The 144,179-nt window shown below is 45.0% G+C and overlaps 1 protein-coding gene across 8 annotated transcripts; it reads left to right on the plus strand.

The window, feature by feature from the left end:
• Positions 1-403: 403 nt before the first annotated feature.
• Positions 404-57,193, plus strand: kcnc2 (potassium voltage-gated channel, Shaw-related subfamily, member 2). 8 transcript variants are annotated; one of them, XR_002841186.2, is made up of 5 exons: positions 404-1,834; positions 45,085-46,015; positions 46,756-46,938; positions 52,391-53,371; positions 54,286-56,116. XR_002841186.2 is itself a non-coding variant. In XM_023836792.2 (5 exons), the coding sequence occupies exons 1-4, from the start codon at positions 1,274-1,276 to the stop codon at positions 53,334-53,336; spliced, it is 1,737 nt and encodes a 578-aa protein (XP_023692560.1). In that variant the 5' UTR covers positions 404-1,273; the 3' UTR covers positions 53,337-53,371; positions 54,286-56,116. The 8 variants fall into 8 exon arrangements, 6 of the variants coding, with proteins under 6 accessions (XP_023692560.1, XP_023692558.1, XP_023692556.1 ...); XR_011989631.1 differs by lacking the exon at positions 54,286-56,116 and having other exon boundaries at positions 52,391-53,131; positions 53,275-53,346; XM_023836792.2 differs by having other exon boundaries at positions 53,275-53,371.
• The last annotated feature ends 86,986 nt before the right edge of the window (positions 57,194-144,179 follow it).

The raw sequence follows: 144,179 nt of genomic DNA on the forward strand, positions 1-144,179 counted from the left end.
ATACACATTTCAATCAAAACGTTGTATGTCGCCCTGTTTATTTTTAAAAGTATAGAAGATGTAAGACCATGGGAATAAATAAAAGGCTTTCAGTTAAACACTCATTATACGATGCTGAAATAAGTGATGAAGACATGTGGGGGAAATCCAGCGCTCACTGGCGCTTCTCAAATTACAGACTATGATGTCACGAAATAATACAAAAACGATATATGGAGCAGCTCATTTAGTGTGTTTGCAAACGGAATACTATATATCTCGTGAAGCCTGTGAGTGTTTGTGTCTCAATTCAAATCGAGGTGAAGGGATCTGTGAACGCGCAGCCACCCCGTCCATCTGTGAACGCGCAGCCACCCCGTCCTTGGCTTCTCTTTTTGTTAAAAGCCGTGCTCGTTTCAGAAATAAATCTGTAAAGACTGTCGCTTTATTGAGATAGCCTGTCAAAACCATAAAGCAACACTAGCAAAAACACCTTACATACAAAATCAAAACAGGCTATAATGCTATGGATATTTTAAAACACTTAATTTGTAAAAAAAAAAAAAAAAAAATGTTTTCATTTGAAGGTCGTGCTACGGAGGACTTATTTTAATGTGGATATTTCAATCTCTCATTTGACCTGTTGAGAACGCGGACAAAGACATAAATGCACAAGAAGTGTACACATTCATTTTTTTTAAATTATTGACAGGAAGCAGCCGATACAATGAAACATCAATAAATAAGCTGGACGTCTGGATTCGCCTTGAGGTGTAAGCGGGAGGTGTGCGCCAGGTCTTATCCGTTTCTGGGCGGCTCGCATTGGGTTAAGTAACGGAGAAAACAAAGGGTGTGCCCCTTCACGCCATCTCCCTGAGAATAAGCAGCACCAAGTAACGGGAGATAATTAGACTAGTGCGATGCTGGAGCGCGCAACTTGGAAGCGTCGGGGGTACAGCGCTGAAGATGGATGAGAAGAGCTGTCATTTCGTGTGACTTCACCTGCCCGACTGGGACGAAAGGGAACGGTCTTTATAAATGAAAGCAGCCCTATACGATCGCGAAGAGCCACTGGCTGAAGTCGCCCGCACAAGGAGAAAGCAGATGATGTCTCACACGCGACAGTGATGCTATAGCCAAAAAAGGCTGGAGAGAGCAGACTTCTCAAGGATCTCCTTCAACATTATCCCAGGCGCTTCTGTTAACCTCGTTGAACTAGTAGGGCACTGCGCTTTTTGTTACTTTTGAGGCGCTCAATACTTTGTTCCAGTAAAGTCATGTCTTATCCAGAGCGATGGGCAAGATCGATGACAAGGAGAGGATAATCCTCAACGTTGGGGGAACCAGGCACGAAACATACCGGAACACTCTGAGGACCTTGCCGGGAACACGGTTGGCTCTCCTGGCTTCCGAGTCTGACACGGAGTCCGTGCTCGATCTGCTGCAACAAGTCCCGGGCTTCATTGAGTACAACCCGAAAAACAACGAGTACTTCTTTGACCGCCACCCGGGAGTTTTTGCCTATGTCCTCAACTACTACAGGACCGGGAAACTTCACTGCCCGGCCGATGTCTGCGGTCCCCTATTCGAGGAAGAGCTGTCTTTTTGGGGTATCGATGAGACCGACGTGGAGCCCTGCTGCTGGATGACCTACCGGCAGCACAGAGACGCCGAGGAGGCGCTTGACGTTTTTGAGATGAATGTGGACAACGGGGACGGGGACGATGAAGACATATGCAGAAGGCTTGGGATTGAGGACATGGTGTCATCGGACGGCAGCGTCAGCCGCTGGAAAAAGTGGCAGCCGGTGATTTGGAATCTTTTTGAGGACCCCTACTCATCCCGAGCTGCTAGGGTAAGAGCCGGGGGCGGCTGATGCGCGCTCACTGCGCTCGTCACCAGCGCTCGGAAAAGTTCTCCGCTATTTATTTCGGTGAACGGCTCGCGTTTCAGTAAGAAACAAAGCAGAAATGGGCTTTGATTCGTTTACATCTGCAAACACGATGAGATGCGAATAACTGCAAGTCGAAGGTATAGGCCTGTAATTAAAAGGCGAATGCATTACCAACAGACTTTTCTGGTTATTCTATAGGTACATTGATGCTAAAAATAGCTTCACAAGTTTCTTTCCCCCCGTAGTATATTTTTAAAGCGCATTAAATTTGCAAGTATTATATACAAATACAATACAGGTGTTGTAAAAAGTGAAGCGTTTATAGTTATGTTTCATAATATATTTCTAAAATATCCACCTGGTTAAATTGAAGTATAAATATTGCAACTTCATGTAAGAGGGTACTGCAGATGCCCAGAGGAAGAATCGAAATAATAATGGAACAAAATTGGTAAAATTAAATCTAAGGGAACTGTCTATATTTAGGATTTATAAAAATTCAGTCAGAGGTTGTTATGGAAACCAGTTTTGGAGGTGGCGTTGTGACGGAGGGGCCTGGTGCGCGCGTTTGTTTGTATGTGGTGGGGGACTTCCTCTGAGTGAAATTCATATTATATTGAAAGCAACGAAATGAACACCGAGTCATTTTTATCATTTATTTCACTTTTTTTTTTAACCTGTGAAAACCCTGTAAATAAGCCAGAATGTAAAATAGTCACATCAATGACTTCTCCTATACAATGACATCATATTGTTTTTCAGAGAAGACTTATGACTCAGTAATACCGATCTTTGAAACCACTGACCTTCAGGAATTGAAGTTATAGTAGTAACGTAACTGCCGCTGTAAATGAGTATTGCAATTGATTTTTTAAATGTTTTTTTTTCTTCCATTTTTCACAACTGGAGCAACTAAACAGTCCATACTGACTTAAACACTTCATATACCAACCATCATCAAATAATGACTATTAAAAAATCACCTTTTATGAGAGAGGTGGGGACAATCAATAAGAGGTAAAATTGCTGGTAATATGTTGTTGTTATTGGTTTAAGCCTAGCTTTGAGTCAGGAGCTCTTATCACTTTTTAGCGGGTGGTGGGTGGGTGGGGGGGGGGGGGGTTGAGCCTTCATCAGCAAAGAATCTGGAGGGGACTGTCACAGAAGGACATCCGCCTTGCTCATTTCTGAGTGGTCCACATTCTCGGCACGGGAGCGCTGGCAAATATTGATATCACACTGGTGATGGGAAATAAATTGCCCTCACATCCGTGCGTGTGGCAGGAGGGCGAGTCCAGCAGTACGACTCTAACACCTCTTTTCTTAGTACAGCCCATCTGTATCTGGGCCTAAAAGTCCATGACTATAATACTGTATTCAGTACATAGCAAACAGGTGTACATATTTAGATATCAACTAAGACCAGAAAATGCCTTGCTTCATGTATGTCATGTAGGGTATTTAATAAATTGGATGAACGGTCCCGCATTTTTGAACCATTTCCGGGATCTATAATTTCCCGATCACACTCGTTGGGTTAAAACAGCATCGTGATATTGTCCCAGATTGTTTATCCAATCAATAATTAATTGTTTCAGCAGCCACCTACTTCCAGGCGTTGTTGCTCATATGCATTATTAATGAGATGGGGACAGAGGTTTGACCTTGCGTTTGATGTGTGACACAAGCGTTTGAACCCACATGCCCTGCTAGGCTAAATTCGGCCCAGACTTGCGCGAATGTGAGTTTGCATTACAGGATGTCACCCAAGGGAGTAGAAACAAAGCACAAACTAAATTAATAAATATTTACCTGTGCATTTAAATAAAAGTAAGTGCCGTGCTGTAGTTAATCTTGAGGCATGTTCGAGCGGAATGACACTTTGCTTCTTGAGGGCCACTTCATTGCAGAATCTGCTGTTACGCTTGAATTTGCGTTTTCCTCAGTAGGCATCAGGAACCCCTCCTCCTCCCTTGCGTTAAGGCAGCATAATGTGGAGCTACTCTTGTGAGGACTTACTGGCTTCATTTAGCTCCTGCCAGACACTTGCTGCGGCCACTTCAGGGGGACTTGAGAGTGACATCGATGAAGTTCCATGGGATCTAGTGTGAATCATATTTGAAGAACATAGATTGGACAAGTTGGACTAATTTCTTGGGTGATGACTAGGGCAAATCCAGGAACTAAGTGTATTCCGGGAGCTATGGGTGGGGTGCTTTTGGTCCTTTCCCGGTGTTTAGCTTAACAACATTTCATCATCTAGCAGAAGGCAGTAATGATGCGTAATTATATTTGCCAATTTGCAGTGGGTGGCCTAGCCATTAAAGACTTATTGCAATAGCCCACAGGTCTTGCTGTAGCGACGCCAGTTGAAGTTCTTGACCCGAGTCGCCCCAGTTAAATATTCCGCTTTAAAAATTGTCCGTCACTCTGGATAAAAATATTACCTTGGGGATTAAGTGCAAAAGAATTTGCCCGACGAATGCTGCCATTCACATAAAGGTGCAATTATGTAATTCACTACAATTCCGTTGTGGTTTTCTTCACACATTCACTTCATTCACAGCTTCAGTCATACTGGAAATGTCATACTACTCACACTGCTGCTCAGTTTTAAATCAGATACTGTTACCATGTTTATTTAGCAGGTACTTCTGCCAAAGTGAGGTACAAGTGAGGATCAGACAGTGTCTTTGGAGCAGTTGGGGCTAAGACCCTCGCTCACCAGCACAATGATGATATCAGCACTGTGCTGGCCGTGGGATTAGAACCAACAACCTTCACGGGCACATATCACTAACCTGCTATGCTTTAAATACAGTCACCTCAGGAATCCGCTGCTTCAGCAATCTTAAACCCTTCTGATACTGTGTTTGTTTAATTTCCTGGTCACATATTATGAACGATTAATGCTTTACACGGCTAATGAGGGGACCTGTGCTTTCCCTTCCGCTCGTCCTTCATCTCCTGTAACACCCAGGGGTGTTTTCAACCCAAAGCTTAAAGAGACACAGTGACACAACGAATTCCCACCTTGTCGGCAATTGTGAGTGTGACATCCGTTAGCATGCAACCTGATTCCCGGCACAGCTGTATCGACAGAGTGTGTAATTACAGCACCGTACGGTGACATGTTGTCAGTAATCTTGTGTGGAGGAAATCTACAGCATCGATTTAAGACATTTAAAAATGTATACTTCATTCACCCGCTCACCACTTCAACGTCCCACTGAATTCCATGCAATATGATTCCTGAAGTGAAGTCTGATGCCTAAAGACATTGGGTGTGTAGTTTTGGGATTTAGGACAGATGTTTGAAGGGATTTTTACAGATGTTTGAAGGGATTTTTACAGATGTTTTAAGGGATTTTTACAAATGCTTGAAGGTACTGTCAGCTTGAAAAATTTTTTTAAATCTTGCTGACAAAAATGTAATTTCTGTGGGGGAGGGCATGATATATTATCCTGAATGCAGGTGTTACCATCCATCCATCAATTTCTTTATACCCGCTTGTCCTATTCAGGGTCACGGTCACAGGGGCGAGGAGCCTATTCCGTCACAGGGTACACTCACATCATTCATCCACATACAGTTTGGCGACTCCAGGTCACCGTACCATGTTTTTGGATTATGGTGGGAAACATCGTAGGAAACTCCACAATGACAAAGGGAGAACATGGTAACTCCACACAAGTAGAGATATGAATCCTGGTCTCATATGGATGAGACAACAGTGTGAAACACAGTGCCACCATGCTGCCCACAGCAGGTATTACGGTAGTTAAATACGAGGAGCCCTAATGGATAGGTGTATGTTCATATCCAGTAAGGGTAGGGTGACCACCTAATCCATGTCAGGAGGGACACTATGAGCTACAACAGGATTTGTAAACTACCATTTCATCCATTTCAATTAAAAGGACCAGGATTTCACTTAAGCACTGGGTTCTTGCCGTATGCTGATTGGTCAGTCTCCTATAATCATGCATATGTGTCAGTAATGTTAATGCGAAACAGCTGGATGAGTCTTTCAATCTAGGAACTAACCAAACATTTTAGCAGAGCACAGAACCCTTTCAGTTTTAAGGAGTTTGTAAAAGCTGAAGTAGCTCATAGTGTCCCTCCTGATATGGAATAGGTGGTCACCCCAAATAAGGGGACCTGTTTTAGTGTCCATAAAGGTATACATTGTCCAAATGCATAAAAAATTATGAGTCACTTTCAATAAAAACAGTTGCCAAGCAGAGTAAATGTAGCTGGTTGGTTACCAAATATAAACCAGGAGACAGACATGTAGTTCACCATAGTAATGGATCGTCTCATCTTCTGGTGAATCCAGCATCTGAGTTTTCCATTTATGTCTTTCATGCCAACTGCTGTATGAGTGCTTGGCTGAAAAATGTAAACATAAACTGTTTTTTTAAAACTCTTTTTGCAGTTTGCCACTGTCGGACTGTGATGGTACCTTTCCCCGTTCCTACATCTTAATGCACCTCTTTGCTTTCCTGATTTCCTTTGTCACCCGTCGGAGACCGCCCTTTTTCTGCCGCTTAAGAGGTTAGACCGATGGTGTCTGGGTAGCTCGGCACGTTCAAAGATGTTACCTTGGCAGGCTGTGCTCGTCGTCATGGCAACACGCCACTCGTGCTTTCCTGTTTTCATTGAAAGCTGCCCGGTCTGTGAATGCAATTGATCTCGGGAGCTTATTCAACCGTGAACTTTGTAACCCTTCGCTTACTGTATAAGCAAAGCCTTTCGCATTGTTGATTAATTGCGCCAATGACAGGTCCATCCAATGAGAATCGTCATTGTCTATACATACTTCTAAATATGGGCCTTACAAAAACACATTTATGTAAACCGTTATTTGAATAGTGTTGATTTCAGTGCATGCTTTTCGGGCTGTCTAACGTGAAAATTTAAACAGTGAAGCTTTGCATAATAAAAACAAATGTTAAAAATAAATGTCCTTGAAGAGAAGCAATAAGCGTCACGAGGGTCACTGTAGTTTTCGGGGCGGCCAGAAGGACCGCTGACAGGTCTGTCAGCAAACATATTTCAACTTGAAGTTATTTCCTGAGAACCCGGCTGTCAGCACAATTTTGCTGCCTTGTTAGCCTTAATTAGTGCCCTTAATTTCCACACTTCATCCACTTCATCCGTGACTGCGGACGACGGCAGCCTGACCGCGTACGATTTACACAACATGTAATTAGCATTTAAAATCCTTGAATAAAATACATTAAAGCTCTTGATTTAATGAAGGTCACTGATATTAACATTTGGATCCCTTATAATTATTATGAGGTTTGATTTAACGTTTCCAAAAAAAAAGTCCGGATTAATTAACCTTATATTAGTGGCGTGTAGCTGATGATGCTGAGCGGTACGACTAAGAGACTGGCAAGGAATGAGGGGAATGGAGGCTGCTGGCCGCCTGTCACTCGCATGTATGTTTTAGCTCCGCCCCCCCGGTCACGACCGGCTCGGCAAGCGGCACTGCAGCTCGCGCGAAGGGAAACGAAAACAGCCGATGTGACGGATCGGGAGTCCGGCCATGACCGTCCTTGAGAATGTTCAGATTCATCAGAATGAGCGGTCAAAGGCGTTTGGGGGCGCGTGGCGGGAAGGGCCGTCATTCGAGGGGGGCGCACACACTAAGTTAGGGAGGAGCAGATGTGGCTTTTAGTTAGCCAGCGAATGTCAGTACAAAAGGATATTTTTGTCAGCCAGAGCAATGCATTGTAATGACATCTGGAAAGCATGAGCTTGCTTCTTCGAAACACAAGCACACACAGACCATTGATAAAATGGCTCTTTTTGTGCATGCCTGGGATAGTTGTGTTATATAAAGCATTGAGTCAGCATGTTTGTACTATGACAAGTGATGCATGTTTGTACTATGACATATGTCATTGCTGGCAACATATGTGATGTCTGGTGTGGTAAAAACAACCCAGCTCCACCCTCTCGGCTGTCCCTGCCTTCAGGCTTGTGTTATGAGGTGAATGAGGTGACTGATTTCCAGTAGACCGTCAAGGCTTCGCTCTTTCCTTTTCCTGGGGTGGAGCACATTGTGGTCTCCCACCTGCCTGATGGTGAGGGCTTCCCAGAGACGCTAGGCAGCCGTGGGGGCCGGCTGCGCTGTCTGGTCAGCATGCTAAACTGTTGCTTGGTGCCTTCATGAATTTTAACAAATAGGAGTCAGAAGGCTTTACTGTGCAGTCTGCTTATTCTGGCAGTAATTATATGCATAATTGTCAGTTAATGGACAGAGGGTCTACAGCGTGAGGCAATGGATATGGTTATAAATACGGAGGCGCAAATCCTATGACGGAATCTGCTATTGAACCTTTAATCATCTGCTGTAGAGATGACACCATGCATGGTCAGAAATGGCATTGTTATTTTGTTATTGTTAGTATTTCATAAGCTGTGCAGTTATGTATGAACGTAAAGTTTTAGTCACAATGGTGAGTTTGGTGACAGTCCTGTTTGGTTGGATGAAGCTGGAGATGGAGAGAGAGGCAATTTGGGTGCAACCCTTGGTGTTAAATTCAACGTTTTTCAGTTTGTTGAATTGACCGTCGGCCACAAATATCTTTTTATTTTGTTTTGATTACTCTCCCTGTTATGGGAGAGTCTGAAATAAGACTCTGGTCTCCCCCCAGATAGTAATTCTTGTGTTAATCTGCTTTATTGGGTGCCTGGAACATTGCTTGTGGTCTTCTTGTGGTTTACATTTACTCTGAATTTGCACAGTTATCTTCCAGCCACTGTAGATGAAAAATCTTCTCGGTGGATTCAGATCTTTTGCACGTATGTCATTGCGGCTTGGATACAATCTGCTGGCGTTTTAAAATGAATGTTTTTTTAGCTTCAGTTCAAATAGTAATCAGTCTTACCATGTCACATGTGAGATGTGGCCTGCCTCACTATGGGACAATATCAAGGGAAGTAAACGTGCACTTAGATCAGAGCATCACCCGCCCATCGCACATCGAGGAAGCCTGATGCTGTCTTTGTGGATCACGTGACCAGTACCACACTGAGGCTCTGTGAGGGCTCTCTAAAGCTGTGCATTAGTATTAATGGTCACCCCATTTGTCTCGAAGGAGCTGTGCATTATTGATGCTGTGATGTTCACTCTGAGAGATGAAGCCCTTCTTAAGACAATGAGCCCATTAAATCTGAACGAGCTTTTTTTCTTCAGTGAAATGTACTGTATTGATTAATAGAGCTTCTTACTAATACATGGATACTGTGAATTGCTATCAATTTCATTGGGGGTTAAATACTGTCATTTTAAAGTGGGCTCAGTTTAGGTCTAATTTAACTTGCTGTTTCCAAAGTATATAATTTAGTGTCCATTGTTTTTCTAATATTGCCTGCTGTTTTTGTACGTATAGTGTTCATACATGATTGTCATATATTATCTCATCCACCCACTCATCTATCCATTTTCTGTAACTGCTTAATTATCTCACACAGGGTCATTGTGAGCGCGGACCTATATCCCTGAAAGCAGTGGACATGAGGCAGGAGACATGCTGGATGGGATGCCGGTTACCGTAGCATGAACATGGTGAATTTCAATAAGACACTTTGGTTTTGCTTGTAGATGTTTTGCCGAGCAAATAACTGAGCTTATTTTTATTCGGAGATGAGGTCAATGTTTGCAAATAATTGTTAATGTCACAAGAACATGTAGGAGGATAAGATCTGCACGAGTTTCCAGAAAGTTCTCAGGTCATTGACAAGCTGCTGTACGGTGGCAGTTGAGTGTTTGCCGTGTCACTGGTGGTGGAATCAGGCGCGAATACCCCAGGAGACAAAAACCAGCATTTCATCCCGGAAATCCCCTCTCCTCTCCGGTGATGATTCAGACCTCCTTCCAGACATGACGACTCATTCAGAAACACCCAAAAAGGATTTGCGCAAAAGCTGAAAGTTACTTAAATGCACGGGGACCCCTGGGCTGAAAGGCCGGAGTAAGCTAACCTTTAATCCTAGCGCGTTGTACCTGGAAGGCATCATTTGGTGAATCGTACACGAAAAGGTTAAAGGATGGCTTTAAGGACCACCGGCGTGAAGCGAAGGCACAGCAAGCTGCGAATAAGGGTGGAAAAATGCACTTTTTCACAGATTCTATATCGAGAAGGTTTTTCTGTGTGTCAGCTGATGCGATGCTTCTTGCTTCAGGTTCTGCCCCACGTTTTTTTCTCTGCACGGCCACAAGTACGGTGACATCACCGAGGGATCTGTCTGCCGCACCTGTCACCCCAAACGTGTCCCGGTGGAGCAACCGGCTGTTTCCTTCGTGTCTGCCTGGCTCAAGGGCCAACGTTGGCTAGAGAATCCGTGGGGGCAACCCGCATCCGCCCCGGGTTCCTCAGACCGGCCAGCTGGATCACCTCTGAGTCGCTGGTTCTGGTAGAGCTGTCCTGGGCTGGTGTAGTCCACAGACAGGGTACCAGGGGGATCTAATTATAACCGACTGAAAGCAGCTTGCCGAGAACCAAACACCCGCACACGTGTTCGGTGCTCTTGGACCTCATTCCCCGATTTAGCCTCGTGTGTTTGGCGGGTCGCCCCAGGACTGGAGACAGAGATTCATCAGGAGTCCTGGCTTTTGTGGCAGAGGGACCCTCTCCAGCGTCTTCAGTTTTCTAAAGGCAGCCATGCGAGACTAAGCTCAGACACCCCCCCCCACCCCCAGCCAGAATACTTAAAAACAGTCCCCACTGCACATACCAGATGAGTGGAGATGGAGCTGGGGGGGGGGGGGGGGGGGGGAAGGGGTCGAGGAGGGCAGGAAAAGGGTCACATCCATCCAAAACTGATTTATGGATGCACAGTGTTTATATTGTGAATTAAGCTTTATCCCAACACAACCTGCCTGCCCATCCTTCGGGAATTACGATCAGATCATAACGTTTTAGGGAAAAACAGGGTTTATGGCGTAACCTGCACAGAGAGGCGGGGCTTATTGTGCCCAAAGAAGGTGGCTTTTCTAGATTAGATGTTTCTACATTTGTTGTGCAGTGAAACTGCTCTCTGACCCATAATCAACATTCAGCAAAGCTAAAAATGGATGTTCATGTTAATGGTATAATAGGGAGGTTCTGCTGGTGGAGTCTATCCTAGCAATCTTTGGACACTGCTGAGCTGGGAAGACAGCAAGTGGGATTCCTGAGTTAACAGTGGAGAGTTTCACACGATGTGTCAGGAAGTGCACATTGTCACCTTGCGGAATATAGATGACATGTGGATCTTGAGACAGACGCCTGGTACCCTCTACAGAGTATCTGAACTGATTCTTATATCCACAGTTATGATTTCACATAGGGTATATAGTATATACCACTTGATTATTCTCATTACATGATGCTGAAGTGTTTTGCATAAGTTATGACTATTTTGTTTAGTTGAATGCAGCATTGTTTTTTTATAAAAAGGTGGAAATAAGGTAGGCAACTCTGATCCTGGAGTTCCAGTATTCAGCGGGTTTTCCATCCTACCTGCTCTCTTATGAACCAAACCTGATCTCAGGCAGATAGTAATTCATCAGGTAGGATGGGAACCCTGCTGGATACTGACACTCCAGGATCAGGGTTGCCTACCCCCCTGTTCCATAGTATGTAAATATAACTCATTGATTGAGCTTGACATGTTTGAAATGGCATGCAAGGGTCTTTGTGGAGAGCTGTTTTGCGCAAGGACTTCTCAGAGGGAGGCAAAATGCATATTGAACATAAAGATGCGTAAAGATGGATCATAAAGATGGATCAATTGCCTTAGGAAGGCAGGATCTTTCCCAGTTTCTCAGATATTTTTTGGGAAGGAGATCACTGTGGTAGTCGGACAGGGATATCACGATCTCAGCGGTGTGCCAGGAAACCACCCCTGTCCAGCTGCCTGGGTTTGTGTAGCTTGCATGGAAAAAAACTGAGTTTTTATAGAATGTTAGGGGCACGTTTTATTTTACTGAATCTACTACCTGCATTGGTTTCTACTGATGAGTACATCCTGGCTGTCACTATTATAAGATATTATAATGAGAGTTGATATATAAGATTGTAACAAGGCTTGGCTGGTCTTTCTAAAGATGTCACTGAGAAGTACAGAGAGTCTGCTTTGTGTGAACCAGACCAACGCCATGTTTAAGCATCTTTCTATTGCATTAGAAAAAAAAAACCTCTCCAAAGTTATTGCTTGATTTCTCCTTAAGAGAGACTAGGTCAAATTTCTTCTGAGACAGCTGGAGTGGAGTAGAGTACTCAGCATGGCATCTGTTTTCTTATTCGACTGAAGACCAGAGGTGATGCCATCTTCCCCGTTCGCCAGGTGTTAGACTGAACGAGGCGGGATGATGTCATCTGATGGGGGAAGGTGGTCCTTGGATGGTGTGGATATTTTAGATCATGCCTTGGGACTTGAGCTCTACTGCAAAGATACATACAATGGACAGTTCTACACAAAGGTCCGTTCGATGTCTCATCCATAATGCTGATCTGTTTTTAACATTCCAATAAATACATGGATTTTGTGGACTTATCTATATTCAATCCAAGAGGTTACATGAAAACCTATGCAAACTGATTCATTGATATAAAGCTTGTCCAGCCTCTGAGGCATTTTGTTTGCCAATATGGGATTAAATGTCACATCGATAACAATGGAATTGCCCTATATCTTAAATAGACACCCTGTGTGATATAGTACAATTCTGTCACTTTACCTGAGATTAGGTAGAGTTATAATGTAAAATATTTACTCAATAATAATTTCATATTAACCAGAAGATTGCCCACAGCTGCAATATGGTCAAGGGACCCTTGGGAAAACCCGCCCCCCAAGGCTTCTGCACCCTCCAGATTGGCACCTCACACGCAGCAGCTGTGCTCTTTATAGGCTTGGGGCGGGGCCATTTAAAGGCTGGGGGTGGAGCCTAACAGGTCTCCCCTCATCACGGGACCCCAGCGCAAGGGCAGGAACAGATGGCGGAGCCCGGCACCTGCCCCCCTCACCCTGCCGTCACGGGGACTGACCTTCGGGTGACATCACAGTGGCCCCTCCCCTCCTGGTGGGCCATATAGCCCCAAGCCCCGGTCCGTGCTGTGCGGGGCGTGGAATCTGGCTGCCGCATTGGCCACTGTGAGGAGTGACCTTTCCGTTCGGATCCCTCCGAAGGGACGCGTCTGGGAACTTTAAATAACCTGAATCCTCCAAATTGGGGGCATGAGAAACGATCGACATAGTGAAACTGTTTTTACGGCATGTAGAGGCCCGATTCCTCCCAAATCCACCAGGCGCCCCGTCGGGAATTACGATGAAGAAATCAAAGCAGCAGAGATTTAGATCCCTGGCAACTCTGACTGAGATTAATGGCCAGAACATGGACTGCATCTGAACAAGGGTGGGGTGCGTGGGGGGGGGGGATGGGGGGTACAAAGTCATGTCCACATATCTGTTTGCTTTCGAAAAACTCACATATAACCTTTGTTTAATAAATAACAATGTGTAAATATGTACTTTTATTAATAATGTCATATCGGTTTGCATTAAATTAATTGAAGGTAATTTTTTTTTGTAATTGTTCATTACTGTATACTTAGTAATGCTGTATAAGTACCCCCCCCCCCCGCCCCCGCCCATGGGCCAGAAGATAGCTGGATGGATGGATGGATAAATCCGAGCTGAAGACCATTCAGCTTCCAGTGACAGGCATGAACGGTTAAACTATGATCCTGCTTTTTTTGTCCCCAAGGACAGCACACAGAAAATAGCGTGCCGATGCCAAAAGGGGACCGGAGGAATGATGACATCACACTGCCGGTCTAAGCGGCCCAGTATGACGGCGTGCCGCTCCGCCGCCCAGCATCCTTGCTCGGCGCGCTCTGCCCTCAAGGACATCCACTGGGGGAGAGATCTGTAAATTGTTAATACGAGATGGTAATTCGTGCCCACGCAAACAGGCGGACAGTCAGCTCCGCTGCAGGGGGATAGAGCGGGCAGTGGGAGAGGCTGCGGCAAGGACCCCTCGAGGGTTCGGCAAGTCGTGCTAAAGGTCGAATGCCGCGGTGATGCTACATTATTATGGAATTTGATAGCATAGCATACCGGCTACGCGGCGTGTTTGAATAAAGAGGCTCACACCTATTTTCTCACCCCTCTCAGGAACATGTTTTACTGAATGATTTTGGGTTTAGGGTGTCATGGTGGTTCCGTGGGCGGCACTGCAGCCCCTGTGCTTTGGGGGGTACATTCCCACCTCTGCCCTGTGCTTATGTGTGCGTGTGTGCAGTTTGCATGCCCCCCGGGTCCTGCAGGTTTCCTTTAGACACTCCGGCTCCCTCCCACAGACCCAAGCCCGTGGTTCGCCTGACTGGCTTCTGTATAATTGTCCATAGAGAATGACTTTGACCAGTGATTAACCCCCCCCCCCCCCCTCCCGGTGCCTTAACCACTGCAGTCAGCTGGAGAATCTATTTTATTCTCCAAACACATTGATGGGAATATAGAAGGAAGTCTTCCTGGTGAGGGCGCTAGGTATGGAAATAGAAACACAGGCATGCATAGTCATGATGAATAGAAGGGGAATGGACAGACAGACAGAAAGACAGACAGACAGACAGACAAACAGATAGATAGATAGATATATAGATAGATAGATAGATAGATAGATAGATAGAGTAGGAACTTGAAAGTGAATCCAAAGGGAAGCCTCACAGCCCTTTATGTTCTGTCCCATCCATCCATCCATTTTCTGTAATGGTTTGTCCTATCCAGGGTCCGGAGCTGATCCCGGAGTCTACAGGTACAAGGCAGGGAACAACCCAGGATGGGGCAGCGGCTCATCACAGGACTGTCCTGTGACGTTCATTTTATAAAGGATCAGGGTTAGGCTCGTGACCTGTCTGTGATATGGGAACTTGGCAGATGACACTGGTCCTCATCAAGGGTTAACCAATAACGGCTTTAGCCTCATATAGTTTGCACTGAAACTCTGCCTCGGATTCCATATGGACACAGCATGTGTTTCAATGGAGTATTAAATAAAGTGTTAGATGTTCTGGGTCAGTAATGCCTCACTCAGTAAGCTCTTCCTGAAGCTTAACTGTTATCATCATGATTTATATGCTTCCGTGTGCGATTGGTTCTGCTGGCTCCGCGTGACATTATTCGATGCCCTGTCGTCATTTAGAGCCTCTTAACACCAGTCTGCCCAGAGAAACTTTATGCTGGCATTATGGGATCTCACTGACATTTTCCAAGTAATTATCGAGGGAAGCTTTCAGATGTACAGAGGGACCTCATTTGAAGGATTTGCTAATGTCCAGTGTGAGATTTCAAAACTTCTCACTGAAGCGGACCGTCTGGGTTAATTATAGCTCATTGCCTTTTTGTTGCCTTGACAATTGCCAAGTTTCATTGTATAATCATTTTGTACAAATAAGTCATTTATTTGGTGGCTGTGTAGCTACTGGCTTATACTAACTTTTAAAAGACATTTAGGTTCTTATTACAATAACATGTAATGACAGCAATCATCATTAAATATGTCCATTACGGATGTTATTCTCTTCTATTGGATTGAGCATTAAATGAACTCACAGATCTGCCTTTCCAGTTGAATAATTATGAAAAAATCTTATTTTCATACTCATAACCCAGGAACCTCTTCTTTCCCACTGCTTGTGTGCTGTGGTATTACCTCCAGTAGCGCTGGAGTGAATGGTTTCTTTTTTAGAAACTGGGAAATCTCTTATCAGGACACAAGTTTGAAGGAGCTGTCCACTGCATCATTACTGCGTAACGGCATGCAGAGGCGGGGAGTTCAGAAGGAGCTGTCCACTGCATCATTACTGCGTAACGGCATGCAGAGGCGGGGAGTTCAGAAGGAGCTGTCCACTGCATCATTACTGCGTAACGGCATGCAGAGGCGGGGAGTTCAGAAGGAGCTGTCCACTGCATCATTACTGCGTAACGGCATGCAGAGGCGGGGAGTTCAGAAGGAGCTGTCCACTGCATCATTACTGCGTAACGGCATGCAGAGGCGGGGAGTTCAGAAGGAGCTGTCCACTGCATCATTACTGCGTAACGGCATGCAGAGGCGGGGAGTTCAGAAGGAGCTGTCCACTGCATCATTACTGCGTAACGGCATGCAGAGGCGGGGAGTTCAGAAGGAGCTGTCCACTGCATCATTACTGCGTAACGGCATGCAGAGGCGGGGAGTTCAGAAGGAGCTGTCCACTGCATCATTACTGCGTAACGGCATGCAGAGATGGGGAGTTCAGAAGGAGCTGTCCACTGCATCATTACTGCGTAACGGCATGCAGAGATGGGGAGTTCAGAAGGAGCTGTCCACTGCATCATTACTGTGTAACGGCATGCAGAGATGGGGAGTTCAGAAGGAGCTGTCCACTGCATCATTCATGCGTAAAGTTGGTCTTCCTATCTAAATGGGGACCGTCCATTCATTTCTATGGGAAAAACCCTAATCCCAATCATGATCTATGCAAAAGCCACACACACACACACACACACACATATGTTTGTATTCAGATCTTTGTGTGGACCATTCATTTCTATGGGCATAACCCAAATCCCAACAATGACAACCTTAACTCTCACCCAGCCCTAACCTTAAGCATAAGTAACCAAACAAAATGCAAATTTTTGACATTTTTAGTATTTTCATTCCAGTCACAGATTTTTGCAAAATTGAGTTTCCCCGAGAAAATGGTCCCCAAAACATCAAAATAACAAGGTCGATAACCAAATGTCCCCACAGTGTGATGCGTAAATACCCCCAAGGGCTTATCTTTATGTTGAGCATTGGGGGGTTGAGGTCTCCACCCATTTAAGGGGGTCCAGGGGGTTGTATTGGCTGGTTTTGATTATTGGGGGGGGGAGGGTTACAACCCCCCCATAATTTACATCCATTCAGAACCCCCCCCTCACACACACAGACACGTACAGTACACACACATGCACACACACCTGCCCACCGTTAAGTCCGTCATTTCTCTATAAGACCAATAATCCAGATTTACAGACATGAACTGCATGCGGTCTGATGACTTGGCCTCACTAAACGCCCCACAGTCTGTGAGTGTTTAGGTGTGTAATGGACTAGCACAGAAAAAAAGAGTCGGGAATCAAAACCACAGCATTCACCCAGATATTAACATTCAAATTCACTTTTACTCGGATGTTTGAGGGTTAAACGCGATATTATTCAAGGTATTCAATTTGATTTTTCCTGTCAGCTTTGCCTGGCTTCTGCAAGAACAAGAAACATGAAAGAGACCTTATAGATCACTGAATCTGTCGACATGCTGACATTTTGCGAGCTAAATTAGCTATGCAATGCTGCACTAGTACTAAAATTTACATTTACATTTATTTATTTGCCAGATGGTGTTATTCAAAGGGACTTATGGGTCTATGCAAATAATAAGTGCATCAATCACCTGACAGACAGTACGAGTGTATCATCAGTAACCGCGGTAACTCTTCTGCAGTGTGGCTACCTTGGCAAAATACTAAATTATTACTCTACTGTGACAATATAGTAAAAAGCATGATGTTTGAACAAAGACATTTAAAATGATGTAAAAATAAACTACCTCCAAGGTCAGGCCACACGATTATAAAAGATGTGATAATGTAGTCAAGCAGCCAAAGCCGTACACACCAAAGACGGCCGTAAAATACACCTGAGTGCCATGGATACTCCGGAAGCTTCCGGGGCCCCAGGACTTTACAGGGGCCCTTCAATACGTATAATTATAAAAGTATATAATGTAAGGGGGCTGGGGGGAGGGGATCTCGAATTTCTAGCTAGGCCCCTAACTACAGTGAATACCGTTACATCTCCCACAGCTGTTAGAGCAGGGGGTGCAATCTAATTCACAAATAATATTTGTGATAATCTAAGGTGTGAGGACTCTTCAGCCAATCAGTCCTCTAATTAGTGACCTAATTAGGGAGTTGCATACCCAGTGGCTCTTTCTGGGTAAGATTGCTCACTCCTGCGCTAGAGAGTTGTAGTGAGGCAGGGGTCCATATGCCCGGGATTCCAACCAATCGAGTGCTTACATTCACTATTCATTTATTTAATAATTTCGCCCTTTATTCCACCCGATGCTGAAAAGAAAAACAAAAAAAGTTTGCGTGAAAGTTCATGAGTACATTCTTGTAAATTGTCACCCACCAAGACAGACTCATCACAGGGCATACAGTACACTCACACACTGCAGGGAAGTTAGCGACACCTGGCTGTCAAGCCGCATGTGTCTGGAAAGGAAGGACATTCAAAGGCTGGGAGACCGCACACCCTTCAGATACCCAGAGCTGGAGGTGGGATTTACACCCCCAGCTCTGGAGCGGAGAGGCTTCAGTATAAATATATAAGCACAAAATATAGCGCAAGAAAAAGTAACGGAAGCTGACCAGCTCGGGTAGCTCCGTGAGCGGGTGTTTGGCTGCACGGCGCCGGTCCAGGTCTGAGTCACAGGGAAGCTCAGTGAAACATCGCTCCACACGCTGAGGGTGATTTACCATCGTTTAGTGACTGACTCACTCACCCTTCCTGTCCGCCAGCGGGGGGCCCCGGACGCTTGGGAGCCCGGGCTGTCGGCACAAGCTCTCCGCCGCTATTTCCCGGGAAAATCAATTTGTACCAAATGACGCTTTTCACTTTTTTTCCCATGTCTGTTGATTGATGTTTCCGTTGGTCCGTCCTTCTTCGAACAGCTTATCTGTTGCAGGGTCACCATGGGGCGGGGGGCATGCGCCTATCTATGGGCGAATGGCAGATATACACCCTGGATGCCAGTCCATTACACACACAAAGTGATGCCAGTATTCCAGGTCACGAAACCGCATGACGTTCATGTCTCCAAATCTGGATTATTGGTATTACACATAGAAAAATGATGCATTCGACCATGTGTGTTTGTGCTTTACATGTGTCAGGGTGTATTGGGGGGGGCGGGGGAGTTATGTATATATTACATTGTGGGGACCAAATATCTCCATAATGTGATAAAAACCTGTTATTTTGATGTTGTGGCGACCATTTTTTTGGTCCCCACAAGGGGAAACTCAGCTTTATAAAAATCTGTTACTGCAACCAAAAAAGTAAAAATGGCAAAAGTTTTGTTTGGTGACTTAAGGATAGGGATGGCTAGGGATAAACTTGCTATTGTTTTTATTAGGATTTAGGGTTTTGCCCATAGAAATGAATGGATGGTCCCCACAAAGATATGAGAACAGGTCTGTGTGTTTTGTGTGTGTGTGCGTGTGTGTGTGCATGTGTATGTGTGTGGTTTTGTGTGTGTGGGGTCTGCATGTTCTTTCATCCTGCAGTCCAGGTACATGCAGGCATCTCCACCTTGCCCATTAGGTGTTTGTACCCTGTGTCAGACTGGCCTCCCATCCAGGGTGAGCCCCTGCCTGGTGTCTTGTGCCTCCTGGGACAGACCCCAGGCTCAGTGTGACCCTGTCCTGGATAAATGGAAATAAGATGGATGGACAGATGAATGCATGAATGAATGAAGTTTCATTATCGCTGATTAAACAATGGAATGTACTAGAAAATATGTAAATTTAAATCGTGGCTAAGAATGAGATTCCACTGGAAGAATCATGTAGATATTACAATGAAAAATGGGCTGAACTAATAAGGAAGATTTTTCATAATCTATTCTAAGGCACATGGAAGATGGCAGAGTTTAGGGTATCTGTCCCTGCGTCCTTTATCTTTCTTCTGATTTATCACGCACTGTGACCTTAATGAGTCACTGTGACCTTTATGAGCATTGTGAAGGATGGTGTCCGCTGTGAGATAGGGGACGGGCTGCCATTTAGTGTTACGCAGACTCACGTGGGAGTTAGAGGTCTTCACGGCCTTGTCTTCAGTCCTGCTTTTCTGTTATTGGTATGATTAATTTCCCAACTGGAACATTCTTACTGAGATTCATATTATTGTTATTACGGATAGTTTATAGTACTGTGGAAATCGGTACTCCCTAGTGACATTTAGAAGCTCAGTAATTTGCTTAGCAAATTGTAAAGTATAATAACAGTGCAATGGTAAAGTTGTGCTGTGTATTTATGTAACCTTTCCCTGGTGTTTTTGCAGTTGAATGAGTTGCTTCATTTCCAGTCACCCATGCTCCGTCTCAGCAAGCTCTACGCCCGCTTTTGCGGGAATCGAGGGCGGCCGAGCGGCATGGTCTCTGCTTTCACTCATTCAGATTCTCAGTCATCTTGCCGGATGACGATTGGCTACAGGATCCAATCTGGTTGTGTCATGATCCGCTCGTCCGCTCCTCTCGTGTGCCACGCCCCCTCATTTACCCCGTGTGGATTCCCCGTGTTCATCAGTTGTTTCCTGTTACCGTCCTTAGTTCAGTGTATTTAGTCTGTGTTACAGTTTGTTTCCCCAGTCCGGTCATTGTAACGTTTCGTGTTTTATTTAGCGTTTACCCCGCAAATAAAGTCCTTTGTCCGTATCCACGGCTTCCCTTGCCTGCTTCCCGGCGCCAGTCGTGACAGAACCCCCCCCAAAGGAGCGAACTCCGGGCGTGCCTAAGGGGAGCGAGGAACAGGACCGGGGACACGGGACCTGGAAAATAAAAGGCAAAACATCAATGGGGCACAGGGAACAAGACCGACAGGCAGAACAGACACAGACAGCTACTCAGACAACAACCGACAAACCACGGGAAAAGCAAACAGGCAACGTTACAATGACCGGACTGGGGAAACAAACTGTAACACGGACTAAATACACTGAGCTAAGGACGATAACAGGAAACAGCTGATGAACACGGGGAATCCACACGGGGTTAATGAGGGGGCGTGGCACACGAGAGGAGCGGACGAGCGGATCATGACAGTTTGCCTGGTTGTTATGGATGTCCAGGATGTTGTGGAGCTCATGCGAGAAATGAGCCGGGATGCACCGTGCTTTTAGCCTGCTGAGTGTTTATTTAATAGTAATTAGAATCCCAAGACACACTTTCCTACCCTCCCTTCTGCTTGGGCTCACCGTGTCATCTGTAATCTGTGTATACTTTAAGGCTGAGTGGTGTCTCCTCGGCCCAGAGAAAGGCTATCAGAGGCGGCTGCCTGGTCAGGTGATGATGTGACACCATCAAAGGGACGATACCTGGAGACGAGGTGGCAGGAAGTCAGAGGAAAGCCATCTCCTCACTCCCCCCTTCTCTTTTCCATTGATTTCCAGTCAGGTACCAGCACCAATAGTACCCAACCAGTTGTACTTCAGTACATTGGAGTAAATGTTCCTAGAATGAAAAATTGTTAGCTAGGAATATCTGGGCAACATTAAAAAGCTTGATTTCAATCCAGCTGACTGTCACGGTCCCTGCAATGTGACAATTGCATGTGCATAGCATGCAATGTTGGTATTAATATCGCACATAGGCCTGCCCTATATACTGTCGCCATTTTTTGAATTCAGTACAAAATGCCCCGCCTCGCATTGTGTTGATGTCATTCAGCGCCGGTACCAGTTTTTAGGCCAGTGGAAACAAACACAAGAATTACCACAGTTTTGGCACTTTTTTGAAGAAACAGTGCAGTGGAAAAGCAGCCTAATTGCCTGAGCTGGGCTTAGAAGTCCACCTGGTTGCCATGTGTTTCTGTTGCTTGGATGAATGTATTTCTAATGTTTGCTCGGGATGGAGCTGAGGGGGTCACCGCCGGCAACGGCGAGACTGAACCAGAAAGTTCTGCTAGCATGTTCATCCATCAGATCACCACGAATCTGAGGTGCATTTTGCACAAAGCTTAACTGGAAATAAGTGAAAAAGCAGCATCTTTGGAAAGCTTCTGATATGGCTAAGCATGACATCACAGGCTTTCACAAATGCTTTTACTCACGTCAGATTTTGAACTGAAAATCTCTAAACTGATGATGTTTGGATAACAGGTAGCGTAGAGCTTATAGATATAGACCAGCAAGGTGAAGGTTGCCTGTTCAAATGGCTGTAGTACCATTGAGTCAGGTCCTTGACTTGAATTGTTCCAGCTCTATTCATCTAGTTCTATATATGGGGAAGGTCAGTTTCTCTGCATAAAGGCACCATATAAATGACTGAAACTGGTTTTAATGATTCAAACAACTCCCTGACCTTGTATTTGTTAAATGGCTTTGGAAGTTGGATGGATGACTCAAACATTTATTTTATTAACTGGTATTTGAGACATATACTCATATGCTCTATAGCAGAATAAAACTGATCATCTCTGAAAGATGTTATTTTCTATACAGTAACACAAATTGAAATAATATTATATATAAAATCAATTTCAATTATTGAGTCACTTTATTTGGTACACCTGTCTATTACTGCCTCCCCCATTGTCTAAAGAACAGCCTAAAATTGTTCAAGGCGTGAATTCAACAAGTTCCTGAACACTTTCCTTGAGTATTTTTGTCTGTCATATGTTTTCACTATTGAATGGGTCTTTTTCTAAAATTTATTATACCAACTCTAAACACTGAAAATTCCAGAGTGGTGGCTGCTTCTGAGATGGTGGAAGCACGGTGTCTGAGACTAACGATCATGTGTGTTGCCCATTCTAAACCTCCGCCAAACGGTAATGTAACCTTTTGACCCCATCTGTGCTCGTAACGTCTTGATTTCATAGTCATGCGATTCTCTGTTAGAAGGAGCTGGGTGTTTGCATTAAGGAGCAGGACAACCTAGCGCATCTGGTGCTGAAAGTGTCATCTAAACAGGACTATGGTAAATACAAGCGGCACATTATTCGGAAAGTCATCACAGCAGTAGGCCATCATGGTAATATACTGTGTGTGTGGGGGGGGGGGTTGTCACTGTCTCGGGGGGGGAGATCAGACGACGAGGTTGCTGATGAGTTCCTCTTCCCTGCAGTGTATTCTGTCTTCTTGCTTCCAGTGTCCCAGACAGAGGATCATAACACACTGTCTGTCGATGTCTTGATGTCACTGTCTACAGATCCTTTTCTGCCCTAGAAAAAATGTTTCCTTACAATGACGGCTTTGTGACGTGGTCATTGTTGCATTTTAAAATGATGTTGTCAGACTAAAACAATGTCAAATGCAGAAGTATGATCACAGGTCATCATTTACATTCAGCTCATCCACATTCCCATTCATCCATCCTCTAACCATTTTTCCTGGCCATCCATATTTCGATCATCACTACCCTGCTTATTCAGCAGATGACTGTATCCAGTTTGAGAAACACAGTCAGAAAGGCCTTGGAATATTATCAACCTTTTTCAACAGCTCAATGTCCCAGCTACTGTGAGAACCACAGTATTTGAACCAGCAACCTTACAATCACAGGCACAGTGTCTTAATCTGCTGAGCCATGTACCGCCCCCCCGGGGGCAATTTTGGTAAAATAAGAATGATTATTATACAAGATGATATGAATGGTTTGGACAGTCATATACTCAGTGCTAATTGGCTAGAAATGTGGTGATTGCTTATTTTTTATGCCAAACAATGTGTCATTTAACAAGTAACACTGCCCTTTTGTAATGCTATCAGAAGATTACAGAAATAAACCCCTGGCATCTTCCCAGAGAGACCCTGTCTGTAGAATTATGATTGGACAGGGAATTTCATTTTTAAGCTGCCATCATGCCATTGTATTGGGTAAACAGCCATTCCCCCATCCATCCATCCATCCATCCATCGGTCCATTAGACGGACGTTTTTGTTAAGTTGACCTCCTGTTGACTTGCCCTATAGGCAGACTTGCCCTATAGGTTATGTGACAATCAGATACCACATAGGGTAAGCCCGCACCCCCCAAGTGCAAATATCAAATTCCACTTATGTCCACCATCCAATATCCATAAACATTCACAAGTACGGTGTCGTGTCTGAGCCAATTCCAGGAAGCCCCATGCACAGGGCATCGCAGACCCAGAATGGAGTGCTATTTAAGTCATAATACATCATGTTGGATGTACCTTATCCAGTCTTAGGAAGGAAATCCCTTTATTCATTTTTTCCTACACCAGTTTAACTGAAAACTCATAACTGGCAGATACATTGCAGATTCTACCAGCAACACACTGTTTACTGTTTTTAAAAAATGACGCTATCTTTATGAATCACAGGTTTCGCTAAACACTTTGAACATGACTCAGCACAGAAATTATTAGTCTAGATAATTTGTTAGTCTAGAATGGCATGCATCCTGGGCATGCTACTCCCAAATGCCAGACACTTCTGTATTTGTGGTGCGACTCCCAATGAAACATTTCTAATTATTTCTTAGGCATTCTGATGAGACAAACACTGAGACTGTGGAGCTGAGTTTAGAAAACTAGACCACCAAAGCTAGCCCCAGTAACAACCTGCCTGTCAAAAAATAAAGTTTGCTTTCTTTAGACTATAAAAATTCACAAGTAGCATAAAATAGCTTTTTCACGAGGAACTCCTTGAGCCGCCATTGAAGCGTGGGGGAATATCTGTGGCTTGCTTTAGATTCATTTCCAAGTGAAATAAATTCTTTGAGGGCCGTTTATATTAAACCCTTTCAGAGCAGCTGGCTGGCTAAATCCTGAGAGCTCAAAAATAAGTTTGGCTTGGAAGGACGGGATGCATTTCCACTGTTCGCCGAGAGTGAGAAATGATGCTCAATGTCAAACCCAAGGTCGTTGCTCGTTTAGGGCCAACCGGTGAGCTTCCATATGGAACGCAGAACAAAAACATCTGACAAAACAGCAGCTTGACTGCTGGGTTTCTTGGAAGCTTCTATTGGGGAGAAAATGCACCCCCGCCCCCGTCTGCCGTGGGCTGTTCCTGGTCTACGAGGCAACTGGCTGCATGCTTTTAATACTGATTGTGGGTGTCCTCCGTGCTAATTTGTAAATTCTCTACCACTGCAGGTTCAAGTTTGTAGTGAAGCGTGAAACACAGATAAGCTTTATACGCAGCGCTAAGTAGCCATGTGACTGAGAGTGGGTATAGTGATGGGCCGTTACCGTGGTGACAAAATCTAGGTCTTGTTAATGTCACATTATTGCAGCCTCATGTTAGTTTTGCCTTGGGCACAGCGCCCGGATCCTAAGAGGGCAGCGTGTGACATGGGCAGATGGGAAGGGGAGAGACAGGAATTCTTTGGTGGGCGGGGCTTAACCTTGGAGTGGGCGGAGCCTTTTGGGAAAGCCGGGGCTGTTTTTGACAGCTGTTGAAGAGGCTGTGGGGGGGGTGGAGAATGGGGGATTTCACAGAGATGAGCTGGGATGTCAGCAGCAGCAGGGAGAGGCGATCGATAAAAGGAGTTTAACAGCAGGAGCGCATGTCCAGCACTGACCCTACTTCTGGTTGTGCTCCAGCTTCAATTTGATTGATGCCTCAAGTATCAATTTATTATTAAGCGGTTATGTGGGAGCAGGTGAGTCTGGGCGTGTGACCCTTGATTGAGACGTGACCCAAAACTGGTGGCATTACCTGGATGCCATCCAAGGCTGGGCAATTTGGTATGTTGGGTAAGCGCCAGTTGTGTCCCCTGGTGGGAGGAGGGGGGGGGGGGGGGGTGCTGACAGGAAATGTTGTTTAGGGGGAGAAGACGTGCGGTGGCGAATCGTTTGGTGATCCCTGCCTCCGCCCCACCCCAGCTTGCCTCCTGCCCACTCACAAACAACGCTCAACACAGGAACACATACCCACGCCCCTGCACAGGAACACGTAGCCACGCCCCTACACTGAAACACGTAGCCACGCCCCTACACTGAAACACGTAGCCACACCCCTACACAGAAACACGTAGCCACGCCCCTACACTGAAACACGTAGCCACGCCCATACACAGGAACACGTAGCCACGCCCCTACACAGAAACACGTAGCCACGCCCCTACACAGAAACACGTAGCCACGCCCCTACACTGAAACACGTAGCCACGCCCATACACAGGAACACGTAGCCACGCCCCTACACAGAAACACGTAGCCACGCCCCTACACTGAAACACGTAGCCACGCCCATACACAGAAACACGTAGCCACGCCCCTACACAGGAACACGTAGCCACGCTCCTGGTCCTTCCTGCTTGGGGTGGCATAATGACATTGGGTATAGACAGACCTGGCTCTCCGTGAGCTAAGTGAGACAACTTCTGTATCTAGAGTCTCACATGTTCAGAAGCAAAAACAACACATTTGTTATGGGAGATACCCCATCCCTGTGACCACCCTACAGCCTGTCAGGAGTCACCAGCTGCACTGCTGGATCTGAGTCATGCCGTGGGGGGTGTGGGCGTACGGGTCAGTGACTCTTGAGTGTCTGCCTCCCAGTGAGCTCTCACTGGGTCATGACCCCTCCTGGGTCCTGACCTCACGCAGGTCATCTCCAGCTGTCTGCTACCAGGCGCTTTCCAGTGTCCGTGTATGCACGTTTATATTTATATTTACCAGCGGAAGGTCATTTTTCAAAAAATCCGTAAATCCATCCACCTTCTCATCCAGCACCGGGTCAGGGGGGCGGCTGGAGCCTGTCCCAGGCAGCGCTGCTCGAGGTGCCAGGCCGTGGCAGGGACTCACGCCCACACACACACACACACACACACCCTGGGCACTTTGGCTACGGCAGTAAGTCTCTGGGCCGCAGGAGGGAGCCTCGCGCGGCGTGGCGAGAGCAAGCGAGCGCCGGGATTATCTCTGCATCTGAAACCCAGCGTGACGCGCCATCGCAAGGTAATGAATCAGCGTCACCTGGGAGGATGCGCCGGCTCATTCCCTGCTACGCCGCATGTTTATTTGCGATGCTCCCTGTTGCGCTCCCGCATACGTGGACATGGCAAGGTGGGAGATCACACATGCATGTGTATCTAGCCTGGGGAGGCATGTGGCACTGTTATGGTATCATAACCCGCCCCCAGTCATCATCACACCATGATGATGCAGACTGGCACACTGGCAAATAGGGGGCGCCCCCTCTCGTCCCTCTGTCTGACCTTGAAGGACTTTGAACCGCAACCAGGTGGGAGTAACCGGGATCCCTGCCTTACACGGCTGGCCTCAGCCGATCGGTTTCGACAATAGGACCCCCTTCCGGGATTTGGCTGGCAGGTTGGGTCAGAGCGGCTGGCGTTTCACTGCGGTTGCAAGGGCAAACGGGAGACGGGAGTGCTAGTATGGATCTTCCGGCTGCGTAGCTGGTAACATGAGGTCCCTTGTGGTTTCTTGATCCCTTCGGCCCTCCCCTACATTTACTCCACACACACGATCACACATCGATTTTTTTCCCCTAGGGCTGTCGTGGGGGGAGGGGTGCCAGTCACTAGACCCCAGCTATCGGGGGGGCATGCGGGCCGGTCCACGCCGCTTATTATCGCAGGTACGGATGCTGCCTTCCTATTTACTGTCTCCCCCCGTTGCGTCGAGCAGATTCCGTGCTGCCTTTTTTTTTGCAGCATTAGGAAACAAATTGCTTAATAAAATTCCAGCCGACACCCACGCTAGGTGCCTGTCAGGGGCTGCACCAGAGCCAGGAGGGCGCTAATTCTCCATATATTATATCATGGAGTTAACAGCTTGATAAAGGTTTTTCTGTTAAACTATTAAAAGACGGTATATGTGTGTATGCAGCTACAATGGATGGATGGATGGATGGATGGATGGATGGATGGACGGACGTGTATTCTGATGGTGAAAATGGACTGGCTGCACCTGGATGCTCCACCTTTGGATGGTGTTCATGGCTCTCATGAGCTGCTGGGGTTGGAGGGGCGTTCAGCTTGGGGATGTTTCCTGGATTAAAAAGCTAAGGTGAAGGTCTGGACCCTCAGAGAGACATTTCCTATTCTTAGCCTCCTGAGGATGGTGGGGGCCCGGCTGGGGGAGACTTCCCAAGGCTGGACGGTGCCTCCGTGTAGGAGTGCTGTTATCCAGGAGAGTCACTCAGAGCTGGGGCCACTGACCAGCCTTCGAACCACGCATTTGTGTGGGGCCCTCAAGGTTTGGGGGGGGGTGTCTGTTGGGCACAGACAATCACTACACTATATATGAAATGAACATATTCCTTATGTATAATGTGCTGAAGAAACTCTGTTCTGTTAACCAGCTAGTTAGGTATGGTCCTCTGACTCCACTAGCTAGCTTTTTATTTAGTTTTTGAAAGAACTGAGGGGGGGGGGGGGGTGACCACCATTCTCACATTTAATCAGCCTCACTTTGGTGCTTGCTGGTGATCTCTCTGGTTGCTGTATTTTAGTGCTGGGGTCCATTCAAGCCCCCTCTTATGCAGTTTGCTCTCTTCATCCTGAGCTTATTCAGCACATTGTCTCCGTCGCGTCCCTCACCCCACGGTGCCTCTCAGCGGGCTTCTACTGGCCGCCTGCTTCTTTCATAAAGATGGACCTGGGAGGTCCAGCCTACTCTCCTTTTCTTCATGACTGAGCTCACAGGGATGTCCAGGAACAGTTTTGTAGGCTTCTGCTGACCCTGATTCAATTATTTAATCCCTACCCTTCCCTGGTCCATCTTCTCCTTGGTCTTGAAAGGTAAGGCCCAAATTTAAAAGCATTAACTGACTGCGGGACCCTGCAATGATGGATATTTTTATATGAATTTTTTTTTAAGAAATGGGGGATTAATGCCCAGAGACTCGGTCAAATGTATTTTTTCAGGCTTGCAATCAAGATTTTGATTTTTTAACACATAAATAATTTTATTGCTCCAAATATGTGGAGACTACGAGTGCAGCAAGAAATATTAATATATCACAGGGCATACACACGTGCGTGCACTGCTTGCTACTTAGAGACATCAGTTAGCCTAACTTATTTACGAGCCTAACTTCTCCAGTGTCTTTGGACAATGGGAGGAAAGCAGAGTTACTCATAGAAAAGCCATGATATATAATCAAAAGAGCAGAGGTGGGATTTAACATCCCAAACCTGGAGGTGGGAGTTATGTACTAACCGCTGTGCCCTATTTCAATCTTAAAGCCCTTAATGAATTTAATTATATCAGTAACAGTCTGACAGGGGAACTCCTATAAAAATAGAATAGATGGTGCTGGAAGTCAGTATATAGCCTGGATATATTAAGCCAGTGTTTCCCAACCCAGTCCTCGGAGAACCCCGGACAGTCCACGTTTTTGCTCCCTCCCTGCTCCCAGCCAATCAGAAACACTGAATACCTGGTGCTGAGAGGAAGCAAAAACGTGGACTGTCCAGGGTTGTCCGAGGACTGTGTTGGCAAACACCGTATTAAGCATTACATTATTTAACAAACACTTTTGTCCAAAGTGATGCGAGCAGAGGCTGTGGTCGGAGCCCAGGGCCCGTGGAGAGGTTCAGCCTGGATCCCGCGTGCCTAGGGACAGGAGGGAAGCTCTCAGGATTCAGCAGGCCAGCTTTTGAACATGAAGGTCTGGCTCAAACCATCACAAAGGCTAAACCCTGTATGGTGAGAATGAGATTTCACAAATGAACTTCCTGTACTTCACTGGGGATATTTAACCCGCCTTACTGTCATGTGTCATAATCCAGCTCATCATTTGTAAGCACTGATACCTTCATCTTACTATTTCAGTACTCACATCTATGTGTAAGCGGGTGCGTGTTTGGGGTGGGAGGGGGGCCCTGATGCTCCCCCGCAGCCTGTGGAACCCCCCACTAGTCAGGACATCTGCTCCTTCTATTGTTTTTGACAACAAATGTTTTTTCAATCCAGTTAAGTATTCATGGTTAAAATACTTTATATTGCACTGCTCCTCTGTGGAATCAAATCACCAACATTCATTTTCCGTAACTGCTTGTACGATTCTGGGCCGTGGGGGGGGGGGGGGGGGGGGGGTCTAGAGCCTAGGGGCACAAGGCAAGGAACAACCCAGGATGGGACACCAATCTATCACAGGCCACATTCACACGCCTTTCTATAGGCAATTTGGGAACTCCAGTTAACTTCAGCATGATTTTTTGCAGTGTGGGAGGAAACTGGAGTACCTGCAGGAAACCCCAGAACAACATGGGGAGAACATGCAAACTCCACGAATATGGAACCCTGGCAGAGACTTGAACCCTGGTCCCAGACACCTCTAACCACTGCATCATCATGCCCTCCTGCAGTTAACTTCAGGTCAATTCAATTTACTTTTATATAGCGCCTTTCACAACAGAGTCTACCCAAGGTGCTTTATATGGGTGTCATATAGTCCTACCCCATTTATACATAATAATTAAAAACCACGGAAAAGAAAAGAAAGCCAAAACGACAAATTGTTGGGTATAATATCAATTTCTGGTGGCTATTAGCACATAAAAAAAAATCAAATTCCAAAATGTTTGCCAGCGTGATGCTTGCAGTTTGCTGCTCTTCTCTGCTGTAGTATCGCTCTCAAACCCATTATTTCATTATCATGAAAACAGTGACTCTCTTTGTTTTACGCAGACGTTTAATCAGCCACGGTCAAATTCACGTACTGAGTGTTCCTGGCAATCATCAGAAAAAAATCGTGTTTCATTTGTTTGTCACACAGTCACAGAGATGCATTTGGGTGCTTGCTGTGGCGGTGAGTCAGAGAGGGGCGCATTTGCGGCTGCGGTGTCCTGTGCAGGGGGGTGCAGGGGAGAGGGTCCCATCAGCAGTCACGCTCCATTCACAGTCGGGTTGCATCCCCCCCCGTCGGCGTGACTGCGTGAGTGGGGTGAAATCGGCATCCTGAGGAGTATATCAGACACAGGGAGGGAAGGCGTCACCATGGCAATGGGACTATTGGCTCGTGGATGGATTTCTATAGGAGGAATCGCTCGTCTTGCGCTGACACTACAGGGCTCTGCTGATGAGTTGACAATGGCCAGATGCTTTGCTAAAATTAAGGTAAAGACTTTTATCTTAAAGCTGCCTGCAGCCACTTTTACATGCCACAGGTCTCTGTGTCTATGGTGCGTGCACAGATTTTGCTACACGAATGTGAAGAATCCCCCCCCCCCCCACACACACACACACAGACGCACACACACCAAAGGCTCCACCTCCACTCGTGGCAAAGCACGAGCAGGCCGAGGAGATGTAGACCCATCTGATTATGACACACTCTGCCTCATTGGGGACTCAGCACAGCCAGAGACCACAGAGCTGTCTGATTGGTTGTAGCCTCAGGGGTTTGGGGGTAGGGGGTTGGGGGTGAGCGTTGTTTAGGGTGGATGATCGTGATGATGGCAGTGACAGAAGCCTGGGGACCTGTCAGCTCGTTAAAGGTAGGCAGTTATGATAAGGTCATCTTAGTACAGGAGGGAGGGACACAGGAAGTCACCTGACTACCGCGTTACCTCTCGGAAAATACCAGCAGGGCACAACCCCCCCTACAGTTTGCCTGTGTCGCTTCACTGGATATATTTACAAAGAAACCTTGCAGCGAAGAGATGTGGAGCTGCTTATGTGCCATGGTGCCCTCCTGTCTCAGTCCTGCCCCTATGGGTTCTGGTAGATTAAGTCCAACACCTTTCTGAGCACCCTTTGGGAGTGGAGGCTGGTGCCAGTCAGGTGGAGACTTCCTCCACGTCCCCCGTGAGCCGCAAGATCAGAGGAAGAGGAGCCGAGGGTGACGTCATCACACCTGTCCGCATCGGCGGTTTGCACGCCCCGTCTCCATGGCGACGGCTAAACCCGGGGCTTCCGCGAGTGGGGGAAAGGAGTGAGGCGAGCTCGCTGGCTCTGAGATTTAGATTTCAAGCGCCAGGGTCTCTCAGCCCGGCTCATTAAAGCAATTCAATACGGCGAGCAGGAAGGCAGAGGTGTCCTCAGAACCTCCTCAGAACCTCCTCCAGAATCTGACAAAGCCTTATCAGCAGGCCCCAAATTAGCCAGCAGGGTGGAGCTTCCTCCGCATCCCTGCCTTCCTCTTTCCTTTATTTATCTTGTCTTTTAGTCTGTGTGTCTCTGAGCCTCACGTGTCACAGCGACGGCGATGATGGAGAAGCAGGCTGTCATCACATGACACCGGAGCATGTGGGTGAAGCGTGACAACGTCGACCTCCATCTCCCTGTAAAAAGGGCACAAGGGCCCCCACCTCCCGGGGGCAGCACTGGGGTGGGACACTGATGAATCCCACTTTGATAAAGTTAACCGACCCCAGGAGCCTTATGATTCAATCCCCCCCCCGGTCCCCCCGGTTTCACGACTCGCTCTGCTGGTTCCGAGTGTCTCTGGGCGCAGGGTGGGCTGCAGACTGAGCCCGTGGCTCAGAAGGACTCACAATTATCCTGCACTTTAGCGGGAAGGACTACGTGAGGTCTCAATGTGCTTATGTAAGGCCATCTTTTATTTATTTATCCCGATACTGTGATTAAAAGTTAACTTTAATTCATTAATTTATGAAGAAAACACTGAGAACTCAATGGCAACCTAAGAGACATGAAATACATTCTTCTTTATGGGGCGCCTGCTGGATTTCCAAAGTGACTATGTTTTTCCATCTACCCATCCATCCATCCATCCATCCATCTACACATCCACTCATTCATGCCACGTTTGCAGTGGAATAGTTTGGGTTAAGGACCTTAATAAAAGGTACAGCAGCCATTTCGGATGGACCTAGGCTTCAGGCCCTATGAGATGTCCGTTGTATGAGATGCATGTTGTACCCTTGAAGGACATTCTTGGCCTGAGAAAATCCAGCAAGAAAATCCAGCTTTTGAACATAAATATGGTTCTTAAGCTGGTTAGAAAAAATACAATGAAATAGTGACAGCAATTCACAACATTCCCAGTTTTTCAATAAGACTAATCCCTTAATGTACTTTATGAATGACCTTTTACACAAACTAGTCATCAGGGACCTGCAAACAGTGCAACTGCCTGAGAGGTGGGAGGGAGCAAAAACGTGGATTGTGTGGGGGTTCCTCTGGACTGGATTGAGAAACCCTGCTTTAGCATACATGCAATCTTTTGCATCTGGATGACATCTATCTATCTTCCATGAATGCTTATCCACTGCAGGGTTGAGGTGACCATGGAGCACATCCCCACGAAACACAGGGCACAAGGCAGCAGCCGAGAAGCCAGTTTATCACAGGGTCCCCACACAGTCACCTCACACACACTCAATCGAGAGACACCAGTTAACACATGTTTTTTGGCAGTGGGAGGAAACCCACGCAAAGCCAGGAGAACAGCCTGGTTATTAAGAAATGCTTATTGACTTCAGCAGTTCAGTGCTAAAACACTGAATCTCTTCCCACCGGACCAGTATGGTCTGACGATGCTTACTGTGAAACACTGCCTCAGTCAATTCCCTCGTCGCAACGTTTGCAGCTTTTCGAGGCTAAACACAAAGGCTGAGCGTCGCCCAAGCGCAAACCATCAGCCATTCATGTCTGTGAAGAACGGCGCCTGAGTCATGTTAATGTCTGGATCGCAGCATATCTCGCCGTCTCTGGCTCCACGGTTCAATGCGGAGTCACATGACATGCGGCGTGAAAGTTAGATGCTGAGTGTGCGGCATAAGACACAGGGTGTGCAGAGTGATTCGGCGTAACACTGATCCGCGTAGCCATAAAGACTGAAGTGTCATCACATTTGCAAAATCATTAGGGGATTCAACACCTCTGGATGGACTAAGTAATATCATATGGGATGTTTATACAATCAGGGTGCAGGGCCATTAAAATACAAACAGCACACAAATAACCCAAGGCTGTGGGACGGGATCTACTCATCCTTATCAGGCACCTAATACACAACCCCCCATCACTGTGTTACTGTGTCATACTGAAATGCACCTCCACTACACCGACACCCAATCACTGTGTTACTGTGTTGTACTGAAATGCACCTCCACTACACCGACACCCAATCACTGTTTTACTGTGTCGTACTGAAATGCACCTCCACTACACCGACACCCAATCACTGTGTTACTGTGCCGTACTGAAATGCACCTCCACTACACCGACACCCAATCACTGTGTTACTGTGTCGTACTGTAATGCACCTCCACTACACCGACACCCCATCACTGTGTTACTGTGTCGTATGAAATGTACCCCCACTACACCGACACCCCATCACTGTGTTACTGTGTCGTATGAAATGTACCCCCACTACACCGACACCCCATTACTGTGTCACTGTGGTGTATTGAAATGCCCACCCAGTAGACTGACACCCCATCACTGTGTTACTGCTGTGTACCGAAATGCCCACAGAGTATACCGACACCCCTGTCTATGTGGTCTGCTCTGTCTCTTGTTCACTCTGACCTGTCAGTTGCCCCCTGGGGCTATTAAAAGGTAATTGCTGGAAAGGGGCGGGTTCAAGGTGACCTTAATATACTGTCTTCTATTCCCTCCGCCCTGCTTTGTTCCCGAGGGACCCTGGCAGTCAATGAAAGGTCTGTGTGTTTTTATCAATGGGGCAGTTGCCAGGGATAAGGGTGGTTTGCACCCGGAATCCAGTGAAGCCACAAGGCCCTGTTTTCACAGGTACCCAGGTAATGAAAAGTCACACATTCGCCGTGATCTTCTGCAGGTCTTCAATGGCACTAAGGTGTGAGGATGAGCAGTGGGGGGGCCTGGAGGCCAACTGCAGCGGTGCAAGGTCTGGCAAGGCTGGGTCTTGCTCCCCTCTGGGTCTCGTACACTCAGGTGCCTATTCTTCTCTCCTGCTCCTGCACTTCTATAAACAAGGTCATCTTCAGCATTTCCATGGCACTAGACAATAATGAGAGGCAGGTGCCTTGTCAATAAAGCAGATGGCACCAGGAAGGGTGTTGAGACCATGGCGTTTTGTGATTTGGGTCTCTTTGCCATGCTCATTCCTACCCAGACCTGTCAAACCTCCTTCTCCTCGATTACACGGTGCTTTCATTTAGGAAACATCTCCCATTGGTGCTTTCAGCGCTGATCTGAATGGTCTGATGAAAAGGGCTATGATGACCCATTAGGCTGGGTTTTCAGTTCAGAGCCCCAGGCACGTCAGTTCTGATCCGGTCTCCTCCTGCTGCTGAAACATGTGGTTTGGGGGACTCTGTGAGTACTCTGCTGGCCTAGCTCCATGGTGGGGGGGGACACAGTTGGCCTGGCACACCCAATCACGAGCTTGGCTGGTCCCACGGCTGGGCTGTCGCCAAGCAACCCCGGATTTTTTTTTACTATTGTAAACAGGAAGGAAGCAGGCCAAGATTTTTTTTTTGAGGTGGACTTTTTGAACCCAACCACCCCTTGTGGGCCCCTGTAGAGATTCCTCATTCTTGGAGCTGGATCTGGGCCCGGTGCTTTGATGGACTGGGGTGTCCTCTGTGGCTTCTAAGAATCGCCACATGGATTCCCATGCAGGAAGTCAGCACTGAGGGCGGAGAAATGGTGCTTGTGTCCACAATGTTGTACACTGAAGCATGTAGCCTGGGCCCAAGAGTTCAAAGGTCACCGGCTGTTGTCCGGAGAGCCTCTCATTCAACAGGGTTACTACACCAGTAAATATGCGATCGGCATCTGACAAAAGTGGCAAACACTGGTGAGCCGGGGGCGAGGTGGGTAGGGGGGCAGCTGGTGTGTGGTTTCCCAGCAGACGCCACTCAGTCGATGCTTCCAGTTAGCAGAGCCAAGGGATGGATGGGCTGCCCTGCTGGATGCTGCGGCTGGAGGATCCCTCATCCTCCACTGTGTGTCTTAACAAGTCACTGAATTTAAAGTCATTAAAACAGCAGCGTCATTTTAATACAATATCAACACTGGGATTAAATGTGATTCATCCCACCCTGGAAGCGCATGTGCACGCGTATCTGTGTGTGTGTGTGTGTGCATGGGTATATGTCTGTGTGTGTGTGTGCATGTCCATGGGTGTATGTCTGTGTGTGCATGTCCATGGGTGTATGTCTGTGTGTGTGTGCATGTCCATGGGTGTATGTCTGTGTGTGTGTGTGCATGTCCATGGGTGTATGTCTGTGTGTGTGTGTGCATGTCCATGGATGTATGTCTGTGTGTGTGTGTGCATGTCCATGGGTGTATGTCTGTGTGTGTGTGTGCATGTCCATGGGTGTATGTCTGTGTGTGCATGTCCATGGGTGTATGTCTGTGTGTGTGTGCATGTCCATGGGTGTATGTCTGTGTGTGTGTGTGCATGTCCATGGGTGTATGTCTGTGTGTGTGTGCATGTCCATGGGTGTATGTCTGTGTGTGTGTGCATGTCCATGGGTGTATGTCTGTGTGTGTGTGTGCATGTCCATGGGTGTATGTCTGTGTGTGTGTGTGCATGTCCATGGGTGTATGTCTGTGTGTGTGTGTGTGCATGTCCATGGGTGTATGTCTGTGTGTGTGTGTGCATGTCCATGGGTGTATGTCTGTGTGTGTGTGTGTGTGTGTGTGTGTGCATGTCCATGGGTGTATGTCTGTGTGTGTGTGTGTATGTCCATGGGTGTGTGTGTGTGTGTGCATGGGTGTATGTCTGTGTGTGTGTGTGCATGTCCATGGGTGTAGGTCTGTGTGTGTGTGTGTGTGTGTGTGCATGTCCATGGGTGTATGTCTGTGTGTGTGTGTGTGTGCATGTCCATGGGTGTATGTCTGTGTGTGTGTGTGCATGTCCATGGGTGTATGTCTGTGTGTGTGTGCATGTCCATGGGTGTATGTCTGTGTGTGTGTGTGTGTGTGTGTGTGCATGTCCATGGGTGTATGTCTGTGTGTGTGTGTGTGTGTGCATGTCCATGGGTGTATGTCTGTGTGTGTTTGCATGTCCATGGGTGTATGTGTGTGTGTGTGTGTGTGTGTGTGTGCATGTCCATGGGTGTATGTCTGTGTGTGTGTGTGTGCATGTCCATGGGTGTATGTCTGTGTGTGTGTGTGTGTGTGTGCATGGGTGTATGTCTGTGTGTGCGTTTGCCCATTCTCCCAGTGTCTTCTCAGCTTGTCCTAGTGCCAGTGGTGTGTGACTGTGTGTGACAGTGTGTGTCCCCTGCAATGGACTGGCATCCTGTCCTGGGTGTCTCCTTCACTGTGACCTTTTCCACTTAAGATGCTAGGAGGTGAGATGAAGCAAACTTGAACAGGCAATTCTCTGAGTCAGTGTGTTTTATGGCACTTTATAATTGTCAGAATCGAATTGCCTCATTCTGTAAACTATGAGTCATAATTTACTGATTGCTGTGGTGTTACATTGCACTGAGACCTCAGACTGTGCAAATATATGTATATATTTACTACATCCTGATGAGAATTACACACTGCTTATCTGAAGATTTGCAAGCATTTTTTTTTTATTTTATCACAACCCCGTACAGTTCAGTCTTGTTCGTATGACTACAGATCTGGCAGGGTGACACACAGTGGTGGTTTACTGTTTGCCCTCCGGTGTTGCATGGTAACCTGGTGTGTTGGGGTTATGGTCTCCTGTTAACATCCAGATTTTATGGCGTGCAGATGGTGTGACTGGGTGGTGACACAGCACTGACCACACCCACTCCGTGGGGCTGGGGTGGGGGGAATTCCTCATCAGCAAAAAATTCCTGTTAATGTATCTGAACCAGACAATCAGTGCCATGCACAGCCTTTTCGAGGTACAGGTGCTCAAACAGGGGATACTTTACCAACAGGGATGGGGGGTGCAGCATTACAGTACCTCCATACCGTTTCTTTGACTATATATTTCAATTCATGTACTCTGTCATATGCTTGGCAGTTCCGCCATATTTGATTATGCGTTTTGTGATCTGAGGTATAATAGGTAATGTAATTCGTTCTGATTGTTTGTACAGGATATAAATAAGGACTGAAGACGTTTCTTATGCGTACTTCTTTCCCCCATAAGTTATGTGTTTAGATGTTCAACTGACTTGTTCATCCAAAGAGCCACCGGGTTTTGCTGACGTTTGCAGCTGGGTTTGTTTACTGGAGGTTTTGCATTTCAGAAGAGCCACGACATGCATACTTGGTTTTACGGGTCTAGCTCCTTAGTCACCATGCCCCCTGCTGCAACATGACAAACTGCAAGCCTGACCTTTGAGTCCAAACACAGAAAATTCCAGAAGGTTGACAGAGATCATATGTCTTTCAACTGTTTTTCGAGTACCGGGTTGCAGTAACCCCAGAGCCTATCCCAAGATGCACATGGGTAGTTTTATAAGGGCAAATCAGACAAGCTGCATGTCTTTGGACTACAGTAGGAAGCTAGAGTTTATGGGAACATGCAATCTACACACACAGAGCAGGAGCAGGATTCAAACAGCCCAGGTGGTACGTGGCAAGACTGAATCAGTATGCCACGCAGAATACATGGTACAGAGCCTGAAACATATTGCTTGCTGGCTGTTAATATGCCGAAGTTAGTGTTTTCATCTGTCCGGTTTCTGCAGATTATTTCATTTAAGCTCATATTTAAAACGGCAGCTTTGAGACGTCAGCTCGGAAGCGCCTGGTATACAGGCCCCCTTGGTGACATGTGGACAGCCATATGAGCGTCAGCAGGGAGGGCCCTAATTCTATGGATGTGGCCTGCCTTAACGGAGACGTTTCCCAGTATTAAGCGAGCGCTTTGTACACTGCGAACGCAGAGTGCCAAGGAATCCCGAGGACTCTAAACAGCAAATGGTGACGCCATATTGACACGCTTGCTTTCTCGGGAATGCAAATAGATATGCAGATAATGCCTTTACCTTACATTATGTTTAAATTGAATCATTTAGCAGATGATTTAGTCTAAAGTGATGTACAAATGAGGATCAGTTCGTAATATCAGCCAGGATCCCTGGAGCAATTGGAGTTAAGGACCTTGCTCAACGGCGAATCGTGACATCACTCTGCCAGACCAGTGAGCTTCAGGGATTACGCTGGAACTAGTAAAGTTCCCGACGGGGGCAATGATGTCACATGACCTTGATAGGTGCGACATTGACTGCCAGTCTGCTTGTTGTGCCAAGAGAGCGTGGAAACGTGTATCCCGGTAAGAGGCGGCTTTCCAGGAGGAAGCATGGAATGCAGAGTAAAAATAGTGCTGAGCAGATGGTGGCCGTCCAGAGTAAGTGTGGATGCAGGGAGGCTGATTGGTTGGGTTTGCTGTGTCGGCCGTCAGAAGAGTAGCGGGGGGGCTGTACCTAAGTGGGAATTTCTGTGGAGCAGAGCCAAGGATTTTTCGGCACCAGATCGACAGACAGATATGAAGCTTTTCACATTCAGACATTAGTAGAACGTTTGGTAACACTTTACTTGAAGCAGTCTACATAAGGCTGACATGTAACCGTCATAAGAATGACATGACATATGTCATACACATTAATGACACATTATTGACATTTATGACTGTTGTCATAAACATCACTGGTGTCATAATGTGTCATTCGGTTTTTGGAACTGAATGACACATTATGACAACAGTGATAAACATCAATAATGTGTCATTAATGTGCATGACATGTGTCATGTCATTCTTATGACGGTTACATGTCACCCTTATGTAGACTGCTTCAAGTAAAGTGTTGCTGAACGTTTGGTGCACTTGCATGAGCTGTATTATGGAGTCAACATTATTATTCTCATTATATTTTTTTGGGTCAGAGAGCAGGGCCGACTGGCATAAAGCACCCCTGCAGTAGTTGGGGTTGAGAGCCTTGCTTAAGAGATAAGTGGTAATATGATTACTCTGCTAGCTGTGGGATTTGAACCCACAACCTTCTGGACATGGCCCAAACACTCTAGACCATTGAGCTACACAGGCACATAACAGTATGTCTCTGGACAAACAACTTCTGTTGTTTACATAGGAGTTTGACATATTAGATTTTATTTGAAAAGGGTATACATTTTGGAAGGGAATTAGTTGCATATAAGCACACATCCATCAGGCCCAGAAGCGATTAATTCTTGCCATGCTTACTTGTCTGATCCGATTAATGCTTCCTGTTTACGCTGCTGCACTTAATTGGAAGTGAAAGGAAAACTAATCGTGTAAGTTTTGTTCACTGGGACGCCGCTGTACATCGCCGAACGAGTCAGCATCTGGGAGCGGCGCTTTTCACCTCTACTCAATCAGGTCCGTCAGTTGAGACGTAATAGCATGGAGTGTGAAGGCTGGTCAGGAGAAACAAGGTTTCCCATCTACTCCTGCTCAGCCACTGGGGGGCACTACCTTCGTTCAGAGACAGGCTACTCTTGTGTTGTGTAGTAGGGGGCCAGCAGACAGACACATGACTTGGCCAAAAGTATGTGGACCCCTGCTTATCCATTCCGAAACCAAGGGTACAAATATGCAGATGGTCTACCCTTAGTTGCTGTAATAACTTCTACTCGGGGAAGGCTTTCCATTAGATGTTGGAGCGTTGCTGGTGGGATCTGCTGCCATTCAGGTTGGGTATTGATGTTGGGTGATCAGGTCCCTTTCTGTGAGCTTGTGTGGCGACCACTCTGTAACTGAACTTGCTCCCAGGCGTTTTAACTTTCACCATCACTTTGCTCGTGGTTGACCAGGGCGGCTCTAGCAGCGCAGGAAGGTGGCACACTGACTTGTCGGGAAAGATGGCGTCCTATGGTGGTGCCAGGTGGATTGTCACTGACCTCATCTGTACAACCACCCGTTCTGCTGCTAATGTTCATTGCAGGAGTTTTCGTGACTGTGTGCGTCAGCAATGCGTGTGGCTTAATTAGGCATTTCCTCAAATTAATTGGGGAATCTACATGCTTTCGGATATACAGTGTACCCAGGGTTCGGATTCACAGTATTAAGTGCCCCAGGGCAACGACAGCACACATGACTTCAAATGGAGCTGATTGGTGGCTCATGAATGTTGCATAGGCTTTTACATCAGTGCCATATTAAAAAAAAACAATATAATGATCATATTAAATATATTAGATATTAAATCACATTAATTTGTTAAAAGGGGGGCTGTTCTGCTTGGTGCCCCCAGAGGACACTGTGCCCCCAGGCACATGCCCAAGTGCCCATATGGTTAATCCGGGCCAGAGTGTACCTGTGTGACTAAGCAAGGGCACAAGAGGCACGGATTATTTCACTCAAGCCGCTCAGACGTTGCTTCATTTTCACTTGACCACCTGCACGCCTGCTCACAAAAGGTCGTGCCGCGACACGGCCGTATCAGAAATTCAGCACGGGCTTCATCTGGGGGGGGGGTCAGGGGAGCACTCAGGGGGCTCTGGGCGGTTTGATTTCAATTGGCTACGGCCTAATTAAAAACCACCAGGTTTGTCCCTGATCCTGAATGCGTGCAGTGACTGCTGAAATATCATTTGGGGCCGGGGGGGGGGGGGGGGGGAGTATATGTGTAAGATTACCTTGTATAACCTTCAGGTTAATAGCAGTAAAATCCAACTCTCACCTGTAATACGGCCTGTCTTCCATCAGAATGTATAAAATCATAAACATATATATGTATACTGAGGTTTGCATTCAGAAGATTCCTTTTTGGGCAAAGTGTGGATAATTCAGAGTGATGTTTATTTTACCCTGCTCTGTAAATTACGCCCATGACCCTGACCAGGGAAGCAGTGAGTGGTTGCAAGACGAATAAAGGGATGGATGGATGGATGGATGGCATTACCACTCGTGCCGAAGGCTGCTTTGTTAAGTAAAGTATCCTGAATTTTTAGCAGTCAGCAGTAAATAAATCTGTAAAGGAAAAGATTTAGAATCACCTAAACATGCTTTTATATGAACTTTTATCTGTAATTGCAGCTTTCATCATGACGTGTGTATTTTTGGCTTTGCGTACTCTGCTCTCATAGTGTCCTGCACTCAGAATGAGATCACATCCCCCTGTTTTCAGATCCTTCTCTTCTCCTTCCTGTTCATATTTTAGAAGCCTGCAAAATTATCCGAAGGGCTCTTTGGCTCATGAAAACTGTATGCTATTCGCAAAAAAAGAGGAAGACCTGACATTTAAAAAGGCTTACTTTCATTAAAAATGTATGATGTGACCACCAGTGGTGCAGAGACGGAGAGGACCTAACCAAGCGGAAATGAGGGGACGGTGGCTTTAAACATGGGTCATTTACTGGTAGCCGCTGATGACGTCACAATAGCAGTCATTCTGCCCCCCCCCCCCCCCACCCCACCCTACCCTACCCTCTTATCACAATGACCTTATTGAATACCTGGGTACAATTTTTTCTCAGCATGTTATTAACGTTCTAATTAATTTAGTCATCGTGGTTGTAGGAAGTAAGAATCACAAGGAAAAAAAAGCAAAGTGAAATTCAAACTACAGGCCCATTATTTTCCAGCCATATATTGAGATAACCCCATTAATATGGAAGAAGCCAACTGTAAACATTCATATGTAAATATCCCATCTGTAAATATTCATATGTAAATATGTATGCCAATGTGCCAGCTGTAAATATCCAGCAAGCTGCAAATTCCAAGTTCCTTTTTACGCTTTCACATTACAATAAAAGTAAGGATGTAACTGATTTGAAACAAACCCCTTAAAGATTATGACCATTTCCCTAATGTTGCATTTTATTCAGTTTTGCACTGCTTTTAATTACCAGCTGTTTTCTTTGTAACATTTCATCATTTGTTGCATACAACGATAGCTCCTGCTAACAGCTAACAGATTTTGAAATAACTGTGTGTTGATAGTCGTGAGAATTCATTTTGTCATTCCTTTTGCTTAAGTGTATTCTGGGAGCCGATTCCTCAGGGGACACCGTGGACAGGACGCTCGTCCATTGTAGGACACGTAATGGCCCCTTTCTCTTATTTGACGCACACAAACCTGTAGCAATGCACTGCTAAGCGCTAAAGGGTTTTCAGCAATTCTTAGCATGTCATGCACTGCAGGTGCTTTGTGGTCGCTGATGTATCCTCATCAGTCACAGGGCGTCTCCGTCTCCCCCAGGGCAGTTCATAAATTTAGGAGAAACACTGGGACCAACAAGGGGGGGTCAGAGGAAGGCCTTTTGCCTGGGGGATCTTGGTTTCTGCCCCCCCCAGGATGAAATGCCATCTGTATCCAGCTGCGGGTTGACCAAAACAAGACAGTCAATATCACTCCCGGTGACACTTTCGCCGGCTGCATGACATTTAAATTGTTGTTACGAATAAAATATCTCTGTAATAACATTAACATGGATCCAGTAAAGTCTGCCTGTTTGCACAGCCAAGGACTGCATGACTGGGAGCACTAGGCAGTAGCAATATTTAATTTTTTAATATATATATATTGACACTACCTACTTCAGCTACTATATACTTTTTTAAATCTGTTTACTTATTGGTTAATTTTGGTTTGTGTTGTAATTTTGGCTCTTGCTTTACCGCTAATACCAAGAAGCGCAGGCCATGAGACAGGGGCCACCCTAGCTGGGATGCCAGTCCATCGCAGGGCGCAGTCATCCTCTTCCTGACATTCAGAGATCTATATTGCTCTCCCACTCGCTCTTTCTCCAGCTCCAGCTCTGTGCCAGTTGAGCTCGCATGTTCCCCCTCTGTCAGTACAGGTGCCCACCCACGTTCCAAGAGCATGCTGCTCAGGTGAACCAGTGTCACTGGCTTGCCCTTGCGTGACTGCATGCGTGTGGGTACCTGCGGTGGACTGGCATCCTATGCAGGATGCGTGCTGCCTTACACCCTCTGCTTCTTGGCTCAGACTCCAGGGTCAGTACGACCCTGAGCTGTCGGAGCAGGACGGGGAGATAAATGAATATATTCATAAATGCATGTGTGTGTGCAGGAAGATATATAGCAGAGGAGCCTTTCATAGAGCATGATGTAACATTCTGCTTGGGTTTCAAGAAGAAGTGTTTCGGACAACACCTCTGATTGACCGTAGAGTGAAGCATTACTTACCCAAATGCTGGGCTTTCATTCCACACAGCAAGCAGTCATTGGGTATTGCATCATGCTCAGAACAGCAGCTGAGGGATATCAGTGTGGTCTCACACTTCCAGGTTTGTGTTACGTGTGTGTGGAGTTCGTATGTTTCTAAACAGTTCCCTCTAGGGACTACAGATTCCACCCGCACTCCAAAAACATGCAGTTGGTGTGTCTGAGTGTGTGCCCTGCGATGGACTGGCACGTCTTCCACGGGTGTTCGCTGCCTTAGGCTTTCTGGGGTGGGCTCCAAGCTCGCTTAATCCCTGTACTGGATAAGCAGTTGTGGAAGATGGATAGATGGTAGGGCTTTCAACCACAGTCAAGACAGCTGTGCTCCTTGAATTGTGCAGCTATAAATCGAGATGTGAAGATGGTAAGAAAACCCTCAGCAGTTTGTTGGGCGTTTTAAGAGATGACCGGGCTTGGCTGCATACTGAAGAGAGTTTCCCTTAACCAAGTGATGTTTCACAGCTCAGGCTGTGACCAAAATGAAGAGAACTCTGTTAAATTTGTGTGCCTTTATAAATAGTAAGTCCTGGCCTAGTGTAAAATTGCATATTGATGGGTCAAGTAACACTAACAGAGGGCTTATACAGTGTAAACTCAACCAAACAACTTCTACCAATCCATCTTGCTTATCTAATACAGGGTCAAAGTGACCCCGGAGACCACCCCAGGAGGGGCAGAACACAAAGCAGGAGGCACCCTGGATGGGATGCCAGTCCAGAGTGCACTCACTCATGCATACACAAACTCATTGTGAGTCACCAGTTCACATAAACTGTAGGAGGACAGTCAGAGAACCAGAGTATCCAGAAGAAGGCCACATGGACAAGGAAAGCAGAAGGTCAGTACACTGCACCATGAAGAAAGATCACCTCATTACCGGTGTCCTCATTTTGACCGCGTCGATGCAGTCCGCAGCAGTTTGGGAAGCGGCAATAGGGTATTGACTTGGAGGAGGTCAATACCCGAGAAGAACAGTGCGATAGAGACAAATCAGCCTTGCTCCAGTTGTTACTTGGGAGCAAATGAATCCCAAAGCTGGAATTCTGTGATGACAGATTGCCTTCACATTGGCTTTAATGGACAGGGTGGGTCCAAGGTCCTCCCTCAGTCGATCATAAGAACGTCTTTTTAAAGATTAGTTACGGTAGTTTAACAACCATCAACAAATCCCCAATAGACCAAGTTTATTGCACCAATGAGGTGTTCGACTCATGTTTGGCAGGTGGACCTTATTAGATGAATGTGTTAACAGCTAAAAACACTGCATCAAGAGAACTAGACTATCATAGCACTTCATTAAGTGACTTCCTTCCATTAGCTGTTTCCAAGCTGCTAGACTTTAGTGGTAGGAGCTTGATGATTAATTTGTTCTGTCGTCCTTCACAGTTTGTGGCCTTTGCATCCTTGTTTTTCATCCTCGTGTCCATCACCACCTTCTGCCTGGAGACCCACGAGGCATTCAACAAGATCATCAACAAGACGGAGCAGATAAGAAACGACAGCACAGACCTGGGGCCGCATTACGAGATCGAGACTGACCCAGCCCTGACATATGTGGAGGGCGTTTGCGTGTTCTGGTTCACCATTGAGTTCCTGGTCCGTGTCATCTTCAGCCCAGACAAGCTGGAATTTGTCAAGAGCGTCCTGAACATTATAGACTTTGTGGCCATTCTGCCCTTCTACTTGGAGGTGGGCCTGAGTGGGCTCTCCTCCAAGGCCGCCAAGGACGTGCTGGGTTTCCTGCGGGTGGTCCGCTTCGTGAGGATCCTGCGGATTTTCAAGCTGACCCGCCACTTTGTCGGCCTCCGGGTCCTGGGCCACACGCTGCGAGCCAGTGCCAACGAGTTCCTGCTCCTCGTCATCTTCCTGGCGCTGGGCGTCCTCATCTTCGCCACCATGATCTACTACGCCGAGCGCATCGGCGCCAACCCCAATGACCCTACAGCCAGCGACCACACGCGCTTCAAAAACATCCCCATTGGCTTCTGGTGGGCAGTCGTCACCATGACCACCTTAGGCTACGGCGACATGTATCCTGAGACATGGTCAGGCATGCTGGTGGGTGCCTTGTGCGCTCTGGCAGGGGTGCTGACCATCGCCATGCCTGTGCCCGTCATCGTCAACAACTTTGGGATGTATTACTCACTGGCCATGGCCAAGCAGAAGCTGCCCAAGAAGAGGAAGAAGCACATCCCTCAAACGGCCCAGGGGGGGTCACCCACTTACTGCAAGGCAGAGCATAATATAGGGTGCAACAGCACCCAGGTGGAAACCTGCCACAACAAGGGAAACCGGGTGCTGGAGTGCAACAGATCAGGTGAGGCGGAAGGGTGTGTCACTCAACGGTAACCAAGGCAATCATCAACAATGGACAGAAGTCGTTTAGGACACCTTTAAAGTGTTTATCAGTAAGACCCAGTTCTGCTAACTACAAGACAATGTATGAAAGACTAATTGTGCTGAGTACAGGATCTCAGTGTTTCACAGGATATAACTTATAAATAGAAGTAAGTAATTTGAGGTATAAAGTGACTGAATATTGTTTTAAAAAAGGCACGCTGAGGCAGAATTTGCACTACCAGCTTCATTGAGATTTTGCCTATGAATTTTTGTTTGATATGCGGATGTTTGATGTTTGATGTGCGAATGCAGATGCATCGCACTGTGAGCTGAGCTCGTTGCCTATAACCGGCCATGTGCCACGGGCACATGCGAGGACCCGGTTTTGCTGCACCACACTCTTGCGTGCGATGCATGCATTTATTGCACAAATGATTTTTTTTTTGTTTGAAATAAAAAAAATCTATTTGTCATTTACTTAACGCACAAAAAATGTTAAGTAAATATATCCGTAGCATTGAGAGCTAACGTTAATGAGTGCATTTCTTTATGCAGTATTGTAGCTAAGTGTGTATATCTAACACTGTAGTACTCAGTGGTCAATGGATGCTCCCCATTGACCACAGCTGTTGTTTTTCTTTGAGCATGGGCTGTCACCGCAGTGCACGTTTGATGTTGGTGTTTGTCGTGTTGCATCTCGTTCCCTAAATGGTGCAGTGCTTTGGCCAGTGTTGTCAGGTGACTGCAGTGGAGGAAGTGACCTCACCATGTCACCCGAGGAAAGGCTGCCCATGCGCAGGTCCAGCAGCCAGGACAAGAACCGCAGGTCGGGCGGCACATGCTTCCTGCTGGCGGCCAGCGACTACGCCTGCTCCACGGACAGCAGCTCCAGGAAGTCCGGTGCGTGGCTCTTCTAATACGTTTAATCCTAATGATCCATTCCAGTCCACCCCTGAAACCCTTGAACCCCTGAAACAAAACAGTACCCATTAGTAATAGCTGTACCCTGTGATGGACTGGCATCCCATCCGGGGGGTCTGTTGCCTCAGTATCTATGCTTCTGGGGATAGATTATGGACTCACTGCGATCCTGTACCGCAGTGTTTCCCAATGTGGTCCTTGGGGACCCACAGACAGTCCACCGAGAGATAGGAGGGAGCAAAAATGTGGGCTGTCTTACAGGGAGCTCAGAGGGAGCAAAATCATGGACCAGCTGTGGATCCCTGAGGACCGGATTGGGAAATACAGCTGTATTGCATAAGTATTTATGGAAGTGGGAGGGTGGGATGAGTGGATGGATGGATGAATGGTAGTAGCAATACCAGCTCAAAAGTCTATCTTAAATGGATGGACTGAACCCATAGCATTAGCTATTATAAATGCAGTCCTAAGGCTTTGGGTTGAACATTCTTGATCACTATGACTCTGAGCAGGTACACATCAGTGTGGTCCCATCCTCTGAATCGTCATATATCATGTGCAGTTTCTGCAAAGCATTCTGGGAAAGTCGTCATTCATATGTCACTGGGGGGGCGGGATGTTCTATCACTGAAAAAGCAGGCTCCAGGAAAACAGACACTGTGCTCCCCCTGGTCTCAAACACCTTAATCATGCACACGATTCCCAGGAAAGTAGCACAACTCTAGGAGGCACAACCACCTTTCCGGAGGAGTGTGGGGAGGGGGAAGGTCAGTACATTTACACGCCTGACACTCTGAGAGAGTCACAATATTAACCGTGCTTGTCAGACATCGACGGCAACACGTCGTCCCTTGTGGTTATGCCTTATATGGCCGTTCCTTATAAGTATTCCATATACTGATATAGCCTTATACATTTTTTATCATGCAGGCTTCCTCCTGAATGCTGGGAGTCAGTAACAGAATGCACAGAGAATGGAAATAGCTTAGTGGGACGAGATTTCCTGAATGCAGCTTCTGCCTGAAAAACAGCACAGACCCTGAAAGATCGTATTGCACAGGAAGTCAAATGACCGGCCTGCTGCACACTACCCATCCCCTACTTGTAATACTAGTAATTACCCTTGTGAGGGTAATAGCTGAATATTTACTGAGGTGCTGCACCTCCAAGTCTGCCTCTGGAAATCTGAGCCTGTCTGTAAAGAATCCATGACACACAGCATCAACCCAGAGGTGCTCTGTTCTGAGGAGCAGCAGCCTGACCACCGTAGACGGTATATGGGGCCAGCTGGTGGCTAGGTGACCTCACTCAGAGGTGGCTTCACAGCCCCCCCTTTGAAGAGCGCCCCCCGCTGGCAGGAAGCTCACATCGTGTCTGGTCACAGTGTTTCCTGGTGCTCACTGAGCCTGAAGAAGCATGGCTCTGACAGGATTTTTTTTTTAATCTCAACTACACCAGCCCCCCCTCCCCTCCCCTCCCCCGGCAATTGAGGGTCATTTTTGCACCATGGGAGGAGATGGTCACTGGCCTCCTTCGCTTCCAGATTTGTGCTGTAGAAGCCATACTCACGGCCCCTCTCCTAGTGCTGAGATTACTGTGCCTCATCCTCAACATGTCATTATTATAAGAAAACCAGCCTGTTCCTGCTCCTCTGAGCATAATTATTACATAAATCCAGACAGATCTTATAGTTCAGGTTCCATATAGAAATAATAAGATATATATGATTTGCAACTTGCATCTTCTGTATGACAGACAGGGTTTCTTTGGAAATTGATCATGTTTTTGCCCAAAAATGAAACACAGTCAAGTAGATTTGATGTGAGGAAACATCAATGGACTAATTTAACAAATTATTATCATGACCTTAGCAGGTCATTACGGAGGGCATGAGCAGAATGTGTTATGTGGAAGAACAAGAACCCTTCGGAAAGATAAGGGTGAAAGATCTCACCATGTGCTGTGGTGAACAACTCAGAAAGGGCCAGCAAGATTCTTAGGGATGTCTGGGGGACCACAGAAGTTCCAAAGTGTTGTTCTGAGGATGTCCTATGGACTTGTTAGAGTTCCCCTAGAGTGCTGACTGCACAAGGCCGACCCTAATGACGACTTTACTGATAATGCTCAAGAACACAGTGCTACAAATGGAAACCAGCTGGGGATTAGTTTATACCATCTATCCATCTTTCAACTGCTTATCCAGTATGGGGTCACAATGAGCCTGGAGCCTGTGCTGGGAAGGGCAGGGTACGAAGCCAGGGACACCCTGGATGGGATGCCAGTCCATCACAGGACACACACATTATCACCATGGCAATTTATAGACACCAGGTCACCAGACTGCATCTTTTTGGACTGTGAGAAGAAACCCAACATGATAACGGGAGAACCTGCAAACTCCCCTCACAGAGCAGGCCGGAATTTGAACCCATGACCTTGGAGGCCGGAGGCAACAGTGCTTCAAATGAGACTCCTAGGAGTGCAGTTAAGGTTCAGACATATCATTAATTATAGTCTGCATCGGGTTAAGTTTTGTTTCTAGAACTTAGAAATAAAATAGCCAAAATGGCCCAAAGTGCTTAAAAAAGACTCTGCGACAGCACCGCGGGCTGATGGAAGCTAAATTAAGCGCAACATAATGAGCAGCACAACAATGGAGGAGAGCTAATAATAAATGAACCTCTAGGGGGCGTAAGGCAAACTGGCCTAACATTAAACCACAGAAATAATTTTAGATTGGCTTCTCTTTGGCCTGGTAAGCCAGCAAGGGGAGGAAGGGGGGGGGGGAAGGGTCTCACCGTAGTCCTTATGTCCTTAAATGGCGATACGGTATCTTAAACCCGAATTTTAACAGTCATACATAATCCTACCAGGTTCCAAGAAGGTCCCTGTGGGATTCTAAGATGTCACTTGTCAAGGTCTGTGTGATTAGAGCTAGGATGAGTCCACTAACCCCCCCTCCCCCGGATAAATCGTGTGTTCAGTCTCGGAAAGAAGAATGCCGCGTCATGCCCGACTGAATCGAGGGAATGGGTGTCTGCTTCCTCCTGTAGCTACCCAAGATGTCATCATTTCTGTTTTCTCGGGAGGATTTATTCTCTTTCTACTCAGAGGTTCGCCACTAATCGCTGTCGCGTCCATCTGTGGTTCAGAACTTCTGCTTGCTTCTGTTGGTCTGACACATGAACAAGAGGAAGTCTCTTTTAAACGCGCAACGAGGACGGATGATGTCATCGCTGCTCTCTAAACGGCCATGCCACGGCCCTTCGAACCGTCACCGCTTTGGCAGACGACCCTCCCCCCTTGCCTAAGCACCCACAGAGTTAATGCGTGGCTCGGCGATCTCAATGTTTTATTCATATGCTTGTATTTTTCGCTCTTGCCATATGTGTAGCAGTACTCTGAGGAACATGCCACTATAAACTGCAACACTGGCTATGAAACAGTCACTATGGGCATTTTCCAATGGCACTGTCAGTGCCCAAGCTGAACACGTCATCTGCCTGCTAACACTTTCTATCTAATACTTGACGTGGGATCCATAATTCCATGCATTATGATTCCATTTCTGGCAGGAATTTCTTGTAGTGGTAATAATCCGTAGCAGAGAGTTGTAACAGACAATGACAGATTGTATATACATTAGATCAAATGAGCCTAGGTTCCATGCCAAAATTCATATATCATATAAGTGGCACAGAACATTAAGGTAAGAGAAACAGTACCAGTCAACAGTCTGGACACTGCTACTGAAACAAGATGAAGACCCTAAGCATACCTCAAGGTTCTTCAGAAAATGTCTTGTGAGTAAGGAAAGAGACGGAGTGCTGTGACAGATGACCTGGCCCCCATAATCCCCCCACCTAGAGCTGGTTTGGGATGAGCTGGTAGTAAGAGCAAGGTAGTCAACCTGTGCCCAGAACTTATGGAAACACCATCAGGACTGTTGGAGAAGCATTTCAGGTGGCTACACCTTGAAGCTGCTTGAAAGAATGCCAAGAGTCTGCAACGCTGTCATTGTAGCAAAAGCGGGCTATTTTGAATAGTCTAAAATTTGAGAACATTTTTGAGATGTCTAACACATCCCTTGGCCATTGCAATATTTGGAATGTCTATTTCATTGCCTCGAGACCTTTTACTATAAGCTGAATAACATAGTTAAAATAGAGAGTGCATTAAAAGCAGCTGTGTCCAGACTTCCGACTGGTACTGTACATCCTTACAGCGGCACCCTGCCTAGGTTGTACCCCAGCCTTGTGTCCTATGCTGCCTGGAATAGGCTCCAGCCCCTCTGTGACCCGGCCCATGATAAGTGGCTAGAAGATGGGCAGCTGGATGGGTCATTCTTTACAGCAGGCAGCACTGCAGCCTCACGCCTCCACAGCTATGGCTTTGAATACCACCTCTTGCTCTATGTTTTCTCCGTACCTTCCTCCCGTAATCCAAAAACACATGGTTCAGGTGGACTGGTGTCACTAAGCTGGGCCAAGTGCCCCCTGGGGAGCTCTCCAGGCCAGCCGGGACCCTGTAGTACAGAAGTGACTATGAAACCTGCAAGGATCAATGGATCATTTCCAGAGGAGGAGGTTTCAGATCCGGAGAGTACAAATCCAGACCAAGATTTTGTTTCAACCAACCGGTTGAGTATAAAGAGTCACAGTCACAGAGTGCTCAACCGGTTGGTTGAAACAAAATCTTTGTCTGGATTTGTACTCTCTGGACCTCAAATCTCCACCTTTGGTCATTTCTTATATTAACCAACATATGCATCTATTGCTGTTACATTTCAACCCAAAAGCCTTTTACACAGCGTGTTTTGCCAGTTCATCCAACTGGATATTCACTGAATTCTGGGTACACACTGTCTTAAGGTGGAACAGCTAAACCTATATCCTTGATGCTAAGTCGCTAAGCCGCCTCTGATTCTCCAGCCTTCGAGAGGCTTTTTGCAGAGCTCATGTCCTACGTTCAGTGACACCCAATGAGTCACAAAGGCTAACCCCGGCTTCTTCTTAACATGATACGATTTGTGAAAAATGTGCTCATTAATTTGGTTGTATCCTGTTTCATTATTCAAATTATAAGTGCATGATCTTAATGTTAGTCAATTAAGATTCAGGGGGGGGGGGGGCATTTGTTAATGATAATGAAGTGCTATTTAAATATTGAAAGGTAAAATGATTCATGGAATCTATTTTTAAACGATGCACTTAAAATACCCGTTTGCGAAATGTTGTTGCATTGTGGATATATATGACTGCCTGTATAACTGATTGGTGGACATGTTTCCATGCACTGCTGAACATGTGTGTGACTGTGGTGCATGGCGTGTGTATCGTACCGTTGCGCCGTCCTCTGTCTCTGTCCCTGTCCCCTCCTCGAGGGGCGGATTGACTTACACGTGTGTCTTGTGCATTCTCTCGCATCGAAGGATACGAAAAATCCCGGAGCTTAAACAACATAGCGGGCGTGACTGGCAATGCCCTCAGACTGTCTCCAGTAACCTCGCCGTACGGCTCGCCTTGTCCGCTGAGGCGCTCTCGTTCCCCCATCCCATCCATCCTGTGAGGCTAAGGCTCGCCCGCGGACTCTCTAGCTCCCTCCCCGAGTCTTCTAATTCAGTAGCATCTAGATATTCATAATAGAAATTGTGCATAATAAAAATGGTGTATATTAGAAAATGATACATTTTATCAATGGACAAAAAAACAAGGAACCTTCTCCCTACCATGGCCATATATGTGACGACTTTAACAATAGTACTTTTTATTAAAAATCCCAGTAGCCCCATATTACGGTACTTAATGGCAATAAAAGGACTCTTAGAGGCTCAGGACTTGGCCATTATATTATGTAAAAATGTATTTAATCAGGGAGCTTATGTACATACCTGTATTTAGATTACAAAAATGTGCTTCCAAAAGATATCGCTCCATAGGACCTCATGTCTGTGATTTTTTTAATCCATCTTTTCCGCGGAATTGTCTGGAATCCTGTCTTGAATCACGTGCACGTCTCGTCAAACTCCTGGGCTCGATCATGTTTGCATGGGTCATCATGTGGCATCATCCTGACGGCAGTGTCTGGGACGTTACGGTGGCACTGGGACGCGGAATGTGCACTGGACCTGTGTTTGTGCATTGTGCCTCTGGCTGGGCAAAAAAAAAGGAAGGTAAAAGGAAACAGGAATGTCGTTTCTGTCGTTTATTTTTATTTATTGATATTGTTTCTTATTTTTGCATGCGGATTTGCTTCTCTGCTGACCAGCTGTTGGCAAACCCGTGAACAGAAGTGTCTCCGGTTGTTTACGTGCAGATAGCTGCAGAGAGGTTGTCATTACTGGTTACACGCAAGCAGACAGCAGCGCTCGGTCTTAATGGCCTGGGGGGAAGTCGCAGACGAGACAGTTAAGGTAATATTGTCATTCTAGCTCACGTTCCCCACAATGTTTCTCCTGTGCTGTGCTTATTAACATCTCTTTGTGGGAATCCACTCAACAGTTTTGGTCCCAGGTGATCCTGTGAAACGGCTCAGCTCGTTAGAGGCAATTACATCAAAAGTCCCCGATTCAAGCTCTGATCTCACATAGTTATGTTTTCTCGATTGGATTTTTCAGATGTTAAAACTTGTGAGTGGCGCTACATGAATTAATCACGCATAGAGCTGCGTGTTAAATTCAGAAAGAAAAATCTGGTCTTTTTCATGAGGTCAAAACTTTTGCTGGTTGAGCCAGTAGGCAGTCATGATAAAAAGCTCCTCGTAATATCCTCGTAGATGGCTGATGGAGAACTATCTGTAAGAACTCCTTCATGTATGTGAAGCCACAAGCCAAAATGTGACTTGAATTAATGTACAGTAAAGAAAAATCCCCAGATCTCCCAAAGTGCCCGGTTAATATCACAGCGGAGGACCAACTTCAAAGACGATCACATTTCACCTTTCTTGAGCACCATTCACTGCTATTTTATTCTATCTCTTTAATTTGGTGGATTACCTCCAGGGGTCGTTCTGCAAGTTGCAGTTCATAAAGACAGGAGGAAAAGTATAAATGCATAAGAAATTATTTGTGACGTAAATGTATACATAAGCTAATTAACTTTCACAGGGGCGGAATGATATAGAATGGATAGGAGAAAATGTGTAACATAAATGTATACATATGCTAATTAACTTTCACAGGGGTGGAAGGATACAGAATGGATAGGAGAAAATGTGTAACATAAATGTATAGATATGCTAATTAAAAAGTGATTATTGCATGTATTGCATGTCAGTCCTGACAATGTTCCGGATTCATGTTCCCATGGATACGTTTCTGATATTTAGGGATTTGCACTGTTGGGATTTTGCTCAGAGACGCTTCCTCTTTACCATGACGCTAATGACGGATCGGTGGGGGCACTGGCACCGCTGTGAGCGACACACGCCGCTTGTACAGTGTTATTCACGGAACTCAAAGCCGCAGTCACGGTCCGAGGGTGGACACTGAATGGGAGCCTCGCACATTTGGAGTTGGGGGCTCATTCCTGGCATGGAGAGGGAGGCCCCCCTCCTGACCACTCTGATTTCCCGGGAAAAAAATGGACGAATGGATATCCTTCGATGGAAGACCGTTGACTGACCATTGACCATTGGAAACATGACTGGAGAACCGATGGCTTTGTTACACAGCACAGGGGCTCGTTGGTCTTGATGGTCGGCCTGCTGATGGACCGCCCAGTGCAGGACGGCTCCATGTTCAGTGAACCCCACACATCTTCTCCCTACCAACCCCGACAATTAGCGTGTAAGATGTAAACAGCCGAAAATAGAAACGAAATAACTGTGCTGTGATAAATAAATGTGACTTATGATCATCAATATTTTCTGTATGATGGTGAGCTCATTTTCCTGTTTTGTTTTTTCCTTTCCTGAGAGTTTTGTTCTGAAAGTTCAGTGTGGAAACACTGAGAATTTTGTGAAACTGAAGAGAACGGCCACACGGTTCTGTCCGCCTATATTTTTCTTCATCAATTTCGTTTTGTATATTTTTATTGAATTTTGTTTTTGCCTCTGTGCGGTGATAACTATGGCTGTCCAATTTCAGTCAATCACAAATGATATTGTACTACTGGTCTCTACCAGGACTTATCGTGGGGTTGGCGGTAGATGTAATGTAGCCTAAACACTATATAACGCGGTAAACATTTGTGACCCTACCTGTGTCTTATCTTTGATCGCCGATGGATTGTTTTGCTAACTAGCTGTCGTACCTGCATGATGAAAACAGCCCCAGAGGCTTTGTGTCTGCAGGTGTGCGAGGCTGGTCAGTCTCAGTCTTCCGGGACGTTCTACATGGGACTGATGCGTTCATTTAGACCATAGTACCCATTGGCTGTTCTTTTCTGCAGCTCCAGAGCCCAGCCCTGGCTAAGACCACATCACCGCTGCTCATTTTTTTCTGTTTCCAACATGCATATGAGAATCACAAGATTACTAACAAAATCGGCGTGTACCAATTTGCACTGTGATTTTAGTTTCGTACGAATTAAATGATATTGCTTAACTTTATCCCTAAAAACATGAGGCTATGGGTTTCTCTCTCACGTGGGGAAATTAGAATTTTTCACATCGACAGTAGAGAGATTAGTAACTTCATGTTGGAGTGATTTGCACAGTGATTACTGTGATTACTGACTGTAAAATTTCCACTTTATCCATCATCCTCTGATCAAATCATTTTTCAGGACAAGTTTTTTTTGTGCATTTTCTCACCTGCTGCTTTTAACATTAGAATTACAGAGAGTAGCATCTGCAATGTACTTTTAACTTACATGTTACGTACAGAATGGCTTTAAAAATGTAAAGCATTTTCCCCCCTTTAATGAAACACTTGTACTCCCGTGTCTCTTGTGGAAAATGTAACTTGGTTACTCGTCTGTTTCATTGTCATTATAGTCTAATGCTGTGCTTCTGTATATCGTCCAGGATTGTCTAAAGTATTAATTAGAGTCTTTATGTTTTGTATAAGTAATGTGGGGGCATTTTGGCACCTCAAATTGCATGCACAGCCCATCGCAGTATCGTATCAAAATGTAAAACCGACATAATTCATACCCGAAACTGTGTGTAGAGTATAAGCCAGAAAAAATGTGAGAAACTGACATAAACATGTTTAATTTAACAATGGTGGTTTCTTTTTTTCTCACCTCAAGTTAATAACTGGTAGTTCAGTTGCTACAAGTAATATTCCTTCTTGTAACCATGAACAAACTTTTGTTTCTTTTTTACAGGAACAATCAATGTCTTTGCTTATGAAAATTGTCCCTGCAGATGGCTTAAAGACCACAGAATGTACATCTTATTCAGTACAACCCCTGTATGTCTTCAGTGTGAAAAAATAGCTTTCAATGAATGTTCTTGCAAAATGTGATTATCGGTGTTGAATAGTAATTAAGGGTTGCAATTTATTGTTCACGGAGCAGGACTATGTATTGAAAAAGACTTCCTTACTGCCATTTGGATTGCTGCCAGTAATTATCAGTTTCAGTGATACTATACTATACTATACTATACTATACTATACTATACTATACTATATACTATGCTATGCTATGCTGTACTATACCATGATATACTATGCTAATACTGCACTATTACTCATTTCCATAACGACAGGGTTTGAGAGGTTAAGGGTCAAACTGTAAAGATTATAAAAATGTATTGACCTTATTGAGTAATACAATAACACATGACACTGACGACTCTTCATAGACCACAGGACAGATCAGGGAAGACATGTGATGTCAAATGGAGATATTTTTGGAGAAAATGGGCTGATTCTGTGTTAATAGTGGTTGTAATGTGGTTAATAGTGGTTGTTTCCTTCAGATACCTACAGTAGGTCATCTGAGAATGAACAAAATGAGAGTAATGGTTGTGATATCAGTTTTGGCTAATATTTTTTTCTTGTTTTAAGATGTGATGCTCACTGATCCTTTGCCAGGGTGTATTCTATGTCTTCTCCAGAAAATTCTTACTTCTTTTGCCTATTTCATATGCAGCTCTTCTCTCCAACGCAGTGTCCTCCCTCTTATTACCATGGAAACAGTCCCCAAGTCAACAGGATGCAAACAGCTGGCACTGAAGCATTTTACAGTGAACAGGCCACGCCCCCCACCCCCCAAATTCCACTGCTATACAAACATCCTAGGAGGAATTCTCCCTTCCAGCAACGAAATTTTAAAAATACCACTGAAAAGTCGTGACCATGGATCTTGAATCGATGCCAATTATCTTTCTGCCAGACAGATTCTGCCCCCCCCACCCCCCCCCCCTCCCTCAGTCTGTGCGTGGGATGTGCCTGAACGTGCCGCTGCTTCCCCCATTTACCTTTGCCACAAATGGAAGTATCTTTGCACACATTCTCTGCACATACCGGAGCGGCTGACTTGCTGGCGGTGACTGAGTAACACCCATTTCCGGCACTGCTATAGACGTCCTACTCGCAGGCCCTCCTGCTGATGCCCGATTCAGGGGCCTTCCGGAGGATGGTCTGCTTGGGGGCGCTCCTGTGGATCCTCTACACAGAGGCCCTCATTTGCGGTCACCCTACTTGTGGGCCCTCCTGTGGACGTCCTACTTAGAGGCCCTCCTGTGGACGTCCTACTTAGAGGCCTTTCTGTGGACGCCCTACTCTGGGCCCCTTCTGTAGACACCCTACTCTGGGCCCCTTCTGCGGATGCCCTACTCTGCGGCCCTCCAGCGGACGCCCTACTCTGGGGCCCTCCAGCGGACGCCCTACTCTGGGGCCCTCCAGCGGACGGCCTACTCTGGGGCCCTCCAGCGGACGGCCTACTCTGGGGCCCTCCAGCGGACGCCCTACTCTGCGGCCCTCCAGCGGACGGCCTACTCTGGGGCCCTCCAGCGGACGCCCTACTCAGGGGCCCTCCTGCGGACGCCCTACTCTGCGGCCCTCCTGTGAACATACTATTCAAGGTCATCCTACTCACGGCACCCCGCGCCTGACCTTGCCCTGTAACCCATGGCGGACTTTGATAACAGCACCACTCACCATCAGCTGCGGCCTGCATATGGGCTGAGGCAGCAAAGTAATATGGCTGGTTCAGTCACCTCAGCTTGGGGGGGTGTCCCCTGGGATGGGGATGGGGCAGAGTAGGGGGGCCTGGCCCAATCTGGTACCTCCCCCGCAGGGTTAATTGGACTCCAGTGATGCCCGACCAAATTGTCAGCAGAAATAACGAATGTGACGGCTTTGTCACGCTTTCAGACATCTGTTGGAGAAGGATACGATGCCTGCAAGCCACCTGCTGCCAGAGTGAGAGACATCATCTGGCCACTCTCTGCTACACTCTGAAAAAGGGGGTGTGTCCATTTGAACGCACCCAGTTTGAGTTATAGCTGTCATTCATGCACACTGCATTATACTGTCCAGTAAGATTTCGACATGTTAATGCCTCTTTATAGATTACATAAACATAATCTGTGCAATTAGTTGTTAATTCACTGTGAAATCGCTTAGAAACAATGATAAAATGTATTTTTATATATTTATATTTAATATCATTGTACACTCAGTGGCCACTTTATTAGGTACATCTGTGCATTAACGCAAACTGTCTGTACAAAGAGGCAAGAGGTTAATTTACTGTTCATCTAGCCCAGTGTTACCCAGCTCAGTCCATGTTTTTGCTCCCTCCCAGCTCCATGACAAACAGTCCTCCCAGCTCCTGGTAGGAGCAAAAACGTGGATTGGAAAACACTGATTAAGGCAATGGATTGGCTAAGACGCATGATCTAATTGATTGTGAATGTGGTGTGATTGTCTGGTGCCATGTGTGGTGGTTCCAGCATCTCTGAAACCATCCTGGGATTTTCACACACATATGTTCCCTGGAGTTTACATAGAACATAGTTTACATAGAACTGAATGATAAACAAATAAGTTTCTGTCAGTGGCAGTTCTGTGGGGGAAGTCACCATATTAATGAGAGAGGTCAGTGGAGAATGGCCAGACTAGTTAAAACTAACTGGAAGGCCACAAGTGCAAAAATAACAGCTCAGTACAACAGTGATGTGCAGAGGTGTAGGAATCGGCAGGGGCGGGGGGCATATGTACCCCCAATATTTAATTTTGCATCTTACATCCCCCCAATAAATAGACCTTTGTGTTTAAATGATTAAGTTGTGCCCTGACTTCATGGAATGTTGTTTACCCTCAAAGTGTTTCTGAAGGCAACATTATTATTATTATTTTTACAACGTATAGTTTACTTTTTTTTTTTTTGCAATATAAGGATTTCCACCGATTTCCATCGATAATATCACAGGTAGCCAAGAACGTTCAACTTACAGACAACTCGTACTTTTGAACGGACCTTCATAGAGCCTATTATGTCAAATACAATGGTTCGTAACACACTTTGTGACACTGATGAAAATATTGTGCGGCTTCAGCTCTTCATTGACCTGAGGTACAGCAAAGCAAGGTATGTAGTCACTTTTGTTATTGTATTATTATCTATACTACTATTATGTTCTGTATTATTGTTACAATTTACAAATTCGACTTGAAGACAAACTTAGGGAACGGATCTCATTTGAAACCTAAGAACATAAGAACATAAGAACTATACAAACGAGAGGAGGCCATTCGGCCCTTAACTAATAGCTCAGAGTTATTAAAATCTTATCTAGCTCTGATTTAAAGGAACCCAAGGATTCAGCTTGCACTACGTTATCAGGAAGACTATTCCATACTCTGACTACACGCTGTGTAAAGAAGTGTTTCCATAAATCCAGTTTGAAATGTTCTCCCGCTAATTTCCTCCTATGGCCACGAGTATTTGTATTTGAACTAATGCTGAAGTAACTATTCGGTTGAACAGCATCCAAACCTGTTAGAATCTTATAGACCTGGATCATGTCCCCCCTCAGTCTCCTTTGCTTGAGGCTGAACAGATTTATCTCAACTAACCTTTCCTCGTATGACATTCCTCTAAGACCAGGAATAATTCTTGTGGCCCTACGCTGCACCTTTTCTAAGGCCGCAATGTCCTTTTTAAGATATGGTGACCAAACCTGCACACAATATTCTAGGTGAGGTCTCACCAAGGAATTGTATTATCTTAGCATTACCTCCCTTGACTTAAACTCCACACACCTAGAGATATACCCCAACATCCTATTGGCCTTTTTTATTGCTTCCCCGCACTGGCGAGAATGAGACATGGAAGCATCAACATACACACCAAGGTCTTTCTCATAATCAGCTACCTTTATTTCAGTAGGTCCCATAAAATACCTGTACTTTATATTTCTGCTCCCTACATGGAGTACCTTACATTTGTCTATGTTTCATCTGCCAGGTATCGGCCCAGTCACTAATTAAATCAAGATCCCGCTGTAGCTGCTGAGCCGCTAGTTCAGTATCTGCTACACCACCCACCTTGGTGTCATCTGCAAATTTCACCAGTTTACTGTATATATTGGTGTCTATATCATTTATGTAAATTAGGAACAATAGTGGGTCCTAAAATTGAACCCTGCGGTACCCCACTATGAACGCAGGCCCACTGTGACATTGTGCCTCTTATAACTACTTGCTGCTTCCTATCTGTTAACCAGTTATCAATCCAGGTTGCTATAGTTCCTAAAATACCTGTTGCTTTGAGTTTAAGTAAGAGCCTCTTGTGGGGGACAACATCAAAAGCCTTTTGGAAATCTAAGTAGATGACATCATAGGCCTTCTTATCATCAAACCTGTGACGGCCTGTATTGTATCAGTATGAGATTACGTCATGTACAAGTGACTTTCTGACTAATTTTGACCAAACTCAAAGGGAAAATGTTTTCAGAATCTCTGAAGCTGGGAGCAGGGCTGACATGAAACATAAACAGCAGGTAAGTTGTTCCTTTATTAGCAGGAGTGAGGAGGATGTGGAGATGATGAAGACCGCGCTCCCAATTTACCGTGAGAAGATGCTGGGGATCGTTAGCCTTCGCTAAGAGGTGCAGATGACCCTCTGGGAGCGGCAGTGCAGCTGCAGAACTGAGATTACAGTTTAAATCCATCACATCGTGGTTAAGCCCGGCACGTCACCATAGAAACCCCACTTAACGTGACGTCGGAGAGCGTGTCTGAAGACGACGACAGCATTTGCAGGAAAAGCTATAAATGTCTGCCATATTCTCCATCCGTGGTTCTGTTTGCTACCCCAGGGCTGTTGGTGGCAGTACTCTGCAGTGATGGCATTTAGCACTGAGCAAAGCTGAGGTCTTTATCTGGAATGTTCCTTTGTGCACGGCTGCAGAGAGATATATCACACAGAATGCTGACCTTAATTTTGGTACAAGGAACAAAGGACAGGCTAAACCTTAGGCACTTGTATCAGGGTAATTAATCAGACATTTGTTTTATTTTAAGTCAAAAGACTGTTCTTGGCTGTATTAGTATTCATATTATTTTTTTTAAATAAATGTTATTAAAAATGACCTAACTTTGGGTAGATCTGCATGGGGCATATACAAGCATCTGTCAGTGTATCAGTCACCTCTCCGGCCGTCTTGTACTCGTAGTGAACATCATACCATGAATGTACCCAACAACAGGCAGGGCTACTGGCCAGCAGGGGACTGAAGGGAGAGCTGGTCTTACGGAAGGGGTGATAGAAGCACCACACACACATACACACACACACACACACACGCACAGAGTCCACATATTCGTATCTTTATAGGGACTTTCCATTCATTACTATGGGGAAAGCTCTAATCCCAACATGACGACCTTAACCCCTACCCAGCCCTAACCTTAACCATAAGTAACCAAACAAAATACTACACTTCTGGCTATTTTAGTTTATTTTAGTCACAGATTTTTATTACACTTAGTTTACACTTATTACACTTAGTTTCACAAAAAATTGTCCCCAAAATGTAATAAATACCAGACATACACACACCAACACACACATACACATACAGAACTTTCTGGCCTGTTTGTTAGTACCCAGAGGACTCCGGGCCCCCAGAGGATTTCTCTTCGATATCAAACTGTGGCATTTTGTTTCCTGTCTTCTGTTGTCTTCTGGCTTTTATCGACTTTTCATTCATTCTATTGTTACCCCTAACTACTGTATGCCAGGAAATGACACTGCTGTCTGGTGCTTTATTAGGAGCTTTGGGGGAAATATGTTGAGAGGGAGACTATACAAAAAAAAAAAACTGAATCACAAACTGAGCTTCAAAACCTCACAATAAACAAGGGTACAGTAACTAAGCACCCGCTGAAAAATACCTCACTCCTCTATGGAAAGGTTTGCAATCCGTCAACTCCCCAGCCTAAATGAGACATTCACTGCCTGCCCTTCCGGAGCACAAAGCAGGACACCCACACCGCCTTAATCACAAAGGAAAACCATGTACTGACCAGCCCATAGTGTGGTGGACTTTATCTGCATTAAAACAGGTTGCAGAAAGGGACTTCCCTGCCTTATCGGTACATTAACCTATAATTATGCAGTCACGATGTAAGAACGCTCGCCTCCCTCTCTGACATCATCATAAATGACACCGAGGTGCGCAGACACATCCCCCTGCACAAGCATTGTCTGACCGGACATGTGACTCCTCTCGTTATCTCGGTCATGTGACCGCAGGAGCTCCAGCCTCCTCCGCTGGTGGAACTGGTGGGAATATACCTTGAGCTGTCCTTCACCGCTCAGTAACCGCTCTAAAGGGGGGAACAATGCATGAGAGAATGCGTCCCTTCCAGAGACAAGCTAGTAATTAGCAATTAATCAAACCAACCTTTAGACAATTGTATCAGGACACTGCATGCCAGTTAGACACTGCATGCCAGTTAGACACTGCATGCCAGTTAGAGAACATTCTAACGGATTTGTAATGCTTATTTACTGATCCTTTGTCCTTATTGTACTGGAATCAAATTCCAAAATGATATTAGATCCATTCAGTGATAAATAACATGATGCATTTAACATTTTTTGTTGTATCACTTACAAACAGAACACAAATCCTACATCTAATAGCAATAGCCGGTACTTTATTAATCCCCGTGGGTAGATTATCTTTATGCATCCCTCAACTTGCTCTTTGTGGAGTAAGCTGTCCACGAAGGGCAGCCACCCATAGCGGCGCCCAGGGGGGTGGGGGTTAAGGGCCTTGCTTAAGGCTGGGTTTGAATCAGCACCCTTGTGATTACAGGCACACAAGCTTAGTCCACTGAGCCACACATCTACCTGTCAATATAATTTCAAAACATGATTTTATCCCATAAACCGTCTGGGTTTATATGACACAGATCAGGGCTGCATGATGAATGCTGCACATTTCCTATCATGCTGCAGGAGGTACATGATGGATGAACTTGGAGAGATTAAAAGGACACACTCTTCTTTCATGTCTGAGGCCTGATGGGTGTCCTGCTCCTTCTGTCAGAGGTAACGTCAAGGGTCAAGGTCATAGAAGGTCATCACCCAGGAATGTAATATCACTGCATAAAAACCGTCTGCAGAGAAATGCTGATTCTTCATTCATCCCCATGGGGAAATTATCTTTTCGCCTATTCCATCTAGCTCTTTATGAGACACCCAGGCAAGTGAGATTAGGCTTTGGGGGGGGGGGGATGGGGGGGTCAGCCAGCATGCAGCCAACCTGGAGCTGGGAGTGAAAGGCCCAACAGCGGCATCAGCCTCCCAGCCCTGGGATTCAGACCTGCTGAGATACACATTGCCCCGTGAAGCAGGTAATATACAGAGAGCTGAATAGCAAACAAGCCTGTTTAGTTCCCGTTAACGATTTTTCGTTCTAGGACAGCTTACCGATTAAGGTATGTAAACGTTCAAAGTGTCCAGTTTTCCTGCTGCTCCCCGAATGTTATCCCACTACTGCAGCTAAGAAAAATAAGGAATGAACCAATAAAGGGCGTGGTAGGAGAACGAGATACACAGTGCCTTTATGCCTCAAAGATCACGGGCCCAAGCCTGGCTACTGCATTTGCAGGACACACTAATAGCACCTTTATAAAATAATATTTTTATTATAAAACAATATTTTTCAATGGTAATTGCAATAAAAGGATATTCACATACTAATGTTATCATGCTGACATTGACAGAACCTTTACTAAAATGAAAAAATAGGGAAATTAACGTTACAGTAACAGCGTCACATAACTTTAGCCAGAGTTCTGTGAACGTTCGCTGTTGTCTGGGCTGCACCTTAGGGATTCCCATCATGATGAGCTGACCTTTGCATTCATTTCTGTGACCTGCATTCTGTCACAAAGCCCCGAGCTGGCGGACGATGACAGTGAAAGACGCTGACAGATCTGCGTGTGCGGCCGCAAGGCGAAGCGGATACGGAACACATCTTTGCGAATTTTCACTGAGTGCCACATATATGTATATATACATATATATTATGTATATATGTATTATACAATAAGCTACGGTCCAGTCACATGACTGCATCCTTGTAACAAAAGTTTGTTTATTCACCTTTACCAATGCTAATAATGGTTGAAAAAAAAATGCATTATGATATAAATGCGGTGATGGAGCATTTTAAGTCAATGGAGGCTGTATGTTTTATACACTGTTCAAATCACCCTGGGTGCAACATAAACCACAGACAAACAAAATGGAGGGCAGATCTGGCACTGTGGAGGGGAGCAGTGGCGAGATCTAATGACCAGAATGCATTTTACTGCTGTTAATCAGTCAGCAAATTAGTGCCAGTTACTTAAGGGGGATAATTTCAAACTGACTCTGTAATCATCAGAAGCTCATATGATGTTTATATATATATATATATATATATTAGCGTTCTGTGAATCATCGAGTTGCTCGTTATTTTGCCTGTCTCCTGCTAGGCTGCAATCAAAGCTGCTGTGTTTTGCAGGAACACATGTCACTTATTGAGACAGAGTCTGTCAGTCATATATTGAAATGCACCCCCTAGTTTACAAGCCATTGATCCTCTCAGTATGCCAGGTGTGGGTCACAAAGACAGCGGAGGTCCGTAGAGAAAATGCACGCATGGTGCACACACACACACACACACACACACATACACAACACACACAGGCTTGTAATGATATTGTTGTGGGGATTCTCCATTCAATATTTATGGGGAAAACTCTAATCCCAAAATGACGACCTTAACCCCTACCCAGCCCTAACCTTAACATTGTGGGGAACATTTGGTCCCCACAATGTAATACAAACATAACCCACACACACACACACACACACACACACACACACACACACACTTAAATTAGGTCCAGTAATGAGCGAGTGCTGCGTTTGCTTAAATGAAACCTCACCAGCAATTAAAAATCCCGATACAAATTCTTTTCGTTTAAAAGACTCACAATCAATTAGTGACCAAAGAGAGAGAGAGAGAGAGAGAGAGAGCACATCATGTGCGTCTGTGCTGTCAGTCTTTAACAAATCTCCCTTCAAACGGCCGGGTGTGGAAGAGTGACTCGCTGACACCCCACACAGGCACTGTGAGGAGTTAATACAGCATCAGCAGCAGCACATCTCCAGAGAAACACATCCCAACTTCATTAAAGGGGGAATTTGCTTCGTCTCATCTAAAGGATGCGGGTAACTGAGATAAACGTCTTAACATCAGTCACAGTCGAGACTTTCAGGAGCATTTCCAGGGTTTTTGCTGGATGACAGTGGAGCACAGCGACAGGCTGTCAGTATTTCTGTCTTTAATTCTGTCACCTGATCTGTTAAGTAGAATAATTATTAGTTTGCAGACAGACTGGCGGCTGAAGCTTTAACTTCTGTATTAAATGTTGTGGCTACACCTTATGATTTTTACGCCATAACTATCTGATGCTTCGTGATGTTTCATGAATCGATAGAATCACTTCTGAGGTGTAGTCTTCTTTTTCATATAGGTAGTTATTCTTAAAGGTCATAATCTTTCTGGAGGGATATTCATAGAGAGAATGTTAAAATGCCATTGTAGTTAGATATCATATGACACGACACTTATAATAATATAAAACAGACACCTGATTGCCACCATGCAGGCCACACACTCAGGTCATGTGACCTCATTTGTGGACCTTCAACTGTCAGTAAAACAGTTACGTTTTGTGATTCTTGACATCCTCCTCAAAACTCCCCAAAAACGTCCTAAACTTTCCTTCCTTCACCGCGCGACATTGATCAATCTGTCTTCATGACCAGAGCAAGTTTTACGCCCCGTACTTCTGAGTGAGCGGGTCACACCTTACACAGGTGTGCTAAGGCATGTGTGTGCCCTTGGTTTGCATGCGTGATTCCTCATGAAAGCAGCATGACGGGTCAATCGGCACCAGTGCAGTGGTGTGGACAACAGTATCCCTGTTGAGAGAAAATGCCATCTGTCACGTCAGACAAGGCAATGGGCTGCTTTCAGATGTGGGGGTTCAATCATTGTCAGGACACTAGAGAAGTGGTACAGCACAAAGGCAGGTAACCCTGGGCAACACATTTTTACTTTCTTTTTGTCCCAAATCTTACAGTATTTTTGTACTGAATTCAAATATTGAATCAAAATTTCCCTATCATGCAAAGATTTTGAGTGACACACAATTGAATGTTATGCTATCCGTATATTTACAGTGTATGTGCATGGTGGGCTCATCTTAAAGGTAGAAGTGTTTGATTTTCTGCTGTACTTGGCCCCAGGAACATCTCGAGTCCAGCAGAAGTCAGCCAGCATGCTGGAACTCGATCTACTTTCCTGGATTTTGTTTTTCCCTATCAGAGAGAGCAGGATCGACTCTGTCTCAACATGTCCGAACATGTTACAGCCTGTAAACTCTGGTAAAACATTTTTTATTATTTTGTGCCTTTAAGTCTTAATTTTTTTTGCAAATAGAAATAAAACAACTTCTCCTAAATTAAGCTCTAATGTACCCCTAAATTATACTATTAATATAACCTAGAAATGGTGTCACTCAAAATAGGTGATGGAAACATGTTGAGTGCATTTCTGAAATCATAAAAAAAAAGTACCGAAAACAAACCCCTTAGTTGTTTTGTAACAAAAACTTTGTTGACCAGTGGGATTTACCCGCCATCCTGCTGGCCCCAGTGCCTGCTGGGTAAAGAGATCCGGAGGTTGTTTTTGCACGCCTCATTGGAGCGAGCCGGTAGCCCCCATTAGAGGCTGCCATTAGAGGCTGCCATTAGAGGTGACCATTAGACGCAGCAAAAATGCTGTTTGTAAGTGGCTGCAGCTGGTGCTGAGCGGGGCACGCCCTTAATGCCTCCACAGAGGGGTGGAAAGCAAGCGCTGGTCTGTGCACACGATGGATGCGAATTCTCTATGGATCTCTGCTGTCTTTGTGATCCGAGTCTGACATGGGGAGAGGATCAATGGTTCGTAATGTGAAATTCTTACCGGGAGACAAGCAAAAAATAACATGTGGCCTGGAAGAAATCACCCAGGCGGACTGTCAACGTGCAATGCACATACATACACAAAAAAAAAAAAAAAACATATAAGAACTATTTTCTGTCGGTGGGTGTGGAATGTGTCACCCCCTGTTTATGAATAAAATATACAACAACAACAATGACAACAACAAGAACAATAACAACAATAGTAACTCGGTAATATCTAAGGAGGAGACCGGTAACTGATTAGCGCAAAATAGTGTCAAAACTAACAGAAATGTCAGCTCACCATCTGCCATTATCGCATATCATTATCTCCGCGTCCACATTTCTGCATATTGTTGTAAAATGCACGGCACATTCTCTAACTGTAATAATGCTGTGTGTTTTCTGCCTTCTTATTTGGCAGTTCGCTCTCCTCAGAGCTGTCGGGTGAAATTGGGATGGCTGATGTGATATTCATACTGCTAAATAGTTGGGTATTTAAAAAGCTGAAGGAATATTCCCACTCAATTACAGCGCTTAGAGGATCCTCATTATGCGAAGAGGCACCGGGGCCCTGTAGGTAGCATTTAAATTACATTTATTTATTTATCAGGTGCTTTTGTCCCACGGGATATAATATTAAGGATCTGAGGGCAGGGTCAGACAGTCCCCGGCGTGTATAGGGCCATGCTGAAGGGCCCAGCAGCGACGTCAGCCTGTTAGCCGCCAAGACTGAACTGGCAACCTTCCGATGACCGGCACACACTCCGAACACACAGAACCACACTACCACCGTAGCTCAGTGATGGGTGTGATGCCAGGAGTATTTACTCTATTTATGGAACATCTCCTTGGGATCGGTAAAGTATACCTATTCATCTGTCTGTCATTGACACGACATGGGACTTCTTTCGCTGATGCGATGCATAAGCAGCCCTAATACATGGAAATTGACCTGTCTAGGATTAACTCAGTGTCACGTGAGGCTTGGCGATGGCATTTCCTCCTGAAAAATGCCTTCAGTGGAATAAATGATGCCGATTTATCACCAGCTGACAGCTTAAAGACAGTAAGTCGGTGGGATTTCCCGACGTGAGTTGGCAGGCGGCTTTAATCTGAGTTTTATAGGTGTTTTGGTCGTTTCTCTGACATAATTTGTGCCTTGCGTGGCGTGCCTTCGGTAGGCATCGTCTCGGCGCTGTTCCGTCTCCTCAGGTTCATGACGCGTGCATATTTTTATATAATCCACCTTCAGAGTAGCAGGGCAAACACACAAGCACGCCAGTGAAAACAGACAGTTTGGGTTCTTGGCCGAGGTCTGCGTGATGTTAACCACCCCCCCCCCACCCAAATCTACCCAGGGTTCCATTTTTAGACACTTTCAGCTCAAAGCATTTTATGGATTTTTCAGACAGCAATGGCTCTCTGTAATTTTATAATCCCCAGCCACCGATCCCGCCCTTTCAGTATTAAGTTCCGAGCTGAGGGTTTAATTCACATCCACCGTCCGGCCGCCCGCCCGCCCGCCAGCACGTCCCAGTGTCATCATGAGGCCCATTATGAAGCTTTCTCATAGACGTACCACCGGGCGGCCTGTCCATCCATCAGATCGTGAGTACCTTCATTAACCCCCCCCATTTCGATTTGGCCTCCTATCCATCACACTCTCTAAATATTACATGAATTATTATCCCATCCAATTTCAGGTGGTAACTAATATCACGGAGACAGTGTGGTATCTTGCTTATTTCCGGTCCAGGTTTGTAGCTTATTGCGAGTTTTGTGACGGATTTTTTTTTTGAGCTTGAAGGCCTCGCTGTGGAGATACAGGACTGGAGGACAGTGAGCAGTATCCACTCCGGTTTGTGCTGAGAGTCAGTGTTGCGTCGATACAGGATCCTGTGCCGCTCTGCTCAGTTTCGGAGTTCCCAGGACCCCAGACCCAGGACAGCTCTGCTTCGGATCTCTGGTGGAATACAGAAGAGAAATGCTCAGCCTCAGCCTCAGCCCTCGGTGACTTTATGTGAAAGGATTGCACACCGAAGGGAATGAAAAAAGATAGCTGGGCCGACACACGCTGTATTTTAGAAGGCCAGCAGGAATTTAACTGGCTCAGAGTGTGTCACATGACGCTCCGGGGGTCTGCGAGCTCAGGTCTGCATATAATCAATCACCAATAACAGGTCGAATGGATAGGGTTTGGCACGAGTGCTTCCCTTGACATGTTTGTAAATATGATTCTTATCCAGTTCACATTATTTCTGTACAACCTTTCTTGACATAATCCTGTTCTAGAAATTGAACCAAAATTGAACCATAACTGCTCAATAAACAAATTATGCATAAAAACAAGCAATACAATAATATCATGGGAAGGTAATATAGCTCACACCAATTTCAGCTTCATTACATTCCCAAATGGCTTGTATGCAAAGTAAAAAAAATATTACATTAAAATTGTATGTAATTGTATTTTATTAAGGGTAATAGTGTTCTTTTTTTGCCAGAGCTGACTCAAGCACACTGTAAGATATAAATCAATTGTATATAATTTTATTTTAATATATGCACTCCTTCATTATAATACATGCACCATGCACTCCACAATATCTACACTGAGTCTTACTGTCCACCCACAGAGTCAAAGTTGATAACCATTCCATTGTTAATATAATTATTCTTCCAGAAGCCTGCATACCTTTACTTTTGTCAGACACTTGAAATATACTTCCAGAAATAACATAATTGCATCCTGGTCCTTTTTTATGCTAAGGAATGCTTTGCTGAGGCGAGTGAGGTGTTTGCCCTTATGGGGTGGGGCTTGCACTCAGAGGACACCTGGGGTTTAATAAAGCTCAGAAAATGAACACATACAGAAAAGACCTCTATACAGCAGTCAATCCCCCCCCCCCCCATTCGAAGACTTGGATCGCCTATAACAGCGAACCATTTGCAGACTGCATATACAGTATACCGTGATCTTCACATACATACCTCTGGTAAAATTTAATTGATAAATTACACGCAGTGAGACATGAACAACATTAAATACAGTAATCGTACATTGTACCATCATTATTAAACAGTCATACAGTACTGTGCTCGTGAATGAAAGTGACTTAATTCTCAAGAGACGATACAGCAGTGAAAAAATATCATGTATCAATGGATGACAGAACAATCAAAATAATGTTTTTTATACCTTTCAAAGGGCAAAGGAACAATGAAAAAAAAACATATTGTTACACATTTAACTTTTTTTTATCTGACCACAGTAAACTGCTGATAACTGAAGCCATGGTAACTGAAACCACGGTAACTGAAACCGCGGATGCAGGGGACTATCAGATATTGGCATGGTGGCCTAGTAGCACAGGTTTGATTGCCACTCCGTGTGCATGAAGTTTCCTCTAGCTGCTCCAGTTTCCTACTGCAGTTCAGAAACACTTAAGCGATTAGTTTCTAATTGGGCCAGAATTATATGCATAATATATGGAGTATATATGTATAAAAACACGTACGGTAAAAGTCACTGTAATTTCTCTCAAATCAACAGATTCAATCAAACAGCCACATTCACATGTGGGATAGACCCAAGCCAGGCTGCGAGCTTGTACTGGATCAGCAGATGTTTGGAAGATGGATGGAACTGTATAATGGACCACATTACCCCTGCAGATAAGGCACCTCCATCAGCTCCACAATGATTCCCTCAGATTTCGGATTTCCATCCAGGACGTGACTCCTGGGGCCTCCTCTGTCAGCTTAAAGGCACCATATTTGCATGGGGAGTCCCCAGCAAGCCCTCCCCCTGTTGTGCTGCTGTGATGTCATTGGGATCCGGATGGTCCTCCTGGCCCAAACCCCCAAAGGAGGGTCTAGGGAGGCGGCAGGGGGGGGCAGTGCTTCCGGGAAAACATGCATGCCCCCCCCCCCGTAAATAAGCATGCTACTTGGGTCTGAAATAAATGTATTATTATTATTATTATTTACTTTTATATATGTGGACTAAAATTTAGTGCACTGGGAAGAGGCAAAAGACAAACATACTGTAAGCACGTGTTTGTGACGGACTCTTAACACGGGAGGGCCGGGTGGTCAAGCCGCTTCAGTTGGTGAAAAGCGCAGTTAACGACAGAAAAAAATAATCGAGCTTTTGGAAACAAGACAGTCTCAACGAGAAATCAGAGTGAATTACGTATCCGTAAGAACTGTAACGTGTAACAGCAAAGCATTGCATTGCATAAACAACTTATCGGTTTTCAAAATTGTCTTTTGTTTCTTAATGCTGGCAGTCTAGTGTAAGTAATAATTGGGGGGCATTAAGGTGAAATGCATCTGGCCCCCTTAACAGAACAACTGCCCCCCCTGCCTCCCCCAGCTGAAATGGTCTAGAACCACCACTGGGAATCCCTTGCCCCCCTAAATACACACAGTACCCCCACAATATTGGTAGGCATACTGTATGTCTCTGGCATCCTTATCCAATCCTCTGTCCCTGCTCCCAAAGCCAAGCTCTTATGTGTTTCCTTCCATCACAGGAAGTTCTGGGTTTTCTCAACCAGTCTCTTTTCTGGATTAGGTTAACCAGCGTTACCTTCAACTGGTAACTGAGTGGGAAGAGAGGTGAGACATTACTAACACTGACGAACAAGGGACACTCCCCAGTGTGACCATTGCCAGTGTACATTGGTGACATCAGAGCCATCCCACGCTGGCATGGTATAAACAGGCCCATTTAAATATTTTGGGCTGCCAACTTTGGCCAGCTGGCATAAGTCTGCACACACATTTACATGCATGTAAGAGTTTTACTACCTTGGAAATAGTCTGCAGGGTTTGCAAACTACCCCAGTGCTTTTGATGTAGCTATTTCTAGATTTATAATGGAATAGTATAGAATTACCTCAAGATGTCTTGAGTGAGCGTGAGGGTCTGAATGCGAGAATGTCACGCCTGGTGCGTGACAGTTGGCACCCTGAATTTTTGGGAGGGAGGCAGCAAACCCCCTAGATTTCGTCGACAACATGGGGGGAGAAATTTTTGTATGGAGGGGTTGAAACCCGGAACTACCTGGCTGTGTAGGGACAGCTCCACATATCAGCCACTGCCTCCATATATTCTGTAACACTGTGACAACTTTGCATTCTGCTAATCCTAACTGTCACAACAAAAGATGTGGACAGGTTTCAGGCTGCAGGGGTGGGGGGTGGGGGATCTCCCAGGCATCCTTAGTTTCCCCCCAGGATGGAGCATGTTAGTGCATTTCTCAGGCCTGGCACTGCAATGTTCCAGATCTTTCCAGATTTTGCTGCTATAAATGTTTCATTATTAAGCTTTCATACCCAGGTATCATTTTTTAATATTTCATTTAATTTCTACTTTTCTACATAAAGAATTCTGTCCTGAGAAATAATCTTTATTTGCAGTTATATTCAAAAAGTTCTACTGGGTATGCTGTTCTATAGTTGTTAGATTTTGCCACATACTGGAGCAGAATCACCGTGGAAATCAACCATGGACTGAACCGCAGGGGGGTGGCGGCCATCTTGCCCCCGGCTCTTTATCTCTTTGTATGGTAAATTATGCGTGCCTGGCCGTGACCTGGAAGCATCTCAGTGCCGCTGAGCACATGTGAGCATTCCCTGTCTGACGCCGAAACCCAGAGTGGTGACTCAGAGCCCTCTGGCCAGTTCCTGCGCTGCAGAGGAGTTCCACTTCACCCCAATGCAGCATGGGAATGCCGGTGAGTCATCCCCAGGAACTTACTACAGGACCACTGGGCCGTGGACCAAAACAGGAAGCTCGGCACATTAAGCGAGAACACTCTAATGTGAGGTCGGAACAACAACAGGTGAAAGAGAAGCAGCACGGGAAATGGGGCAATAACAGAGAGAGACGGGGGGCAAAGGCCAGTCAAAGAAAGGGCAAAGCCAGACATCAAACAAGCAACATGCGTGCCTACAGGGTTGAGGAAGTAAATCACGAAAGTAATCCATTAAAGAAAGAGGTGGAACGTTTAGAAAGTACAAATCTAGACCAAGGTTTTGTTTCAGCCAACCAGTTGAGTATTAAGAGTCACAGACATAGAGTACTCAACCGGTTGTTTGAAACACAAACCTGGATTTGTACTTTCATCTGTCAAAGTGCGTCATTTCAAAACCTCTCAGAAAGTCACCCCAGCATTTGCAGCAACCATAAAATATACCCAATGGATCTCCAAGTTGGGGGGGTCGCAAGATACCAGTGGTGGGGTTGCGAGATGATTTCCTCTGACACTGTTATTTTTGAGGTCCTGGGCTGAGAAGTTTGGGAAGCCACACACTACACTACCAGCACACTATGTTTCGCTAATCAATAACTCATCAAGTTATTTACCTAATTATCTTAATAAATTAAGCTAGATGGGGGTGAAGTTTAACAAATATGTGGCTGGGGTGGCAGAGAAGAGGTTTGGAAACTGAAGTGATGTTCTTCCAGGCTTTTGTTAGCCAAGATATCAGGAGAACGATATTCCAGAGAACAGGAAATTATTCAAGGAATGCTTGAATAACAAATTTTGTTACTTTTCATTTGCATACATTCTAATCTTAAATTGGGCATTTTTTTTTTAGTAAATATACCGTGGCAGCAGTAAAAATAACAAGGTACGAAAATATTACATTTTGTAATATTACAATAGTGAATTTTTCCAAAGGAGATAAAATGTGTTTTTAATGGCAAAAAAATTTTAATGAGTTATTTTGAAGTTATATTTCAACATATAAACTCAAAAACAGAGGAGGTACTATCTCCGCTACCTCTGTGGATCCCCACCTCTGCTTGCTACCCAGATAAAATGACTTTTGCACAGGACATGCACATAAAGCAAATATCCAGATATGCAAGGCAAGAGATTGCTATATAAATACACTATAGTTTACAGTCAGAAATGCTAATATACTACTAATGGGGCCACGGAGGCTCTGTGGGTGGTGCCGTGGCCTCCCCCCTCTAAGCTGTGGGTTTGACCTCTGCCCCCCAGCTCCGTATGCCCCCCCCCATGTCTAACTGGCTCTCCTTCTACAGTATGAATCCTCGTGGTCTAGGTGAATTCACATCCCTAATTTGCCCTCAGCATGTGCGCTGGACCTGCCCTGCCCTGCCTGGGATAGAGTCCAGCTCACCGTGAGCTGGTGCCCAGCAAGTGGCTGTGGAAGATGGATGGATGGAACGTGCTACAGGGCCGCAGTGTGCGCTCACAGAAATTGAATTATTTTATATGTCACTGGTAATGAGAAGGAAAATCACAGTGGGAAGGAAGCTTCCAGGGAGTTGGGCCTCCATGTGGCGACAGGGGTGTGATCTGGGACGGCGTGGGCTTCCATGTCGGACCCCAGCGGCAGTGTTTACCACCACTCAAACTACACATTTATGTTGGGGCCCCCTGTTGGCCACAAATGGTGAGAACACTGAATATTAATTAAATGTGTCTATTATTTAGTAGATGCTAAAGCAGCATGTCCCTAACCAGCTAGATAGCTACAATCTGACTCTAAGTGACATTTTTAGTGGTACCCCAGAAACAACAAACATGCCCTTGTTGGCAGCCATACTCCAACCACCTCCTGCCCCCCACCAGGCTAATTCAGGAGCCCCCAGTGGTCATGGGTATATCATTAAAAACGGCCATAATTCCTTAATTCCATCCTCCATAATGAATAAATGTAATTCAAATGGACTTTGTCTCCCTAAAACAATACATTTAGCTACCAAATACTCTCATGCATTATGCCTTTCATACAGCTTTTATTCAAAGAAAACGATTATAAAAATGACTTTAGAATGCCTAAGCGAAAAAGGGTAGCTGAAAACATAAGAACATAAGAAATTTACAAATGGGAGGAGGCCATTCAGCCCATCAAGCTCATTTGGGGAGAACTTAACTAATAGCTCAGAGTTGTTAAAATCTTATCTAGCTCTGATTTAAAGGAACCCAGGGTTTTAGCTTGTGCTACATTAGCAGGAAGACTATCCCATACTCTAACTACACGCTGTGTAAAGAAGTGCTTCATCAAATTCCTTTTAAAATGTTCTCCCGTTAATTTCCACTTATGGCCATGAGTTCTAGTATTTAAACTAATACTGAAATAGCCATTTGGCTGAGCCGCAATTGGATGGCTTTTACGACTTGTGGGGGGTGGAGGATGCTCTTCTTGGCGATTTCAAAATACTCTTTTGTCTGTTCTGGACTCCGGGAAAAACGATTCCACACTTCTGATTAAATGTAAATTGATCTTCGGGGACAGTTTCCTCTAGCAGTGCTGAGGCAGCAATGAATATCTGCTCGTCTTCACATGACAAACTCCTGTCACAGAGACGCTGTCTTCCTGGCCTTCTTCCATCTGTACAGCACTTTACCCAAAAAACAATTATTATTTTTTAAAATTATTTACCTGATGCTCCCTGTAACAGACTTGCATCCAATCCAAAGTGTTCCTCTCAGGTTGTCAATTCCTGCCCTCAGCTCCGTGTTTGTGTTCCTTCTATTTGCCTGGATGTGCTACAGGGCTGTTAACTCACACAGATCTGGCATGACACGCATGCAAGGAATCTTATGGCAAATCTACACTGCCCGGCCAAAAAAAAAGTCACCATTTGAATTTTTAGCTGCACTGCCTTTAGCTTTATTACGGCATACATTCATCATGGCACTGTTTCCACAAGCTTATGCAACATCTCAACTTTTTTTTTTCATCCAGGTCTGCATTCATTTCTCACCAAGATGATTCATGATAGGTGAGTTGGACCACTCCGTAAAGTCTTCTTCAGCACATCCCAAAGATTTTCAGTGGGGTTAAGGTCAAGACCCTGTGGTGGCCAAAATCATGTGTGAAAATGATTCCTCATGCTCCTGAACCATTCTTTGATAGTTTAAACTAGATGAACCTAGACATCATCATCCTGGAATATATCCATACCATTATGGAAGAAAAAATCCATGGATGATGGATGAAGCGGTAATCTGGCCATCCAGTAGATTCAAGTATTCAGCTGACTTCACTTTATTGCTGTATAACGTTGCAGAGCTGTAATAATGATCCAGTCATTGGCTTTTACAGTAAATATTTGCTGTATCTTATTCCATTATAAACCTAAAAATTTGCTACATCAAAACCATTGGGGTAGTCTGCGAACCTACAAACTATTTGCAAGGTAATTAAACTCTTACATACATGTAAATGCGTGTACAGACTTGTCTTGAATCGAAAATCTCACGCCAGTTAGCTGACCAAAGTTGGCAACCCTGGTGCTACCGCAGTAAAACTCCCAGTGAGGCCTCTATCTTGGGACCTTTTCTGACTGTGAATTTGCACTGGATTAGCCGTTATGTAAATTGGATGGATATTTTCTTGATGCTAATTGGTTTTAAAAAAAATCATTATACTGTTTCTCGGATCGCTATCTCAAAAGTACTGATTGACGGTCAATCAGAACAACTACATTCTATGTAAATAACAGCTCTTCTGAAACAAATTTATGTGTATTTAAAATTAGTCTCTTGCATACCACTTTGAGACTAAGGCTGATCTGAAAACTCTGTCATTCTTTCTGGAAGGATCCTCAAGCGTATACCCCTGATATACATATGCCAGACTGGCCCAGCACAGCATCTGTCAAGGTGCGTAAGCGTAGAAGCACAGAGCCCCCAGAGAATGGCAAGGTCACCCAGCAGGATTACCAGGTTAGGACTCACAGTAACGGCCTGCGGCAAGGCCATTGATCAGGCCACCAACATGTGAGCATGACCTGCTGAAATCCACACCTGTTGGTGTCTCTAATGGCTGAAGGAGGACGGCTAATAAGATACAAGAGAAGCACACATAGGCTGTTATGTTCTTATGAAATATTGATAGGCAGTGACTAAGAAAACCGTGACCCCCCCTGACTCCCGTCCCCCTGCCTAATAGTTAACGTTTTCCACGCTCATGTGACGCACGTCTTTGGTACACGTAGCTAAGACTTGTTGACTTTGACTGAACTTGTTTTGACTCAACCTGCTATTTTCTCTGCACACTTTACTCTGTACAAGTAACCACACTTGAATCATCTTATTCCAAATCCTGGTAATCCATACAAGCTGCAGAAGCTCCAGAGGGAGAGTGTTAGCCTGAAGGTGTAAAGGTGCTTGGTTTGATCCTGGGTTTCAGCAGATTGCTAGTTGCTTTTCTTGTGGACCAGTGGTGTAACAGATGACTGAAGGTTCTAAGTTTGACTCCCGGCTGGTTCTAACATCTCGCTTTTGGGGCTGTGGCTCAGCAGACAAGGCCTCTGTTGCTGGTTCAAATCCCATACTTAGCAGGGTAAGTACATTTCCGTACGGCTCCAGAGCATACGTGAGTCTTAGAAAGCAGAAGAAGACCAAGATGGGATATGCAGACAAAAAAATCACACACAAACACATTCCAAAGTACCTCTTATCAACAATTCAATAAAAAAATGCTTCACATCCTATTTAAAATTTTCTAAACCAACCACACAAATATGTAATTAATAATACATGAAAGTGTTTGGCCCCAGTTTACATCTCTGCAAGTGTGCATAGTGGTGATAAGCTGGCAATCAAATTAGTTTGGACTGACATCTTTAACAACACTCTAGGTAGATCATCTCTAATTAATAACACAGTCACATGTTTAGCTTTGTACCTCTGACATCTGCTAATACCAACCTGTTTCTCTGGAGCTTGTCATCTGCTGAGCGAGTAATGTGAATTTCTGGTTTTGTATTTTGCTGTCAGACCCATGTGGTGTCCACATTTATTCTTGGAGACGATACAGGATTTGGGTGTAATCCTCTCCTTTTCCATATGTTCAGTGTGATTAAACGTTTTAATCAGAATGGTAATAAAATGATGATCCAAGTGAACTGTCACGTATATTTTGAGTACAAACTAACATGTGGTTGAGGCTCGATACGTTAAGTTTCAGTCTTGTCGTAAATGCATGGTACTTTGTGCATCAGGAAGTAATTTGAACGTTATTATGTAAACCAGGAGGAACTGTTTGAGTTTCATATAGAAAACAATCGTCTGTTTATGGTGAGCAACACAGAGCGCACAGATAAAGATGTAGGCTGAAGGTCTGCATTTAAGGGCTTCCAAGCAGACCCTTCCAAGCGGGAGCAGTTTGCCTGGCTGCCGAGATGAAGGCAGTGAACCCTGAATCTGGTGGGACGGGAATTCATCCAGACCCTCTGAGCCAGGCACCATGGGATGGACCGGCCTGGAAGCAGAGATGGCACACAAGCCTGCTTTGACACAGTCTGGGGGTTCAGTAGCTAAAAGCTCACCCTGATTTTTTTGGTCTCCTGTATTATTTTGCTAAATGTCTGTTCCTATTCAAGGCTCAAGGGTGATCATTTTTCAAAAATAAATCCCCATGATACCTCAAGAGAAGTGAGGGAATAATCATAATGGATTTGAAAATTTTCAACCATGGGACATTTTGCTGGTGACGATCGCCCGACGGGTGACCACCATCTTCAGCAGGATCTCAAAAGCTCACTGTCTACTGTGTCAGCTGTCTCAAAAACACCACTCACATCTCGTATATCAGCCTCGCCTCTTCACAGTGAGTTCAGGGACTTCCCGTGACGTACGTAGGTGAAACTCCCAGTTGGGAATATCGTGCGGGTCCGTGGCCGGACTGAGAGCCCACCTCTCTGCTCTCCGAAGGTGGTACTGGCCTACTTCCGCTATTCAACAGGGCTTTTTGCGGCGCTGGGCACCAAGCCTGGGTGACACTCTGACCTTCCCCGTTGCCAGCGTAATAGGACATATTAGCGGGTCCAGCCATATGGAGCAGCTACGCATCAGGAAGACTCCATCTGCCGTTCTCCTTGGTTGGCACGGGCGTCCGCTTATTATGCCTGTTTTCTTTTTATAAACCGGCGACCATGTGGCTAACTTTCTTACCTCCCCCAAAGGCAAAGTCGCCCGGTAGCCAGCGCCACGTGAGTTTAAACACGTTCGCCCGTTGTACGGCACTGGTTAGAGGAGTTATTGGAGCATTGTCTGGAGCCGTAGAGGTGTGAAATTATAGGTGTGACCTTTCTTCACGACACTCGTGCCCGTGTTCGTGTCTGCCGTCTTTGGCTTTGTCTTGGTTTTCAAAGAAGGTGCTGGCGATCTTCTGCTTTCTGGACGCTTTTGGTGTTTAGAAAAAGCCGGAGCTCACAAAAAGCAGTGCTTGCTGTCGTTAACCTTCCTGGTATTTGGTTTATAACTGGTATGGGTCCTCCATTATCGTGGGCTGCACGATGTTGACATGTCAGCATGAGGCATCTTGCTTTTTAATGCTGCCCAGGCACCCTGACAGAGGAATCGGTACGATTTACTCTGGGCGGTGAAATGTCCACTTGGGTGCTGGGAATGTGTGTTTTATTAAAATCTTGAATTTCAGAAAGACTGCCTTCTGTCCTTGCATTCCCTGTCAAGTCAGATTAATTGTGGGATATATATATATGTAAATTCTATGGCTCAGGCAGGATATTAAGCATTTACCCTGGTCAGCATTCAGTTAAGAAGGATATTAATAAGGAATGGAAAAATAACAGTAGTCTGAGATCGCGGGTGTACTGGCAGTCACATTCCTCTTTGTTTCATTCACTCACTACTACGGATTTCCATTAATTAGTCTTCTAAGCACTTTTTCACTGTAGGTTCCCACTGGGGGTGTGGAGGAGGGGCGGGGGACGCCCTAGATGGGCTGCCAATCCATCACTCCATTACAAGGTTGAGTTACAAGTTTATGTAGACAGAAGGATCCTGCCACACCCTAAAATAAATCAGGCAATGAAGCCTTGATCATTTTATGAATGTTATAGATGGATGGAAAGTAGATTAAATGCTTTAAATACGTCAGTGTTCCATTTTAATGGCACATAATACACTTGCTGTAATCTATACAACCCTGTAACACTTTAAACTCTGGCTGTCGAGTGGCGATCTGTGAATCGAGTTTGCCAGAAGGAAATATCTCCTCCTGACGTTCATTTGGACGTCCTCAGGCTTAGTCCTGAGAGAACACCCCACACCATATCAAAACAAACACCCATTTTTTCCCACCCGAGTTTGCAAATATTTCATTTTGAGTGCATACTAGTCATGTAACGCATCATGGTCGTTAACGTGACTCATAGATGCTACTTAATGTCCTCATTCCCCATGTCAGTGTTTACTGAGAAGGTGGCATGATTCTGAACTTCCTATAACATTTCAGGATCAGCCACCTGTGTCCTCAAGCATTGGTATGGACTTGTGGTTCACCTGCTGCCCCAGCTCTTCATGGTACGCTTGCCATAGGTTTGATGGATTCGTCCTGCAGTTCTGGGCTATTAATCAATCCCAAGGATGCATTCACATGCGTGGTGCCCAACAGCGCCATCTATTCTGGACGGTTCCCTGTCCAGGCTTTGAAAAAGAAATTCTGTCTCCTCTCCAACTTGAATTCATGCTGAAGAGCCTCTCAGTAGGCAAAAGCAGGCTCTGATTTACACTACAGGAGTAGTGACTGGTAAATATTCTCCATAGTCTTATGCAATAGTTTTGCTAATTGCAAATGAAATTGATGGCTGTTGGAAAGGCAATATTTCCACTCAACATCATTAACTCTTCACATCACTTGGAACAGACCATTAGCTTAGATGCTAAAATCACAGCTAATAAGCTACTGATTATATTTTAACAGCCATGTCCAGTGTTTAGAGCAATTATGCTTTATTTATAGATATACACAAACATATAACATTATAAGTATTTAAAAATATCTAATATTTAATATCTAATATGTTAAACAAACTGTGGGTGCAGCCTTCAATCTGCCATTCGATACAGGTTGGCATGGAGAACCGAATCATTGATGAACTTTGTTTCTGACCTTGATCACAGTCTCCACCTTGCTTTTAGCAGGCAAGCCCTCTCTTTTCTTTTCCTTATAATGTTAGCCCGGCCTGCGGGGGTGGGCAGTCAGCTGACCTTAGACCCCCAGAGGTTCCTATTTTCTCCTTACTTGGGAGTTTTTGGTTCCTCTCCATCGTTGTCATCTGCCTTTCTTTATTTTATTTCTTTCCTTCCCTTTCCCCATTTTGTATTACTATCTTTAATGATGTTGTAATGTATCACAACACCCCCATGTGAAGCGCCTTGGGGTGACTCTGTTGTGAAAGGCGCTATATAAAATAAATTGAATTGAATTGAATTGAATTGAATTGAATTTGTATTTTCTAAAGGTTCAGTTATTTCACACTGCTCCTGGGTATTTTTGGAATCCACTTATATCTGAAAAAACATCATGTGAATGTTTCTTGGAGCAAAAAATGGCAATTTTTACCAGACCAACCAAAGCCAGCACTGCACAAGACGAGCTTGCACAGCCAGTAAAATATACAAACAGAAACCAAATATACAGTGTCTCCTGCTTTGGGCAAACAGATACATGCATAGGCATTAATTCATCTCTCCGGAATGTTCTCTGCAGTTCGGCTGGGGTCTGTATCGTTCTCTCCTGTCAGTTGGATACCAGCAGCCTGCTGTTGCTCTCTAGGAGCTTATTATGGTAACCAGCTGAGGGATCCCATCCAACTTAAGCTCAAACCACAGCCTTTGGTTTATGACTCAGGCTTGGGAAGATTATTCAACTTTTTTGGGGGACTGGAAATGCCAGGTTCTATTTGGCATGTAAAGCACTGGCCATTTGTCATCAACCAAGGGCAGCCATCTTTGTTTTTCCATTGTAGTAACGGTGTTAGCATGTCACGTGATATCGGAGTCCATACAGTGCTGGGGCCATTGTCCGTTACGCGGCGGCATGCTAGCTGCAGATTGCTTGTCGATGAGCAGAAATGGGTATAGACTAGTGCTGTAGTTCTCAAGACCAATTTTTTGTGGTCTCGGTCTTGTCTTGGTCTCGACTCTATTTGGTCTCGGTCTTGTCTTGGTCTCAACTCTATTTGGTCTCGGTCTTGTCTTGGTCTCGGACATAGCGGTCTCGATGGTATGGGGGAAAAAAGAGAAAACAGCACATCCTCACAGAACAGCATCATTATTTATTACGGGTCTCAAATGCATCTATTTTAAAAACGTTACATTTTATACATTTTCTCAATGGACACTGCCAGTGCTTCACAGTCCACACACATCATACACATCGCATCATAGCGAAGTCGGCAAAGAAATGGCCGAAAATGTCCACGAAGTCTATAGCATAGTTATAATTCAAATAAATTAGGTATTTTACATTGATTAGAAAGCATGGTCTTGGAGGTGCAAGTCAATCTGGAGGCTCATTCTCTTCAATTCAAAGCAAAGGATCATTACATAGCTGTATTCATAGCTTACCCGAGGCCTCTGTCCCTGGTATAAGAGACTTAATATGAACATCTTTCTGGTACATCCCATCTCTTTCCCTTGACGAGCTCTGATAAAATGGTTATAGGAGAGGATTGCTGAGAATATTATTTTCCATCAGGCCTCGTAACTATGACAAATCTGGGAGATTTTAAATGAGAGACATATGGACAATATAATTGAAAAGATAACAACATGAATTTGATTTAACGAGTAATGACACTTTACAGCAATGCCTTTTTTCTCTACAGTTGATCTGAGTAATGTGATGTCGATTCTAACCCTAGTCTGTTTTCGGTCTTGGTCTCGACCAGTCTTGGTCTTGGTCTCGCCTTAGTGTGTCTTTGTCTTGGTCTTGGTCTTGGTACCCTTAAGTCTCGGCAGTGTCTTGGTCTTGATACCCTCCGGTCTTGGCAATGTCTTGGTCTCGGTTTAAGCGGTCTTGACTACAACACTAGTATAGACCCTCCGCTTTAATCACTGTGTAATCCTCCTCATCGTCGGGTATGAGTGTATCTGCCAGGAGTGAGTAGCTTCGTGGGATAATGACGTTGAAGAGTGTTAACAAGAGGCGAGTTGAAGGCTGCTGAAGGGCGCTCACAAAACACGCAACCCTCTCTCGTGAAACATGAGCCACTTATCTCGACGGGGGTTCCCAGCTTTGGTTCCCGTCACATTCAGAACTGCTGCTCTTTGGATTCCTGACAGCAGAGACATGTAGCCAGCATAATAGCAGACGTCTGAAGTGAAATATCCAGGATGGGGGGTGACACCCGGCCCTGCTGTCTTGTGACAGACCTGACCCTCCAATTCAACAGACAATTCTTCTGAGAGAAACACAGCGAGATGGTGATTTTACTTTGGGTCCAGATACTGTACTTCAGATTGGCATAGAGAAAGTTCTAGCAGTGTAATGTACCTTTACACACCTGCAAATGGTTTTACTGCTGAGACGTGTCAATGTCCCCAGATGCCAGATATGGCTGAACCGATCACGAGGTGACATCGTCTATGTCAAACCTGGCTCCTGTCAAAATGGAAAAAACTAAAAAAAAAATGGGGAAAAAAAGTAATTGCCCAAGATAGAAAAATGAATCCTGGAAGGTGAAATGCAGGGCGGTTCTAAGATTTTTTTTTTAAGATGAGGGGGTTTAAGAGAGGTCACAATACGTACAGGGGGGCCAACCTTTAGCTAATAATTTGGTTTGAAATGGTGAGTGGCAGGAGAGGGAGCCAATCAGCCTTCAACGGTGGCTAGTGCTCCTGTGGCCACGCCCACGTTTACGCCCCTGGTGAAACGCGGAATGGGCCGTGCATGGGCAGGTCGAGCGGCTGCACGGGCACAGGAGGCGTGTGCCTTGTGCTGGCCCCCACCCGAGCACAGTAACTAGGTCACCGTATGCCCACAGATGGCACCAAGGGCACAGGGCCTGTCAAGTCGACAAGTGAAGGAGGGGACAAGATGGAAAGTGAAAGGCAGGCCACCGTGGCAAGTCCCCAGGCTGGCGGGCCTGTACGAGAACGGCAGATTGCGTGGGCTTGAACCCGACACCCAAATGGTGTCAGTTAGTGTCTCAAGAGGAAGCTCGCTCCTAAAACCTTTAAAATACACTTAACCTGAAATGCTTCAGTGTCCAATCATACAAAAGTGCATAACAATAAACTGAGTAACTGACCCTTTGTTAAAAGTATTTGCAGGAAAGCAAACGGGCAACAACAGTAATAAACCTCAATCTATCTTTCATGTTGGGATACTGAGCCTAGGACCTATCCGTGGAAACACAGCCTGTATACTTACTGGTCCTCACAAAGGGTGATTTAGAGATGCCAACTGACACAAAACTCGTGCTATAGGACTGTGATATGAAAACTGTAAAACACAAGATGGACATGCAGATTTTGCACACGCAGCATAGATCAGGCATCAAAAGTCCATATAGCCTCATGTCGCGGGGCTACATTGCTAACCCCTAAACCACCGAATCACCCATGCTAAAACAAAAAAAAACAGATTTATAAAAGTTCGATTGAGTAACCAGATCGTGACGGGGTTGCAGCCATCTTTGGGTTCCTATATGCATTACACAGCTATCATGCTATTCAGGTGCACTTCTCACCAAGATTATTTTCTGTGTTTATGCTGCTCCTCTCCAGGAAAGAAGATACAGCCGACTTTACTGCCCAGCGTTGCCAGCCAACTTCCTGTAGCAACTGTTCTCTGGTCCAAGTAAGGTGAGACGCTTCAGCAGACTTTAATCCTAACACCACCTGACAGAAGGATGCTAAGCTAAGCGCCTTGGAATTGTGCTTGACTCCTAGAGCAGGAAATGATCCTTATAGTTAAACTGACACCTTCCTTCCAAACTGACTTGGACTTTTGATCTGATTATACAAATGAGCATATTACTGCAGCAATTCAGAACTTAGACCACCATCTATATCTGTAACCACCACGCCACCTGCTGGCCCAGAAATAGGCGAACGAGCCAGAAACATAACTCAGAGGTTAACCAAAAAGTTCATGTAACCTTCATGTGTTTCATTTCACTTTGTGAAACTTTGTGGTCACATGCCCGTGACTAAATGTTGAGTGTTGTTTAATGAGCGGGTGGACATGGTAAATGGGTGGACATGGTAAAAATAAAAATGCTCCATTAAAAGCCTTAAGGATTGCCCTCAGGAGAGTGTGTTATTTTGTGAGATCACATCTGTTGATGTATGCTTTGGGCTGATGTTCAAATATGGCCCAAAAGACCTACCGTCAACAAGGTTCTTAATAGTTTGGAGACAGCTGAATGCACTCCTCTCCTCTCTGTAATATCTCAAGCCAAACAATGCGATAGCTTTCAGAACTTTATCTGTCTTGCTCTTAATGTTGGCCTGTCGGGGAAATGATTCGATAGTGTCCAGCTGGCCGCATTTATATCACTCACAGTACATTTCAAGCCAGATGACCGGCCGTTTGTTTTAGTAGTCATCCTGCTTTCATTATCGTATATCTTATATGACAGGACGTTGTCCGAAGGTCTTCTTTAAACTTCCCTGCTCCATTACCTCGAGGATCTCTGAGAGGCTTCAGCCATTGTACCTTTTCTTCCCTTAATGAGTCTGCTCAAAACGTCCGTTGGGCTATTTGCTTTGGTCCCAGTGAATGACTTGTATATTTTAGAGGTCTTGGTATTAGATAACTGTCGTGGTACAGCTGAGAGGTGATGGGGAAAAAAAAGCCTGAATTCCGACAAGGATGTGGCAATGCAGACATGGTATTTTATTTTCACAGAGTGCAGTGGAAGACAAGCAATACCAGGAAGAAGAAGCACTCAATGAAAAATAAAAAACTAGTAAGGAAAAAATATGTCAGTTAAAAAGAAATAGATACAAAAACAAAAATGAAATCACGACCCAGCGTTGGTATACAGTCTACTCCATTTATGGCATGGGGAATCATTCCACACCCAAGGCAAAGCAGCCCCTAAATACCTCAACCAGAGCTCCTCAAACAGCAAGCTGGTCACCAGACAAAACCATTATCTCAGCCAATTATCTTGACAAACAAAAAAAAAAACAAAACAAAACAACTATGACCAATAAGCTACAGTTAGCAATGAATAAAGAAAACATTTTTGACACGTACATTATGAAAACTGTTTTTTTTTGCCTCTGTGGAGTGTGTTTTTCAAATTCAAAGCCCAGCATTTTCCGTCATAATGAACTCTATAGAACCACTGAGTCAGTGATCAATATTTCTGGTTTTAAGGTCTAATTTGAAAAATTATTAAAAATAAATAAGTGGGATCAAAAGTTATGTGATTTAATTTATTGCAAATCCTGGATTGTATATGCTGCCATATGTTAGGATTTCATAATTCAGTGAAATATCATTGTGTTAATGTTACCCTCAAAGTAGAGGGATCAAATGTCAAGATAAAATAAATGACACAAAATTCAATATATGAAACAAACCCATGTTGAAATCCGATGAGAAGCGCAGTTCAGTCTACTGATTTGAATGAAAATTGAGAAGTTCTTTACGAAATAATAAATAGGCCTAATGATAAAAGACGACACCATGTCATAGATAGAATAGACCAAAGGCCTACTTTCGAACTGAGCTCAAATCCGGGGGCAGGCTGAAGGACAAGGAGAGATGGATCACTTGGTAATACCTAATATCTGCAGAAACTGTATGCCTTTCAGTGCTTATGGGCCAAGATTAGATTATCTGATTTGTCTTTACCTCCAAGCAGCACCAATCTGGGTCATTAGCCCAAAGCCAGAAATTACTGCCGAAACCGCAGCTGTCAACACATAACATGCATGTGCATAGGAATCTCACGGGGTTAAATAAAAGCCTGTTAAATGTGCACTTTCAGAAAGGCCACTTTCTGCCCTGTGGCTGTAGACATCCACATCCAGGGACTTTAAGACCTACTGAGCCAGCAAATGTCATTTATAATAGTGATACCATCCTACATGCAAGCTAAAAGATCTCCCAACTGACTTTGTGTGTAAGGCAAGGTCTGTGTGACCTCACCCATGACAATTATTACAATTTATATTACATATAATTATTTTTTATCACTGAACAGTAACAGTGTTGATTCACACAATCGAACTGTGAAAAGCTAAGCAAGGATGCGCCCTGGGGACTGACAGTAAGTCTCATAAGAGAAAAGGCTGTTTACTGTTTTATCAGAACAGCAGATAAAACAGGCGACTGATTCCTTAGGAAGGCCAGAAATGAGCAGTGAAATGAGATGGTCTGAAAAGCCCAACCAATGCCAAGATCAAAATAAGAAAATTACTGTTTTCCTGGGGAAAAAAAAAACTACACATTAAACATCAGTGCAAACGAACAAAAGACATGCAGATCAGAAACACATAGTATGACCTATCTAATTTAACATTGACATGATCACAATGGTTAATTGCCAAGCACAACAAAGGCCATAAACCCTTCTTAGCTTCGACATACTTTTCAAGTGCCACAAACTGTCAAGGTTGTGGGTTTCAATCCCACTTCTGCTCTGTGTCTCATGCAGGAGTTGTGGGGATGTTGTGTGACTTGGCAGGTTAGGATGCTGCGCCTATATCTGAAAGGTCGTGGGGTCAAATCCAGTGGTTAACAGAGTGAGCAAGGCTCTTAACCTCGATTGCTCTAGGGACTGACTGACTCTTTCGTATGTCACTTTGGATAAAAGCTTCCACTAAATAAGTAATACTCTGAGTTTTTGAGCCAAGGTCCAAAAACGTGTGTTTATGCTAACTAGACTTTTTAAACTGCATGTTGTATCCTTAATGGGTCTGATGGATGGACTGGCACTTTGTCCAGGGTTTATACCTGCCTATTTTATCTGGGATTGGCTCCACCCCCCACCCCCCCCCTTCCTCCAACCCTGTCCAGGACAAATGGGTGAAAGATGGATGCTACAGTATTGCATTATCCCTGATCAATGGTAACCTATATTTGCCCCAAAACCACATTCAATATTTGTCCAGCAGCCACACTGAGATCATAGTGCTGCAGAAAGGCATCAGATATATGTGCTTTCCCCACAAGGCTCCGTCTGCAGCCAGTGACCTGAAGTGTTTCATCTGAATCACGAGCTGAAGTCCATCCAACATCCTTTAAAAACAACAGCCTACATAATTCAGGTGCTTTCTGGCGAGTCCTCAGCACCGGGCGGCTTGATGCGATACCCTGGACTCCTGCCTGGAGCACCGGCCTCCTCTCTGTTATTACAGGAAATTATGCTGCTCTCATACCTAAACGGTGACCAGAGACCTGCTTCCATCATCCATCTAGAGCTGGGAAGCAGTGTACGGGATGTGGACACAGGTGCATCCGTCCATGGTATGTGTGCTGAGTCATTCTGGATCGCTCGCGTAAGGGGCGATGTTCCCTGATGTCGACAACACCGACTGTCAGTGACTGCCACTTTTCTTCAGCTCTCTCAGTTCTGTCGCTTTTCCCTCCATTTCTCACATCAGCCCCTCTGTGCCCAATGACTTTGAAAGGAACATTCTGGAAACGAGCCGCATTATTCATATGCTGGTATTCTAGGACATTGTGACTGGTCATCCTTCAATCTAAAATCTAGACCAGAGACCCATAAATTCTGAAAGACAAGTGGCTGATTAACTTACGTTGCCATTTCTGATGAATGATAGGACAGTCACACGCTGTATGATTTATTCCCTGGTGGCAGAGTGGGGGGGGGGGGGGGTTCCTGTTGTTTGATAACGCCCATTGCCTCCGTGTTCCAGGCAGGTCCCATTCGACTGCAGTTCATGTGTCTTTCATTAAGCTGCCATTGACGCTTGATTGGAGGTATTTGGCGATACTGGGTGTGTCTTTAACAAATCAGAAACCCACAGAAGTGCATCGTAATATGTTGGGGGGGGGGGGGGGGGTGAATTGCCTGGGAAGAAGAAAACCATCATCTCAGTCACGTCCCGCAGCCCTCAATCACGCACTAGCGTTTCCCATTTAAATACTTTGCCATACTTCATTCGTTCAGATCCGGTTCTCCTCCAGGTTATCAGTTACGGTGGGCCAAATTCCAAACTACACGACACTATGAACACCGGCAGCCCAAAGTCCCACTACTGACATTAAATTCATTACTCTGCATTCAGTGAACTGAACCAAATTCGATTGTGCCGATGAAAACGCGGTAAATCTCAGCGGGTTTTAAAATTACATTAGGCAGATTTTTTTTTTCCTATTAGATATCAGTGAAACGCAATAAACAATTTACATATATTTGCAAACAATATGAATTTGGCTCTTATAAGATAACATGCTATGACTTATAAATGATGATATTCCATAATAAATGTTACTCTTTGGGAAATAATGCTTAAACAAAATTAGAAATGATATAATTCCAACAGAAATGCGTATTTTTGCTGCTAAAGTACTGTAATGTAATGCTGTTATTTTTATAGATAGTGACCTACATAGTGTGCAGTTCACACTTCACCTATTTATCCAGCTTCTTATTTTAACTTGAGGAGTGCCTTCTGTCAGCCATTTTTATTGAGCCATAGCCCCATGCTTCAACCCTCAACCACAGCGCCCCCTCCTGGGCCCTGCCGGTCACTGTACCACACTCTCCATAACAACAGGGCCCTGTTAATAAGCTAAACCACAGTCTAGTCTGTGTATCTACTTCAACACTTCAGCACCGTTGCGGTGCCACAAACCTGATGCTCAATACGCAGAGTGGAGAAACAAACCCTGTGATTGAGTGTGAAAGGAAGAGTGTCTCCGCTTCTATAATTTACCGTGTGACTGCTTAATTTAATTGTGACACAGTGGTGAGGTCTGTGCATTTCACAGAGGGATTCTCAGCTGGCTTATGAAGGCCGAGCTCTTTGCACAATTTGCACTTCTTGCTAGACAAGAACCCAAATCCCAAGAGCCCCCCCCCCCCCCCCCCCCACCCTCTCCATGGCCTGTAGTGTCACTTACATTTTTTTAAACACTAACACTTAAAGAAAGCCAAAACATACTCAATATTTGATGCATTCCTGTCATCAACTTGCTCCAAATTCTGGGACCAAAGTAACATAATTTTAAAAGAGTAACATGCCTTCTCCATTTGTTTTAATAAATGATCAATACTTTCTAACAAGAGGCAACCATGCGGGGAGATGTGATGTAATATTTAAAGTTACTCAGTTTGGATGAAACTACAGCACTAATTTTCCCAGCTTATATTTAGATTTGATACTTTGCTATTTAGGTCATACTTAACATGACTGATTGATTGCAGTGGTGGTTCTTGACCGTTTCAACTAGGGGGGTAGACTGGGGCCAGTTGTTCTGTTAGGGGGGCCAGACTCATTTGACCTTAATGCCCTCAAAATATTACTTACACTAGACTGCCAGCATTAAGAAGCATAAGACAATTTTGAAAGCCGACAAGTTGTTTATGCAATGCAATGTTTTGCTGTTACACTTTACAGATGTTACAAATATGTGATTCACTCTGACTTTTTGTTTAGATTGTCTTGCTTATTTTTTCCTGTCCTTACCTTCACTTTCACTGACTGAGGCGACTCGACCACTTGGTGCCCCCGCGTTGAGTCCGTCAAGAACACATGCTTTGTGTTTCTCCTGTCCCCACTGCACAATTTAGACCACATGTGCAATTGTAAATAATAATTAGAGTAACAATAAGAATACATATATTTCAGACCCAAGTAGCATATGTATTTTGGGGGGGACGGGGGGCGGTGGCGTCCATGTTGTCGCTACCCCCCCCCCCCCAAAAAAAAAGAAAAAATTATACCGCCCCTGTCTTTGTTTTAATTAATGATCAATACTTTATAAAAACAAGAGACAACCATGAGAAGTGATGTCATGTAATATTTAGAGTTACTGAATCTGGATTGAACTACAGTCCTGATTTTTCCAGCTTTAAACTTAGGTTTGGTATTTTGCTGTATTATTGGTCATACTCAGCAGAACTGGTCGATACTGTAACTAGCAGTGTGTTGACTTAGTTTATCTGGAATATGGAGCTTCCAGCCGGGAGCACGTCCCCCAGCTTCCCGTGCCCTGAGATCACGTCCCCCAGCTTCCCGTGCCCTGAGATCACGCCCCCCAGCTTCCCGTGCCCTGAGATCACACCCATGCCCCTTGCTTAGGCAGCCCTCCCCGTCTAGACGGGCCCGGAGGCGTGACAGGAAATTAACGGAAAAGGTGACCTTCGTTTCTCCGTCGTGGAAGCCGGCTAATAAAGGCGGCAGCGGTGCTTAGCGAGCTGCAGGAAAAGAGCACGTTTTCCGGGGGTCTGAGCGGGACGAGCCGCGCCGCGGATTCATGCCGTACCACCGTCCGTTCATTCCTCTGATATGATTAATCTGTTTTATCTGGGTCATTGCTTGTTCTTTTTCTTCGCCTGGGGTGGGGCGGTGGTTTTTCCGACGTGCTGTTTGTGGAAGCAGAGAGAAACCCAGCTGGGAGGCAGAGTGGAGCCCATAGGGCTGCGACACTGATCACACGGGAGCTGTTTGCATGCAGCGAGACACGAGACACCTTTATGGTCAATGCAAAAACATGCAATGAAATTTTGCATGGCAAAGAGATAATTACCAAAAAGGCAAAGTGGGTGGGAATATATGCATAAAATGAATAAATGATGAATAAATAATTGAGTCGAACGAGTGAATTAAAATGATTAAAATTATCACTGAAATAGGTACCAGCAATGGGTAGGGAAATTTAGACCAGTTGCTGACAGATAGTAGTAGTTCTAAATTAACCAACCCATTGCTTCAACCATCATTTTAAAGGAAAATTTTATGCTATTTAATCATTGTTGATTCCATTGTGACAATGTACTGGATTCGGTGCTTTCGGAGATGGATGGATGAAAGGATGGATTCAGTAGGTTGCTGTCAAAGATGCAGTTATTTTAGGTAAATGTACCTTTATATTGCCAATAGTGAGATATTTTGTGCAAGTGTGTATTCCGTGGTGCGCTGACAGCCCATCTAGCATGCTGACTTGTGGCCCACGCTGCCTGAGATTGGCCTGTAAGAGACTGGAAGATGGAATCATGGATGGATGGATGGATGATCTTCTTGATTTCAGGTGGGATGGTCCACTTTTAAGTGAAAAACTACAGTCGATAAACATGAGAAATGAGTATGAATACCTTTGACTGGAGAACATCACCTGCTGTGCAGGTTCATCTCTGTAGGATGGTACGATAAATAGCCACAGTCGGTCACAAAACGAATGTGCCGGATGTGACATTAAATAAATTAATTCCTCCTGTTTACTTTGGCAACTCCCACACCTGGGAGCGACGGCTGTATGTATCGTTCAACACTTGTGATTCATATACACATCTCCAACTGTTCCACATATGCAATGGTTGGAAAACGCGTCCTATATTAATGCAGTGAAGTCTGGAGGAGCACACTGTAATGGTATTACTGCTACATTTCCTGCCACATGTGTTTTTGGCTGTAGGCTGGGAAATGTGTTAACCGGAAGGTTTCAGCTGCAAATAAACACAAAACCATTTCCCAGGTTTGTTTATTCCTACTCGGGGTTTGGCGACGATTGATTAAATTCATTACTGAAAACTTTCGACAGACAGGCAGACAGATAAAGCAAAATCTTCTCTGCAGATTGACAAGCATAGGAAGATTGCTTTTTAGCACCTGTTACTATCTCATATTTGAGGATTAAATTTATTATTAAAACTGAGAAGATTTAATATGGCTAGTAGAACAGATCAAAAACAAAAGCCAAAGTATTTTCTTTCCATGTTTTCAAGTTATGGTTTTTCTGAACAGGAATGTTTAATAATCATTAATAGCACAATGTAACATTTGTTACATTTCTATTCGAAGTTAGAATGACAAATCACTTTTTTCTCCATATATCTATTGTATTCCACCCATTTTCAATGCAGATGTATGATCAAGTGCTCTATTTTTTGCAGAAATTATTATTATCATCATTTATTTATAGACTTTCCTTTTGACTTTGGGTGTACTTTGCAGTAGATTGTGTTTCATATTCAAATTCAAAGAATGGATGAGAATAAAAGTATTCTGTTTCCCCAATAGGCAAAAAAAAAAGCCTTTCATTTGAAAAAAGAAAAATTACACATACAAGTCTAATTCCTAAGCAGACATGAAGTGTTGTTTGACAGTGAAAATAAATGTTTACAAAATATGACTGAAGTGATCTGCTATGACATTCATTAATGTGCAGTTCCATTATGTCTAATTTTCTAGAAGTATGTACTTTCCCCGACAAGGACTGAATAAAAGCATTACCTCACACAGCTAGGAGTGGAGATGGATTTTGACAGCCGGTTTCCATGACGACAGCAGCCAGTCACAGCTATAAAAGGCTGGCCTGCATTACTTTACATAGCTCAAGTCACTTTCAATTTTCCACTGGGTGCTCTGTCTCCAGCTGTTTGTATTACTGATCGCTTTCGAAACACTATTTTTCAGAATAGTTAATGCTAATTCCAGGGCACCAATGTCACACCAACATTCTCCGACTTAGGAGGAGTTTAATGATGTAAGTAAGCATGACGGATATGTAATATGGAACTTTTGGAGCAGTTTTTAAGACATGTTGGGAGGGGGGGTACCCCTACTCCAGTAACTCAGAGCATAAGGCTGGGATGCACTAAGGACAGGATTCCAGTCCTCATTACTTCATCATCATGGAATACCAACACATCTCGATAAGCGCTCTCGATAAGGAGTTTCTGCATGTTCTTCTGGTTATCGTTAATGTATTCCAACATCCAGAAGACTGCAGAAAATACACATATTCATAACATCAAACTGAAGACTCAGAGGAGTGCTGTTTTTTTTCTTCAATTGGGCTTCTACTATTTACACCCTTTTGGGCCATTATGTGCATTAATAAACTTCATGCCAAATGAATGCATTGGACTAACAGATGAAAGGAACTATATTAAAAGTCACCACAATTTACAAAATAAGCCCACTTCCTCATCAGTTGTGTAGTGACAATGGCGAATCAGTATTGATGCTTATTAAATGTTTCAAACATCTCAAAAACAAATCCAATGTCAAGAGAATCTTTGATTCGTAACTTTTTTTAATGACAACTAACACATTTTACTACTACAATTACAATCCATTCATCGCAGTTGAAGCTGTGCAGTTCATCCAATCATCATCTTACTTGTGATTCTGTGAATTATGAGCCCAGCCAGAATGAAACCCCCCATAGCCTGTGGTCAGAGAAGACCAGTTTGACACGCCTTTATGTCACCTGATTGGCTTGTCTATATTGCACCTCATGAATATGTATGTTTGTATAATTAGCAACAACTTTGGTTTGGTTTGAAAATAAAATAAGCATAAGAAAAATCAGAATTATGTAATAACACAGTAAAGCAAATCTATCAACATTACTACACATAAAAACTCATTGGAGACATAATGTATCATTATTACAAACCATTAAATTACAAAACACTGTCTCTGTACATTTACAATGTGCCATAGTTTCTTACTTTCTTGTCAAAACATTTAGCATGTAAGACTGTGAACTGTGTGTAAATGCAGGATTTTATTCTCAGTTCAACCAGGTGCCGTTTGTCACCATAATTACCCTAATATGCAAATGTAATCACAGTTTCCGTGGTGCATGGGAAGTGCTGGAAGTTGCTATTCACATCAAACATTATGAATTTGCTTTGTCAATGTGATTCTAATGCTTTTGAGCAAACTCTTACAGCGGCACTTGGCTAATTACATTAATTCCTCTGTAGGATGTATTGACGAATACATAAATACCAGCTTATTTTCACTGCAGCTGGTCATGTTACTATTGAGATACATTTGCAATTTTAAATAAGTGATCCAGCTTCCTCTGTCAACTCAGGTCGCATTTGTGTTATTGTCAACTGTAATTTTGTGTTTTTTATGCCACTACATTTGACTTCATTCAGCCAGCAAACATCCAACACAATGAAAAAGTAGAGATGTCAACAGCAATACTTCATTATCTATCCATTTTCTCATAGTCCTGGAGTCTTTCCCGGGAAACACAGAGCACGGAGAAGGGAAGCACCTCGGCAGGAAGCCAGCCCATCACAGGGCACACAGTAAAGCCATTTTCCAGATACAAATTTGCCTAAACCTCTAAAGCAGTGATTCCCCACTCAGTCCTCAGGGACCCCCCAGACAGTCCTCCCAGCTTCCAGCACAGCTGAACCAGGTATTCAGTGTTTCTAGGCAGCTGGGTGTGAGCGCTGGGAGAGGATGCAATCTCCATACGTACAGATGGGGGCAGGAACTGAACCCCCGGCCCCCACATTTGGCAGAAGAGGATTGAATAGCTGTACTACACTGTCAGAAAAATAGTGTACCAATTTGCACCTTTGCTTGCCAGTGAGGCTGAACCCTTAAGGGTCTGCCAATTGTACCCTTATACCATTAGGGGAATATTATAATTGTTGGTATCATGAGTCCATTTCTGTACCTTAAAAGGTACAATTACCTACAGTTATAGGGTACAATTGGCAGACCCTTGAGGGTACAGCCCCAGTGACAAGCAAGGGTACAAATTGGTACTTTTTTCTGACAGTGTGTCTGTGAGTTAAATCCAACTTATTAACATATTAACAGACTTTCTTCTGGCCAAGTTATGACAATTCTCACTTATGTATTGTCAGTCTCCACACCTATATGGGTGACCTTCTCAGTGCCTGACTAGAATGTGAGCCACACAGCCCAAGGTCCCACTTAAACGAGTGTCTGAGTCTCTTCCTGCCGCCGTCTTCGGCTACAGCTGTGCTTTCCACTTTCTCTGAAGGCCCGACCCTATTATCACCCCTGACCAAATGGAGCACCGGGAATAGAAAATCATTCTCCTCCAGCAATAAAAGCCTTCAGATCATAAATTGATGTGGTCTCAATGACTCCTCCAAATCAGATTGACTTATAATGGGATTTCAGCTATTGGTTGAGAAAATATTGGGTGATGGGGCTAAGAGAGATAGGGCTTTCTCAGAAGGACTGGTGAAGTGGTGGGAACCATAGAAAATATATTCCATTAAAACACTGAAGGCACCGAGCTGGACATGTTATTTATTATGTTTTATAGTGTAAATAGTGAGGTAGTGACTGGGAGAGCTGCTTTAGCCATGACTGGTTGTATTTCTGCAAAACGAATACAACATGGATTCAGAATCTCTGTTCTTTATGTCTCAGGGAGAAAAAAAAGTATCTAAAATATTTAAAAGGACAAACTGCAGACATGGTCCTCATGTCTGCCCCTCTTTGTGTTGACTGTCCCCACCTTGTTATCCCCCCCCCACCCCCCACCCCACCGCCAGGCATGGCAGAGTTCTGAGCCCCAAGCCTACCGTGTTAACTCATCCTCCATCATTTACACGGGATATCTCTCTGAGTGTTAAAGACTGCAAGCAGGACCCTCTGTACAGAAACTTAGTAAACGGGAACCACATGAAGAAACAACTTTATTTCCATCTCTGCCCCTTATTTTGTACAGGCATTAGCTGTAGCACTGCTACACTCTCGGAAGACAAAGATTGTCTGTCTCCTGTTTATAATAATAAATGGTTTGTGTATCTTAGCGCTAAATCACCGCATAGCAGGGGCAGCGTGTGGCTCAGCGGGCTACGCCTGTGATTGGAAGGTCACTGAGCTTCAGCAGACTAGTCACATGTCCGTGGGCCCTTGGATGAGGCCCTTAACTCCCAGCTCCATGGGTGCTGCTGAAGGTGGGTTCCCTTCACTGCCAAGCTTACTGTCACCTACGTATGTGTCTGCGTGTCATGGAGAGCAAGATGAAGTAGGTGACAAGAGAATATCCCCATGGGGATCACCAAAATAACTGTTGTTATTGTTGTTATTATAAACATCACAAATAAATATAATACTATATTTTCCATATTATTTATGCAGTAATGGTTCAAGTTGAACAGAGAACCTCAGAATCAGGAAGCATCTAGGTAAGAGGGAGGGAACAATCTGAATAGAATGTTAGTCCATCACAAGGCAGATGCTCACACATACAATCAGACCTTACAGGCAGCACAGAAATGCCTAAAACAGCCATCCATCCATTTTCTAACTGCTTATCCTGGGTAGGGTCACGAGATGTCTAAAATGCCAGGTTTAATTGAAAAATTGATTATGTGTCCGTATTCACGATACAAAATTTCAATGTACTATTCCAGTCCAAAAACATTGTTATCAATTTCTTCATATGTGTTTTTGTCAGAATGGATGAATACCCCTAATCTTACGCCATTAACACATTAAACAGTGATGTCTCGCCTTCATTCTCAGCCACCGGTGAAGGGTGAGCGGAAATTGCTTTTATTCAGCCGTTTTATAATTACTGCACACTTTGCTGCGTCTGGAATATTTAATTGTGGCTTTTATATCACAAAAGCTGGAAATCCACATTAAAAAATAAAAGAAAATACAGCCATGATTAATGAAGCAGTACATCGAAGTACCACAAATTTTCAGCTGAAACAAAGTTTATTCTTAGAGAAAAAATATTCACTATTACTGCAAGAGAGAATAATGAGGGCCTAGTGATTCCTGACACTGGATACTTAGTGATGTCTCTTATGAGGAATTAAGATTAAATACCTTGTGATGGGTTGGCACCTCATACTGGGTTGTTCCCTGCCTTGCACCCGCAGCTTCCAGGCTGGGCTTGGCATAGGAGAAGCAGGTATAGAAACTGAATGAATGAATCAATGAATGAATCAATGAATGAGAAGATCAAATATCTCTATTTGTTGTGACCATGTGTGCAACTATTTATGTTTATAATACAAGAAGGAACCGGATAATCTGTCCTTGGCATGGAACATGTCTAAATATGTCACATGTCGGATGAAAGGAGGAATGATCATTGCATTGGACATTTGACCTGATATTATAATTTAATTAACTTATTAATGAGAACCTGAACAACTGATTTGAAAAATCAGCTAATAGAATTGCAGATTGGAAGGCATTACAGCCCTGCTTCACAGTGAAATGGATAAAGCTTTTTTATTTTATTTTTAATAAAATCACAGACATGTACAGCCTGCAAATTCTGGTGGGATAATCATGGTCTGGGTTCAGGTGGACAAAGTGGGCAATGGGTCTGCTGGTTGGTATGACGAAGAGAAAACACTCAGTGTTTATAGGTAAGAATGTTAACAGATGGGATGGATGCACATGATGTGTCAGGTGGGCTGACTCCGCCTCCTGAGCCACACGCACCCATTTGTTCAGTGGAGTTTTGGTTAATGGACCCAGATGATGGCATTCCGAAACTATACAGAACCATTCAGGTGGTCTTTTGTGAACTCAATGAGCTGCGGCTTCCCAGGAATAAATGCAGGACACTCACACCAAAAAACTCACTGGTATTTTTCTCACTGTGTAGCAGAGTGGTTTGTGGGTAAAAGTGCTGTCATGCATCTCCATGGTCAGTAATCCCACCCCTGTTTCCTACAAATGTGGAATTAGACTAATACTGTAGGTGTCTCTAAATCGCAAACAGGGTGTGCATGTTTGCACCCTGTGATGGATAGACATCCCCTCCAGGGGGCACCCCAGCCTTGTGCCCTAATAAAGCCCTGGAGTGAGATAAATTATAAGACTTTTTTAAGCAATACAGATTTAATGTTGAAGATGTGAAACTTTCAAAATGACATTAGATATTCATAATTTGCTGGGATTTATTATGAATGGAGTTTCCCTCGCTAATCATAACGCCGGTTATCAATCCGCTTTTCTCTTGTCTGCGGGCTGCTGGCGTGAGGAAGGTTTGAGGGGCAGTGCCAGGGGAATCCTCAGATTCCTGACCCTGTCCAGCCCTCTTGAAAAGATGAGCTGCCACTGGGCCGACCCATGCGGGCCGGCACGTCTGAACAGTGGAGAAACATAAAAAACTGCATCCAGAATTCCCCTGCCGAGTCACACCAAAACGTCACCCGAAAATAAAAATCACCAGCACCTGGCAATGTCTCTCCATCTCGTTTTCCGTGCCCCTCCCATTACCCGTATGTCCCAAAAATGGATTATGGACTTTCTGTTACCTGAGTGTGCTCTAGTTCCCATGTGTGGATGATTTCTAGATTCCATTCCTTGTTAAACAATAATGGCAAAGGGCTGGGAAAACATCTGACAGCCAGTCTTCAAACGTTTCAGAGAAGCTGTTTGTAGATGTCATGAAAACAGGCCTTTCTCATCTGAATATTACCCGAGCTGTAAATGCTGAGGTGTTTGTTCACTGACCTATTGAAAGAATGATGCCAAACTATTTTATCACCAGAACAAACCAGCCCACTTGTGTGTGTGTGTGTGTGTGTGTAATCCCGGCAGGATTAAGCCCATGAAATTGTGTGTAAATTACTTGGCCCTCCCTAGTTTCCCATCTGACACCTCAGCACATTACCTCTGCCTCCTTCCCTGACCGTGTCCTCAGAACGGGCAGATTCCTAATCTGCAGAGCGAGGGGAAAACGCGGCTCACGAAAGCGAATGATAAAAAGAAAACTGTCACCGGAGGAATATGAGCTGGCTCTCACGTGTGCGGGGGGCACCCCACAAGCCCGGAATGAAATATGTGTGGGAGATCCCACGTCCTCCTGCGCGTGATTGATAAGCCAATCGCGACAGAGCATCCAAGCTAAAAATAGCAATCCATTAAAGCAGGATCTCTGCCCCTAATCAGGGTAGTTTCATCTCAGAAACATTGTTATTTACTCAGCCAATCAGTCAAACTAAGCACAGTTCAGCGTTATTGCTTGTGCCAACGTCTTCCCTGGCAAACCCTAATCAAGGCGACTGTTAGAGTCTCAGATCTAACGCAGGGCTGGGGATGCACACTGAGGCCAGCCAATTATTTAAATCTGATCCACTTTTTGAAAAGCCATCCAAATGGGCTACATCCTTATTATCTGCTCGGTAAAGGGCCAGGCTCTTAAGCAGGGAAGCCTCCAGCCAAGTCAACATGTCCTCTCCCTTAGAGTGCGAATTACCCCTCCATAATTGGGGGGTACTGCCTTCATAACACTTCTATGACCATTATGGTCCGCTATGATGTAATCAATACAGAAGATCTCATTATCCTTATCCCTATCCAAAAGAACTTGGTTTTGATAACTCCCAGGAATTATCCTAGATGAAGTATACTAGTAAAAGTAATAAGCCTATACAGTTACAAACAGCCTGGTCTGGTCCAGCAGCCTGGTGTTATTCCTGCCCTCACAGTCCCCCCAGCTCCAAAAGCCTTCAGAAATACATATTTGCCTATCAGGCTAATATATGTCTTGATGATACAGTAGATCTTAAAGTTCAGCCTAATTTCTAACTCACCTCTTGGTCCTGCGCACTGTCCTGATCCTGCCATCTCCCTGCTGCCTGCTCACTGTCCTCATCCTGCCATCTCCCTGCTGCCTGCTCACTGTCCTCATCCTGCCATCTCCCTGCTGCCTGCACACTGTCCTGCACACTGTCCTCATCCTGCCATCTCCCTGCTGCCTGCACACTGTCCTGCACACTGTCCTCATCCTGCCATCTCCCTGCTGCCTGCACACTGTCCTGCACACTGTCCTCATCCTGCCATCTCCCTGCTGCCTGCACACTGTCCTGCACACTGTCCTCATCCTGCCATCTCCCTGCTGCCTGCACACTGTCCTGCACACTGTCCTCATCCTGCCATCTCCCTGCTGCCTGCACACTGTCCTGCACACTGTCCTCATCCTGCCATCTCCCTGCTGCCTGCTCACTGTCCTGCACACTGTCCTCATCCTGCCATCTTCCTGCTGCCTGCTCACTGTCCTCATCCTGCCATCTCCCTGCTGCCTGCACACTGTCCTGCACACTGTCCTCATCCTGCCATCTCCCTGCTGCCTGCACACTGTCCTGCACACTGTCCTCATCCTGCCATCTTCCTGCTGCCTGCACACTGTCCTGCACACTGTCCTCATCCTGCCATCTCCCTGCTGCCTGCACACTGTCCTGCACACTGTCCTCATCCTGCCATCTTCCTGCTGCCTGCTCACTGTCCTCATCCTGCCATCTTCCTGCTGCCTGCTCACTGTCCTCATCCTGCCATCTTCCTGCTGCCTGCTCACTGTCCTGCACACTGTCCTCATCCTGCCATCTTCCTGCTCACTGTCCTGCACACTGTCCTCATCCTGCCATCTCCCTGCTGCCTGCACACTGTCCTCATCCTGCCATCTTCCTGCTGCCTGCTCACTGTCCTGCACACTGTCCTCATTCTGCCATCTTCCTGCTCACTGTCCTGCACACTGTCCTCATCCTGCCATCTCCCTGCTGCCTGCACACTGTCCTGCACACTGTCCTCATCCTGCCATCTCCCTGCTGCCTGCTCACTGTCCTGCACACTGTCCTGATCCTGCCATCTTCCTGCTGCCTGCACACTGTCCTCATCCTGCCATCTCCCTGCTGCCTGCACACTGTCCTGCACACTGTCCTCATCCTGCCATCTTCCTGCTGCCTGCTCACTATCCTGCACACTGTCCTCATCCTGCCATCTCCCTGCTGCCTGCTCACTGTCCTGCACACTGTCCTCATCCTGCCATCTCCCTGCTGCCTGCACACTGTCCTCATCCTGCCATCTCCCTGCTGCCTGCTCACTGTCCTCATCCTGCCATCTCCCTGCTGCCTGCACACTGTCCTCATCCTGCCATCTTCCTGCTGCCTGCACACTGTCCTCATCCTGCCATCTTCCTGCTGCCTGCTCACTGTCCTGATCCTGCCATCTTCCTGCTGCCTGCACACTGTCCTCATCCTGCCATCTCCCTGCTGCCTGCTCATTGTCCTCATCCTGCCATCTTCCTGCTGCCTGCTCACTGTCCTCATCCTGCCATCTTCCTGCTGCCTGCACACTGTCCTCATCCTGCCATCTTCCTGCTGCCTGCTCACTGTCCTCATCCTGCCATCTCCCTGCTGCCTGCTCACTGTCCTCATCCTGCCATCTCCCTGCTGCCTGCACACTGTCCTCATCCTGCCATGTTCCTGCTGCCTGCTCACTGTCCTCATCCTGCCATCTTCCTGCTGCCTGCTCACTGTCCTCATCCTGCCATCTTCCTGCACACTGTCCTGATCCTGCCATCTCCCTGCTGCCTGCTCACTGTCCTCATCCTGCCATCTTCCTGCTGCCTGCACACTGTCCTCATCCTGCCATCTTCCTGCTGCCTGCTCACTGTCCTCATCCTGCCATCTCCCTGCTGCCTGCTCACTGTCCTCATCCTGCCATCTTCCTGCTGCCTGCTCACTGTCCTCATCCTGCCATCTCCCTGCTGCCTGCACACTGTCCTGATCCTGCCATCTCCCTGCTGCCTGCACACTGTCCTGATCCTGCCATCTCCCTGCTGCCTGCACACTGTCCTGATCCTGCCATCTCCCTGCTGCCTGCACACTGTCCTCATCCTGCCATCTTCCTGCTGCCTGCTCACTGTCCTGATCCTGCCATCTCCCTGCTGCCTGCAGACTGTCCTGATCCTGCCATCTCCCTGCTGCCTGCACGCTGTCCTCATCCTGCCATCTCACTGCTGCCTGCACACTGTCCTCATCCTGCCATCTTCCTGCTGCCTGCACACTGTCCTCATCCTGCCATCTCCCTGCTGCCTGCACACTGTCCTGCACACTGTCCTCATCCTGCCATCTTCCTGCTGCCTGCTCACTGTCCTCATCCTGCCATCTTCCTGCTGCCTGCACACTGTCCTGATCCTGCCATCTTCCTGCTGTCTGCTCACTGTCCTGATCCTGCCATCTCCCTGCTGCCTGCACACTGTCCTCATCCTGCCATCTTCCTGCTGCCTGCTCACTGTCCTCATCCTGCCATCTCCCTGCTGCCTGCTCACTGTCCTCATCCTGCCATCTCCCTGCTGCCTGCACACTGTCCTCATCCTGCCATCTTCCTGCTGCCTGCTCACTGTCCTCATCCTGCCATCTTCCTGCACACTGTCCTGATCCTGCCATCTCCCTGCTGCCTGCTCACTGTCCTCATCCTGCCATCTTCCTGCTGCCTGCACACTGTCCTCATCCTGCCATCTCCCTGCTGCCTGCTCACTGTCCTCATCCTGCCATCTTCCTGCTGCCTGCTCACTGTCCTCATCCTGCCATCTTCCTGCTGCCTGCACACTGTCCTCATCCTGCCATCTCCCTGCTGCCTGCTCCTGTGCCTCTCCTGCCTTCTGCTGACCACCACTTTCCTTCATACACATTAACAGTTTGCAAAACTGCACCTATACTTTTGGTGTTCTGTAGCTCTTAACAGTAATATTTCCTACTTACTCTTCTTTTACCACCAAAAAAGTGTCTGATGTCTCCATCTTTCCTTTTCCTCATAGTGTGTCTGTGAATAAAATCTAATCTATATTTAACAAAACAGTATCTGGGCTATCAGATGAAGCTTCTAAAAATGTCTATAAATATGAAATTGTGTAATGCAGAATCAATACCACTAAAATTCAAATAATAGGGATTATTATTTGCTAGCTAGTTTTTTTACGTTGCCCCTATAGGTTTCACTTATAGCAATGTTTTTCCAGAGCATAGCGTTAGGCCTTCTTATGCATTAACATTGGCCTAATAACAAACCACACAGTCTAAGTGGCGAATTAATTTCAGAAAGGCACAATTTATTCATGATAAAATGAGAATGAAAACATAGGGAGATCTTCTTGGAAAATGTCCATGGTCGATTTTACCTCACCAAATAAGCCTGGTTTAAATAGAGAATTTAGCTTATCTTGCTAGTTAACGTAACTAACGCTGACTGTACCGGTGTTCTGTCGAGTTGAGCTACTTTGTCGAGGTAAGCTATGGTTAGGGCTATCGATTAGCACTATGGTAGCTTACCTCGACAAAGTAGCTCAACTCGACAGAACACCGGCCTCAGAAGGACAATGGTAAGTAACTTATAAAGACGTCAGCTTGCATTAATAGATGAAACACTTAAACGAATAAATGAAGGTTGTAAAATAACACATTTTCAACAGGCTAGACGTCTGCTGGCTACTTACATTTACCAACGCACGACAAACAGCACTATGACAGACAAACACAATGAACAGCTCACTCAATGAGAATGAATGACGCAACCGACTGGCTACTTTTAGCGCCGAGGTGGTTAAAATGGTACGGTCCACATTAGGGGTGTCTGAAATCGTTTTACATAAAATTTTCCTACAAGGTGAGGTTATCTTTTTTTGTTTTTTTTTACAACAAAAGAAAAATGTTAACCCCCCCCAAAATTGCAATTTTTGTCTCTTTGGGGGGTCTGGGTCTTGATCGGGGGGTACAGTACCCCCCAGCACCCCCCGTAATTCAAACCATGCTCTCCCTCCCAGACAATCCGTCAGAAAGTGAGCCAACCGTGATCCTAGTCACGCCTGATGTGTAGGATGTAACGATATCCTGTCCATGTGAACTGTATTAAAATCATCATTTGTCTCTCATTACATATCATACATGTCTAATACGGCCTCAGTGATGTGTGATAAATTATTGTTTAACAAGGAATGGAATCTAGAAATCATCCACACATTCATCAGTCTCCAGTTACGACATCTGACTGCAGCTTGTCCATGGAGGTACTGGGTGGAACATCTGGAGTAAGAATATCTTTAAAACTGTGTGAAACCATGTGAGAACAGGGAAAAACACAGAAAACAGACCAAGCTGCTTGGAATGGGGTGTATATTGAAATCAGGAGAATGAGAACGGGATGAATATACTTTAGATCAGCAATACCAACTCCTGGGTCGTGACCAAAATTTGGATGGTGGCAAGTTCTGAAGGGGTCGATATCCTATCCACGTGAGTTGGAAAAACTAGTGAGCTCTTATGCTGATCCACAATCAGATTTCCCAGCCCCAATCCCAGAATTAACTTATATAAATGGGTCTTGAGTCTGTAAATGCTTAGTGCAAAACTAGTGAACACTCAACTAATCCAAGAAGCCAATCCACAGATGCTTAATTTAAAATTCACTGGCACATCCAATCAGATTTGTGCGATAGGCATTGATCGGTGTAAATTGAAGAGTACATTGCATGCTTGTTCATAGCGTTAATTTAAAGCTGTATTTGATATACAGTAGGGTTGCGACTGAGCAGGCATGGTAAAAATTGAGTCACAGTGCAAAAAAGGTTGAAAACCACAGCTCTAGATGATGAAGGTCTCAAAGAACTACTGGAGTTTTCCTCAACGCCTTTCCTAATGAAAAGGAGTTCTATCAAGGCACATAAACCCCACCCACATTTGCCAGATTGCGTTAAATATTACCACAATAGGCTTGTAATACATTCTGTTACTTTGGCATTACTTTAGGAAAAAGTCACTGTTAGTTTAGCTCCTAAGCTACCTAAAAGCTAAGCTAGCTAAAGCAAGCATATGCTGCAGAAAATGAGCTGACTGGCTTGTCGCTTAGCCTGCTTACATGAACTGATATCATTATTTTTGTGTGCGGATAACATAATGTCAAGTACAAAGCGTAGGGGGCAGTCTGCTGCTTACAGCATGTGATGAAAAGCCAGAGAATCCACGTGACTTGAGAAATGGGTGACTGAGATGGTCTTCAAGCCATTTCTTTATTTTCTGTTTCCCAGGGATGAGTTGGGTCTTTGAATAATGTTGCTTTTAGCAACCTCGTAAGTACTGGATAATTAAATTTAAAAAAGGTTCCCAGCTAAAATGGACACGTGAGGCTGTAGGTGCAAAGTAGCTGGTTTCAGTTCCCCCTGTCCTCCTCTCTCCACTCCCTCGTCTCTCTTTTCTTTAACACAAATTGGCCAAGACACTATTGTTGTGTTATTGAATTTCTTTTATCCGACCTTCCCGGAATGATGATTGTAATTTGCACAATTACATCGCTCATCAACACGGACTGAGTCGACCTGTCCAACAATGGCAAAATTTTCCCCAAGCATCTTAAGGAGCCGCTGTTTTTCATGCCGCAGATCTGCGTCACCGTTCCTCCTCTTGGCCTCCAGGACACTGCTGGCTGGCTGCCTAAGTGATCGTGACCCTCAGCTCAGTGCCCTTATAAGCAGACAACTGCCACTAACAACTACCAGCCCCTCTTAACCACTCTCGGGAATAAACCAATCAGAGGCTGATTAAAACGGCCGCCTGCACTAACAATCTGCTGTGTTTCTGACAAGCTGTATCTCTGTATCACTACTCATCACAGACTGTCACTTTGCATTAAATAAATGATTGGTTTTCATTGTGTACTGTTTACTATCCACATGATAAAGCTAGATATATTATTCACTACTAGTGTTATACACAATAACTAACTGGCTAATCTGCTGGCCATTTTGCTTTAAATTAACTATTACTTCTTCTTTGAAAATTCACGAATCATGTTTGCGCAGCCATGGCTAGGGATAGCTTGACAGTTACGCAAACTGCTTTTTAAATGGCTTTAAGTTTTACGGCTTCATTAAAACAGACTCGCCATTAAACGTGTCTGTGAATGAAAGAGCACTCAATATTGTTAAATTGAAATGTCACAGAAGGGTAAATGGTGATCGGTTTCCATTTGTCAAGAAAATTTTAAGATTTAATAGAACGTTAATATTTAATGTGAAAGATAAAAATTTAAGTGAGGGTAAGTAGAAGGATACTTCTACAGCTTTGCGTGTGTGTGGTTTTTTTTGAGGTGTGAAATGAAATGGGAAAAAAATGAATTTTCCATTTGCACAAGTACAGGCACATGGGATTGTGTCTTTAACGTCTTGCTCTGTCCCTTTTTTGAGGTATACATTCACATATAGAGGTGAGAGTGAAACTTGGGGACTGAGAACAGGGTCGTTCAGTTGTGCGTCCACCAGCCTTGTAGAACCTTTCGGCGGGGGTGGGGGGGTTGGGGCCATGCTCAAGGGCCCAACGGAGGTGTGACTATTCCACGAGGCCAGAGATTGACTCGGCGACCTTCCGTCTGGTGAGTCACACGCCGCTAGTGTTGCACACCATGCATGTGATGGAGGTCCTTGTTCGATTGCTCTAAGGTGGTGGCATGACAGCGATGGTTTTGAGGGGCATTTTGATTGTGCCCAGACTCGAACCAAAAGCTGCTCAAGGTGAGGCGCTCAGCCGGCTAGAATGTTGCCAAAACCGACACATTATTTAATACATTACAGCCACGGAAACGTTCCTAATGATGCAAATAACGCTGCCTTAGATAGACTTGGCCTGGATTCCGTGGCCCCCGGATTAGCCGTGGGGGATGTCCGGAAAACACGCTGAACTCGCTATTCTTTTGAAATATTTACGATGTAGTTGTTAACCTTACTCAGGAGGGAGCACCTTCACACCTCTACGGCCGCATGGTCGATTTCTCCTCCCAGCTCTGGGTGTGGTTTTTGAACGTTCTGCCCATGTTTTAGTTGAGTCCAAAGTGTCCCTCTGCCTCGTGCCGTGTGCCTCCTGAGATAAGCTTCAGGGTCTTTGTGACTGGTGCAGGTCAGCGGTTATGGAAGATGCATTGATAAAGCGAGTTGTTGGATTTGTAGCTTAGATTGGGGCAGAATGATTTGACCCTAAGCAGCATGATGCTTATCGACGTCACCTCCCGCAAAGGCAATCTTGCTACCGTGTTTGTTTGTCAGTAGTTTAGCTTTCTGACCAAAAGCACGCAGAGTGAGGAGACGCCAGCTGACACAAAGTGTTACTTCTGCCTTTCCTGGGGACGCCCTGGTGGGACCCCTAACAGACATGCCGATGAGTCAGCAGCCCATCCCCAGAAAGGCTGCCACATCCAGAAAGAATGTATCAGAACCACGGGCACACAGAAAAATGTGTTTTTTGACAAAGCAACCGATTCGGTTTGAAATGTGGGATGCAAGTGCATTTGGCATCTGGAGTCTAGTTATTTGCTTTCTTTTCTGCAGTTTTTTGGACCCACAGCCTGGCAGCTAAACCAAGAGACTTCAAAATAACAGGGGCTCCACCTGCAACATCACACACGTCACACTGCAGTCAGCTGCCTCAGGACGCTCTCAATGGGCCCATCACGTGAGCTGCTCCAAAAACCAGGATTTAATAAATGCAATTCTGCTGAATCATAAACCCTTTGTTTACCCCAGACTGGGAGGTGTTACTGACTGTATCAGAACATGTTTTATTTATTTGGTTTAACGTGTCCTTTTGTGATTATTGCAGATGTAGTAAATGACATTCATTACAGGATGAAATGAGCTGCACTGTGGTTTATTTTTCCCCATTTCCCCAGAGGTCATGTGTGAAAATGAGGGTGGGCTTGGGGATGGACGGATAATAGAAAGACAGATGGCACGGGCAGCAGCTGGCGGCTCTTGGACCGCTGCACACGGGAGATAGAGAGGACACGAGGGATGCGGGGGACAGAGAGAACGCGGGGGACAAAGAGGACACGGGGGATGCGGGGGACAGAGAGGACGCGGGAGACAGAGAGGACACGAGGGATGCGGGGGACAGAGAGAATGCGGGGGACAAAGAGGACACGGGGGACAGAGAGGACGCGGGGGACAGAGAGGACATGAGGGACAGAGAGGACAAGGGTGATCCCGAGGAAAAGAGAGGACATGGGGGACAGAGAGGACATGAGGGATGCAGGAGACAGAGAGGACATGAAGGACACGGGAGACAGAGAGGACATGAAGGACACGGGAGACAGAGAAGACTCGGGGGATGCGGGGGATGGAGAGGACATGGGGGACAGAGAGGACATGGGGGACAGAAAGGACATGGGGGACAGAGAGGACATGGGGGACAGAGAGGACATGGGGGATCCGGGTGAGTCATTGCAGGGGCTCACAGGGAGTGAGAGAGGAAGCAGCACAGTGTAATGTGCGTTTGGGACGGAAACTTCAGATAGATAGATAGATAGAATTCTGTCTGTTGGAGACGGATGCTATGATCATCCCCAGATGATGGGCCTGGGGTCCTTCATGGTCAGAGCAGGGTGTTGCTAATGCCTGCTAACAGCCAAGGGTTAAATATTTCAAGCCATTCTTCTATGATACCGGTTATAATATGCAACACGGGCACGCCTGCCACCCCCAACTGCAGCAGAGTGAATCCTTAACAAGGACTGCCTGCCACTAGGTAGTCTAGCTTCCTAAATATTTCATTCGGACTCGCTTTACTCAGGGAGCAGTGTTAGTGGAATTGCCTCCCAGTTGCGAGGAAGAAGCATGAATTACACAGTCGACTGTGGATTGCTATCGATCCAAATGACGCCAGTTACCGAAATGTTGCGGCTTTAAGCGTCGTTTGGTAACCGACCGGGTCTGCTCGCTTCCTGCTCCTCTCTGCCCTTTGGGGCTCCGCCCGGAACGGCAGTGTGGTCTAGCTGAGCGGCAGTGAGAATGTCCACTGGACCATCGCCGCAAACCATCAGACCTGCTTACTGGAGTCTGTGTCAAACTGTCCACACATCCTCTCATACTGAACCCTCTGTGCCACATGGCTAATGAGCCCAGCTCACTTCTAGGGGTCATATATTTCATTTTGCATATGTCAGGTATGAGGTGGCACGGCGCTGTCTCCTTATTCCTCCAGGGGTCAAATACTCCCCCGTTCTGTGTGTGTGCAGTTCCTATGTTCACCCCTGGGTTTCCCTTATATACTCTGGGTTCCTCCCACAGTGCAAAGACATGCAGATAGGCTAACTGAAGAGCGTAGGTTTGGTTTTCAACGATGGTAGTGACCAAATTAGCCCCGGACCCCTCTAAACACACAGGGTACTCCGTTACAATAGCAGAGCCAAATATAATAGCATGGGTGGGCCTGCAGAAAACGAGGTGGCCAGTCTCATAACAATTCATGTGGTAACAAAACTGCACTACAAACTCAACCACATTTTCTTTTATCAATGTTTAAATGATCCGTGGCATTACAAAGACCAGGTGAGTAAAGAGAAAGAAAAATCTATTTGCCTCTCATTGGCACGTTTCCTCCCATTGATCTAAGCAGACCCACACCTGTCAGATGCAATCGTTTTATCATGCTGTATGGCTTGCTGTAAACGCTGAGTAGGGGGGCCTAAGTTCCATCTGGGTGGGCCCAGGACCATCCCAGCCCACTCATGGTATCGCAGTGGCTCCCACGGTATTGGTAGAGACATGTCCCTCCCACCCATACCCAAATCTACACCCTTGGGCTAATTGGCATCACAAACTTGCCTGTGTGCCCTGAGACATACTGGCATCCCTCCCAGGCTGTTTCTGTGCCCCCTGTGTCCCCGCAAACTTACACAGGGTAGAAAGTTGGAAGACGATGGGTGGATATGTTCGGCTCAGATAAGGAACCTATTCTCATCCATAAGGTGTCTCACGCAACACATATAACTGAGCATGCCAGCTTGTTTGCCAAGCCCAAGATGCCAGACTGTGCCCCACGTAAACATTCAGGCGCCTCGCAGGCCGAGCCAGGATCTCCAAACCTTTGGCCCGCTACATGGGCACGCTAGCTGCCAGGCCCCCACGCTGACCGACCGGGAACCGTATGTGCGGTAACGATGTTTCTGAACTGGCACATCACAATGGCCATTAGCCGCGGTCTCCCGATGGAGATCTTGCTGAGGTCCGAGCTGTCAAACATGGCATGAACTCGTTAGGTATACTCCGGGAGCCCTGCTAACGAGATCTGCCATGTTTCTGCAGTGGAACATTAAAGACCGACCGCCACTATAGGTGGACATCAGACATCAAAGGCGATTTCAGTCCAGACAGATGTACCCAGACCCTCATGGAAGATATGACACCCCCTCTGATTAGAGGAGTTAGTTTCCCAGGCAACTGTTTGGGGGGCAGCCTCCTGCTATCTGTGCTGGGCGGGTTATAGCCTAAACTTGTTCTCTTCACAGTAATGCTTTATTTCTTCATGTTGCTGTTGGCCTGTCGCTTTATCTTGAAAGCATTAGCATTTTTCTAACACAATCAATTGCAGCATTTCGTTTTAATCCCATCCAAGACGTTTCTCACCTAACGACGAAACGTGAACGTTTCCAATCGTGTGCATCCGCGTGAGCGAAGGTCTGCCTGTGACCTAAATTTAATCCAGAGTTAAATGAAGGGAATTAAATGGCCATGATATCATAGTTCTTTGTTTAAATAACAAAGGGCTGATCATAGACTGGGGACACTCAGGGATGAGAGAACGGCATGGCACATTATGCGTAATGGAAATTTGTACCTGAACATATATCCAAAGCGTTGCATTAATGCCACTGGTTTAATGGACGGGCCGTTAAGTGCACTTGACAGTACACTATTCCAGACAATAAAGGGAATCGGCAAATGAGATACTTATTGCAGCACTGGGTAGCTGGGAAATTCACCATGTGACGGGAAATTACTGTGTAGCAACACTGGGCAACATTGTTTCAATTTCATCAGGGTTGATTGGGGGGATTATTTCTCATATAAATGAGTCAAACGTGAACAGCCATCAAACCACCCAGCGTCTATAACCGCTCATGCAGTAAAGCGTCGCTGTGAGGCTGGAGCCTCAGGCCCGGGGACATGCTGTACCCCAGGGCAGGGAATAAAATGTCATCGTTTTCTGTATCGCTTCATGGCCGTGGATGTAGTGAATAGGTCCACCTGGTCATCAGTGGCGTGCTCCAGAATTGCAAACATGCCGAAATCGGCTCAGTGCTTCCTTCCTTCCGTTAGCTGCATGATTCCCATGTGCATGAGTGACTCTGAATACAGATGCTTGCAGAAACCCCCGCGGGGGACTTCGAAGACAATGTTTTTATCATTTATCATCAAACACAAACTCAGCTCCAACTGTATTACAGGAGACTATAATCACTCACTCTGGGAAGTTATCTGGGCGATTCCATTGTTATGGATGTGAAATTCAATCTCATATTGGCAAACAAAATACCTCAGGGGCTGGACAAGCTTGGTATCAATGAATCAGTTTCATGTAACCTCTTGGGTTGAAAATAGATAAGTCCATAAAATCCATATATTAATTTGCATATTATAAATATATAGCATTTTAACAGCATTATAGATGTGACATCGGACAGACCTTGGTAATACAAGGACAGATTTGCCAACATGCAATGGAAATTTGTGAATAGGTTTCCCCAGCAAATGTCATTTATCCACAGGTAAGGCATGATGAAAAGGTGATATGTAATAATAGCAATAATAATACACAATAATCTTTTATGGAAGCTGTTTTATGGCATATTATCCAACATTCTCTGCAGCTCTGCTGGACGGACAGTATTGCATGGAAACAGGCCTTCAAGGCTTCCTGTCACCATTTCATTGGCTGTTAGTGCTGCTCTACCCAGAATCCACAGCGGTGAGGTTCCTCCTCCTCACCCCATTATCAATGTCCTCGATTTTTGTCCTCTATCCTCCATTCCCCTTTAGTTAAAGTTAAAGTGCCCGGTCAGCACTTACTCCAAAAACCATGACCTCCCAACAGAGCGCCACAGGAGACCAGATGATGTCCATGTGTGGCTCCAACATTAAGCCTTCACTCGACGGCCTTGTTCCTGATGACCGGTGCAGAAGAGTAGCATTTGGAGTAGGACGTCCATATCTACCATGACCTCCAGGGTCAGTGTCACTGCCCTTTCCACCATCTACCCCCCAAAGCATCTTAATACCCAAATATGATTTATGAAGACTTTTTATCAACTAATGATAACACCATAGTGGGATAGGACTGGCTATCCAGTAAAATGCCCTTCTGCAGTAACCACCTCTTGCAGTGTGTTACTCCTTGCATGACAGTGCAATTTTTTGACACCTATTTGTTTGATGTCTGAAAACCTGAATCACTTTGTTTCCAGGCAACAAAATGGTTGCTGGGTGACAGATCACTTTCACCAAGAACCAAGTGAGCATGCACTGCCACCAAATGTATGAAACAAGACCAAATCACACATCCTTTGATCAAGTTTGAGCTAAATGCTAAGTTAGTCATTCCTTATTCTAGGAATGCCCTCATTGATGTCAGAATTTGATAACATTTTAAATTTACAAAACACAAATCACTGCATTGAGCAAATACGGCTAGATTTGTGAATGTTTGCCCAAGTATTACTGACATATTCAGGATGTTCTTAACCTAAAGCTTTCTAATTTCCGTGAAAACCATTAAAATAAAAACCAAAAAAAAACAGAGAGCGATAATGATCATGAAATTTCAGTAAACAGCTACATAATTATCAGATAACAGCATCCGTGACAGGAAGCTTTGCCCACTATTAGACACTATATTTCTTTATGTTTCGTTTCAAAGATTATAACTCAACTACAATTTATGTATTAATGAAAGTAAATTCTGAAGCAAAGGGTGAGTTTGAAGCCTGAAATGCCCAGTACATGCAGCGACTTGCAAAACTACACCAAGCCTTGACCAAAAAAAATCTTGTTTTACGGAATTACAAACCCTGCATTTAGATTTAGTTCTGTGATGCATCTCAAGATTATTTGAAAAAAATATATGTAAAAATATTCCTATAAAAACATCAAAGTGAAATATGCTGTTTGAATAAATTCCCAAACTGAGGGTCCAGCTTTTGCACCAATGACAGCTTTTTGGTAAGGATGCACCAGCTTGGCGTGTGGTCCATTGTTCCAGGCAGAATCTCCCATTACAGTTCATTCAAATTACACGGGTGCACTGCAATTTCCAGAGTACCACTGATGTACAGCTGGACTGAGAGTTTTCTCTCAAACATTTCAAACTTTTTTTCAAATACTTTTCACAGCTCTCCTCACACACACGTTAACAGGGTTTTTAACCCTGAAATCATGGCACCTGTTTTAATGATTCTCAGGTAGAAGGCAATTGGTAATTGTTTCCTCGTTAGAGCAATTCTCTTTCAGCTGTGTAAAATTAGAACTTCAAAACAGCACAGTTTTCATAAGAATCTTTTCAAATATTGACAACGTTAAAATTTACGTTTTTTTCTGCTTTGAAATAGAAAAATGTTTCAGTGAACTAGATTTCAGTGTATGATTTGTATCTGAACAAAATGAGAAAATTGGTAAAGGGAATATATTTGCAAGGCAACATAAGAAATTCTCCAAAAAGTGAAATAAACGCAAGGTCCTTCACTGAACCTGCCCAGACCTTTACGGCGACTAACATCCATAGACTAGCTGTGCAATCTGAATGAAATTTGAATAAGAAGGTAACCTGTGCCCAGAGGTGGAGATTTCAGGTCCAGAAAGTAAAAATCCAGACCAAGATTTTGTTTCAAATAACCAGTTGAGTCACACTGTGACTGTGACTTTTTATGCTGGTTGTTTGAAACAAAATCCTGTTCTGGGTTTTTGCTTTCTGGACCTGAAACGTCCACCGGCGGGTGATGTGTACAGTGTCTCTAATGAGGAGGAGCTGGACGAAAAAAACTGGTTGTGTTACTGGGAGGGGGGTGACAGGATGAGAGAGAGAGAAAAAGAAAAGGGAGAGGCTTTGAGGGTCACCATGGCAACAGTCTAATTGCAGATACATCTGCTTCACAACCTTTCTCAGAGGTATGAAGTGCAGTGGGATTCCTGCCTTCTGAGGGACTGTCGCACATATGATTCCAGTCCTTCCTGAGCTTCCAACAAGTCTCTGTTTTGTGAACAGTATGAATGCCTGAAAAAGCAGTTAGTCTGGACTGCGCTTGCTAAAAACAGAAATGTAACAGCAATGTTCTTCCACATATCTGTCGGTTCAACAGAAATAAAGCAATTTACTTTAAACCCAAGATGTCTGGGTGGTGCAGCCATTTCAGGCAAATTCAGGCTCTCCCTCACGCCGCAGGGATAACGCCGTGCGGGTCACAGTGGGCTCTCCCTCACGCCGCGGGGATAACGCCGTGTGGGTCACAGTGGGCTCTCGCCGCGGGGATAACGCCGTGCGGGTCACAGTGGGCTCTCCCTCACGCCGTGGGGATAACGCCGTGCGGGTCACAGTCGGCTCTACCTCACGCCGCGGGGATAACGCTGTGCGGGTCACGGTGGGCTCTCCCTCACGCCGCGGGGATAACGCCGTGCGGGTCACGGTGGGCTCTCCCTCACGCCGCGGAGATAACGCCTTGTGTGTCACAGTGGGCTCTCGCTGCAGGGATAACGCCGTGCGGGTCACAGTGGGCTCTCCCTCACGCCGCGGGGATAACGCCGTGTGGGTCACAGTGGGCTCTCGCCGCGGGGATAACGCCGTGCGGGTCACGGTGGGCTCTCCCTCACGCCGTGGGGATAACGCCGTGAGGGTCACAGTGGGCTCTCCCTCACGCCGCGGGGATAACGCCGTGTGGGTCACAGTGGGCTCTCGCCGCGGGGATAACGCCGTGCGGGTCACGGTGGGCTATCCCTCACGCCGCGGGGATAACGCCGTGCGGGTCACGGTGGGCTCTCCCTCACGCCGCGGGGATAACGCCTTGTGGGTCACAGTGGGCTCTCGCTGCAGGGATAACGCTGTGCGGGTCACAGTGGGCTCTCCCTCACGCCGCGGGGATAACGCCGTGCGGGTCACGGTCGGCTCTCCCTCACGCCGCGGGGATAACGCCGTGCGGGTCACGGTCGGCTCTCCCTCACGCCGCGGGGATAACGCCGTGCGGGTCACGGTCGGCTCTCCCTCTCGCCGCGGGAATAACGCCGTGCGGGTCACAGCGGGCTCTCCCTCAGGTGGCAGGGATAACGCCGTGTGGGTCACAGTGGGCTCTCCCTCACGCAGCAGGGATAACACTATCTGACTCACAGTGGGATGGGGTCTAGCATCATCCCTGTCAATGTCCACAGAATGAGTCCCAGTGGGGACAAAATGCTTTGAACCCTTGACCTTCATTGATCCAGGTTGAGAACAAGAGAATCTATACTGTGACTCTTTGTGTTATCACATGATGTCATCAAGTTTGTACGCGTTCCGTGCTATGCTGCTTTGACACAGAATCCAGAAAATATCTCAGATGGTCCTCATGTTCTGACACCCGATACAATAATTGCAAATAAATTCAATTAAATGCAGATCATTATATCTCATTGCATATCTAGTATGGTAGAGTTGTAATCCCAACAAAGAGCAAGGGCAGTGATTCGTGAACGATTTACATACTAAATACAATATGTTTATATTATACAGTAAGTGCCTTATGGGAGTGCTGGAGCTGGGAGTTTGGAAATGCAGCCGTTTCTGTCAGCCTTTGTGATTGGTCTTCGGTCTGATGGCCAAATGAGCCCTGAAGCCATTGGTGTGTCCAGCTCATCCAATCAAAGTGAAGAAGAAGTGGGCGCCTTCCTGTTACCCTGGACTTTGTAAATGTTCTTTTTCATCAGAAGCTGTCATTAGAAAGCCCTCTCTTATCTGCAACCCGAAGATAATGCTGATGTTCATCCAGCCGGAAGTCATGACCAAGCATGACAAAAATATGATGAGTCTAACGCAGCCTCTGGACAGAAAAGGGGAAGCGAAATGGCAGGCGGGGGACTCAAAGCTCTGCATCAGACGGATTTCTCTCATGCATTCGAGCAGATGTCCTCGCCATTCGTCCCTCATCTGGGTGAACAGATAAGGGAGGGGGGGGGGGTTGATAAGGCAAATAGCCTTCGTACAGCAGCAGAGCACGTTCTGGAGTAAAGTGCCCTCAAAGTCAAATGGTCCCTTCTTACCGCTCCTGATCGCAGGTGTCCTCCTTGGTGGCACTGCCATTTTTCAGATGCCACCCCCTACATCGGTGTGTACACACATGCAGTGTGATCGCCAGTGCTGCATTTCACCATCCGTCTAATGATGACCAGTGACATCACACCACAGAAAAACCCAGCTCTGACTCACTGTGGCAGGAGTCACCCAATTCGACAGCGCCCAGTTTGTGAGAAACAGTGTGGCCTAGTGGTGAAAGAGCTGAACTGTTTCCCTTTTTCTTCGTTATACCTGTACAGTTCCTGGGTTACCATGCATACGCCATTCACTTATTTATTTCCATTATTTAATCTTCCAGGTTTTATTCATTTCCATTTGTTTAAATAATTTCTGTTATAAGTGGAAATGCAATTATAATGGTTGTCCTGTGTGACTGTACTGCATAAGCAATATGAAAGATGGATGGATTACTTGGGAATTAATTAGTTCAGTGATGTACACACAAAATATAAATCCCATGGCATTATTATTATTGTTGATGATGATGACAGACTATTCTGCTTGCGGTTTTTTGCAACTGTTACTTTATTTTGTAGCACTGGAGGTGCCTGAAGGAGGCCGTATGGGACAAGGTGACTTGTCTGTAATTATGTTTAAATGTAGGTTTTACGCCCACTGATCAGGAACAGAACAAATCGTAGGAAATAAGCCCATCGTAACCAGTATGCCCAGCAGCTGGTGCACTATAGTTTATAGCTTTTGGGAGCCGGTCGGCAAAGGTCATACGAAGGGCAAACTCCGGGTGCGTCTGCAGACTGCACACACGCACACTTACTGACGCAGTCACACGTGTGCCTGAACAGAACTGTCCCCACCACACAGACTGTCCTTGCTTGCTTCATGTCCCGCAAAGGAGACAGCAGAAGGTGTGAGACCTGTGACTTCGCGACTGAGGACGACTGACCGCTTCCAACTGGAATGACTCACCGCTGCACGTAGACAAATAGGAGAAATGGAATTTCACCTGAGGCATTTTATTTTTAAGTGATTTACTGGTACATACTTCATGCATTTTACCTTTCCTACCTACCTGGTCTATTAATTTATCCATTTGTCCGTATCATTCATATGACTTTTTCCCCAAGTATTTATTTAGATACTTTACTTCATCGATCTTTAAGTGGTGTATTCCTTAATAATTGACAAGCACTTACATTGCGCTGTCCCTATTGGACAGGCTACCTGAACTTTAAAAGCACTAATTTAAAGTAATGATTCCGCTAATTGAACCTATTTGATCTCGCCTGTCCAGATGGAGGCCCCATTTAAAGACAGATGAAAAAAAAATGCACTCCCTGCAGCCGCTGAAGTGCCTTAGTGCCACTTATAGACTGTCATGATGATTAGAGCACACCGTCATTATGTTTCCTGATCAAACCCCCACATGGGCAGGGCTGTGAAATCAGGGCCTTTTTGTCAGCATCTAAAACAGTTTGGCTTGACTGCCTTGGAGGTTTTGATCCCAAAGATCAACTCCACAAAAACAAGGTCAGTCCATTTGAAGTCAGGGCGTCACCCGTAATTCCCTTTCTGCTGCACATAGAGGGTGCAATATTGCTCAGAATATTATATGCAGTGAAGTAGCTACTGGAACTATTAGGTAAGGGGATTTGATTGACTTACTACTTCAGATACCACAGGCACAGAGTGCCAGATTAAAATGTCATTGAGGACACTATATACAAGGTGTTCAAAATGTGACCCGATCTATATTTGTATGTAACATGTAATGACAGATGTTTCTTACGCACCGGAAAAATGTAAGACTCGAAGAGAACATGTTCTTCTTGATTCTGTGTAGGGGAGTCCTGTGCATGCCAATGAGGCACAACTCAGTTCAGGAGGGGCGTGTGCTAATTGCGCCGATTTGATTGGTCAAGGAGGTTAGTGAATGAGAAGATGGCTTTCAGGTGGCTTCAGTTTGGGCCGCTGCAGTTTCGTGTCTATGCGGCTGGAGAGGAAGGTCATGTGGTATGAGCATGTGTGCTCGAAAGACCCCCCCCCCCCACCTACCACCCTCTCATCAACATGCAGCGAGGACAGGCGGTGACATTGAAGTGTTCCGTGTGGCACAGAGTGCAGCTCAGTGAGAGTGCCCGGAATCACAAGGCTGCACTGCTTCGTGCCCTGCCTAAGTACTCAGAGACACACCTCCTCCCCGTGCCTGTTCACCTGTAAGTCCTTTGGAGCCCTTGAGTAAACGTGCTAGAGTGACCCAGGGTGTCAATGGTGATGTACAGCTTTTAAAGGATGACGTGCACGACTATATGAAGCAGATGATGATTATATGAAGCAGATGATGATTATATGAAGCAGAGGGAGCCTCTCTGTGTCCAAGTTCCTCGGCAGCCAATTTTCAGCGGTAAAATTCAATTCTCTTCAGTTTATTTTATATAGTCCCTTTTACAATTACGAAGTCAACCCAAGGTGCTTTACATGGGTGAAAGAAAGAAAGAAAGAAGACAAGAGAAGAGGAATCAAAAACTCCCAAGTAGGGAGAGACAAAAGTCCAAGGTCAACTGGCTGCCCAGCCCCCCCAGGCAGAAAAAAGAAAGAGTGGGTCTGCTTGCTAAAAGCAAGGTGTAAACTGTGGTCATGGTCAAAGCCAGATACGTCAGTGAGTTGGTTCCCCACATCAGCGTAGTTTGGCAGATTGAAGGCTGCGTCCACAATGTTACAGTTCATAATTTGCACTCACGATATCAAGCTTCCAGAACCAGCAGCTGAAGCGCACTGATGATACAACTGCTAGGGAAAACATAGGCGCTGTTTGTGACAGCACTTACATTCAGTCCCAACCCTTGAGGGAGAAGACACTGCAGCCCTGTATCCTGAGGCTCAGACAGAATCCCTGTGCATACAGGCAGAGCCAGGTGCAGTGTGCTGGTGATTTTTTAAGGCTGGAGGGGGGTATGTTGGGAAATGGGAAATGGCAGATCAGGGCGTCATGAGGCCTTATGCCTGTGTGCTTTTTACCTCACAGGAGGTTTTTTTCGACATGCAAACATCTTGTATCTAAGATCGAACCCACCCAAACGGAGCAGCCAGACAGGGATTTTTCTTATTCGTCACTGAGACGAAGGGGCGGCAGGCTGGGAATGCTGGGTAAATTTTCATGTACTGTGCCCATTGAGCCCTGCCTTCAGTCAGCCCCGGCCAGGCCTGCATTGGGATTACCTTCCACGGCTCTTCCAGACCAAATACTCACAAACGAGGGTCTTCAGTTAACAATACAGAATGTGTGGAACACACATTCCTGCACTGAGGTGAGCGTCTGCAATGCAAACTCAAATCATCAATAACCTCCCTGACGGCTCACCCTGTGAGGGAGGATGGGAGGTGTGGCTCCAAAACCCCCCCCACCCAACCCAACCCCCTACAGATGAGGAGAAACAGGCTGAAGCCAATGAAGGAGCTTCATCACCGCGGGCCGGCATTAAACATGGCCGTGACACATCGCACGTGCGACCTTCATGCAGCACGGGGGCGGCTGGGCTGCCCGGCCCTAGCTTATAAATCGAGAGAAGGGGTTTCAGTTCAAGCGTTCCTCTAGACTATGAATGAAGATGATCGTGATTGTATGTTCTTATAGTGAGTTCTGACCATGAGAAGCCCACTCTGCTTCCTGACAGCGATACGTGCCGGAGTTTGATGATGCTGCACTTTCATCCCAGTGTCTCTTTAGACAATTGAATTAAACATGTTTGACGAGCGTAAACACACTGCCAGGGCTTACTGACACTGTTGCCGAGATGATGCGGGTGGGGGGGCGGGGGGGCAATGTCAGGTGAACAGGGCGCTCATCCGCTTCATGCGTGTTTCCCAATCCGGGCCCCGGGGGACCCACAGACAGTTTGTGTTTTTGTGGACTGTCTGGCAGGGAGCTCGGAGGAAGCAATAATGTGGACCGGCTGTGTGTCCCCGAGGACAGGATTGTGAAACACTGCTGTATTTTTTTGAGTTTCTGATCCCACACCCTACTGCAGCCCATTTCTGTTTCTGCATATTTTCTCAGTTTTCATCCCCAGATGCCTGTCCCTTGCTGTATTTCGACATTAAGATGCCCATACAAGATACAGGTGAACCCATGCATTTAACATGACATCTGGGAAAACTACCATTTCAACTGGAAACTACTGAAAATACTAACATCAAAAGCAGTTAGCAACCAGCCAATGCCTCATCCAAACCTTCCCTCTCAGAGGCTACGCTGCCCCACAAAGGCGAAACACAGTAACTACACTGACACTGAAAATGAGATAAAGGACCCCAAAGGTGGTTGACTGTCCACCTGAATGTGCAGTAGGTAGGTAAATGATAGTGTGTTCTGCATAATAGAGCATAGCTGAACTGAATTAATTTGTCACAAGATAAAACAGAGCCTAAGAGACCCGATGTTGGTCATATATTTTGATAAATATTAGGGTGCTTTCCTGTTATATGTCAGTATAGACAAACCTATACCCCTTCCTCCATTTATCATATAACCTAAAGAGGCCTGCAAACAACTAAGTAACATATTATCTTCAAAATATAGAAGAATATCAATATCTTCAAGGCTTTCAGCCCTGCTTTCCCCAAAAATCTCTCATCAAAGATCACTCTTTCTTGTACCCAATCTGCAGGGTCATATGCTAAATACAGACGATTCGGCTGATTGCGCCCCGATCACTGAAAGTGTGATTAATGGAGACGCTCACCCAAGGGGTGACAGGACTGGAAGGGGTCAGCCTGCCATTAGTCTTTCTGCCTGCTTAATTAGCAGCTGAGCAAACTATTTGCTGAGCGACCAGTGTGAGATTTAAATACTGTGCAAAGCTCATTACGATGCAGGCTGTAGCCCAAGGTCAGTGCAGTTTTACTGAAGGCGAGATATTGCGATGGGGCGGAAGCAGGATGGCGGCAGCGCACTGTTGATTCCTGCTTCTGAATCACAGTGATGCTAATGCCGAGCTGAGCTGTTATGCCGCTGCCCCCAAACGAAGGTCACGATGTGCTGTTTCTAGTGCCCCCTAGGGGCCGATGCCTTGCAATACATGTAAAAGGCAAAATATAAAATATTGTTTTTATAACTATACTGTTATGGGAGGTCATGCTTGATTAGTGGTGCTGAAGGATTTCTGTACAAAGACTGCATAAAGAAACAACATGACGTCAGTTCATTGATCCACAAAATCTTGTACAATTTCATTCAGAAACCTAACCCACACACACACACACACACACACACACAGGTTTGTAATTATATCTTTGTTGGAACTCTCCATTCATTTATATGGGGAAAACTCTAATATCAACATGACACCCTTAACCTCTTCCGAGATCTAACCTTAACCACAAGTAACCAAACAAAATACAAGACTTTTGGCATTTTTACTTTTTTGATTCCATTCACATATCTTTGTGGCGACCTGAAAATGAGTCCCCACAATGTAATATATACCTAATCCACACACACACACACACACACACACACAAAAGTCGGTCTACCTATCTAAATGGGGACCGTCCATTCATTTCTATGGGAAGAACCCTAATCCCATTCACGACACCCTTAACCTCTACTCATCCCTAACCTTAACCATGAGTAACCAACCCAAATACAAGACTTTTGGCATTTTTACTTTTTTGATTGCATTCACAGATGTTTATGAAACTGAGGTTATCGAAATGGGGACCTCAAAAGATGTCCCCAAAAGTAGGAAAGGTTTAGGTTTTACACTTTGGGGACAATTTGGTCCCAAAATATGATCAATGCAAACCCACCCACACACACACCTTCACACACACACACACACACACACACACACACACACACTCACACCCAAATGAAAAGGATGGCCAGAAATGTCTCCCTCTGTGAACCTTGCATTACAAGGAACATGGACTTTAGTGCTTATATACAAAATAACATAAACACCAAGTTTTTTTAAATGACAACATTGCAATTATCGATGTGGCTATAATAGTGAGATTATTTGATTGGATGCCAATCAACACTATGTGCTAGATATCAAGGAACTCTTATAACAAGCCTGGGCTGGCTCTGGCTATAGGCAGGGTAGGCCATTGCGCTGCAGGAAGTGAAATAATCTCCAGTTTTCTTGGTAGGGGGGGCCTCCCAAGTAAGGCTTTGCCTTGGGATCTTGCAAAGTTAGAGCTGGCCCTGCAAGCAACAGTTTGATATGTGAGTGTTCAAAGCAATACAAGGCAGCTTACAGAGATACAAAGAGGCCAAAAGCAATACGAGGCAGCTTACAGAGATACAAAGAGGCCAAAAGCAATACGAGGCAGCATACAGAGATACAAAGAGGCCAAAAGCAATACGAGGCAGCTTACAGAGATACAAAGAGGCCAAAAGCAATACGAGGCAGTTTACAGAGATACAAAGAGGCCAAAAGCAATACGAGGCAGCTTACAGAGATACAAAGAGGCCAAAAGCAATAAGAGGCAGCTTACAGAGATACAAAGAGGCCAAAAGCAATACGAGGCAGCTTACAGAGATACAGAGAGGCCAAAAGCAATAAGAGGCAGCTTACAGAAATACAGAGGCCAAAGCAATACGAGGCAGCTTACAGAGATACAAAGAGGCCAAAAGCAATAAGAGGCAGCTTACAGAAATACAGAGGCCAAAGCAATACGAGGCAGCTTACAGAGATACAAAGAGGCCAAAAGCAATACGAGGCAGCTTACAGAGATACAAAGAGGCCAAAAGTAATAAGAGGCAGCTTACAGAAATACAAAGAGGCCAAAAGCAATACGAGGCAGCTTACAGAAATACAAAGAGGCCAAAAGCAATACAAGGCAGCTTACAGAGATACAAAGAGGCCAAAGCAATACGAGGCAGCTTACAGAGATACAAAGAGGCCAAAGCAATTCAAGGCAGCTTACAGAGATACAAAGAGGCCAAAGCAATACGAGGCAGCTTGCAGAAATACAGAGGCTAAAGCAATGCGAGGCAGCTTACAGAGATACAAAGAGGCCAAAGCAATACGAGGCAGCTTACAGAAATACAAAGAGGCCAAAGCAATATGAGGCAGCTTACAGAGATACAAAGAGGCCAAAGCAATATGAGGCAGCTTACAGAGATACAGAGAGGCCAAAGCAATACGAGGCAGCATACAGAGATACAAAGAGGCCAAAGCAATATGAGGCAGCTTACAGAGATACAGAGAGGCCAGGTAGGTGGTGCCCAAATTACAGGTGCATCAGACACAAGAAGTTATTGAATGCGTCAAAGGGAACAGCATCATGACAGCAAATGCCAAACATGATCAAACTGCCCTGGGAAAGAGGTTGCAGTGTGAAGCCCAGTGTCAGGTACAGGCAGACAGAAATAGGCGGCATTGTTGCTGCACATCACAAAAGCACAGCCTAAAAATTGCCACAGAACTGCATCAGCAGCACTGTGACGCAGTCTGGACAAAAACAGTACGCGTCAAAAAGCTGGAATTTATGGCATGACTGCTGTTACAAAGCTGTTTGTATCTGAGGTCAGTGCACAAGGACATGTAATTTGGTGTAACGAGCACAAAACCTTGACTCCTGACATACTCACATCTCGTCCTCAGAAGAGGCTGAAGGTTCCGAGCAGGAGTATTCGTTTAGCCAGTAGTTGAGATCCAATGATACAGAGTAATATATACTGGAATCTTACTCAGACCATGAAGAACACGACATGCAAAGTTTGGTTCAGAGGGCTGATTTGATGGGCTGCACCATCATGGCCACCCATCGGATTATCACCATCATAAGGAAGTGGCTGTCAGTAGAAAAGCAGACAAAATGATTTCCTAAGGTACAGTGCAGAAGAAAGAAATTCCTGTGTGTGTAGATTAACAAGGATTAAAACCTAAGACTCATTTAAATACTTCAAATGTAGGAGCTCTTAGAAGGCATAGAACCTGTGTTTTTGGAACGATGGACCTCAAACTTGGCGATTTGCAGGTGGATCTGGATGCAGCGTCTAGAAAACAGCCCTAGTAACAGGGATTGGTAACAAACACAAGGTAGCGGTGGGAACAAGAGCCATGTAAACTCTGCTTAGGTCCTCACATTAGATCAATAAGAAATATCGTCCAAGAGAGAATCTCAGTAAATGAAAACCATTTTACATCGAATATGTGTGATATACAAAAAGAAACAGCCAATAATGCTAGAAGACAACTTCAATGGAGAATCAACAGCAATATCAGCCCATTGTGGTATTTGTGTTTTCTGCATTGATTGATACTTTGGGACTGACCTTAATATTGTGTTTAACTTACGGCTCTCACACTCAGTTCTGTCACTGTATGTTGTCATTCCTTATCTGTTACAGTTTTGTCGATATGGTTTTTATTTTGCCTGTCTGAGTTTCTGTGGTGTACAGGCTACAACTTCTGTTGAAATATGGGATATATTTCAACAGAAGTTGTAGCCTGTACACCACAGAAGCCATTTTAGCCATTTTGTAATTAGCACTCATCTCTTACATCTTTCTTGAGGCCAAAGCCTAGGCCTAAGAACCCTGTGAACAATGAAAGAACCTTGCTTAACTGAGGAGTGAGCACCACACTAACGGACCTCACAGAAGCTAGCTTAATCACCACCTCATAGGACACCAGCCTAACCGGTAGTTTTACATTCACACCACAAGGTGGCACTGGTAGGTCATGAATACACCAGGATGACTGTGCTACAGTAATTAAGGAAATTAAAAGCCCTATTCGATGTAAAATGGATATGTTACATTCAGCATATCTTAATTGAGATATATTGTGCTCATTTATATTAAATTTATGGACATCTACTGCAGTAGCTTGTTTAAGTGACCAATTTAACAGCTGTTGGGTTCTGGAGGTTTGAAGCAACAGCACTTTGGTTACAGTCCAGTTAACTCTATGGAGTGCACCAGGGGGCCCTTGCATGGGGGGGGCATTTCTTCCCTCTTTGGAATAATTACCTTATAACTTCAGATATAAAAGTCACAGACACATGCCTGATACCTAAAATCAAAGTTGACCCCTTTACAATGGATTGTAGGAAGTTCAATAACGAAATGAATAACCTGTGTATAATTTATGGACATGCGAATATAACAAAAACAGCTGGAAAAATACAAAATCTGTCTTTGTGTCTTGGATTTTTGCAAATATTTCAAAAATTACATGATGGAATAGGTCCAATTTTAAAAATCTGGTTCCCAAACTTGTTTTCTACATGTGTGCCCAATTTCATATCATTTGATGCAGCCCAACAGGTTTTACGGAGGAAAGAGCAAATGGTGCAACTGGGAGCTTTTCCTATCCAAAACCTAACCTAAACTAATCTGAAACTTATCCAAAATGGCAATAGTGTAACTAGCAGTGTTTTTTGGGGTAGCAACTTTCTTTCTAAATGCATTACCACTTATACAGTAGGTCATAAGTAACAATTTGTCACACATCATCACCACACATTTGTAGGAAAATCTATATTTTATTCACACGACTTGTGCCAAACTTATCCAAAACCTATCCAAAACCTATCCAAACTGGCCACAGTGTAACTAGCAGTGTTTTTTGGGGTAGCGTCTTTCTTTCTAAATGCATTACCACTTATGGGTCATAAGTAACATTTTGTCACACAAAATCACCACACATTTGTAGGAAAATCTATATTTTATTCACACGACTTGTGCCAAACATATCCAAAACCTATCCAAAATGGCCGCAGTGTAACTAGCAGTGTTTTGGGATAGCGTCTTTCTTTCTAAATGCATTACCACTTATGGGTCATAAGAAACATTTTGTTTCTAACCCTAACCCTGCATAACTGTGCCCAAACAAAGCCCGACAAGTGCCCCGCATAACTGTGCCCAAACAGCCCGACAAGTGCCCCACATAACTGTGCCCAAACAAAGCCCGACAAGTGCCCCGCATAACTTTGCCCAAACAAAGCCGACAAGTGCCCCGCATAACTTTGCCCAAACAAAGCCGACAAGTACCGTACATAATGTTGCCCAAACAAAGCCGACAAGTACTGTACATAACTTTGCTCAAACAAGGCCGACAAGTGCCCCGCATAACTTTGCCCAAACAGAGCCCCGCGTAACTTTGCCCAAGTGAAAGCCAAAAGCGCTGCATTACTTTGAACACTTCAAAGCTTGACAAAGGCAATGCGGAACTTTTCCCAATGTAACACAATACAATGTTACCAAAGCAAATGTTAATTGTAATTTGCTGAATCACGGAATTATAAAAATCTATAGAATAAAAGAGTAAAATGTAAACTGTAAATAAATGTACTTATGTCGAGCGTTGCATCCTCTCCGCGCAAAAAAGCGTCCTCCTCCATCGAATCAATGGATAAAAGCGACACTTTCTTCCCCCGAACCACTCTTCAAAATCATCTTCTGTGCTTTCTCAACAGTGAAAGTCATCCGAGCCATTTTTCTTCAGTCAAAAAAGTTGTTGTCCGAAAATAACTGGGTAAACTCACGGAGATTACGTGCGTAATGCGTACTCGAGACACTCCCACAAATACTGCACCTGCAGATAATAAGTTGCGCATTCAAAACAATGCCCAATCAGCACATCCCATACCATTTTGCAAACCTTAGACACACCTCTATTGGATGAAGCAAATGACACTGTAATTTGATGTTCATGTAAAAAGTTTATTATGGTGAAACATAACCATGGGCAAAGGTTCAGTGCGTAAAAAATAATGTGCTAGCAGGGAAGCAGAGCATATATCTGAAAAAATACTTGACAATGAAGGATTACAGTGATTGATTTATGTACATAAGAGATCAAGCTTTCAAACGAGGGTAACTTTGTCATTTTATTCATTGGTTTTCTTCTAAAACTCCGAAGATAATAAACATTGCACGAATGTACAGAATGCCGACTGACATTTTTCCGCGATGAGTGAGCAAGCTATTTGAGAGCATTACAGTCATATTTATGGAAAAATGCGTGTTTTGTCTTAATACTGTGACGGTTTATGAATTATTGGCCGTGAAAGAAATAGTTTGAAGTGCTTAGTTTTCATTTTATTAACACTTATATTTTACTTCCTGACACTCGACCCGTTTAAAGATGGCTACCATGGTCATTTTATTTTTACTTGTTACAAAAAAACCATGGCACAAAAATTGCGCAACTTTCTACAGATATTATCTGAAAGGTTTTTTGTAGTGTAACAAGCCGTTTTTGGTTGATTTGATACATTTGTTTCTTTTATTGAACGTCATTTTTTTCTGTTATTGAAAATTCGGACGTATGCGTCCGAACCACTAGGCGGCGACAATGAAAGAGTTAATTTACCACCACGCCACCTGCTGTCTCATAAGCAGCATGACAGCTGGATGGACTCCCAGTTTATGATAATTACCCTTCAATTTAGATATGTACCAGCTTTATGATAACATGGGAAACAGATACACTTAGATTTAGATGTAAACTTACCACTGATCCAAGGTCAGCTGAATTCAAAAGTGCCCAAACTAAATAATTAAGCAGAGGTCTAAATGTTCTGATAGACCCTAGAATAAATGTTAGAGTAATAATAATAGTAATAAAAGATCAGGCATAACTGTGGTGTCTGTTGTATTCTTATCTTTTATCTGTAACCATAGTGATCCCACTCATGCTCTCAAAATAGTTATTCAAAAGCTGACAGAGTCACGAGCAATGTGTATTTCGGTAATCCATTCATCCATCTTTGGCTGACTGTTTACCCTGAGGAGGGTTCCAGAATGTATTCGTAAAGAGAAATTGAAATGACCACGCATTAACCAAAATGTGCCCAGAGCCTGGTTAGTGGTATTCTTATTGTCATGTGTAAATAGGACAGTGAAATCCTCAATTGCGTGGTGCTTGCAGGCTGTAATGCCAAACAGAAAACACTAAGTATAGCACAGCTTTGTGGTCCTATGCTGAGCAGATGATGCTCCAAGTTGTTATGCAACCGGTGTATCAGTACTGGTTAACACCGCAGGTAGCGTTCAGATCTGTCTTAGACAAGGCGCTGGAGGGCCCTTCTGGTAGATGCTGAGGTGTCGTGTGCTGTAGTCAGCCTGTCAGTCACAGTGAATCGCAGAAGTTTAAAGCTACTGACCTGCTCCACATCCTCCCCGTCGACGCGGTCAAGGGCTGCCAGCTCTTTAGTACTGCTGATGCTGGGGAAAAGATTTTTTCTGGCAGCGTGGTTATTCAGCTATGTGTGGCCATGCTGTTCAGTGAGCGGCGTGTGTAGCGGGAGTCTCCGCAAACCGCCCCGCGGGGCGCCGCCGTTCGGAATCCTAAGAGGCCTGTTATATGATCTGCGCCTACTGGACTCCATCAGTCAGGAAGTCCAGAGTCCAGTGGGAGGAGATGATCCAGGAGAAGGAGCTCGGTGATCCTGGATGGGATCACTGACCAAAGTACTGAGCTGACTTCTATGAATATTAGCCTTGCTTACCAGTTCATAATGTCTGATTACTCTCGGGTATTCTGGAGTGCTTGTGATAATGGAGGGGGGGGTGTGTGATATAGGGGGTGTCCATACTGCATGGTGTGCTGCTCTCAATACGCCTCAGGACCCACCTCTCAGAGCTCTTCACTGTGGGAGAGAGAGAGAGAGAGAGAGAGAATAATGCCCATACAAACAGCAGCCGACTTCTCTGCAGTACAAAGGCAAAACAGTAACTGCGTGTTTTATCAAGAACTAGTTATGGCTGAAAATAGGCTTCTTGGCTACTGTTTTATCTTACACACTTTTGCTGGGTTATGCAAAAATCACTATACGAGTGGACAGCCAAACGACGCTGAGGCCTATTTTCCCGGTTTCAGTGGCAGCATAGTGACTGTGTTGTTCCTCTGTAGGGCTGTGCTGTTTCTGCACTTCAGAAATACTTGCTGAAACCCCAGCACTTCCTGATGCTGATAACCGTTTCTGCATTTCTGTGACACTGACACCCCATCCATGGCTTTCCCTGCCTGCTAGCCTGTATTTCCCGAGCTTCCAAACTCAGCCCGATCCTGCATAGATGGACTGATTCCCCACTGGGTCTCCTTTTGGATTTGTCCCCCTCCTCTTTCCTGAGTATAAGTCCCTAATCCTTTCTCCCAGTCCTGTATCGCATGGCTCAGATCTCTTCACCATCCCACACAGACTTAAATTATGTTTTTAACACATACACATACATACATACGGGCACACAGTGTGCTGAAACCAGTCCCAAGCAATTCCACCCATCCATCCATCCATGTCCTAGGGGTGGGGGGGTGCGAGGCCTGAGGCCATGATTGCAAGGCAGCAAACAACCCAGAATGGGGCGCCAACTCATCATAGATCCGAAGTAATTAAATCGCATATTATCCTCTATAAATCACCCTGGCTGTAGTTCTACATGATGCCTGCAGAGGTCAGTCTTTGCTGTTAATGTGTTATATATTTAGAATGTCAATAAAGAAGATGGTGTTCTGTTGGGGGTGGTATTAGGTTTTGAAATATTTTAGTCCGCCTTCCCTACTCTATCAACCAGCTGTCATGTTGCACAATGACGACACCATTAACAGGTCCGGTGAATTGAGTTGCTGCGGTATAAATTCAGGCATTAAATTGAATGTGAGCGTGTGAGCTGAAAGGTGCAGCTGGCTGTCCCGCAGCATCGAGTGGGGTTCCCGGTCATTATGAGCCTGCCAGCAACATTAAATCTGTTGCGTAAAACGCTGCCGGCGGCCGCCCCTGGCAAACGTGCAGGCGCTCCGGCGTTTCCAGCGTGCGTCTTTCAGAATCCCACTCACCGAAGCAAATGCGGCATCTAAGCAAAGCAAGAACAGCCTTTTGCTGCGATGTGAATGGTTGCTAGGATCCGTTGTTTAATCAGGCAAACAGAACAGCAGCTATAGTATAAAGACGTGAGCGAACGTGACTGTGGCTTTGATCGTTTCCATTCAGCCAAAGGAAAATATTATTCTGTTTCCCTACACCTCTGCATAAATATATTACACAAAATACATATATAAAGCGCTCACCTTGCTGTAGGAGGAGATAAAAGTGGTAAATATAAAATAATATGCATTTAGGTGGCTCAGTGGATAGCACTGCTGCCTGATACCTTGAGGGATGAGGAGTTTGACTCCCACTTCTGGATAATGTAGGGAAGATATATACTATACATATATAATATACTCGACAGTATTAGTGCATCTCAGACCTTTCTGTGTGGTGATACATAAAAACCGGGACAGGATAGGGGGATTACAGCACAAGATAAACTCTCTGGCCCAGGAACAAACGCGCGTCAAATCCCTGACTCGCCCTACAACGCGACAGCGTGCAGCCCATATCACAACAGCCACACCAGACAGCGTGAGAGATAAAGTGCAAGAAAATAAACAGGGCTGGTGGTGAAATCCATCCATCTGTCTCCTATCTGCTTCTCCTGGGGAGGGTCACGAGGGGGCGGGAGCCTAGCATAGGACACAAGGCTGAGCCCGCGACACACACGCGATAGACATGGGCGATGTACAGAAACACCGATTAGCCTGGTTTTAGTCTGCAGTTGGAAGCCAGAGCACCTGGATGAAACCCAGACAGCAGAGGGAGGACACTTTGCACATTTTTGTACATACTGATTTACTAACAGTAATTTGTACAGATTTATACTATTCCTTATATTTTAATTCCTATATTTTATCATTTAAAAAAAAATGATGTCCCATGTTGTCCTCGAATGTAAGGGCCGCTACTGGCAAGACAAATTCCTAGTGCTTAGCGGTGTACCTGGCCGAGGAAGTGAATTCTGATTGTGATTCAGAGCCACGTGCCGTCCTGGTGAGATCCGGGAAAGGTCGACGTGTCCAGGCTTCATAGTTGCTACTGTTGTGCAGGTGTGTTCAGATGGAGGAGAGCAGAGGCATGTCAGGGCCACGGCTGATGCGGGGATGAGGTTGCGTGGCTCCTTCCCACCTGAGCGGCGCTGCTGACATGTAGCACCAGTGCTCCGGGCAGAGAGACCTTCCTAATGAGTCATTAGGGCTGACAGATTGGCAGGAAACTCCCTAGGCTGCCACACTATAGCTCCTGATTGAGACGTTCTGAGTAAATCAGGCAGTGGCGGGTCTTGGGGGGGGGCAGTTACGGGGTCCAGCCTTCACAGCGTCTGCCTGACACACCTCCCCTGCTCCCCGAACATTAAATCTATGGCTTCCAAGCCATTTTGTAAAATGAAATGCTTCTCAGGCTGGGTCTCTTCCTTGGGGGGCCACACGGCAGCATTTTTTGCAGCCTTCCTCTGCTTTCCAGACAAAGTTAGTCCGCCAGATGCCCAGGTATGCCATGTGACAATGACGTGCAAATTCACGTATTGTGAATCCATTCGGTTCTGAGATGCAGCGTCGAGGTAGGCCTCTAACCCATTCCAGGGGGGTATTCCATGAAGCTGGGGGGTATTCCATGAAGCTGGGGGGTATTCCATGAAGCTGGGGGGTATTCCATAAAGCAGGCTTAAGGGAAAGTCTGACTTATTTCGACAAGTCAGTCTTACTTAAGTGAGAGTTCTGTTCCATCAACGTGTCTTAAATGAACACCCGCTGAATTACCATGGTAATTTAGGCCTGTGAACAAGCCTGGTCCGGACCAGGCTAACTGTCTCGCTTAGTTCAGCGTTGTCTCAAAGAACGTCCGACGTGTGGGAACAGATTCCCAAAAGATTGTTTCGTCGGACGAAATTCCGCGATCTTACTATTCATGTCATGTAATCTGTTGAATTATGTCCTCATCTGACGTTATATTTTACATTATCTGATTGAATTTTTTTGTTAATCTGTACTAGAGCTTCTAGGACTTGATTGAACAATCCCTTGAATAATCAGCACAGCTTCTTACTTTATATCCTGAATGGCAGAGGGGAAAACATCATCACTGGGGTCATGATTTAGCCCCACGACACCTCCGGAGGGCTCAGCAGCAACACCTAGCGCCCCAGGTGAGCTCCCCTCTGTCTTTACCCCTCAACGGTCATCTCCTTGCCCAATTTGAGTCCTTTCTCTTGATCCACAGCCAGTTGCTACTTCGGTCCACAGCCTCTGAGAGTGACTTCACTGCCTGCCGAAGGGCCTGTCCTTTCACCCCCATCCTCTTCAGGAGCCAGGTTGTAGTTTTGGCAACGAACCCTCTGCACCCAACTTCTACTGGGAACACTTTAGTACGCCATTTGCCTTGTTCTGTCTGGGCAGTTAATTCAGCGTACTTCAAACTTTTCCGCTCGTATGCCTCTTCAACTGCAGCTTCCCATGGTACCGTTAGTTCCAGAATATACAAAAGTTTCTGAGAAGTTGATCACATAATGATGTCTGGCCTGAGGGTTGTTGTCAATATCTCTGTTGGAAAGATGAGCTTGTGGTCAAGGTCGACCTGCATTTTCCAATCCCGGGCTCGGTCAAGGAGGGAGGTGTTCGCTCTTGTCAGTGTTTTTGGTGGACATTCGCCTGTTCTCACAAAACGGGTGGTGTTTGAGAATCCATGTTTTGGAGGAGGGAGGGCATTAGTGATGTTTCTACTTTCTTCCAGGATGTTACCTAGCTGGCGCAGGACCTGGTTATGCCTCCAGGTGTAACGGCCTTGGGACAGGCTGGGCTTACAACCGGTCATGATGTGCCTCAATGTTGCTGGTGTTTGGCAAAGTGCACATGTAGGATCATCTCCTCTCCACTGATGTAGATTTTTTGGAGTTGGGTGCAGCTGCTCGTATTGCTGCATCATTAGACTCAGACAGAGTCATGTCCAGTCTCACTTTAGTACATTTATATTCTTCAGTGAAGCTGGAGACTGGCAGTTCCAAAGTATTACGTCCGTACAAGCCGATAGTGCTGAGGCACTGTGGGAGGCCAAGGCATTTCTTGATATATGAGCTGATGGTTCTCTCCAGTTTCTCGACTTTGGTGATTGAGACCTCGTAGATTGTTAGGGGCCACATCAGGCGGGGGAGAAGTCCAAACTGCAGACACTAGAGTTTCAGCTTGCCAGAAAGTGGGGTCTTGTCTATGGTGATAAGGCCTTTGATGGTTTCCTCCCTTATTTGATTGCTCTGATCTGAGTCTTTAAGACTTTGATTGTACCATCGTCCCAGGCTCTTGACTGGCTGCTCTGACACCAATGGAATGGGTGTGTCGCCAATGTAGAATCTCTGGTCTACGAGTTTTCCTCTGATGATGGATATACTCCTAGACTTGATGGGTTTAAACTTCATACGAGCCCATGTTATGTTCTCATGAAGCTTTCTCAGTTATCGTCTGGTGCATGGAATGGTGGAGGTGAGGGTGGTCAGGTCATCCATGTAGGCACGAATAGGTGGTAGTCGCTGTCCATCCTGCAGGCGTTCTGTAAGGTGTATATGGAAGTAAATCTGTGTCATCACAATTTGAATTTTATATGCCACTGAAATTCTAACATTGAATATTTATGCATTGGAAATATGCATCGGAAATTCGATGGTCCGAATTCACATGCAAATATACGAGGTTAAAAATAATTTAATAAGTTATACAAATCTGTGGCTTAGCATTGGTATCCCGGATGTATAACTCGTATTTTTAACCTCATACTTTTGCATGTGAATTCGGACCATCGAATTGGAGCAACTTTGAAATGTTGTCTTTGTATTTTTAACCTTGTATTTTTGCATGTGAATTTGGACCATCGAAATTCCGATGCATATTTCCAATGTATAAATATTCAATGTTAGAATTTCAGTGGCATATAAAATTCAAATTGTGATGACACAGATTTACTTCCATAGTTGTACCAAAATGACATGGTTTTGTTTGAGTTAGCGGGAGAATGAGTCTTGTATATGCGTATATAAAAAAATGGATCTCTGTAGTCAGTGCTGTGAGTAAAAGCAAGACGAGAAAGCAGAGAATAAAAACCATCTTTTCTGAAGTAAAGCTCTGCGTGATACTTTCATAATATGGAGAACAGAGCTGAGATTGCTACATAATCGATATAATAAAGGCTATAAAATCACGTCTTAGCATTCCAATTAATTCCAAAATAATTACAGTAAAATCCCGTTATAGTGGACTGTTTTGCCAGGTCCCTTGAAGTCCGTTATAACGGTATTTTACTGTAAAATAAAAGCATACGCATATTGCAAAGGTCAAACATGAAATGCAATTACTGTAATTGGAAAAAAAAATCCATTAAAATAATATGAACAGGAAGATATATTTATATTTTAGTTACTGTCTACTTTGAAAGTTTACTACTAAAATAACAAATACAACATAGTTATTTGTGCAGAACATTTCACACGGATGTCATTTAAAGTAATTTACGGAGATCAAATAATTATACAGCAATAATGACAGGTAAAATCAACCCAGAAGGTTCCCTGTTGGCTATGGGGATCAAACCAGCAACTTTCGCATTATAAGGCGACAGCGTAAACCAATTTACCACCATGCCACTGTACTAAGCACTTGTAACATTTACGTAACTTATGCATTTATTCTGTCTGCAACTCATTGCCAAACCAACTCCCTGGCAGAGGTGGCAATTTCAGGCCCAGGAAGTAAAAATCCAGACCATGATTTACTTTCAACCAACCAGTTGAGCATAAAGAGTCACAGTCACAGAGTACTCAACCGGTTGGTTGTAAGTAAATCATGGTCTGTATTTTTACTTTCTGGACCTGAAATTGCCACCTCTGCTCTCTGGCTGTGTTTATGGCCACAGAATTGCCTTTTTTTAAGGATTACATCTTGGTATTTTTCATACAGTTCCATCAGCAGCGTTTATTCTGCGGCGGAAAGAAACACTGCTCTCGTTTTACAGCCTTTCCGACTCATTTGGTCGATCTATCGTTCATTTATTTGGGCTTCTTAAATATCGCGGGTGTGCGCATTAAGTGAGACTATGCAAGTCTGTCTTGAATGAACCTTGATTGATTAAAACTGAACTGCGTTCGTGGAACGACGTGAGGCTAAGTTTAGAGATGGAGGTAGGTTGAGTCTGACTTTTTCGGGAAAGTCTGCCTTTTTTTAGCTACTTTCATGGAATAACCACCAGGAAGCACAGGACGCACCTTGGATGGAAGAGAAACATTTTCACACCCAATCAAACAGTACAGTCACTTTAGATACAGTCTATACATGTTTAAAATTCATACACAGTGATCCCCCGCTATATCGCGGATTTTTTTCTGACGCATCACAGTATAGACATTACATATAATAATAATGATAATTATTATTATTATGTTACTCATATCCTTAGCCCGACATACACATATCAAATGTGTTTACAAAGTGTGTTTAATTAGTTTACATGTGTTTAAAACGTGTGGTAGGGATATTTTAAGGCTTAAACTATATATAAAAAATGCCAATTTATATGGTCTTTCTATATCGCAAATTTTCACCTATCGCTGATGGGTCTGGAATGTAACTTCCACGATAGGCGGGGAATCACTATAATTTAATTATCCATCCATTCATCCATCCATCTACCTTCCGATCACCTATATCTTCTTCCGCCTTCCTTCAGCACGTTTGTTCCCGTTTTGTCAGGGAATCCACGATGGCCATGCTGGGCAATGCTGTGCATGAACACGCCCGTTGACTGAATGCGCTTATTTTTTTGGTGAACGATGAACTGCATCAATCACTTTGCAACTAATGAACGTGAACATAAATGTCGTTCCGACTCACACACCAGATGTAGCGATAATAGGGAAAAAAAAACTTTCATATTGTGATATGAAATATGATGTATTGGTGGAAAGTAATGAAGTACAATTACTTCGTTACTGTACTTATAAGTAAATTTTTAAGGAGCCTGTGTACGTGTAATCACAAGATCACCGGTTCAAACCCAGCCTCAGCACGTCTGTGGGTCCTTGAGCAAGGCCCTTAACCCCCAGCTCCCTGGGTGCCCCAACAGGTGGCTGCCCTTCGTGGACAACTTACTCTACAAAGAGCAAGTTGAGGGAGGCATAAAAACAATTTCCCCACGGGGATCAATAAATTATCTATATATATATACATTTTCACATATCTGTAGTTAAGCTTAAGATTTTGCCATGATCACTTTTGATTGTCTCTCTATACTAAAGATAACAGCTAATGTTTATATTTTCTGCTATTCCATTACTGTTTAGCCTTGCTTTATGTTTGTTGTTGTTTTTTTAAAGACGACAGGGAAACATATAGTGATGGGACAGATATCACCGAGATTTCGGAACTTTTCTCGTCGAAGTAAAGCCCAGCGACTCGAAGCAGGGAGTCGGAGTCAGAGGTGTCGAATCCAGAGCTCAGAAACTTTTATAGAAGCGAGACGAAACCTTTGGGTGTCGTGTTTGTTTTTTTTGTTTTTTTTTGCATTGGAGAGATTGATTGCTATGCAGTTAGTTCAAAATTCTAAATTGCCCTGGTTCATTTTAGTCTGTGTGAACTGAACTTCGAGCTAGTTCTTTGAGTGTGAACTTACACAAAGCTGATGCTGGGACAAATACAGCCACCTGGTGAGGCAGTCTAGCATGGGTCCCGAGGAGACATAAAAGAGCCCACAGTGATAAAACAGGGGGCCATGGATACAGAGTGTAGAAGTGAATAGCCTTAATGAGATAAATATTGCGCCCTCTGCAGTCAGTTTCCCTTTCTGTGGTGTTAGTAAAAAGGAATAACGTGTTTTGCATTCAGTGCGTACATCAAATAGCCTTTGGAGTGGAGATCCAGGGTCAGTGTGTGACGTCTGTATGCAAGGGCAATGGGCTGCCCTTTCTTTGACAGAGTATATACTGTAGAAGCGAACTACCTAGTCCCTTGAATTTCCAGAGGATTGTCGGATGCAGGGGGCCTTGACGAGTTGGGCCCAATAACCCCTGGTAGTAATTTGTGTATCAGAGTTAGAAAAACTGGACAAAAAAGGGAGATGAGAAGAATTAGCTGATGTGTCAGTTTATTCCGGTATAAAGAAACTTACATTGCAGTGGTAATATTACTGTGTGCTGCATTCAGTCGGGAACTGCATGTACTTTGGTGTCTGAAAATGTGTCTCCCTAATACGCTTCATTATGCAAATTATTACATCACAAATGTACGGAAAGTATTTGCTAATATGGTTAATTTTTAGTATTATCCATAATGAGTACAATGCAAATGCAGTTTGGACTGTCTTCCTTATCAAAATGAGAGCACACTATGCTTTAGTAGACTGCCAGTGAATTAAAAAAAAAAAGGTTTTCACAATAAATGGCTCTACAGAAGAAACTGGAACTGTCTCGGATTAAAATGAAGCTACAGGTATTTAGGAAGAATAATGGGGGGGGGGACAAAAACAAGGAAAAACAATAAAGACAAATTTATCTGTGGTCTTTGATGTTTTTTTCTGAACCAAACACACTTTCATATGCAGCTGAAAGCGTTTCTTCAAAGAGCCAGCTTAATTGTGGTGCACATTCAAATGGAAAATGGCCTTTATTGTGAAATAAGCACATTAAAGTTAAGTCCAGCATGTAACGATTTACCCGGTATGTCTGACAGGAGAGCAGCTTCCCCCTGAACAGCACTTTGAGCTAAAAGGAGAACATGAGTTAATAACAACAGAAGAGCAGCTATGCTGGGGAGGGGGCTAAGCTGACCTCATGCCGGAGAGCCCATTTTGGGGGCAGTAAATGTGACATGTGCTTCTATGATTCAGGCCAGCATTAGCTGAGAGCCTTACAGTGGAAAGGAGAGTTTAACTTTTGAGTTATAATCTCTGTCTAGGTTCAGCATAGGTTCAGATTATATGCATTCATATATAATACATTATATTAGATACAGAGTCAATGAAATGGAGTCAGAATCTAAACATGTCCAAATAAAAGGTTTAATGTTACGTTACCTGTACCTTCATAATGCTTTTATAATGCATTCATAGAACATTCATTGCACCTTCATAATGCATTTATAATGCATCCTTATAACATTCATAAGCAGCATGTAAGTGTGCCTTGGCGTGTATTAAAACATTGCATTCATAACACTTTCAATGAACAAGACGTGGCAGCTTTAATATACTTTAATAACAAGCATTATACAATTATACAGTTATAATATGACAAAATGCAATGATACAAGTGCACTTGATACTACATATCAATATCCTTGGAGAAAAGATAAAATAACCTAATTGTTTCTGGGTACCTTGCAAACATATAAAAGTCTACATAAAGGAAGACAAGGCATGCTTTTGGTATGTGTGACTGTGATATATAACATCCATACTTTGTTCAATGACCACTAGGTGACAGTAGCTGCTGCGAATTCCCACAGCCCATGTTGGGAGGAGCTGGCCTCGAGGCTGACGGGTGTTAATGGACACGGTTAACTTTAACGCTCTGTCTGCTCACTGCAGTCCATGCCTTCAGCATGCCAGTTCGCCTCACGTCATGGAGACAGCCAGCTAAGGGTCGCCGGAGTCAGGAAACAGCCCAGTTTACCCGATTAATGTGAAATGGTGTGATTCCCAGGTGCCTACATATGGAGGAGATCTCAAGTGGATTCTTAGGAGGTCTTTTGTTCTTTTGGAACTATGGTTGGAGGACACATTCATAATACTATGGTACATCAGCGATATCAAACCCAAACTCTGACAGTCCATGTTTGTCAAATTACTAACGTGTCTCACTGGTAATACTGACAGCCGTGGAACAGAGAACTGAAAGACACTTCATGAAAGCATCGATGAAATAAAAGCGATTTTTTTTTATATGCAAATTGCCTTTTCATAAATGTCAGAATATCTCAAAAAGACCTTAATTAAGGAAGGGGGATGGGTGATGTTGCCTTACAGCTCCTGGGATGTGGATTCAGTATTTGCCCCCCTGCTCTGTCCGTTGAGTTTGCATGTTCTCTCCATGTGGCACCAGTTTCCTGGGAGATGCTCTGGGGTACTCCCCCAGTCCAAAAAAACATGCAGTTTGTACCCTTGTACCCTGGCATGTACCCTTGCTTGTACCCTTGTACACTGCTTGTGGCCTTATACCCTTGCATGTACCCTTGCATGTACCCTTGTGTGTACCCTTGCTTGTACCCTTGCTTGTACCCTTGTACACTGCTTGTGCCCTTGTACCCTTGCATGTACCCTTGCATGTACCCTTGCATGTACCCTTGCTTGTACCCTTGTGTGTACCCTTGCTTGTACCCTTGTACGATTGTGTGTACCCTTGCTTGTACCCTTGTACACTGCTTGTACCCTTGCTTGTACCCTTGTGTGTACCCTTGCTTGTACCCTTGTGTGTACCCTTGCTTGTACCATTATACCATTGCATGTACCCTTGTCTTTAGCATTCAGGTTTCTGGGATCAGCTCCATGCTTATGATAAACTACACTAGATTAGAGGTTACAGAAAATGGATGGGTCGTGGGAGGAGGTTAGGAGAAAAACCCTCCAAACAGTGGCCGGTCTTAGGCACACCCGTGTTTCTATTGGACGTGGGCCTTGTCCATCATCCTCCCCGCACTTCCCCCCTTGTTACAGCCAGTGCACATGCAGGTACTTAGCACTGCTAATCAGTGGCTGTCTTGGGATCTGCCAGGCAGGGTTTCTTATTAACCTCCCGCCACTTGCGGGCCTAACGTGAACGAGGCATCGATGAGCAGAGGTCAGGGAGGGTGCAAGGCGGGGGGCGGATGGGGGGCACAGCGGAGGTCTGTGATGCCTGTTAGAATTCATCACCCGCGGCCAATCCTACAGCGGACCACGTCCACCTGGGGAAGGGCTCCCGCTCATCCTCATTAAAAACAGCAGCAGGGGGACAAGCAGAGCGGATGGACTGCGGAGACTCCATCTTTCCAAGGGTGGCACTTCTTACAGGTATTTTTATTGCAGTGACACCACCCAAACACGTTTAGTTGGTATCTGCTCTCTCTTTTGCTGTTAAAGTCAGGAATAAACTTTCAGACAGGAGATGGCATTGTGCTGAGCTATTTCCCACAGTGATGCAGTGGTGACTCAGGTCAGCAAGGCTGGAGGGAGGAGCTACAGAAAAAGGCAGGACTGGAGGGAAGGCAGTGATTGGATGTGGCTATAGGGGGCAGGACTGAACAGAGGAGCCATGTAGATGCTGACTTTAGTGAGGGATCAGTGAAATATTTTGGGGCTGGAGGGAGGGGCTACAATAAGAGGACGGCCTGGGGGAGGAGGAGCCACACAATGACTAACAGGGTGGCCCCGGCAGAGATCAGACCTGAGCAGCAGGTTGGGTTCCCCTAACAGAGTGACAGCGAATAACACAGTCAATTTGCAGCTTGGGCACGGCTGGTTACGCTCAGCTCAGGTCTGCAGCATGCGTGGCTGGAAGTGTTTATGGGACTGAAACAGGAGAGCTGTAATATAAAATTCCTGACCACTGGAGGGAATACTGCAGCTAGAGTAGCTTAGTTTCTTTTCAATCTTAATCTTAAAAAAAGGATTTTATCTTAATTATGTGTTCTTTCATACATCTTCCCCCCAAATGAGCATGCAGAGAAAAGAATCTGAAGACCCATTTTGTCGAAAAGGCTATTCTCATTTAAATGGGTTTTGATTGGACGTATATTGATTGCTTTCCCGCTTGAGCGTGCAGTTTAACGCAGAACACTAGAGGAATTATTTGTGAAGCGAAGAATGAAATGTTTGCCTTAATGTTCAGGGGATATGATCTGAGGCTCTGCACTCGATTAAAATCGACAGAAAAGGTGAGATCAAAAGACATCAACACAATGATATCGATGAATAAAGTCATGAATTAAAAGCTAAAATTAACCACGTATGAAATGATGCCAGATGGAATTACCACATTATATAATAAACAGCTGAATAAGACAGGTGCATGCATTTATGGTGAGGGTATCTCTACAGAGGTGAGCTTCAACGCTTTTATTCACCGAGCTATGCGAATCGTGCACTGAATTCACACAGGGCCCGCTCATATTTCAAACAACACCTCTCTTCTGTCTTTCAGGTGATTTGCTGAGTAACGATCTACAAAATATCCCAATGGATGCTGAAGGCCCTGCACTGTGCTCATTAGAGGGTATCTGCATCTCCATAAAGAAGGCGCTTATATATACGATCCGTCGGTGAGCTTACTATTCAGCAGAGAGAGCTGAATCAGCCTCTTAGTGATGTGGCTTGGCGCATGCTCCCAAACCAGGGAATCACGCAGCCAGTGCCTTCAGAATGCGCTCACGTCTCTCCCCTTCCCAGTGTTAAAGACTTTCTTCAACACGCTGTAAAGTGATTGTTTTGTTGCTGTCATCAACTGACATGCAATATCTCATAATGACAAAGTAAAAACACATTATTTTGGGATTAAGCAAATTTACTAACTATGAAAAATAATTTTATTTATTTATTGTATTCACATGGCAAATAATTATATCAATCTATTCTGAAATGTCTTTAAAATAACAATGTGTAGAGAAGGTAGATGGGGTCCAAATATTTTCTGAAGGCATCATGCAGCTTCATAAATATGGTAGACAGCAAGTTTGGAAGCCTTAAATGAAGAAGCAATGCCTGACTTTCCTCTAACCACAGACCAAACAATCAAGCAAACATATTTTTTAATTCACACTTTAATGCACTTGTACTCTGTGTTTGTGGGAAATATTCCAGAATCCGTCGATAATATGTTGGAATATGTTGATAATGCCTTGGAATATGTTGATAATGCATCGGAATATGTCGATAATGTGTCGGAATATGTCGATAATGCGTTGGAATATGTCGATAATGCGTTGGAATATGTTGATAATGTGTCGGAATATGTCGATAATGTGTCGGAATATGTTGATAATGCGTTGGAATATGTTGATAATGTGTCGGAATATGTTGATAATGCATTGGAATATGTTGATAATGTGTCGGAATATGTCGATAATGTGTCGGAATATGTCGATAATGCGTTGGAATATGTTGATAATGTGTCGGAATATGTCGATAATGTGTCGGAATATGTTGATAATGCGTTGGAATATGTTGATAATGTGTCGGAATATGTTGATAATGCGTTGGAATATATTGATAATGCGTCGGAATATGTTGTTATGTGACGCTTTTCAAATTGGGTTAACAATGAATTAAAAGCTAAATTAGTGCTATAATTTTGGATAGAGCTTATAATAATGATGTATTTTACAGAATTTGATTGACTAAAGGATTAAGAGACACAAATCTGAAACGAGCCTGATAAAGATGTGGCAGAAACCGTGAGAAGATTGCTTCCCTGTAAAACCACAATGCATGTGGTCCTATTAAAATGGTAATTCATCACTCTCATGGACATCAGATGATATCTGAGACCCTCCATGTTCCAGCAGTGGGGGTTCTAGCTATTGAAAATATCAGGGACTTAAGTCAGGTTTACCTGAGGCTTGACATTTTTTTTAAAGGAAGATTGGCATCAGGGCTCAAGTACTCGGGGCTCGGATTAAAGTACTCCGGGCTAGGATTAAAGTACTCGGGGCTCAGATTAAAGTACTCGGGGCTATAGCCCAGACTGATGGAACCTAACGACGTCCATGGGTGGGGCAATGTATGAAACTGGTGCCACTCTAAACAAAGAGTGGCACAGAGGCGGCCATGCTGCCATATGTGTTGGGAATATTGGTCTGGCAGGTACCATTTATGTTCCAGAACTCTCTAAGAGGAGAATCCTGCTCAGCCACAGGAGGAGAATTACTACAGACCTCTCTGAGTTATTTACTCTGACCCATTCTGCCACTTTAACTGGTAAAATTAGTAGCTATTGGGTGAAACAGATTCAGTAATTCTCACGGTTTCTGCCACATCTTTATCAGGCTCGTTTCAGATTTGTGTCTCTTAATCCTTTAGTCAATCAAATTCTGTAAAATACATCATTATGGAAACTGAAAAGAGACTCACCGAGTACTCTTGCTGTGTTTCACCCAGACAGCAGTAAAACAAATATAAGAACATAAGAAATTTACAAACGAGAGGAGGCCATTCGGCCCATTGAGCTCGTTTGGGGAGAACTTAACTAATAGCTCAGAGTTGTTAAAATCTTATCTATCTCTGATTTAAAGGAACCCAGGGTTTTAGCCTGTACTACTTGAACAGGAAGACTATTCCATACTCTAACTACACGCTGTGTAAAGAAGTCTTTTCTCAAATTCAGTTTAAAATGTTCTTCCGCTAATTTCCACCTATGGCCCACTCTGTAAATTGGGGGGAAAGCAGAAATGTAAAAAGTTCAGGATTTAAGGT

This window comes from Paramormyrops kingsleyae, chromosome 1 (assembly GCF_048594095.1).
Source record: "Paramormyrops kingsleyae isolate MSU_618 chromosome 1, PKINGS_0.4, whole genome shotgun sequence".
Taxonomy (NCBI): Eukaryota; Metazoa; Chordata; class Actinopteri; order Osteoglossiformes; family Mormyridae; genus Paramormyrops; species Paramormyrops kingsleyae.

Bases quoted from the DNA above. Each gene is read 5' to 3' on its own strand.
- kcnc2 (XM_023836788.2), top strand. From the start codon at position 1,274: ATGGGCAAGATCGATGACAAGGAGAGGATAATCCTCAACGTTGGGGGA. The intron at 1,835-45,084 runs GTAAGAGCCGGG...CGTCCTTCACAG, and splicing joins ACTCATCCCGAGCTGCTAGG to TTTGTGGCCTTTGCATCCTT. The intron at 46,939-52,390 runs GTGCGTGGCTCT...CTCGCATCGAAG, and splicing joins CAGCAGCTCCAGGAAGTCCG to GATACGAAAAATCCCGGAGC.